Below are 144179 nucleotides of genomic sequence, written 5' to 3'. Positions count from 1 at the left end.
GGAGTTCAGCATCCACAGGAACCTATTCATCCATCAGTGCATGGATAATAGTTTTAACAGGCTGTGTGGCCCAGGAATGAACATCAACAAGGGTTCCATTGCAGCGCATTATCACGCAAAGTCAGTGGGTGTTACACTGAAGAAGAGCTGACCTCGACAAAATCAGCTCGCATCTCCCTCAAACACGTACATACAAATTCTACAGTGGGCTAATGGATCTAGATGGAAGGTCATACACTGTAAATGATGTATATCGTCTGACACTAATGCACAAAAGCAGCATAGCTACTCGGGTGGGGAGGTTGCTCTCATGGCCCCAAATCACAATTGTACATCTATTAAGCAAAACATCAAATTCACAGAATTTTCCACTTACCCTGGATATAGCTGATCAGCAAAAGCATGTTCAGTGTCTGAGTTTTGCTTCTTTAGCTTGACACTGAAACTACGACGCTTTTGTAGCCATTAAACATCTAGAAGTCAATAGTCACCCAAATCTTTTCTGTATAAACATCCCTGGAGCTCTCAACCTGCTCAGACCTCATCCAGCTATTCATTAAGTTTGTGCAGACTTATCAATGTGGAACTAAGGAAAAACATAGATGTACTTTGTGTATATGTTATATGGTTATGCATTAATAAAATATATAAAATATACATATACACTACACTATATGAAGTGAAAATGAGTTAAACATCCTCTACAGGGAACAAAATAAACTATTGTTTCTGCTAACTTTAGTGCACATTTATTTGGATTTTAACATACTGGGGGAAAATACATAAAATGTAAGATATAACATGTATTTGCTTTGCAATTTTTCTCAATATGATAAACACAGCAAATATATATCCTAAATATATATCCTAAATATAGCCTAAAATGACGTGTAATAAAAGTGTAGTTCCATTGACTTACATTAAAAGTAAAGTAAGTTTTTTCCTTCTGTAAAAATACAAGGTGTATGTATATATATATATATATATATATAAATTTCATGAAGAATTGACCAAAAAAGTACTTGGAAAAATATCAGGTTCTATTACTGGATATGGGACATTATTATTTCATAAAAAAATATATAAATGGCAATGGATTTGTTCTTTCAGTTTTTTAAAATAAAAGCTTTTGTTAAAAGTACAAAGCTTTTTGTCGTAAATGTGTACAAAAACAAGCATAGCGTTTCCGATCTGTCTCGCAGCAGGATGGAGCAGATGTGTCATATCTCGGCTGCTGGCCAGCAGTGCCTGGTACACTGACCGTGGTCAAAGAGGCAAACTCCCCACCAGTACATTAAAGAGCACAGGATTAGCACGTCAGCATCTCTCTCACTCTCTCTCTTTCTCTCTCTCTCTCTCTCTCTCTCTCTCTACGCCTGTCCCCACCTTCTCCTCTCTGCATCCATTTTCTTCCTCCCTGTTCTCGTCCCTTTTTTTGCAATCACATCATGCTTTAAATCCATAATCCTGTTTTTCTTTGGCACCCCTTTTTCCTCCTCTTTAAAAGAAGGGAGTAACCACACTTTCACCCACTATCATCAACTCTATCCATCCTCCTCTGGCCATTTAGGGTATCTGCCTTCCCCCTTTCTCTCTCTCTCTCTCTCTCTCTCTCTTTCTCTCTCTCTCTCTTTCTTTTGCCTCCACCATTTTTTATGTCTTTTTTTTCTTTCTACTTTCTTCTTTTCCCCGGCCAAATTGTTATTCATGTTTCTTTGATCATAGCCCGATTTGGCCTTTTCATTTTTACCCAGTCATTCATTTCTCTATTTAGTTCCTTGTTCATTTCCTTTCTGCATTCCAGCTGCTTGGTGTGGTGTATTACCTCCTCTTACAGTTAATTCTCTTTTCTTGTTCTTTGTTTGATCTTTAGTATTGTTATTACTATTTTGAAAAATATATTTAAATATTTGAAGATAAATTTCACATTGTATTATTTATTGACTTGTTTAATTGTCTTTGATAATGTATTTCTTATTTTCTTTTATAGTTCATGTTCAATGCAATGTATGCGCTCTGTCCACCCCCTACCCACCACCACCACCACACTCCCTTACTGTCTTTCGCGCTCTCTGTAATGGATCATGTTCCCCTCTGTATGAACCCATCTGATAATCCGGGGGAAGCGGTAAGAGAGCATTTATCAGCCTCGCTGACAGAGCCGCAAGCCACCATGGCCCGCTGTATCAGCCAGGACGTGCGGAAATATGCATATATGTTTGACTTTAGTCCACATAAAAAGGGTTGTGCATGTTTTTATGTACTTCTATAGGTATGTTTGTGATTGCTCTATAAAGTAATGTAATATTTGTTTAGTAGTTGAAACTCAGCACTGTGGTGACTGATGACCGACACACCAGAAAAGTACACAGTATACACATACACACACACACACACAAGTTTGTTTTCATATAAAGGTGATGACAGTGCTGTGAAAATGCCAGAGACCACCCTGCCGGTCAGAACAGCTTTAAAGTGCAAGTGATTTCTCAGGGAAAAAAGACAGAAAGCACTTATTACAACTAAATATTATATCAGTTGTTTGAGTGTTCAGGTTGTCTCTCTTTACCTTTATTACAGCTTCCATTCCTTTCAGGAGACTCATTTTCAGTTTCTCAAAGAATCTGCAGACACACCTCCAAAGTTCAGTCTTAGAAGTTGGTTGATCATTTTCTGAAGTGATCAAACACATTCAGTCATGTTGAGGCCTGGACTCTGGGGTGGTCAGTCCATTGTTCAGCTTCTTTGTTTGATGTGTTTGTCTCCTTTTCTCAGTGAGGATCTTCTTCACAGCTACACATCCTTTCAGACCCATAGCGCCGAGTTGTCTTCTCACAGTGGAAGGATGGAAAGAAACCCCTGTGAATGTTTTCAGATCTGAAGCAGTTTGATTTTCTACTCTCTCTCAAAGATGAAAGCTTTAAGTGCTGTTTACCTGATGGGGACAGTTTTGTGGTCAGCCATGTCTTCCAGATGGTTGTTAGGAGGCACATTTTTTCTGTTTCAGTCCAATGTGGATGCACTTATGCAAGTGGATTGTATTATATCTCCTCAGAATTATTTTCTTAAAAATGAATACCTTGTACTTAATGGCTGTTTTGACTGGAGATGTAATAAGTGAGGGATGGCTTTTGCACTGTACTATACATGTACTGATAATATGCACTATATGGGTTGTATATTGTCGTTGTCCAAAAAAAACTTGTTTTTCCCATTTTTAATCTGAGAGTAACATTTACACCGTGGTAATCTGGTTTGATTAATTTACATTGATGGCTTAGAAGTGTTTCAGCTCTCCTGTGAAAGTACCAAGGTTTTGTTCTAACAGCGATGATATGTAAGTATCTGTATGAAATAATAACATGCCTCTCATGTTTTATATACATGTAAATACCAATATATAATACAACATTTCTAAACCTAACCCAAATCTTCCCAAAAATTCCAAACCTCAGGAACCAAAAATACTCTTTCAGTTAAATAAAAATGTAAACACTTTACAAAGTCAGGATTTTTTCTGTTGATCCTGGCATTGTAGATCTTGGTTCTTCTATGAACACAGGACATTTTTGTACACAGACACACACACAGACATTTGTCTTTCTAACTTGGTCTCATTCAGTGGACCACAAGCTTGGCTTCGCTTATACCTGAGTGATAAATAGAGAGGCCTAATTCCATCAGGACCATTTTTTTCTAGTACATTCTCTCAATACCACAACAGACTAACAGGCCTGTTTTCACATCCAAAGGCTGACAGGCTACGCATCTGCTCCTCAGAGTCTGAATGAACTCCAGTGGTCTGTGGTTTGGAGGCCCATTTATAGGCACATTTAACCACTCTCTCCTCCTTTTCTTTAAAGATGCAATCTTAGAAGTGTTCACTAGGGCTGCAATTGATGATTATTTATGTGATCAATGAATCTATTGACTATTATGCAATTATAACGATTGTGCCTTTTGTGGTTGCCTCTCAGTTTTCCTCGCCACAGTGTCCCCACAATGCAAAGTTTAATCTGGGGCCCTGTGCCAAAAGCCACTGTCCTCCTCTTAAAAAGATCATTTGCTTCTCTATAGTGGTTCAATATAGACACTGCTCAAAAAAATAAAGGGATCACTTAAACAACACAATATAACTCCAAGTAAATCAAACTTCTGTAAAATCAAACTGTCCACTTAGGAAGCAACACTGATTGACAATCAATTTCACAGCTGTTGTGCAAATGGAATAGACAACAGGTGGAAATTATTGGCAATTAGCAAGACACACTCAATAAAGGAGTGGTTCTGCAGGCGGGGACCACAGACCACTTCTCAGTACCTTTCTGCTTTCTGGCTGATGTTTTGGTTACTTTTGAATGTTGGTGGTGCTTTCACACTCGTGGTAGCATGAGACGGACTCTACAACCCACACAAGTGGCTCAGGTAGTGCAGCTCATCCAGGATGGCACATCAAGCTGTGGCAAGAAGGTTTGCTGTGTCTGTCAGCGTAGTGTCCAGAGGCTGGAGGTGCTACCAGTAGACAGGCCAGTACACCAGGAGATGTGGAGGAGGCCGTAGGAGGGCAACAACCCAGCAGCAGGACCGCTACCTCCTCCAAGGAGGAACAGGAGGAGCACTGCCAGAGCCCTGCAAAATGACCTCCAGCAGGCCACAAATGAGCATGTGTCTGCACAAACGGTTAGAAACCGACTCCATGAGGATGGTACGAGGGCCCGACGTCCACAGATGGGGGTTGTGCTCACAGCCCAACACCATGCCGGACGCTTGGCATTTGCCAGAGAACACCAAGATTGGCAAATTCGCCTCTGGCGCCCTGTGCTCTTCACAGATTAAAGCAGGTTCACACTGAGCACATGTGACAGACGTGACAGAGTCTGGAGACGCCATGGAGAGCGATCTGCTGCCTGCACCATCCTTCAGCATGACCGGTTTGGCAGTAGTCAGTCACAAATAAAAAATATTACAAAGAAACATCACAACAAATCAAACATAGTACAATCCCCAGTGTATATTTCATTCAATGAATACATATTTCTTCTGTTTTTCTGGTTCGACTCTAACTTGTTTAAACTTGTAACTTTTCTTGCTTTTTTTAACAAACATTTCATATGAATCCCAGCTGACACTGCCCAAGTCAATCACTTGTTCCTTTCACAGATAAAACATTGTGGTAGGTTTGTGTTTGGCTAAAAGAGGACTGATGCATGATTTATGTTGCCAAAAAGAGGCTCTCTTTGGTAAACTAAATAACTCAACAATAAAAGGCTTTGATAAAGGGTCCATATCCTATACTTTTCATGTATTTTATTTCCCCCCCGAGGTCTACTTACATTTGTTGTAATCATGACCATGACTGAGCCTCTCTTTATTCCTGAAAAATATCTGGCTGTTTTTGTGACTGTGTCTTTAAGACTGATGTACGTAAATGAGCTCTGTTCTAGGGATGCATCCTACCCACCCAGAGAGAGCAAGGCCGATTGTGCTCTCTTGGATCCCCGGCCATGGATGGCTGCAAAACTATGATAATGTTGATATACCACATCCAGCTTTTATTTCAGACTAGCAGGAATTTTTTTAACAAGTTTTCCATGCAGTGGGCCCTTTAATAGTAGACTGTAGAGGTGCTATTCTTGTCACTGCTGCCCCCTGCCTGCTTCAGTATGCATAGCACCAACTTTCTATTCTGTATTGAAGATATAAACAATGTTCTGTTGCATGATTTCTCTTATTTTTAAAGTGGCAATGCAACAGTATAACAAAGGAAATGATCAGTGTGGATCATGTTAAGACATTATGTTCTTATATTCACTACCGTTTTCACAATTAGCATCCACATATTGTAAGGTTTCAGCAGGCAGCAGTGCACATTTCCTCAGATTTGAGAAAAATGTTTCAGCAGTTGAGTATGAGGAGCATTGCATTACAATTTGACTTTTAAAGAAGTTGGCAGAAGCTCAAATGGCTCCCTATGTAGCACCCTACAAAGTTCTTATAGGGCCAACATAGTGCACATTTGTCACATTTTATTTTTCCCCATGAGGTTCACTTACAAGATTCATGTGGGTTTATGTACCAAAACCTCTCATAATTCATGCAACAGGCTGATGATGTTACTGTGCCTTTAAAACTGACATGTGTAAATAAGCTATGCTCTGATTGGTTATTTATGATCTCAGGTTAATAAAGATAGTTTAACTGCAGAAGGCTGAATAGGTGGATAGGCCCTTTAAAATAATGGCTTGTGCACCCATACAATATAGAATATGTCCAACAAGCAATTAGGGATCCAGCCATGTTTGCACAACTCCATACTGGACAAATAGTGCAGTACTTGTGTTTAGAAGCCAAGTGCACTACATAGGAAGCAAGGAGTGGTTTGAGATTCAGCCTTACTGTGATCATAGAGATACTCTGGATGTATAGAATGGTATCAGGGTGAGAAAGTGAATCAATTGCTCCCCCTTGTGGTGGACATGTTTTTTTTCTTTTCTCAGCACCACAGAGCTCAGGAAAGTGTTATCATAAGAAAAACAATAAAATGTCCAAAAATATTAAGGATAATATCAGAACATCAGTACTGAACTTGATACCTTCATGCCAGTAAACTAAATTCAATACAATGAAGAAATGTGACACAGGAATCATTCTGATTGGTCTAAAGTAATGAACTTTTGTGGAGTTACAGCTTGGATGAACATTTACATTTACTCTGAAAAAAATAATGAATTATAATACTAGATGTAATTTTCAGAATTTAATTAGAATCAAATTATGGTTTTCCATCATTTTCCTAAGAATGGTCCTATGTGGTCATATGAACATATGGACCAAAGGAGATTTAACATTTAACAATTTATATTCGGGCATTAATGGGTTAATGAAGCATTTATGATGTATGCAATACAAAGTGCAAATAGTACATAAGCACACTGTTTAAAATCATTTATCTTGGCCATAGATGTGTTTTTGCATTGCGATATCATTAGAATAGATGAATGTGAGCTAGTTTGAAAAGCAACATTTGGCTCCAGCCATGGTTCTGTTCAATTTCATCCACAGTGAATTTGATCTAAAGGATAATCCCACTTTTTTATTTGAATTTCTATAGTAATTAGAGTCATTCAGAGTTTATAGTAGTGGTGATAGGAACCAGGGGTTGCCATGAGTACAACACAAATACAGACATTTTATTTACTATCCAAAGCCACCAGTGAACCTACATGTGTCTTCTGAGTTTTATATGGAATGTTGATGATGGGAAAATAAGGGTAAATCTGAAATAATACGTTTTCTATGGAACTATTTTGCTTTGTACATGCTCCTCCACCGTTGATGTATTTTTAAAATTATGTTTTAGGCCAAAACCTTCTCAAAATTGCCATTACAATGTCTCCATCATCAGGCAGTGTATTCATAACCATTTCATGTAATAACTTTCGGTGAGGGAGCTTTTAGAGGTGGACGCCTGGATGTGCTATCACCACCACTGTGAACAAACAACCACAAACAAGAACAACTACTCTTAATGACTTTGTTTACATCTTAGTATTTTATTTGGAAAATTCCCTCTGGAAGAAAACACTGACATACAAACAATCTCTACTTATTATATTAATATTATTAATAAATTTTTTCAAATACAATTTTCTCAGGTACCTTATCACTTTTGCACAGTACTTTATATACATTAAGAGTTAACATGTATATGTGTGTGTGTATCTTCAAGGGTTCTTTAGTAAAGACAGTGGGTCTAAACCAAACCATACACGTTGAAAGAACCTTTTGAATGCTTAAATGGATCTCTGCTTGGTGAAATGGTTCGCCAGGCTGATGGAGATTGTGCTGTGTATGCTTTCATATAGAACCTTTCTGAAAAGGGTTCTAAAGAGCACCAAAAAGGGTTCTTCTATTGTTATAAGCTTGACATAGTAACTACTATAGCCGAACCCTTTTGCGTGCAAAATAGATCCCTTTCTGAAAAGGCTCTATATAGAACCATCTACAGCACATTCTCCATCACTCTGAAAAACCACTTTACCAAGCAAAGAACCTTTTAATCATGCAAAGGGTTTGTTGAAACTTCATGGTTCTATACAGAACCACAGAACCATTTTCTTTACATGTAAGACATCACCTTCCACCTCTATTCTTCTATTTAACACCCCCTCCACCCTCTGGCCCAGCAATACAGAGACCCCTGCACTTCCCCCGAGGCTCTCTTTCCTCAGGTCTGTGTTTACGGCCGTCTATTTAGACGCAGCTGTTGTCTTCGGGTATCTGAGGAATGGGGGACGGCTGAAGAACCAAGTGCAATAAACTGCAGTTCAGTCTCTGCAAATGGAGCAGACACGCACACAGACATCCACACACAATGTCTAGAGCAGATGAGGGGGGTCGTCAAACTTAGAAAAACATTTGTGAGCAAGCACACACACACACACACACACACACACACAAACACAAACATACAAATGCACACAGACACATTTTTTTCATTAGTTTTTTTGCATTTTCCACCAAATAGAAACCATGACTATTAAACACGGTGCACTTCACAACTATATCTCCACTCTGCTGAACTGATTTATCCAGTACTTTAAAAAAAAATAAGGCTGCCCAAAAAGGGCTATTTGAAGGGATAACACAGAAGGACTCTAAAGAACCTTCCACTTTGTGATTTGTTAATAATTATAGTAAATGACAAAGTGTGAGCCTGAAGGTTCATTTTTCTAAGAACTGTACATCAATCCACTGTTACACCCCAAGCTATATCACTACCGAAACACATATTTTCAACTGTTTTGTGTTTAAATGAAAAATATGATGATTTTATGTGTGCACAGCTGTTCAAAGCTGTGTTTGCTGGTCATGTTCTGGCTGTGTTTTTGAGATCTAAATAAGCTAAAATTGTCACTACTGAAACATATGGTAAAGTTTGGGTAGTGTTATGATCAATTGTTTTGCTAGTGATAAAATATTTAATTGTGCTGTGTGGAACATCAAGAATTTAGTTTAAAACAATGGGATATAACTGCTCAACAAAAGGATCCCAAAAGAAAAGAATAGAAGCTTTAGGAAGAGGTTTAGGATACTCAACACAACTGTGCATTAATATACTGTTTATAACTAGTTTTCTCATTTATTGAAGGACTGACTGCAGTACACTCAAATTCCCCCCCAGCCCTTCACCTTTAGCAGACCGTCACAGTGTCACTGGATCTCCAAGCCAAATCATCATGGAGACAGATTTACATTCGGGTTAGCTCTGCAGGTCAGAGAGAGAGAGAGAGAGAGAGAAAGAGAGAGAGAGATGCTACAATTTCTACCATTAATCAGTCCAGCTACACTAAAAGTGAATGTAGTCACATAGGAATGCACGCACTCGCACATGCTCATAATCACAGAGTACTGCATGTCAGGAGCTCAGCATGCTCATAAATCTGTCACTCGGCACAGCAGCACAGAGACACAACAGGTTTCTGCAGGTACAATGAATAAGAGAGAAGTGTGTGCTTGGTTAGCTTATAAGGATGATTTTCAACATCAGAGCTGAGCTGATTTTGGACTTTAGACCAAAATCCTTGTAGCGTTTGAGTGACTCTCTTTCTTAATTATGTTTATTTTGTCAAAACTAATGATAACATCCCATTTTGTCAATACCAAAACAATCAGAATTCTACCCAAACTTTACCAAATATTGCAGTAGTGACTGTTTTGGTAGTGACAATTTCAGCTCATTTTGAACTCCAGCATGCAGCAAGTACATGACTAGTAAATACAGCTTTGTACAGCTAATAAAGATTTTACATTATAATACAAAAAAGTTGAAAATCTGTTTTTCGGTAGTGACAATTCTTAATTTTCCATACTGATTTTCAATCTTTGGGTCACATTTACTTCAAAACAATGGGACTTAACTGCTCACCATGTGACCATGAGGGACAGGGATGCAGTCTCACTTTCTACTCTAAAATGCAAGGGCGTGGCTAAAACAAGGCTCCACCCACAGACTAAAGGTTTTCGGTAGTGAAATGAAACTATGGGTTAGCATTTTTAGAATTAGGTCTTTTGGGGATTTTTTTGTATCTTTAACTTTAACAAATTTAAAGGTTATACTTTGGGACAGATACCTCCAATAGAAAGTACTCTATAAATGATCATTTTGTATATACACTATACTTCCAAAAGTGTTCACTCACCGTCCAAATAATTGAATTCAGGTGTTCCAATCACTTCCATGGCCACAGGTGTATAAAACCAAGCACCTAGGCCTGCAGACTGCTTCTACAGACATTAGTGAAAGAATGGGTCGTTCTCAGGAGCTCAGTGAATTCCAGCATGGTACCGTGATAGGATGCCACCTGTGTAACAAGTCCAGTCATGAAATTTCCTCGCTAGTAAATATTCCACAGTCAACTGTCAGTGGTATTATAACAAAGTGGAAGTGATTGGGAACGACAGCAACTCAGCCACGAAGTGGTCGGCCACGTAAAATGACAGAGTGGTGTCAGTGGATGCTGAGGAGCATAGTGCGCAGAGGTCGCCAACTTTCTGCAGAGTCAATCACTACAGACTTCCAAACTTCATAGGGCCTTTAGATCAGCTCAAGATCAAGTTGAGATCTTCATGGAATGGGTTTCCATGGTTGAGCAGCTTCATTCAAGCCTTACTTCATCAACAGCAATGCAAAGCGCCGAATGCAGTGGTGTAAAGCGCCTCCACTGGACTCTAGAGCAGTGGAGACATGTTCTCTGGAGTGACGAATCATGCTTCTCCATCTGGCAATCTAATGGATGACTCTGGGTTTGGCGGTTGCCAGGAGAACGGTACTAGTTTGGTGGAAGGGGGATTATGGTGTAGGGTTGTTTTTCAGGAGTTGGGCTGGACCCCTTAGTTCCAGTGAAAGAAACTCTTAATGCTTCAGCAGACCAAGAGACTTTGAACAATTTCATGCTCTCAACTTTGTGGGAACAGTTTGGGAATGGCCCCTTCCTGTTCCAACATGACTGTGCACCATTGCGCAAAGCAAGGTCATAAAGACATGGATGAGCCAGTTTGATGTGGAAGAACTTGACTGGCCTGCACAGAGTTCTGACCTCAACCTGATAGAACACCTTTGGGATAAATTTGGAAGAATGGTCAAAGTTCCCGTAAACATGCTCCTAAACCTTGTGGAAAGCCTTCCCAGAAGAGTTGAAGCTGATATAGCTGCAAAGGGTGGGACAACATCATATTAAACACTATGGATTAAGAATGGGATGTCACTCAATTTCATGAAGGTAGACGAGCGAATACATTTAGAAACATAGTGTATTTAGCTTATTACTGTCTCTATTAATGCCTTGGGTTTAAATAGATCAGATCATAATACTTGTAAAGATCTAAGATCTAAATATTACATTTTGTTTTCAACTGCAGTATGAACTAACTAGAAGTTGGTTGAATTTCCTGCTTTTCAAGGTCTGACTTACAAAATATGATTAAAGCTACAGCGACAATGGAACTTCTAACAAATGATTTTCCAGCAAAAAAAAAAAAAAAGAAAACTGCCATGCATAGCCAGCACAGTATCTATTATTTTGAGCACTGAATCAAAGTCTGAGGAGTAGAATTGGTTACCATCCCATTCTTGGAGATCTATCTTCTACAGCTACACCCGTCTGCCTAATCAATCTCTTCAGAAGATCTTAATCTAAAGTATCAGGGATTTTGTATCTGAGTTGGAGCTGTCCAGATTTGAAGTTTAGATGAAGTCTATTATGCCTATCACTTTAAAAACCTGAACAGGTTTTTAGTTATCTTAACTTACAGTTCTGTGTAAACTCAGAGACCCTACATGTATTGAATTTCCACTCTGAACAGCCTTTAAATTGTTCATTTTCCTCCTAACAACCACCTGGAAGACCTGGTAGACACCAAAACTGCCCCCCTCAGATAAACAGCACTTAAGGCTTTCATCTTTGAGAAAATCAAGCTGCTTCAGCTCTGAAAGCATCCACAAGTGTTTTTGTCCATCCTTCCACTGTGAGAAGACAACTCAGTGCTATGGGTCTGAAAGGATGTGTAGCTGCCAAGAAGCCTCACTGAGAAAAGGAGACAAACATCAAACAAAGAAGCTGAACAATGGACTGACCACCCCAGAGTCCATACCTCAACATCACTGAATGTGTTTGATTACTTCAGAAAATGATCAACCAACTTCTAAGGCTGAACTTTGGAGGTGTGTCTGCAGTTTTCTTTGAGAAACTGAAAGTGAGTTTCCTGAAAAGAGTGGAAGCTGTAATAAAGGGAGAGAGTGACACACTGAAGACTCAAACATCTGATATAACATTTAGTTGTTGAGGCTTCTGTGTGATTTTCCTGATGCTTGTACTTGGCGGCTGTTTTGACTAGAAATGAAATAAATGATGGGTGGTCTCTGACTTTCACACAGTGCTGTACGCAGGCTATAGTGTGTGGAGTGTTTCTGATTAAGTGAGGAGTAAGTGGTTTAAGCTGCCCATCTCACTCCAACACATAACCACCCGACAGAATGGCCCATAAATAAACTCATACGCCGACGGAGCCTAATTTAGACCAGCACTATCTCTTACACTAACATGATTCCACATATATTTCAACGCTTCTAACCTCAGAGTGCACTCTGACATGAGGGAATGCACCTCCGAGAGCTTCATGCACTTCAAAGCACTATGGAGGGGATTGATGACAAGCGGATTCAGCTGTAAGTATTATGCATTATACCGACAGGCAATGTCGGTGTGTGTATATATGTGTCTGTTTATGTGCATTTGCAGGACAAAACTATCCTCACTTTGTAGTTATTTAAGGCTCCTGAGGTTAATATTAACTCCTTATGTAAAACACTCACAGGACATATTATTACATATGGATACATACATACAAATAATGCATGTATAAGCATCTATATGTACAATCACACACACACACACACACACACACACACACACACACACACACACACACACATATATATATATATATATATATATATATATATATATATATATATATATATATATATATATACATATATATATATATAATTTCTGTAACTTTTTTTTTATCTTTCAGTATTGAAAACTATTGAATAGATATACTTTTCTAATGCACCTTGAGTGAATTCTTTTTAGATTTGAGCGGTTTTATTTTTCACCTGTTTTCATTGTTTATGGTGGACTTATGACAACCTGTTGTGTTTTTCATGCAACATATGCACTTACTTTATGGACTCCTATCTTATAGGGTTAATTTTTTTCCTAAAACAAAAAAAAAAGAATGTTCCAGTGCATGGACCCCTAGTGAATGTGTATACAAGTCTCATTGAGATCTTGGATTCTTCTTATTGTTATTGATGCCTACAGTGATCCTTCACCACCGAGCCATCTATCCCTCTGCCACACACGATGGAGGTCATCTTGCGCAACGGATGTTAACGTCCTGAAAAAGATGATAAATTGCACATGTGAGTGAGATTCGCATTTTTGTACTGACTGAGCGAGACGGAATTCTTTCTCCTTCTTCCATTTTGTCATTATTTTGTGCTCTTCGTTCCTGGGCGGTGAAAAGAAGGCGTGGTGGGGCTCTGAAGAGGCTTGTTGGAGTGATGGGGGGGCGGAAACGGAGAGCTTTCCTCTCACACTGTGTCTGCCTCAGGCTTAGAGCTGCACAGATGTTTTGGCATGCCTATCACACATACACACACACACACACACACACACACACACACACACAGTTTGACTCACGGGTGTGGACTAAAGCATGCATCCCATATCCCTGTTAATAAAATGGTTCTTCAAGAGTTCTTCAGTAAAGACAATGATTGTATATACAACCATAGACACCCAAAGAACCACTTGCATGATGATTGATGGAGACTATGTTGTAAATGGCTCTAAACTACATTAAAAAGAGTTCTGCTGTTGTATGCAAGCTTGACATTATAACAGCAGCAAAATTTTGGTGGTGATTTTGATCAATTTTTGGTGTTCAATGGCTATGATATAATTTATAATATATATATATATATATATATATATATATATATATATATATATATATATATATATATATTCATATATATATATATATATATATATATAATAACTGAAAATAAATAGGAAAGTACAGTTATATAATAATGTCTTTATGTAGTAATAGCATAACCTATTTATATTATATGTAGTAATAATAATGTTTTATGTCTATATATGTGTCTATATGTTATTACAATATGTTAGCTATATATGTAAGCATCTCTGTTTTACAGAAATATATCTATTCTTATTCTTTTTACACATAGACCTAATCCCTAATCACAAGTTCAAGACAAAAAATAGAAATTGTTTTTCAGTTTTTACTTGCAAATCCATACAACTGAGATGTGAATGAAGTCCTTCATGTGTACATAAAAACAATTCTTCTTGTTTTTAACTCTGTACAATTGTGAGTCTAAATCGGACTCCTCAAAGACAAACAATACAGTTTATTTCATTTTTACTGAATTTTGAATTATTCACTCACATTACATTAAAGACAAACACTTGGCTGAGACAGACCTTTTTTATCATCTAATGTCATTTTCTCACCCAGATCCATTCATTCCACAGCATAAGAGACACAGAATAAAGACAATATCAATGCTCACAGCATCATTTAGCCTCATCAGCAGTACTCTGGCACCACCTTCAGGAGACATTTGTATATACTTCAACTGGTCACTTTAACACTAACACCTACCTTGTGCTTCCACTAACTCGCTACTTTACTGGAAACATCTAACTTGTACTTTCGCTAACTGGCCACTTTATTGGAAACACCTTCTATTTCCACTCACTGGCCACTGTATTAGAAACACCCACCTTGTACTTCCACCAACTGGCTACTTTATTAGAAACACCTTCCTTATAATTAATAATAATAATAACAATAATAATAATAATAATAATACATTTTATTTGTAATGCACTTTACATTTTAAGCAAATCTCAAAGTGCTAAACAGTAGAAGCTTTTCAATGAAATCAAAGAACTACTATAAAACTTTCACTGGCCACAGAAACGTAATTACTTTGATTGAAAAGTCACAAGCTATTAAACTGATGCAAAATGTTCTTCAGAAATTTCTAACATGTCATATGTTGTATTTCTTGAACACACACTTAAAAACAAAGGTGCCAAAAAGGGTTAATTGGTGCAATGCCTTAGAAGAAACACTTTTGGTTCCCTAAAGAACCTTTTCAAAGGACTTCTTGAGGATTCTTAAAATGACTTTTTTAGAGCTTAACCAAACCAGAGATTATATGAAGACATTTATTTTTAAGAGGGCTTTGTACTTTGTTGTTAAGGCCTATCTGGTGCTTCTTAAACTGGTTCAAAAGTGTGGAGTCACAACACAACAGCATTCACGAAACAAAGCATTACAGTCTTTACCCTTAATGCTGTATCTTATTAGTTTTGTAAATGCAGTGTTCTTGACTCTTTGGGCCTCCATTCCATAAAAATACAGAAAATACTACACATGTGAAGATAATACACTCCATACTGTTTGACCACTAAACTCTTAAAAATTACATTTCTTAAATTTAACTACCAAAATCAGAGAACATTTCTAGGGTTGAAAAGCAGTTTTGTGCTTTCAGAAATGATGAGAAAGTGTCTGAAGGGGCTGAACAGTGCTTGATTCCAGGCAATCCAACTGCAAACAGTATTAAGATCTGATTTAGATTAAAATGTCTGCGATGAAGACTCTAAAACTATTTACAGCTTTAAATACTGATAATAAAATGAATTGATGAATTCAATGTCCGTTATTGATTACAGCGTGTGTTATATTCACAGTGAGATCTTCCACATAATCTTCCACATAAGCCACAACCAGTGAAAATTTGTTTTGACTGTTTATCAGTTTCCATGTATGACAATGTCTTGTGGAGATATTTACAATTACATTACCGCTGTGCTGACCTTCTAGCCTGAAGTTCAACAAACATCTCTGCTGTTCACTCAGTGGAGCTTTTGATTAAAAATAATGCTGTGATGGTATTTCAGAAATGCGTGATGACAAAATGAAACACCTCCATCTGAATATTACTTTCTAACTAAAACCCTCAGCAGTGAACCACAAATTACATCCATTAAGTAATATCTCAGATTTTTAATCATTAATGCAATATAGTTACGAACTCTGGCTAAACTTTCCAATTTGTTGCCCTTTTCTTATGGGACATATTGGAAAAACATGTTTTGTAAAAATCCTAAAACGTGGATTTTTACCACCTTTCTTATTACATTTAAAAGAAACCAACTCATCAAATAAATAAATAAATAAATAAAAACAAAAAATGTGTTTCTTTAACCATTTTCAAACCTCTCCTTGAGGAAGCCCAGTATTATATGTAGTTTAAAAGCAACTCCTAGTTTGACCAATCAGTGCTTCAGTAAATTGTGCTCATGATGTAATTGATGATATGAATGAGTCTCTGTGGCGGCTGTGAAGGTGTCAAGGAAAAATATGGACCCAAGAAATTCTTGTTACCTTTTATTGTTTTTATGTTTTTTTGAATTATGAATATGACTTTATTCTAATGTATATTGTGATAAACTCACTACTGAGGTCAATTGTTTAAAAATTTGCTTAGATGCCTAAAACTTTTGCACAATACTGTATCTTCAAAATATTATTTTCATTATGTTCGAGCAAATTACATGTATGAAGGGTATTCTATAAACAAAGCTTGTTTGTTTATTTGATTTAGCAAAGAAAAATCAATGCCTTCCTAAGAAGAGTTTTTGCAAAACTATAATGTGTAAATGGCACTAATCAATGAGCTCTCAGTAACAGTAATGTTAACCAATCAGCTCTCAATAGCAGTAATGTTAACCAATCAGCTCTCAATAGCAGTAATGTTAACCATTCAGCTCTCAATACCAGTAATGCTACTCAATCAGCACTCAGTAGCTACTATTGTTATTTTCTACTAATGCTGCTTTCATTAATAAAAGGGCATGTTTTGTGAAAGAGTAGACATTAAGCTGCATTCATTCCTCTAGAGTTTAGTTATATTTTTGGTATAATGAGTAACTGGAAACTGACTATCGCAGTACATCGCATCACTGCTTACCAGCTAGCTTATGCTAATAAGCTAAGGTTGGCTACAGCACAACTCAGTTATCATTTTGAAATCTGTACCTGCATAATGCAAACACACACACACACACACACACACACACACACACTTTTCTAAACCGCTTCTCCTTCTGGGGAGCTGGAGCCAATCCAAGTCATTGGGCGGATGGCAGGATACACTTTGGACAGGTTGCCAGTCCATCGCAGGGCAGACAGACAAACAAATACATCCACACACACAATCACACACACACACTGCCTGGTGCAAACAGCCTAACAAAGATAATGCCTGCTGGCTCAGCTTTGTAATTGGGGGAAGGCAAAACGACAATATTTTGTGGTTATCATGATACATTTTATTGGTGTGATACACAATATTGTCAGCACTAAACAACAGCAATTTGTTGTTTTCAGTCCAGTACAAATTGCGAAAGGTTGACTAAAAATCATTGAAGTTTTTAATGTAGTGCTAGTAGTGCATGTGAACACTGTGATACGTATCAAAATATCATGCTGGTATTTTTGCCATATTTCCCACCTCAAGTTCTAGTAAATCATCCGGGTATCAATGGTACACTACGCTCTGCTTTTCATGCACTTGCAGAAAAAGTTCAGTTAAACAGTTGAGGAGGTCTAAGATGCAGTTCCACAAAACTAGCAACCACACTTAAAATTGAAAGGTTCTTGATGATTCTTGGAGAAAAAGGTTCCTCTCACTTGCATGTTTTTTTTTTTAATGAACCTAATTGAAAACCACTAATTGAAAGAGGTAGTTCCTCTGAGGCTCTAAAGAACCCCTTCTGGCATTTTGAAGGAACATTTAAGAATGTATTTGGTTGTTGCTCCAATCCAGACAGTGTTCTGGAAAGGCTTGAGCATCTCTGTGATTTATTCAGCCAGACTTCCTCAGATCATTGTGATCAGGAGCCAGGAGTGTCCCGGGGAACATTTTTTTCCTGTACGCCTTTTTCCAAGGAGCTTCAGGGATGGCAGATGAAGAGTACGAAGAGCAGAAGACCACACACCGTTGGACTGATAACAGTCAAGCAAAAGCCAAGTCTGACAAAGAAAAACGTTTCCTGGAAGCTCATCAGTAACATCATTTGGCTGGTGTCTAAAATTTCCAGGATTTGTCTCTTGGTCCAACCAGACCCTTCAAGAATTCTGTTTATTATAGAACAAAACTCGTCTGGTGATTTTTATAGACTGTTTCCTGATTCCTCACTTTAACCCACTTAATCAGCACCATTTATTAAAATATTAACCAGTTACACTCTGGACACTTTTTTAATAAAGGAGCGACTGCCGTGCCACACTGAGATGCAGTTTGTCAGTATACATGTTTATATGCATGTTAATGTGTTCTTTGATTGAAACTGGAAATGTTCAATTGATCTCACTACAATCTCAACCCTCTTGTTATGCTGGGGGTCAAAATAATTGTTTTGTTGAAAAACCTAAACAAGAATAACACAGAAATGGTAAATGCCTTGTTTTTGTGAATGTACAGAAAAAGAAAAAGATTTTTTAATGAAAAAAATGAGTGAATTATTATCCATGTATCCAAGTACTTCATGATCTGTAAAAGGTGAAAATTGTAATTACACTAAATGTCAATAAATTGACATAAATTGAGCTAAAGACCATGTTTATGAAGAAACACGCATCAGGTCAGTTTGACCCATGAACATTATTGCTGTTCTTTACAGTAGAACATATCAGGAGGGTTAAAAATAAAAGGCTCTTTGACTGATTGAATGGGTAAACCAGGTTTATATACCTATAGGCTTCTTTCATTGGAAAAGCCTTTTTATAAATGTGAGTTTTGAGAAAGATCACAGAATCTGCTTACGATGTACAGAAAGACCCTTTAAACTGTTTGAAGAACCTTTACAGTATTTTTTATACCTTTAAAATGTTTTTAGAGAATTAAAACAGTTCTTCTATGTCATCGCTCAAATAACCCTCATAATTATCATTATTGAACAGTTTTGCTAAAATCTTGGTAGCAACATGCAAATCAGACTAAGAATCCTAAACCACCTTTGACGATATCACACCTTGTCTCACTGCAGGAGTGGTCACAGGGTTATTTCCTGTCTCTCAGCCCATTCTGCTGACTATAATAAAGCTGGAACAGATGAGTCTAACAGTCAGCATGGAGCTAACTCCGCCAGCCTCAGTGTAGCAGCACAGCTGCCCCATATTAGCACGTATTTAAAGGAGGAATCACTGCCGTCTTTAGTAGTAAAAGCATCTGCTTATCCCTTGTGCTGTGTTGAGATTGACTTGTGTTTTTTTTGGGCACCCAAATGCTGTAGGTGTTAAAATAATATGGACGTTCCCAAAGCACACTGAAATCCATGACAGAACACAAAACATTATTATTACACCAACAATAATAAATAACAATTCATTTTAATGCTTTATGTTGGATGGGTTGTACTCAAATCCCTGTCATAAAAAGAACTTTACCTGAAAAAGAACTTTCAAAGTACAAGTAACTAGATTTCAAGAACGTTTGAATCATTTCTACTGACCCATTGATGAAAAGGTTATAACACAATGAGAAACTGACATTTACAAAACAAACAAATAAATAAACAAATAAATTACAGAGCAATTGAAAGGACATGGTATATTTCTTTTTTAGGTAAAAGGGACATAATATGCTATAACGTCAGCACCAGATACTGAGCATGTGAGCACCCGATACGGTGAGCACCCGATATGATCAAGTGAGCAATCATACCGCAGTGCTTTTTTTCTATTAGTATCTGGTGCTCATTTGATAGTATCGGGTGCTCACCTGATATTACCTGGTGCATGCCAGATTTTTACCTTGAAAAAAAAAAACATGTCCCTTTTTACGTAAAAAAATACCATCCTTTCAGGGGCTCTGGGAGAAAGAAATAAATAAATGGAGATGCAGACGCAGAGTTTTTCTACAGAACCTGTGAATAATGCTGGGTGTGTTATTAATGTTTAAAGACAAGTTATTGTTTATGGATAACTGTCAAAAATTTAGGAAATGTACACTCTTCACTCTCCACTTATTCAAGGGTTCTTTAGTAACGAATAGGTTCTGCATAAAACCATGAACACTCAAAGAACCCTTTGCATGATTCTTTGCATCATGAAATGGTTCTTCAGACTGATGAAAAATGTGGTGCATAGGGTTCTAAATAGCACCAAAAAGGGGTTCTTCTATTGTTACGACGTCAAGCTTGTATACAAGAAGAGGAACTCTTTTTGATCCTATATAGAAATGTTTTCAAAAAGGTCCCATATATGTGCTGTAGATGGTTCTATACAGAACCTTTTTGAAAATGTTTTTTCTATTAATGTTAAGCTTTTAACAATAGATGAACCCTTATGGGTGCTATATAGAACCGTCTATAGCTCATTCATGCATGTTTTCCACGTAAAGTGTTATGAGTGTTTATACTTCAATGTAGAACCATTGTCTTTACTAAAGAACCCTTGAAGAACCATCTTTTTGTATGGTGTGTAGAAGGACAAAATAACTAAGGCTGGATCTCAAATGGCTTCCTGAGCACTATTTGGTGTACTATGTAGGTCAATAAATAACACTTCCAACAACCGAATGTTGCATTATGTGAGTAATAAAAATCCATTTATATTTACTCGATACCACATGACTCCCTGTATAACATCTGGAGCCCTATTTGGGTGTAAAAGTTTTATGGCCTACACAGTGCACTTTACAAGGATTAGGGAGCAATTTGGGATTCAGCCAAGTGTTTTTTGTGCTGTGAAAGCAGGCCTGGTTTCCCAAATTCTCCAAACAGAACACAAAGCTAAACCTTGTATCCTAACTATTACATTTTTTAAAGTTTCTTCATATAAAATGAATAATATATCATGCAAACAGTGGCAAACTATGACTACTAGAGCTGGGCCTTCAGTCAGGAATTTAACGGCTTAGTATCTAGAACATCTAGAACGACTAGAGTGATGTGGGTGATTCCTCTGCCAGGAAAAACTCATTTTAAAAAAATTCTCTGTGAATTTCACTGTATGTTCATTAATTCACAACGCTAGTTTCTCCTTGTTAGTATACCATCATATATGCATAACATCTCATATTAAAACTGGACCATTTGGAATAGTCAAACAAAAATATGACATTTTTTCAACTGTGTTTCTAATATCGGTCTGAAATGTTACGGTGCTGATGATAGGCCTAATTTATAATTCGACTTTCAGTAGGTTTGTATGTGCATCCAAACCTTTAAATAATATTCCACTGTTTCTCTGGCTCATGTTCAAGGAGCTCACCACGGCATATGTGAGCATGTTATTCTTGAAGGTCTGTGGGGAAGAGTTATGCAGTAGAACCCTCCTTTGGTAAGTAGGAACCCTACTGACTGCACTGTTGATCTTCTAAATCTTTCATGTTGAAGACCACAAGATGTTAAAATAGTGTAATCAGGATTTGCAGAAATAGTTGTGCGGTTTCACCTTCTGGACATCACTAAAAGTGACTATCAGCAGTGGATAGGAACAGAGTGGATAGGAACCTGAAATGGTTCAGATGTCTTTACAGTGGTGGTGATAGGAACCACTGGTCATCATGAATACAACACAGATATAGACATTTTCTTTACTATCCAAAACCACCAGTGAACCTACACTTGTCTTCTGAGTTTTATATGAAATGTTCATAATGGTAAGATAAAAAATGGTAAGAAAAAAAAAACATTTTCTTTGTGGACTGTTTAGCCTCAGAATGTCCTTTATGTATCCCTCCACCATGAACGGCTTTTAAAATGTATGTTTTAGGCCAAATCCTTACCTCAAAGCTTCAGTTAAACAATATTTCTCACAGGAGGCAGAATATTTATACCTTTATACACTCACCAGCCACTTTACTAGATACACCTTGCTAGTAAAAGGTTGGACCCCTTTTGCCTTCAGAACTGTCTTAATTCTTCGTGGCATACTTTCAACAAGGCGTTGGAAACATTTCTCAGAAATTTTGGTTGGTTATTTGAGTTACTGTCACCTTTCTATCATCTCAAACCAGTCTGCCCATTCTCCTCTGACCTCTCACATCAACAAGGCATTTTCGTCCACACAACTGCCGCTCACTGGATATTTTCTCTTTTGCGGACCGTTCTCTGTAAACCCTAGAGATGGTTGTGCGTGAAAATCCCAGTAGATCAGCAGTTTCTGAAATACTCAGACCAGCCCGTCTGGCACCAACAACCACGCCACGTTCAAAGTCACTTAAATCACCTTTCTTCCCCGTTCTGTTGCTCGGTCTGCACTTCAGCAAGTTGTCTTTACCACCTTTACATGCCTAAATGCATTAATTTGCAGCCATGTGACTGTTAGCTATATGTGTTAACAAGCAATTGAACAAGTGCTACCTAATAAAGTGGCCGGTGAGTGTAATGTAGTAATTCTCTGTAAGGTAGCTTTTTAAGGCACTATTTGCTTTGGACGTCTGGTTCCTTTCACAACCACTGTTAATACTGATTTCTTCAGACTGATGCAGAATGTGCTGTACATGGCTTTATATAGCACCAAAAAGGGTTCTGGTATTCTGAGGATGTCATGCTGTTCACAGTAGAATCAAATTTTCAAAAAGGTTCGTTATAGAACCATCTACAGCACATTCTCCATCAAAAAATACCTAAAGAAGCCTTTCACGATGCAAAGAACCTCTTAAACCGTGTAAAGGTTTTTCTGAGTGTTCATGGTTCTACATAGAACCAATTTCTTCACAAAATAACCCTGAAGAATCATCTTTTCTAAGTGTGTAAGGTAAAACAACACTTAGCCTTCACACTTTTATACAATAGCAATGTTTACCAGTAGTGATTAGCTTATCTTGCGTATATGATCCAAAATGCCACTTTGACTTCTTGAGTTGGACCTAAGAAACCTCCTTTAATACCATGCCTGCTTCTCTATAAACTTGAACTGAACACTGAATATTAGGCCTAATGAACTGACTGTAATTGATTTGAATGACTAGCACTTTTCAACAGCCTGGCTCTTGCGGAATTGAAAATCTGTCAGTGATTAGAGGATTAGAGCTGTAACTTCCAGCATTAAACAAGATTCATATTATGAATATGTTGGCATGGCCATATGCAACTTCACCCAGGCATTGAAGCTTATTTAAGTAATTATAATAAACTGCATTTAGGGGAAAATAAATATCTCGCCCTATTTCAATAGTGCTTCTCTCTCAGCGCCAAAACACACAGCGGCAGGGAACACGGGTACAGTATAACTACAGTTTTCCAACCAAACTCTGCCATTACATGTAAAATCATCATTTTCTTATGAAATCACAGTTTCACTCGTGTCCTCTGGAATGGACACAAGCTTGGAGGGTGTTCATTCAGTGCTGTGTTGGCATTTTTGAATGGCTTACATGTTATTCTGTTGCATTGTTGTGTAATGCAGTGTATTTCCTCGCATATTTCTATTCCCAGGTCAGGAATCGAGCCATTTTTTCCGACTTTTGGAAGAACATGTGGTGGGCTAAAGAGAAACACAAGCCACATGGAAAAACGGGCAGGAATGAACAGTAGCATTCATTCATCCTGCTGGAAAAAAAGCAGGTACATTGACTTCAGTTCTGCTCCATCTAGAGCCGGTCTAATTTCTCACACAACAGGGAGGGAGGGAGGGAGGGAGGGATAGGGATGGTTTTGCCAAAGCCAAGGCCTCCTGCAAGATGATCCATCGGTCAAAACACTCAAAAGATCCCTGGCTAGGCAAGTGCACAAACAGGACTGTGAGGAAATTAAGGAGTAAGGAGAAAGGATTGATGGTTTTCTTGTCTTTGAGCCACTATCCAACCAGTAAATCATGCTCTAAAACCTCCCAGAATACAACTGTACTGAAACTAAAACAATAAGCTGAACAGAACTTAATAGATCAGAGTGAAACTGGCAGTGTCAGCTGACACTCTCGAAAATAAAAGTTCCTGAATGGGTCTTGGATTGGATGGTTGAAATAGAAAGTAGACGTACCTTTAAATGTAAAGCCTTTACATTATGTGGCATCGCTCCGTAAACTATTTTTGGCACCTACAAAGGTCCCACATCTTCCTTCATTTTATAAAATAAGAGTTTGATCTAGTAAAAACTCCCCAGTCCATATAGTCTATATACGGAAACTATCATTCTTGGGCCAGAGGGTAGGGAACCAGCCCTCTGACCAGAAGGTTGCTGGTTCAATCCCCTGAGCCCACAGTACTTAACTGACGTGCCCTTGAGCAAGGCACCTAACCCCCAACTGCTCCCTGTGCTCCGTGGATAAGGCTGCTCACCGCTCTAGGCAAGTGTGCTCACTGTCCACTAGTGTGTATGTGGGTGTTTCATTGCACAGACGGGTTAAATGCAGAGGTGAAATTTTCCCTTGTGGGACTAATAAGGGTCACTTAATCTTAATTAAACAAAACCCATTTTGAATGCACTTTATTTACACTGAAGTTATTTGAAGCATTTCAGCCTGAGATCTTTTTCAATGACACACAATAAAAAGTGGCCAATCAGAACAGAGGTTATTTACATATATTAGTCTTAAAGACCCAGTAACCAAAACAGCCTGTTTCATTGTAAGAAACAAATGGAGGTTGAGAAATTGCGTTATTGAATAAATTAGGCTTTTTTGGTACATAAACTCACAGAAACATTGTTGGTGGAATTCTGGGAAAAACAGTAAAATTAACAAAAAAAAGTGGGAATAGATCCAGTCTCACCCATTAGTCGCCCCAGGCACCCCTCACACAAACTGTTCTCTCTTCTGCAATCCGTAAGAAGGGACCGCAGCATTCGGACCCTCACAGCCAGACTGTGCAACAGTTTCTTTCCACAAGCCACCAGATTCCTGAACTCACACGGATTGAATTGACAGACACCCACACAGACACACATATAAATAACAATATGATAAAATATAACTCTTCGCTTCTTGACATTCCAGATTGTCTGTGACACTGTGTTAAAATATAATTAATGCATTTCACACTAAACTATTTCACTTCATGTCTGTCTACTTGCATTTCTTTGTATCAGCTGCTAGAATACTGTATCAGCCAAACTCTGTATTCCATTCCGTTGTTCTGGTTGCTACCTCAGTGACTGCTATGCTCATATATTCTAGGCTATCTGCTAATATTTTATAGTATGTTACATTCTGCTTTGCACAATCTAGACATTCTTAGTACCATGAGCTCCGCGTCCTATTTTGTATTAATTGCAATGTCTTTGTATTTATTGCACTGTACTGTCCGCTCTGTGTATATTGTACTGTTTTGCACCTGTGTTCCTGGAGCAATGTTGTTTCATTTCACTGTCTACTTGTATATATAGCTGAAATGACAAGGAACCACATCACTAGATGAAGAAAGCTTTTAATCAGTTTGTTCAAATGTTTGCTTTTAATTACCCCAGTACACTTAATTGTAGACACGCTGACCGCAGGTATATTTTTGCCTCTTACTTCCACTTTTAATTGAGCATGTCTTTGACAAATAACTTTAAGTAGTTTCTGTGGACCTTTTTAACACCTAATAATAGGGATAGGACTAGGGCTATGGTGCATAAGGTTTGTTTGCTTTAATGAACAGGTGTGAGTAAAATCATTTAAATATATATATTTTAAAATCACATTTCAATTTTGAAATGTACAAAAGTTAGGCTCTAAAATGGAAATGTTCAATTAAAACTTACCACTTCTCCAGTTTTTAGGCAGCTTGCTTTAATTAAAAGTGTAGGCCAAGATGTTTTATGTAGATGACCAAAGAACATCTGTAAAGTATCTAGACCATCACAGCCTTCTCGGAGTGTGCTTTGCTTTTACAATTTCTTTCCATTAATTACAAAAACATTAACTCATAATCTAGAGGGCAAAAACCGCTCTTCAATTCCAAAACATCCCAGCGCTCCTTTAACTTATGTACATGCCTGCCCTGTAAAGTTGATTGAGGGAGTTTTATCCTCTTTTTAAGTCATATTATGAAACATTAGCTGCAGAAAGTACCTGGCAACTAGACCTTTATCTTATCCCTCAAGTCAGAGAAGGCTTTTAAGAGCTTACATAGAGTGATAATTTATCTAAACGCACTGAATTACTCCACAGAAGATGCTAAAAACTCATTTCCACCGTGCAATTCACTTTGTATCAATTCTGGATCAGCCATAGAACCTCCAACTACGTGTCAAGACCCAGCCTCCCTAACAGAATCACCACTCTTCAAAGGAAAGATAAGCTAATGCAGCTGAAGGCATTAACATCCTCCGTTTATTACAGCCGTCAAGATTTAGAGCAATGGATATCGGCTCTGAGCATACAGAATGAGTTAACAATGCATTATCTTCCATTTTATGGAGTCCATAAGTCTTCACAACCCTCTGATGACAAAAATAAGGGAGGGGAAGGGGTTATGCGGGCCAACATCCTACTGCTTGACATTAAAATGGTAGCTTTTCCCTTCAAAAGAGCATCAAACTTTGAAAAGAGAATTTACATAAAAATAAACACCACCATTTCAGCAAGTAAATGCCAAATCATAAAAGTAAGGATTTATAAATTCTGCATTTCCCCCAGAGACATTCATAACCCAGACTTCTCATGGCCTACCCCCACAGCTGCCTGACCACCTTAAATTTATAGCCATTCTTTGCATTCCATTAGAGACTGGCAGACTTTGAAATGGAGGTCACCCATTCGCCAGAATGACCCAAGGCCACACAGGGACCGCAATATAGGGCAAAGCCTATTCATGGATTATCGAACTCCAGCACTGCATTCTGTAGGCCATGAGCTATTGCAATTAAGCAACCCAGTGTTTTGGATCTGTTCACATTCTTTGAATATTTGAGACCAAATCTTGTGTTGATGTCATTTGTTACAACTGCAATACTTAATAAAAAAAAGACACTTCTGCTTATTTAAAATTTTATTGTAAAAATATTTAGTTAAAAAAATACATTTAAAAAAAATAAAATCACATTTAAAAAAAAAAAACACCACACCATCCAGCAGCAGACATTTGGTCCTGAAATGGCCTGAAAAGAGAGAAGAAAAGTCAGAGATGGAATTTGACAATCCAACAACCCTACCCCAAAAAGGACTGACTACAAAAAGGAGCTTAAAACCATCCAGCAAATTCAGAGACAAAAGCTGCCTGAATAATACTTCATGGTTTGGGCAAGTCTCAAAGAAAAAACAACTGTGCTGTCCAAGTTACAACACTGTCTGGAAAAGGAGAGAAACAGCAATGGAAATAGCTCCCATTTTGGACAGGCGAGTGCAACTCAAATGAGGAGTCACACTGAACCGACAAGGGATGATTTAGAGCCCTCTTTTGCACGATATGTCCAACAAAGGAATAGCCAGGGTCCCAAGCGGTTCTCAAGTCAAAGAAGACCAGCACAGCATATTTTAATGCTTTCTAGAGGCATGCAGTCAAAACTGGGTGGGTTTTACTCCAAACAAGCAACAGTTTTATTTTTTGGCTTGCAACGTTATGATGTAGATGACGTGAGCAGGTAAGTGCACTGATGCTGTAACCTATCAAACTGATTTGCCATCATTAAACAGGGAATTCTCTCAGATTACAGAGTCAGAATTACATAGTGGTGATAGGAACCAGGCAGCCACCTCTAAAAGCTCACTTACAGAACGTTACTACATGAAAAGGTTATGAATGCAATGCCTGAGACACTTGTATGAGTTCAACAGTTGTCAAATAAGCCTAAAACTTTAAAGCCAGCACATACAGGGCAATATAGCCCCCTAGTAATATGTATTTTAGCTATTTTGCCATCATTCCATACAAAACTCAATACACATGTAGGATCACTGGTGATTTTGGATAGTAAATAAAATGGCTACATTTGTATTGTAGACATGGTGATTCCTAGTTCCAATTCAAAATCAACCCAGATATTTTGAAACATCAGCAGAACTTTTGTAATAAGCAACTCGTTTTTCATTTAGTTATTTGAAACAGCAAAGTAGTGTTGGAAGTATTAAAATTCAAATTCACTTTTGCTTAAATTATTTGAAGCAACTGAAGCTTAAAACAGTAAAATGGATTCAAGAGACAACCACCACCACCACCACCACCACCACCACCACCACCAAACAAAACACCCCACACCACCCATTCTGTTTCTTGCCTCAACACGCCCAATACAACTCAGGTAGTTTTTTCTGAGCTCATTAAATCAGTTGTCTTGAAGCAGAAAAACAAGATGCGCAGGGAAGGAAAGAACCAAGATGTCCTTACTCCAAGAAGTCCTTACTCTGGACCTCAACTTGAGTAAAAGTACAAAAGTATTTGCCTTCAAATGTGCTCAAGTATCGAATGTACTAAAAGATTAATTATGACTGATGTCCTGGTATCATTTTTATAACAAGACTCCCTTCATGAACTCATTTTAGGTGAAAATCCTCCAGTGCCTCTTTTGGTAAACCAGTCTTTTAATAGAACGTCATTAATTAGTGACGCTGACGTCTATTAAAATGATCATAAACACAAAACACTGAAGGTAAACAGTTTCCATCAGGGAGAACTGAGTGGCTCTGAAATCACTTTTACAAACAAGCAAAGTTTCAGTTTAAGAGTCTTTAAACTCAGGATCACAAAGAAGTTTTACTGTATTGATCTGTAGGCCTCTGTTCATAAACCAACCTAAACTAATTTACTATAAAATGAAAGTGTTTGTATGAATTTTGTTTGTAAGAAAAAAGAAACATGCCAGTCACGACTGTGTGGACATTTCTATATTGTGGTCTATTTACACAAAGTTAGGTTAGTTCCATAGTTTAGGTGACGCATGTGCTCCCAGGTTTTTACACTGCTGCACTGATGTTGAACCGTGTGCTGCACTGGGTCAGTATGACCAACAAGTCAAAACAAGCTGAGAACAAAGTGACCGATGTGCCCTGATTGGTGCTCTCGCTTTGTGCTTCTTTTGTTTTGACCTTTGATGTTGTAATACACACAAAAACCAAAAGGAACAACAGATTTCTCAAAATGTAGGAGTAAAAAGTCAGATATTTGACTTTGAAATGTAGTGGAGTGAAAGTAGTCGTCCAAAAAGGAAATAAAGTACAGATACGTGAAAAAACTACTTAAGTACAGAAACTAATTACATTTACTCAGTTACTGTCCACCACTGCTTGTTACCACAGGAAAAAAAATATATATAATAATAATAATAATAATAATAATAATAATAATAATAATAATAATAATAATAATAATAATAATAATTATTATTATTATTATATATATATATATATATAAAATAATAATAATAATAATAATAATAATAATAATAATAATAATAATAATAATAATAATAATAATAATAATGACTGTTTAACCTAGTAATGTATAAAAGCAATGCATCTAATGAAACTGAGTTTACAGTACATAAATGATCAAATGGAATAAAAGGACCACTAACCATCTCATAGTCAGCCTTGTGCACTCAGGTTTGCTCATACCCTTCTGAGGAATTTCAAATCCATCCATTTGGTTATCTGTTGAACAAGGAAGAAGGATTCAGGAAACACACCAGGAGAAAATATTCAAAATTGTTCTACTCTCAGTGCTAGACACAGGAAAAGTCTTTAGTCATAGGTGTCTCATGCACCACCACCATACACATTACAGCTACTCTAACCATTAAATAAGCCATTTTTAAATAGACAACAGCAGTTACGATTTGACCAACCATGAAAATAGCCAAAGAGAAACTGTTACCTAATTTTGATAAATAATGACATGAAAAGAACTCACATTTGCCTCTTACCTACCAGTCTGGTATGTTAAATACCTCACTTTGGTAGCTGTCTCTTGCTAGTCTTACATGAGCAAGTACTCTCTCAATAAGACTGCTGTCCCCTGCTTCACTGGCTCCAAGCGAGGATCTTGCTACTTCTCTCCCTTAGCTGGCGATTCCCATTAGCTAGCCTCTCAGCTGGCTCTTTCCAATGGCTAGCCTCTCTTCGATGGACAGCTTATCAGCCATCTCTTCTCTGTGGCTAGGCTTTAAGCTGGCTCCTTCCGTTGGCTAGAATCTCAGCTGGTACCTCATTGGATAGTCTGAATGCGAGCTTGCCTCCAGTTGGCAATTCCGTGTAGCTAAAATCCTCATGTTTAAGTCTTCAGAGGAACCAAACGCAAACGTGTTCGTTCAAGAGATGAGCTACAAGTCTCAGCACTGGCAACATGCACCACATACTGTAACTAAAAACAGCTCAAGTTATGCCAACAATGTTTTAAACATGTTTAAAAGTTAGCACTACATCCAAATGCACAGTAAGATCTTTTTCAGAAGCCCAGAAGCCAAAAGTTTAGCCTTCTGAAAGCATCCATAAACTGAGAAGCCACCCAACACTACTTCAAGATAAAGTGCAAGAAGACTACAGATCTTCAGCGGAACAGCCAGTACTGAGACTTACTACTGAAACCAAGTAAAGCACTAGGGAACACAGTTAAATAAAAAACTGAAGAGCGGTTTATTTAATCTTGATTCATGGCAGTTTTACATTAAAAAAACCCTACGGTTGCAAAAGAAAACTGGGAAAAAATGAAACCCTGCCTAAAACCTCATTGGAATGATTTACACTTCAGACACAAGGGAAAGCTACAAACTAAAAAGTGTCCTCCAGGACAAGAGTACTTTTGACAAAACATTGGACCTCACATGCCCCCCACCCTACCCACACAAGTCCCATCCAACATCCCCACATGATTTTCCTCCCCTATTATACACGTTTTCTTCGCGTGGCAGACGTTAATATCGCCGCCACGCCGCTCGGCTGGGCAGATCTAGGTGTAAACCTGCTTCCTTCATTCTCTCCTTTCCCTGTCATCTCTCTCTGGCTCTCCTCTCCTAAGTACTGTGGCCTGTTGGACAATATGGAACATACATTCAGTTACACTTTGCACCTTTCTTCTCCTTTCTTTATCAAGAGCTACACTGCAGGGGAATGACAAGCAGTAGCACAGAAGCAAACCTTCAGGTCAGCTAAGATGAGACACTGCAGGGAAAAGGGAATGAAGAGGATTTCACATATGCCAGAGGGTTTTAAACTTGGCTCAAATTTTCTCTCCACTTGCGAGATTGGGTCTTAGCTTGATGAGAGTTGAAGGTTTGCTGCTGGATCCCCTCATACTTACTGAGAACTCAAATTACAACATTTACAGCCCACTTAATACTCAAAAGCAAGTATGGGCAACCATGGTTCTACAGGATACACGGACACGTTGACAGGTACTTAAGGCTAATGCATGGATGAGCCAGGCATCGTTGGTGACAACAAGAGAACCCCCACCCAACCACATGGGACAATGCTTACCATGAAGTCTAGAACCTCCTCCCACCAGAACCACCACCATAGCCACCACCGGAACCGCCGCCATAACCGCCTGCAAAATTAACAAGTTAGCTTCATAGATGTGACAATTACATTGTCAAAGCATTAACAAATACCTACATATTGAAGTGTAAACACAAAAAAGTAAACAAGAAAGATTACAATAATATCTTAATATATGCATGTGGTATAACAAGGATAGTTAATCATCAAATATTTATGAGTAAGAAAGGGAAAAAAAAAAAAAAAAAAAAAAAAAAAGACGTAGGCATGTGTATAACATCTCTCCTAATATAATCACCAATGACATCAATGCAGTCGATAACTACGCAATAACTACAGTGGAACTTGGAGGGAAAAGACAAATCCACTCACCACCATAGGGGCCACTGCCACTCCTGCCACCTCCACCATAGTTGCCTCCTTTCATTGGGCCATAGTTGGAGGACGACTGGTTGTTATAGTTGCCAAAGTCATTATAGTTGCCACCGCCGCCGCCACCGCCGCCGCCACCAAAGTTGCCTGCAATAGATAACAGATTTAAATTCAAACACCTTTGCACTGTACCTTTCATAAGTGTTGCTTAAAACTACAGCATCAACACTGTAGGGGTGTATCTTGTAGGAGGGAAGACCCAGAAGAACCAGCCTGGGGATCCACAGTGGACCATAATATAACTGAACTGGTAGCAGTCATAGTTCACTCACCTCCACCGAAGTTTCCTCCTCCTCCTCCGCCACCGCCGTTGTAGTTGTCATATCCTCCCCCACCATAGCCACCACCACCTTGGTTGCCATAGCCACCGCCGCCACCACCACCACCTCCATAACCACGGTTACCACCATAACCAGGACCGCCTCCACCATAACCACCTATAATGGGAAGAAAATATTATTCAAGACAGAAAACCTAATAAACAGAAATCTTGAAAAATGTAAGTCTTACAAAGGAAGAAGTTTGGACTTTGTCATACCATTTCCTCCATAGCCATTGCCATATCCGTCTCCACCACCATATCCTCCACGGCCTCCACCGTATCCACCTGTATTAAAAACAGGTTCAAGTTTATTGGAAAAGGTTTGCAAACAAGAATCCTCAGTGCAGAATGCAGACAAGTTAGTAACAAACCATACCTCCATATCCTCCACCTCTGCCACCAAAGTTTCCACCACCTCCACGGCCACCTAAGACACAGCAGGGTGTGAACAAATTTTTTTCCCCTTCCTTAACAACAAGCCAAAAATCCTTTACATTTACAGCAGTGTACTCTTGCCTCTTGGGTTCATCGAGATCCTGTTCATCTCTTCCCTGGAAAGTGCTTTCCTGACTTCACAGTTGTGACCATTCACTGTGTGGTATTTCTGGACTGGAGGGCAAAAGCAAGAGTTTAGAAACACGTCTGACCCATTTCTTTTATTTGTAAAAAACAGCATCCGTGGTTACTTACTAACTATCCTGTCCACGGCGTCGTGGTCGTCAAATGTGATGAAGGCAAATCCCCTCCTCTTATCACTGTTCTTCTCCGTCATGATGTTCACCTCTTCAATTTTGCCAAACTGACTGAAGTAGTCACGCAAGTGCTCTTCATCAGTGTCTTCCTTGATTCCACCCACGAATATCTTCTTAACAGTTGAGTGAGCACCTGGCCTGGAGGAGTCCTTTTAAATATATTAAAAAAAAAAAAAAAGGAAATAACTGTAGTTAACCCAAATTCTTGACAACAGGGGTGCAGGTGAACAAAAATTAATGAACAAACAAATGAACAGAAACTTTTAACAAATACAAAGGTCATTTGCATTTATAATGACAGTATACCTCTCGTGACACTGCCCTCTTAGGTTCAACAGCTCTGCCATCCACTTTGTGCGGACGAGCATTCATAGCTGCATCGACTTCAGAAACCGAGCTGTACGTAACAAATCCAAATCCTCTTGACCTTTTGGTGTTCGAGTCCCTCATTACCTGCAAGGCCAAGACTACGAATCAAGATCTCACAAATTAAACAAGACTTTAAAACCCACACAACTGGCTGCAGTAGACTGACTAAAGACCAGTACAGACTGTTGTATAATTCTCACCCTACCTATATAGTATTATGACCACAAACATTGGGCAACTGCCAAAAAGGTGCTGAACATAAACTTACAGGGCTAATACATAACTAAATATCAATTTATGATCTGCAAGCTTAATGTCACATTCCATTAAAAAAAATAAATACTCAAGTCTAACCTTTACCCCAAACCTAAACACATCACTAACATTGCTGATATACAACTAAATGTCAGACAGTTCTAATATTCAGCAGAGAGCCAAGTGTCCATTATATTATTAATAAAACCACTTGCACACTCACCACACAGTCTGTGAGGGTTCCCCATTGTTCAAAATGGGCCCGAAGGCTTTCATCAGTGGTCTCAAAACTGAGGCCCCCAATGAACAGCTTGCGAAGCTGCTCGGGCTCGCGAGGAGTCTGGGGGGGGGGGGGGGTGTCAACAAAGAGGCAGTTTTGAGATTACATTCTATATTCATTCAAAACAAGTAATACACATCTCAGCTGATCATGACAGCTTGCTGACATCAACAGCTTCTTGGCTTAAACCATTTAACGAGATTTTGCATGAAAACGAATATATGTCGCAGGACGTGTTCCCATTGATATAAAGCAATGAAATAGTGTAAGAAAAGTGAAAGTGGGCACACGTGACCAAACTACTCGAGCAATAGGGTAGAGGAAAGGCTATTTTATTTATCCGCAAAACACTATTCAAAAAAACGAGATGGTTTTAAATGGAGCATTTGATTATGTATTTCTAAACTAAAAAGTAAAGGCAATATTTGGAGTCTCGCGACATTTTGATTTTTTTATTGACTTGTTTACGCTACATTGTTTCGTAGTATTTTACGTCGCTGTTTTAATGTTTTTGCTATAACTAATTTAGCTATTCAGAGCTGTAACCCAATTGTTACGAATCGATAAAACCGATAATGCTTATAACGTTTTTCCACTGTTGCATTCAAACGAACGCAACGCTCATTTCGGCAGAGGAAATGCATTTTGAACACGAACACACTAATGGGGCAAAAGGGAAAACAAGTTAGCCAAAAATAAGAAAAAAAATAAGATCCACTAACGAAACAAAAGTTATGAATGAAAAGAAAAACGGTAGTTAGCGAACAGCGTGTTCAGCCGCCTGCTTCACAAAAGCGCGGATTCGGTGGCGTGATACAAAATGGCGGAAACGACTCAAATCACCCGCAGCTTCTTGTCCGTCCGTTCCACCTTAAGTGCTGCAGCTTTAACATGTCGGAACCATCGCCTAACTGAACTGCGGAGCCATTTAAGGTGGAACGGAAAAACTGCACAACGAGCTGGCGGATCACACCCACATGCGACAAGAGGATCGATCTAAACATGCAAACGCACAATAAACACACGGCATATATTTTCACTCTAAATAGTGAGACATACACCTTTCACCCAGAAAGGAGACAAAAACTGTGCAAGCTGACGTTAGCCAGTTAGCTATTTGTCTCGACCTCGCTACAACACACATTAAAAGGCGATTCGCGCAGCGGAAAAACGACTCGTCACACATATACCGACAAGAAACAGGCAGCTCAAATGATTACAATTCAATAAAATATTTTAAATAAGCATTTTCCCTGTCATTCGTATCGCTTTTTTACCTCTTTAGACATGGCGACGCGTCTGTGCTGCAAAGCCCCAGTCCTCGCTGAGTGAAAACTACAGTCCACGCCTCGTTATGTGAACGAAACACGTCACGGTGACGCTGCTCTCGTGTGCTATGATTGGTGCAATCTCCGGTCACTCAAAAAATCATCCAATCACAGTGATCCCTGAAAGACCGCCTTGTTACGTTTGATGCTGGAAACCGGCGATTGTGCTATTGTGTTTTTCTTCATTTATTTTGAGTTATATGTTCTCATTTGGATGTGACTTGTTGTTTTTTATTTAGTCGAATATTGACACTTAATCAGATGATAAAGTCAAACGCAGAACCTTATAAAGAGTCCAAAAATGTATACAGGTGTACACAAAAGATGCCTCAGGCCTCGCAGCTTCCTTTGGGCTAAATCTCAAATGGCTCCCTACTCACTACGTAGTGCTTTCTATACGGTATGAAATAATAGCTCCTGCTTATTCATATGTTTAATAGGAAGCCGTTTATATTCAGCCAAAGCTCCGTATCTAATGCATAAACTGGGTGTAAAAAGAGACTGTTTCAGGATTTATGCAGCGCACTATATAGGGAGCAGCAGGAAGTGCAATTGCGCGCGCGCACACACACACACACACACACACACACACACACACACACACACACACACACACACACACACACAGCTTAAAGGAAAACTCCACCGATTTTCCAAAAATGCACGATTAAAAGGTACAGATGTGAACGAAGAGTGGTTTGATGTAAAATGTGCCGTGGTGATAAGAGCCAAATATCCAAAGTGTTTAAATGCATCTTAAATCTCCTTCATAAAACATGATTACATGAAATTGGCTACAAATGAAAAGGTTATACATACACTGGCTGTGGCCTTATTTTATTGTAGTTTTGAGATAAGACTTTTTAACTAAAATGTATTTGTAAAACCCATTCATGATGGAGAGATACATGTAGCTTGTAGCAAAATACAGTCAAACAATGGTTGTAGCAAGAAGCTTTCTTTTAGATTTACTGCTATTTCACTATTTTTACACATTACAATTAGGAAGACATGCATAGGTACACTGGTTACTTTGGAAAGCAATCAAGTAAGTTAGTTCACAACTATTTCACATCAAACCACTCTGTCAAAAAGTCATAAGAGATCCTCATCTAAACTTTCCCAAGGAAATCTAATTATTGTTAAATGTACCTGAATTATTTTAATGGTTTGTGATGCAGTGGCTAATGTACTGCTGTTCTTTACACAAAGACAAACTAGCACAGTTGTGGGCAGGAAAGAAGGACCCAGGACAGGGATGACTTTGTTCTGTCCCCAATAAGAGTAGCAGGCTAACCTAACACTCAATTAAAGTATAAATCTTCAAAAAAAAAGTACTGAAGTATAGTACTGAAATATTTTCACCCCTAAGCAGTCGCACATGAGCCTACATGGTTTGTACTGTGCATAACCAGCTTTTGCTGTATGCTAATAGCTCTACCAATTCCAGGAAGAGGGTAACAGTCGTCACTGAAGAACCTGATTAGCTGGATTAGATGGGAAAGAAAGCTAGTTCTCTGGAAGCAGCACCTCTACAACAGAGCTTCCCAGTTCAAGTCATCTCATTCATCTCATGGAAAACTTTGTTAATGATACAATAAGTGTCCAAAAACTCAGACAGGCCTTAATTCAGTAAATTCAGCTTCTTATTAAGCCACAAGTGAGCCTAAGGTCACACTAGAGGGGTAAAAAAGCCCCCAAGTATTGGGCTGTGGAGCAGAGAAACTATACAATGATGGAGCTCCATCCATTACCTTTGGGATGAATTGGAGTGATCCAGAACTGACCATCCGACTTCAGTACCTGTAACCCTGTAACCTAAATCAGCTTCTTATTGTTCTCTGTAGCACCTTAGGTCACCTAAAGACCAGAACCACAACCTTACTCTGTAAAAACTGATGTTTAAGTGAAAACATTTTAATCTTATCAATACTTTTAATATTTTACAATATGAGATTGAAGTGAGACTATTATAAAGTTTTATACACTTGTATACTTAGAAAAGTGTCTTATTCCATGGGCATCATTTTACTTTTTGCAAATATTAATCCTTGAAATGAGCAACATTATTTCTCAAAACAAACATCTGCCAATTAGAATAAGACACTTTCACTTTATAAAATTACCCAAAACCAATAAAAGTGTATAGAAATAGGTTTAAAAATCATATAATATTCTCACAACAATCTCATAACATGACATTTTGGATAAATGGGCTAGATTTAAGATGTTTTCACTTGCTTAGATATATTTTTTCAGTTTACAGCCAACTACAACTAGATTTCCAAATGTTTGTTATAATTCAGTTATTGGGATGTAAACAGAGTCATTCAAAGTGGTTTGATGTGAAACTTACAAACTCAGAATACTTTACAGTGGTGGTGATAGGAACCAGGTGTCGCCTGTCTACAACACAAATATAGACTTTTTATTCACTATCAAAAACCACCGAGTCTTCTGAGTTCTTATGATATGTAATACTGTTGATGGTATAAAAAAACGTTTTAGGCCATACCTTATCAAAACTTTCATAAAACAATGTCTCAGATACCAGACAACAGATTAATAACCATTTCATGTAATAACTTTCTGTGAGGGAGCTTTTAGAGGTGGACGTCTGGTTCCTATCACCACCACTGTGAACAGTTCTGACTCTATAAGTTGCTCTAGAACAGAGAATTTCACACCAAACCACTCTTAATGACTCTGTTTATATCTTAAACATTTAATAATGCAAGATTTTTGAAAAATCAAGAGGATTCTCCTTTAATGTCTCGTGTCAAGGCACAGAGGCGGACGAAGTACACAAACCATACCCAAGGTAAAATATCACTCCAGTAAAAGTAGAAGCTCCTCCCTTTAGACCTCCACTTCAGTAAAAGTACAAAAGTATTTGCCTTCAAATGTACTTAAGTATTGAAAGTAAAAGTACTAAAAGAGTAATTATGACTCTAAATGTCCTATTATTATTTTTTGTAACAAGACTCTTGCTTCGTAGGTCTCGGTTCATAAACATAAACCAGCCAAAACAAATTTACTATAAAATGAAATAGTGTTCGTATAAATTCATAAAAAAGACAGACAGTCACAACTGCATATGTGTACATATTTCTATATTGTAGTCTATTTACCCGCAAAGTTGAGAGCAAAATGTTATATCTGTTCACTAATTCTTTGATGTGTGATTGTCAGTCAGTGTTTGCATCAACCTCGTCCTGCTTTATTTGCTAAAGTGACCTAAGTATAGCGTGGATATGCTTGCACTAGGTCGGTATGTCCAACAGGTCAAAACAAGCTTAAAACAAAGTGCGCACTGTGCCCTGATTGATGTTCTCGCTTTGCGCTTCTTTCATTTTGACGTGTTTTATACACACATAAACCAAAAGGAACAACAGATGATGACAAAATGGAAATACTTCAGTAAAGTACAGATACATGAAAAAACTACTTATGTACAGTAACAAATTAAATTTACTTAGTTACTGTCCACCACTGTCAAGGTATGATGTATCACATAAAGATCGGAGGGCACACAGGGCCATGATCTGCCTGGCCATCTGTTGACAATCTGTTAAAAATCTATAAATGCAAATTGGTCAGTACAAACCCTGGAAACTGGCTTGCTGGGTGAGTAGCAGTCAGAGTTGGGGGAGGGGTGCTTTTGTATTTTGTGCCTTTGTCTGTATGGGGGATGTGAATTTAAGAAGGTGACGTGTGATTCAGCTGAGTCGTGGGTCCATTCAGCTCATCGGCCAGCTGACGATTGTCCATTGTGTGGGTGAGATGGCTTCTTGCAGCTGGTAATGCCTTGCAGTCTCTGGGTCGTTGGCTGAAAGCTGACTTGAGAAGCTCCTTTTGGCCGCTTTGATCTCTCTATGGATCAGTCTGAGTTTTAACACAACAATTTTTAAGATTCTAGATTCTTTAATTGCCAAACAATAACTAAGGATGCATCGATGTGGGCCAGTGCTGGTATCTGATATTTTTCCACATCTGTTGATACTGAATACATACAATGTAGAAGCTGGGACTAAGTATATCTGGATTAGCAATACATTTACAGGTTATGCAGTACAAAGTTACAAATGCAGTAAATTCAATAAATGCATATATTTTATTACAGCAGCACAGGTCTTCCAGAGTTTTTAGTCACCAGAGATTAGCCATATCTGGTCATCTGTCCAATGCCATTCATTTTTTCCCCATTATCTGCTGATACTGAAATGATATGATTCTGTGCATTCCTAACAGCATTAGTAGCATCCACAATAGACAAGAAACAAGGTAAACAGGGCTGTTTCTGAACATGTAGGAGCCATTTCAGAGATCCCCCAACCCTAACCATGTAATTTTGTATGCAAGAATGAAAAGACGAAAAATGCTTAAGTCAAGAAAAAAATGCCCCTTTTTGACTGGAATAAATCTTGCTTACCAGAGCCCCCTGGTGGCTTGGGAGCCTTAAGTAACTTGAGTCAAAGGATTCAAGATTTGTTCATTGTCATGTGTACTTGGAATACAGGACAATCAAAGACACAGCGAAATCGAGGAGGAAAAAGAGGGAAAGAGGGAAAATCTCTAATCCAAAGCATCCCTTTAATTATAGTGTCTTTATTGTATCAATGTCTTTGCTGGACTCTTAAAAATGCCCACGCGTAGCTGGTCATGCCTTCTTCACTAAGCATGCTCACTTATGAATAGTCCAGCAAGGACATCAATACAGTAAAGACATTTAAATTGAAATAGCACCTTGGTTTGAAGAGTTTTATCTCTCTTTTTTCTCTCTTTCTCCTCACGGAATTTTTTCCCAAAGAGCACCCGTCTCACACATCATAGAGCAGAGATTTAAAATATAATAAATAAAATATTAAAAAAATACATAAAATATTAATAGAAGAATAGTGCTGGTAGTAGGAAAAGGAATTGTTGCACAAGGAAAATACAATAGAGAACAATAAATGAAGACGTGGTGCCCACAGTGCAGGTGACTGGCAGGAAGGAATGAGGTAGATGCAGCAATAAGATTCCACTGTGGATATACAAAACAGCACATAATACTACAAGTTCGTACTCTGTATATTCACAATGTAATGTTGTCACTGCCACAGTAAGAAACAGCCCTGAAAGTAAACAGTTAAGTGCAAGGTGAGACCAAAAGGTAGAGACCTTGTGCTGTAAGTATAATGATGTAAGAGATAACTGGTATGTAAACACAGCACAGCAGTGCATGCAAACATTAATATAATACATATACAGTGCAGTCTCCCTCTACTTACCTCACTCTACATGTGCACTATGTAGGAGGCTTCTGGAGAAGATCTGAAATCATGAACCATGATCTGCATCCTGTTACTGAAAGTCAAGAGCTGTTGTGCTCCACTGTTTACATAATGCAACACATTACAGACCACATTCCTTTTTTATGGTATTTCTTGTTGGGAGTGAATGATACACATATAGGAAGTAGTAATGTTATATTATGATAATTACCACACAATTGCTTTATTTTTTGAGGGTAAGAAACATTTCAGTCAATATTTATTACATCAGTTTTAGTTATAGTGGCATACTGGAAATACTGGAAATGAAAGCATTTATCATATTAGTAATATTCCCTTGCTAATTAATCATGAGGGGACTGTTATATGGCCAACTGATAGATATATATTATATGTAAACCTCTCTTCCCCAAACTGCAGTGGAAATTATTCATATCACTGTTACATGGTACACATTTCAATTTGATTAATATCATATGTAGTCAGGTTTATCCCTTTAAAAGGCCAGAGCCCACCAGTAGGTTCAAAGTCTTATTGCACACTTCTATAGATCTAAGAACAGTTCAACCATATTGCATTGAAGTCCCTGTAGTTGTAATAGGCCTGAGATTTTAAGAGGTTAAGTCTTCACGTCTGACTTTTTTTCCATTTGTTTTAATGTAAAATGCTGATTAAAAAAAGCTAAACAAAACTGTCCATGTGACAAATTCGGCTTTTCATCCAATTTAAAACATAATAAAATGCTTTAAATGAACTGGCTTCTGGTATTGTTCGGCACAGACCTCTTTCAGGATAAAGTTCTGTTACTGGTTTTAAAGTTCAAAATGTCCTCTGGTTCTTTGTTTATGTTCCAACATGGGATCTCACTGACCTTCTGCAAATACTGTCTGTAAATGCCAAGAGACTTATGGTGCTCCTCAATTCAATCAAGCTCAGTTCACACTTTGAGCAAACTTCTGAAAATGCTGCTCTGTGCTTCAGCCTTTAATCACAGTCCTGCGTCTCTTTTTTATCTTTCTAACTTCTTCCATGTTGTTGTCTCAGGTTGTTAAAATCAGGACTCAGCTTTCATTTACTCAACGTTATTTTCTGTTATTACTGTCACAGAACTTTGTCATTTGTATGTAGAATATTATAGAAATTACTGCAGGAGTTCTCCAAAATATGTAAGTTTATTATTATTGTTTGTGCACAAACAATATTATACATGTTGTGTATAAACAGATGGGCATAATTTAACACAGAGAACACACTTGAATATAACATTTTCTGCACTTTTTAGTGCAGAATTTCTACTTCTTTGATGAGTTTGCAAGTAAAAAAAAAATAAACACAAAATATAAAATATATCTATAACTTTTTCACAGGCCAAATTTTATATTTCATTGTTTCCTCAGTATATTCAATATAGAAGAAACAGTAATTGTGTATTAAAATGTGCAGAAGTGTGTTGTTTGAAGAGGATGTGTTCACTTATTTACGAATTTATTTTAAGAAAACCTGCAAAAATTTGGCCAAACCTTTGCACACTTCTGTAACAGCTATAAAATCTACAGAGGTGGGTAAAGTAGCCTAAATCAATATTCTAGTAAAAGTATTCATACTTTAAGCATGAAATGGTTCTATATAGAACTGGTGGTTGTAAATAGAACCATTCCCCTTGCTAAAGGACCCTTGAAGAACCATTTTTAAACAATGTATCACCAGCTTCATGTGAAACTATACAGACTAGAGGAAACCAGCTGTAATCACTGTCCCCCCCTTTCATGACCAAATAAACCGGATAATTCACTCACTGGAGGTGAAAAAGAAGTAAAGATAAGCTGATGATCAACAGTCACATTATTCTACTGCACTGATACTAGATAATATACTGAAGTGGAGACTTTAATACAGCCCTCACAGAAACACTTATAGCACCTCAATTCATTAATACATTTAGTCATCTCACAGAGAAGAGAGGAGCTGAAACAGAGAGCACAATCAAATTCATTCTTTAAAAACAAGTGTTAATGGGATTTTAGGTTCATTTTAAGAGAGAAGCCATCTGAGGCCTTTTTTATACTTTGTTCATAGATGACATTGTCACATAATCAGATCTGAGAACTTCGCAAAGGGGAATTTGTGATATCACAGAAACAGTGAATTCAAAACAGGTTCATGCAATTAGAAATTTGAATGCAAAAATCAGAATTTAAGTTTCAATATTTTGAATCTGTATTTGAATTTACATAATTTATATTTATATATCTTCAAGTGTTCTTTAGGAAAAAAAGCTCTACATAGAACCATGAATACTCAAAGAACCCTTTCCATGATTAAAGGGTTCTTTGCATTATGAAACCTTTCTTCAGATTGATTGAGAATTTATTGCATATGGTTCTATATAAAACCTTTTGGAGAGGGTTCTATGCAGCTCTAAAAAGGTTCTGCTATTGTCACAATACTAAGCTTGTTACCTAGGCCCAATCCCATTTCACCCCTCGCCCCAACCCTTAGCCCTTAGCCCTGCATTTTGTGCGTGCACATCTGGGGGTAGGGTGTCTTGATAGTTGTTGAGATAGAGGGGTCGGGTGAAGTGTTAGAGCTACATGACCCTCCAAACAGAGGCTCACTCCAAACAGAATGTTATGAGGAAAAAACTCAACAACTTCAGACAAGAAGCTGGCGAATAGCTGACTTCAGCTTCATATTCATAACCGAAGAATTGGGGTGTGCAAAAATAAATAATCATCCCTCTTTGAAGGCCTATGATTCCCTAAATGTAACTAAAGAACAGCAGCGAGGTTACTGAACTTTACCCTCCTTTGCTATCACTGCAGACTGGCAGGGTCGCCTGCAGAGCACTGCTAGTAGCCTGTTAATGAAGTAATTATTTTTTATTTGAGGGTCCCATTTCATTTCAACCACTAACCTTTGTAACTCAAAAAAAGGGGTAGGCATAAAAATAAGAAATGAGATTCTTATGAAATGAGTCCTTAGTTTTCTTGGACTTTGTGGACTGGAGAAGGAAACATTAACAGCTTTTACATACAACAGCAAACTTTTCTTCCATAAAAAAGCTATAAAATTCAGTTTTTCGTTATATGGGCCCTTTAAAACTCTTCTTGAAATGCTTTCTGTGTCACATTATTCATTAAGTCTTCATTTGCCTGTCAGGTTCCTTGCATAGTCCTAAGATTTAGACAGGAATCGCAATGAAGAATCACCACTGACGGTGTAACTTAATACAAAACCAGGCTTGAACTTTTCACTTGGAAGTCAGACCATAAAAAATGAAATATATGCAAATGAATAGTTAACATATTGCAATATATTCTAACATGTCTTCCAGCATATAAGGCTGCTTAAAAGCCAGTGAAAACATGCAAACACGCTGTGCAAACACTTAGTGCGATAAGCAATGGCAGCCTTTCTGTCTGGAAAGGTGATGTTTGGTGATTGCAGATTGGTTTGGAAAGGCAGAAGCAGCTCAGAGGCGTGTGTGTGTGTGAGGATAAACGGTTGTCATGGGGGTTGTAGCTTCTCTTTTAACGATCTCCAGTCCATGCCAGTCAGCTTGGATATGTGCCATGTATCCTCACTTCTTTTTTTTCTGTGATACTTTATGACAGTGTGGTCCTCACGAGTGCCGTTCATGCATTCGTAATGAAGGCAGCGCCATCTTTTCTCCTGCAAAGAGCAGGCCAAGAACAACACCAGTTTTTTCCCCCTCCTCCACTCCGGAGCCATAACTCTTCTTTCTAGTGGCCCCTTTTCTGCAGTGAAACGACGTGGCACTGCCATACAGACTTCAGCAGCACATGTATATTACTGTCCTCATTCCTTCATGACCAGATTGGAGTATGTTATGTGTTAAATTGTGCAATTTTTGTTGAGTTAACTTGGCTGATGCGGTATGTGTCCAAAAGTTTACAGACAGGTCTGAGCACAGTTATCTGCTTCAAAGGGCCAGTATCTACTTTTTTGTATTTTATCTTTGCTTCTGAGGTTAACTTCTAACATTTGTGTTGTTTTATATACCAAACACATCACATTTTATATTTACTTGATCATTTTCCAGCCTCTCTTTGTTATATCCCAAGAATTAAATAGGTTACTTTCAGATAGATAGATAGATAGATAGATAGATAGATAGATAGATAGACTTAGACTATAAGCGATAACATATGTTAATATTTGTGTGATATGAATGCATGTATAAATAAGTGGCAGTGCAATAGGCAATATTTATGGATGCAATCAAGTTTACTGTTACTGTGCCTTTATTGTGCCCAATATATTTAAATGAGCTCTGTTCTGATTGGCTGAGCCTCATTCAGACAGAAGTCACTTCTTGTAAATTCAACATGAACGGGCGAAGCTAAACCGATGTAGGTTAAAACAGCAGATATATGTAATTGTGTTGGTTTTCATGAAATCATAAAAACAATGGAAACGGATCATGGAAAACTAATTTTATCTCACTTTTTAAAATGAAAGATATTTTATAAAGCATGTAAACGCTCTTAAAGTTTCAAAATGGCCCCATTCCATGCATACAGACACAGCTTGTCCATAGAAAAGCATGGACCAATAAAAGGGAGCTCTGGAGCAGCTGCATATGGGCCTAAGATCACCATGCTCACTGCCAAGCATGGGCTAGAGGAGAATAAATGAGCTGGAGTGATCCGGAACTGACCGTCCAACATCAGTACCTGACCTCATTAATGTGCAATCAAATCCTCACAGCAATGTTCCAACATCTGAGCCTTCCCAGAAGAGTAAAGGCTGTTACTGCAGCACAAACCTATTACTTTCAGAAGAAACGTCTTTTGTTGCTGCTACTCGTCCGTCCGTCCATCCATCTCTCTCTCTCTCTCTCTCTCTCTCTCTCTCTCTCTCTCTCTCTCTCTCTCTCTCTCTCTGTTCCCTCTCAGCTCTTTAAAAAGGCGCTCACACTGCCAGCCAGATCAACATCAGCTGAGCACCCAAGCCCAGAGGGAGCGAGACCTCGCTGCTCCGCCTCCTCGTCACCACCCCCAGCTTGCAGCTCGGCCGCCCAGGTCGAAAGTGAGGTGTAGTTAAGCGGCCTCGCTGAGGAACAGGGGGCTCGGGACACGCTCCGTGCCCTGGTGTCTCTTGTGGCTGGTACCATCTTCCTCATCCTCCTCCTGCCGCCGTCACTAGCTTGACTCGCGTCCCGGAGCTCGGGCTTTGCGCTCCACCCCCTCCACACTCGCTGAGGTTCGTCGTTGCTGGGTGTTCAGGCCCCGCCTTCCTTCCGGGCTCTTGCAGCTGTCATCGTTGGGGCCCAGGGGGCAAGCGCATGCCACATGTTATACGATTATAACACCTGGTCAAATGACATGTTTTATTGATTTTCTTGGTATAAATAAGTTGATGTATTTCATGTATATTGTTTCCCTTGTTGTGTATTAATGACATTGTGTGGGTTTATGTTTCAAAATTTCAGTGACAGTGGGTGGAGCTGTAGACTGAATAGTTTGTTAGTAATAATAATAATAATAATAATAATAATACATTTGATTGTATTCATAGAGCATTTTTCAAACAAAATGCCTCAAAGTGCTTTGAAGAGTAAAGTTAAGTAATAAAAGCAAAACACCACAAAAGCAGAAAAAACAAAATAAAGATAAAATCAAATGATCAAAAAATAAAATAAATGGAAATGCAAATAAATATATATATAAATATATAAATAACAATAGTATTTTACGTAAAGACAAGGTTAACAAGATGCATTTTCAAGTGTACCTGTATATGGGCTGTATGGACTGGAGAGTGAACGGTACATTTAAAAATTTCTTATCATAATAAGTGAGAGAAATTCAGATCATCATCATCATCATCTAAGCCCTTTATCCTCTGTGTAACACATTGGAGAAAGATAAAACATAAAATATGAACTGTGCCATCACTTTTCCTCAAGCAACATTTTATTTTTCCCAGTATATTAAATTTACCAAATAATCACTCACTGCATTAAAAAGGGCAGAAGTGTGTTCTGAGTACACTGTTAATGCCAATAATGTAATTATCCCTCAAAGCTTCAACAGCAGTTTTAAGGTCTAATTGTGAACCTTAAATAAGTTTTGACATTGTTCTTCAGATTAATGGAGATTAATGTGTTGTATATGGTTCAACATAGTATCTTTTTGTAAATGGTTCTATTTAGCACCAAAAAAGGTTCTGCTACTGTTACAAGCTTAAAGCTATTTTTAACAGTAGAAGAACCCTTTTTGGTGCTACATAGAAACATACACACACTTTAAAAAGCTGTTTTTTCAGGGGTTCTTTCGTAAAATAAGTAGTGTTATATGGAACCGTGAACACTCAAATAACCCTTTGCATGAATAAAATGTTATTGGCATCGTGAAAACGTTCTGCAGAATGTGCTGTAAATGATTCTATACAGAACATGTATAGTACTCTGCTATTGCCCATTTTCCACCAATCTGAAGAACCATTTCATTATGCAAAGAAGCACTTAAGCATACAATGGTCCTTTGAGTGTTCACGGTTCTATACAGAAACATTGTCTTTACTAAGAAACCCTTGACAAACCATCTTTAGGAGTGCATATTTTTTTACTTGGCCAGGATGTCTGTACTAGAGCCAGATCAAGGGGAGTCTAGTCTCTTCCTGTTATACCCACTATATCAAAAACATGACTGCTTTACACCGGAGGACGCTCAAAACGTCAAAGTTTTAAAATTTACCCTTCACTCCACAGTCCTTAACCCTTCACTCTACAGTGCATACAGTCCGTACATGGAAACTATTTATTTGTTTATTTATTTTGTTTATGTGAGGTCACACAAAGCATCACATTAACATATAACTGCATTTGCATTTGCCTCTGTTTTATCCCACCTCTTAAATGCTCCCTATATAAAGTTATTTCATACAATGGTTATGAATACACTGCCTGATGAGATAGTTCTGATATAAAGTTTTGACATAAAACATGCCTTGTTTCAAATTTTCTACTATTTTACCACAGTCAATATCCATTCATCCATCCATCCATTTTCTAAGCCGCTTCTCCGTCAGGGTCGCGGGGGGGTGCTGGAGCCTATCCCAGCATTTTTCGGGCGGAAGGCAGGATACACCCTGGACAGGTCGCCAGTCCATCGCAGGGCCCACAGTCAGTATTCCATATTAAATTCATAAGACATGTATAGACTCACTGGTGATTTTGCATACTAAATAAAATGTTTATATCGGTGTTGTAGTCATGGCGACCCCTGATTCCCATCACCACCACTGTAAAGAAGTCTCAACCATTTCACACAAACCGCTCTGAATGACACTGTGTACATCTCAAACACTGACATATATGGAAATTTGGAAAAATGGTGGGATTCCCCTGTGAATACAGTGTTGAAATAATTTGTTGAAGGGTGCTTTTGTCAGTAAGAAAAAGAAGATTAACATTTTGCACCAAAGCTCCATTCAGCCACATACATTTCAGACTTTCTCATGAGCGCCCTCTAGTGTTAGACGCAATTACTGAATGACAGTTCTTTCCTTCAGAGCTGTGTCCAAAAGCACAGACTGCACTGTAATATAGTGGCACGCTATAATAGCAGGCTCTTATAAAGAACAGCATAATCATTATCTAATCATTTGTTGATGCTAGTTAATAGTAGTGGATTAATAAGTGCTACCGTTTGAATGATTAAGCCTTTATTTTGTGAGACACAAGCAAATAAAAACTTGTAAATGCTCTTCATGAATGTATTACATTTAAGTATAACTGCTACTATGACACATTTATAAAATCCATTATGAAGTCATTAGTTTATAGGGGTCTAATTAACCACATGCAAAAGTTTGATCAAATGACATGCTTTGATGAAGTAAACATAAGTCAGCACATCCTCATTTCTGCACCATTATTGCACAATTACTGTTCATTTGTTCAGAAAATGCTGCCTGTTCAAAAGTTATGGCACATTATATTGTATGTTTTATGTTGAAAGTGTATAAAAACTCTGCACTAAAATTTGCAATATAAAAATGCAATTTTTAGCTTAACTTATTTTACCATGTAATTTGACTGTTCAAACCTTTGCATATGACTGTATGTCTAATGATATATAAAGTATATATTAAGCACTTCATAACAATAACCAATAACTAAGCATAAAGGAAAATGTTATGCATCACAGAGTAACAAGATAGTGACCATTTAAAACAGGATGTGGATGATAACAGAGTATTTATAATGATTATGAATTAAGGAAATGCTTAATATTTCATGCTGTCATTTAAAAATATAAGAAACAAGTAACTAAATCATTATATAAGTCTAACTGGTGAGGTTTCTAAATGGTAGTACATGGTTGATAACTGAACTCATGCCATTGATGAATGCAAATGTAGCTGTTATGGAATTATTAACAATCTTTAGCAAAGCGATTAGATATCAACTGAGATGCAGTTAGTTATGGAATGTTGTGGTAAAGCATTGCAGACACAAAAAAATGTTTCTTCAAGCGTTCTTCAGTAAAGAAATGGCTCCTTATAAAAGAGCCATTTGCATCCTTAAAAGGTGCCTTGCATGGTGAAATGGCTCTTCAGATTGATGGAGAGTGTGTTGTATGTGGTTCTATATAGCACTACTTCTATGTATTGTCTTGTTTGCTCTATTGGGTGAATCCACACACACACACACACACACACACACACACACACACACACACACACACACACACACATATATATATATATATATATATATATATATATATATATATCTGTTAATTCTCTTAGTTCAGTGATTTGGTTTATCCTGTATACCTGATATAAAGATATAAGATGCACACAAACCAACATCTTCTTCTGCTTTGCCTTTCCTCCCTCTCTCCTTCTGCTCCCCCACCTCCCCACCCAGATTCCCCAGCAGCAATGCAGCAGCCGTTAACAAACTCCCCCTTCTGACAGATTTATTGCCATCGCCACGCCATTGGCCGCCAAGCTGACGGCTGTGATTTAAAGCTGGAAGCCTATTGGCTGTACCCTGACAGGGGGATTTATTGGTGGGCCGTGATTTGCCGCTGGCTCTCTTTGAGGTGAATTACGGCCTTGGCGCTGATAGGATGCAGAAGCAGTGTCAGATTACAGTCATAAAAACCAGTGTCCCGTGAGGGGAGGGGAGGATTGGGGTATGTATGTGCGCTCAGGGAGGGTATATGTGTGTGCTTTCACGTCACAAGCAAAGGCATATGGAAAGAGAAAGACTACAGCAGAGCCTACAGAGAGAAAATACTTTGCTGTTTTAAAACCTGGCTGTTGCCTCTGGAGTGCATAGTAGAAGACAACGGGCAGGTGCTTCTATTATTCAGCCATTTTTGTGAACATCATCACAATATCAGTGTTTGAGATGTAAATAGAGTGATTCAGAGTGGTTTGGTATGAAAAGACTAGGAGTTGCCATGACTACAGCACAAATATAGACATTTTATTTACAATCCAAAACCACCAGTGAACCTACACGTGTCTTCTAAGTTTAATATGGAATGTTGATGATGGTAAAATAGCAGAAAATCTCAAATAATCCATTTTCCGTGGGGCCACTTTTGCCTCACAATGCCCTGCGTGTACCCCTCCACCAGGAATGAATTTTAAAAGGGTCAATATTCTCTGTAATACAATGTTTTCAGACATCAGGCAGTTTATTTACCACTACTGTGAACTATTTTGACTCAGTAAGTTTCTCTAGAACCAGACCACTCTGAGTGACTATGTTTACGTCTTAACTGCTTAATCTTGAAACATCTGTGGAGTTCCACTTTAAAGCCTACATGAACAAAAGAGAGACATCAGAAAGGTACCAAATGAAAATGAAATAGCAGGCTACTATCAGACCTTTCAACTTTTAGAAACAATAAGAAGCTGGACCTTCTTTTTCAGCATCCCCACATGAGCCTAAGATCATCATGTTGAATGCAACGCATTGGGTAGAGGGGTATAAAGCCCCCCAGCACTGGGCTGTGGAGCAGTTGAACTGTTTTCTCTGGAGTGATGGAGCTCCATCCAATACTTTTGGGATGATCTGGAGTGATCCAGAACTGACCGTCCAACATCAGTACCTGACCTCATTAATGCTAAATCAAATTCTCACAGCAATGTTCTACCATCTAGTGTAAAGCCTTTCCAGAAGAGTAGAGGCTGTTACTGCAGCAAAAAAAAATCTTCTTTTAGCAGAAATGCTGAAATAGATTGGACATATTGATAACTATAAATAGTCTAATAGCTAAACAGTAACCCACTGGACTTGTCAGTAATGAGCGTCCACTGTTTCTACAGCCCACAGGCCGAAGGTTTCAGCTATACAGAATATGCTGTAACTCTTCCACTTTTATTGTGAATGTCTCCAGTATGACACAAGTCCCACCACTACCACAACCCACGAGTGGCAGAAAGCAAACAATGTGGAAGAATTACTGCCCAACTGGACAAAGAAAGATAAATCCTCCATCATCTAGGAAACACCAAAGCAAGAGCAGATGCTGTAGACAACACTCCCTGTATTCATTTCCAAGCTTCTTTATTTGAAGATATGGTGTAAAACGCTCACATTATTAATAAATTGCACAAATTCAAAATAGTACATTTTACTGATTACCAATATTGCAGTATGAAGAAATGCTTTACACGAGGAAAAACAAAACATGTCTCTCACAGACATAAAGCCTAATTACAAGGAACTAAAATAAATGGTGTAAATGTGTAAATCACACATAAAAGAAAATATTCAGTAAACTATGCGGAATCATTCTGGTTCCACATAAGATAATCCAATACACTTGTCCCATATACTGATTTAAAGTAGTGATAAAAGTGTTCATGCATTTCTGGCTGTTCTGCTTTGCCTGAGGATACATGTATTCCTCCAGCATGGCTCTGGAATAGAAAATGAAATGAGGCTGGACAAAAAGGCATGAAGTGGCATTGCATGTTTTATGGCCAAAACGCTAGATTTTATGACTCTGCACAAAATTAAATTCCCTGATCCAGAAGCAGCATCGAAGTGTGAATTATCTCCAGTAACCTGCCTGAAATAAAGTATATATAAATACATGTATATATATGTGTGTGTATATCTGTATTTATATATGTATGGATATTTGCACACTGTATGGACAAAAGTATTGGGACACCCACACACTACACCTACAACAACTTTTATGACATCCCGTTCCCACTCTTGGTCCACTCATAGCAGCTCTAACTGCTTCCACTTTACTAGGACGGTTTCTGCAAATTTGAGGAGTGTGTCTGCAGGAATTTTTGCCCATACATTGAGAAGAGCATGAACCATAAAGTATTGCTACACCTACAGGAGTTTTTATGATATTCCATTCTAAATCCATAGGCAATAATATGAAGTTGGTCCCCTTTTGCTGCTAAAACAGCTTCCACTCTTCTGGGAAGCTTTCTAGAAAATATTGGTGTGTCTATGGGAATTTCTGCTCATTCATCCAGAAGAGCATTTGTGAGGTCAGACACTGATATTGGTCGAGAGGGCCTGGCTGGCAATCTCTGTTCTAGTTCATCCCAAAGGTACAATGCAGTCAGGCAGGTAACGTTCTCCTGGCATTCACCAAACACAGACTCATCCATGAGACTGCCAGATAGAGAAGTATGATGACCTCACAGAATAGTTTCCACTGCTCCAGAGTCTAGTGGCAGCGTGCTTTAGATCACAGTACCCCCCTTTTTGCCATTGTGCATTTTGATCTTAAGCTTGTGTGTAGCTGCTCGGCCATGGAAACCCTTTTTGTGAAGCTCCTAACGTAATTCTTCGGCTGATGATGACTAAAGATGAGGGAACCCTCAAGAGAAACTGTGGAACAACAGATCTATTGAGAGTGCATCAGTTTTCTTCTTGGAGATGAAGTTTAAGAAGTGAATCAGATTCACAAGCAGACAAATCAAACCTAACATGACTCTCTGTTTGCCATTTAGGGATGCAGTGTAGAACTTTTCATGCTGAACTGTAGTGATGCCTGCAATATGCTTTTTTGCAGACTTTCTTACCACAGACTGTTTAACACACTCCTAAAAATAAAGCAGAGCCATCAAAGAAATACCTTTGATTCTCTGAAGGATCTTTCAGTAGATGATTCTTTGCTATGCACCTCTGCATTAGGGTTCATCAAGTGAAGAAACAATCCTAACAGGATAATTTTCCATTGTGACTTTCCAACTAAATCACTGAAATAAGAGCTTTAATACAATACACTTCTTCTTCTTCTTTCGGCTGCTCCCTTTAGGGGTCGCCACAGCGGATCATCTGCCTCTATCTTGCCCTATCCATTGCCTCCTCTACTTTCACACCAACCATCTCCATGTCCATCTTCACTACATCCATAAACCTTCTCTGAGGTCTACCTCTTCTCCTTCTACCTGGCAGCTCCATCTCCAACATTCTTTGCCCAATATATCCACTATTCCTCCTCATCACATGTCCAAACCATCTCAACCTGGCCTCTCTGGTTTTATTTCCAAACTGCTCCACCTTCACTGTCCCTCTGATCTGCTCATTTCTAATCCTGTCCATCCTTGTCAATCCCAAAGAAAATCTCAGCATCTTCATCTCCGCCACCTCCAGCTCAGCCTCCTGTCTTTTAGACAGAGCCACAGTCTCCAAACCATTCTTTAATACAATACACTTACAGAGTTTAAATACTACAATAAAAATAAGCAAACAAAGAGAAGTATTTTTATTTCACAGAAATCATTAAAAGAAAAAGAAAATCATTTAAAAAAGTGGAATCACTGTCATATAAAGGAATAAAGGATTATTACCTGTAAAATATTAATAGAAATATAGAACACAAAGCAAAGCTTAACATTAACTAATGACTAACAATATTTATCACATAAGAATAAACTCTAAAGACTACTTTGTTTTTGCATTTCTTTTTGATAATTATAAGTAAAGGGCAACGTCTCCATCTGTCCGTCATCTTTGTGCCTCCTTCATCTCTTTGAGTCTCTTACTCCGTTTCCTCCTGATCTGACAATAGTGCGTCCTGCATGAACTGCACCTCCAGCTTGGGGAGCATAAAGAAGAGGCCGCCGCGGAGCTACAGGTCAAAGCAGCAAAGAAGACAATGTACATTCACTGAAGATAAAGAGATGCACTTATCACTTAGTTTAAAGGGGAATTTCACTATTAATAAAAAAATCGACAAAATTAAATTATTAAGACGTAAACAAAGTCACACAGAGTGGTTTGGTGTGAAATGCTGTGTTCTAGAGAAACTTACAGAGTCAGAATATTTCACAGTGGTGGTGATTGGAACCATCACTTCACCTACAAAAGCTCCATCACAGAAAGTTCTTACATGAAGTGATTATAAATACAGTGGCTGATGTCTGAGACATTGTTTTATAAAGGTTTTGAACAGTGAGGCAAAATATTCCCTAAAAAAAACCTCTTTGTTTACTATTTTATCATCATCAACATTCTATATGAAACTCAGATGTATCAGTTAGGTTAGTACACAGTTAACTGGTTATGGGTAGTAAATAAAATGCCTATATTTGTCGATCCCTGTAGTCATGGAGAACCCTGAACCACTTCACATCAAACCACATCTGAACCACTTCACACCAAACCACTCTGAATCAGTATGTTTACATCTCACTTCTGTTTACAATAATCTGTTTTAAAAAACTGTGCAATAAGAATCATCTTGACCTCATGTTACTCACTATACATAATAAATACTAATAATTCATACAGGACATACCATTTTCTCTCTGGATTTCCTGCCCCAGTTAACCTTCATTGTCAAGATCTGCACCTCATACTCCTGGTGCTGGTCTCTGCTGTTGTTATCAGAACAGGTCCTGATGGTTTTCACCTCCTCCTGCTCCTCCGGTGTCCTCACAGAGTCCAGAAGCACATCTAGAAGGAGAATAACACAGTTCAACAACATTTGCATTCAGTTTATGCCCCTCTAGTCCAGGCTAGGCACTAGAGACTTTAGACATGTGTGGCTGTTCCAGAGTGTCCCATTGTATTGGTCAGACCTGTCCATTGAAGATAATACAAGCTGAGTGGAGGCAACTGAGCACATGTGTCAGCAATGGCTTTACATTAAAGGGGAATTCCACCAATATTTCACATCATATGGCTGAATATTTTAGAAATCTTTACATTTTCGTGGAATTCCCCTTTAACGTTGCTGAATTCCTTGAATAGATGGGCGTCTGCAAACGTTTTAGACATATAGTGTATATAAATATTATTTCTCACCACTTTTCTCAGGGATGTAGACAGACGTGGTGGTGGTCAGTCCACTCAGTTTAACTTCATCTCCCTTCATAAGATCCTTATTAGCAGAGCTAATAGAGTTCTGGAGAGGCTCCATCAGTGTGTCAAGATGTAAGGTCAGTGGGTGGACAACAGGAAGAATCTCTACAACACAAAGCAGCAGTCAAATGTTGTGTTATTGATCTTCGGGGTAAACATAAGAGAACACATCCTCTACAGAGAGCACACTGTACATTTTAATATACAATTATTGTTTATTTTCCTGAATTATTATTATTATTATTATTGGCATTTGGCTGACGCTCTTATCCAGAGCGAATTACAATTGCAAAAAACATGTTCTGTTTTTTTTCCCTCAGTTTGTTAAACTTAATACATAATCAGTAAATAGAGCATTAAAGTGTGCAGAGCTGTGAACTCTGTAGAGGATGTTTTCACTTATTTTCACAACAACATGTAACTTGTCCAGGGCACTCAAACTTTTGCACGCAACAGTAAATAGATGTCAGGTCTGTCTTTGTGGTGCTGGTGCTGATAGATACTCGCTAGTCAGGTGTGTTATGGCCACAAAATCTCCAAATGTATCCACAGCATATTTAATACAGCACGTCTAACATACCGTTCAGCTCTGTGAGTCTCTCTGACCACGTCCTCTTCCTCATCATCTTCATCTTCAGCATCATGACTTCACAGTCCTGTAGACGGACACTGACGCTGTGATTAAAGGGGACCTTTATGGTGTTTGTCTCCTTCTTGTTGAGTCTGGTCAGAGTGCTGTGAGGAGTTGTGTTGAGGAGCAGGTCTAGGAGGAGTAAAACCCAGTTTAACCACATTTTCATTCACTGCAGTGGAGGTGACCATCAGTATTAGCACTGTAATACTAAACACTGTTAATATGAACATGCAACCCTACCATTAATCTGCACTGTGATTGGTCGATTGTTGTCAGTAGTTGCTCCACTGATGCTGCAAACTGGGCCAGAAAAAACATTGACATTTAAGAGCGGTGAAAGTATTTAATGGTAATAATTTTACACAAAATCATCTGCATATTGTCCTAAACAAGTGCCGTGATCTACCAATGGAATGCGACACTTTCGGACAGTCAAACAATTATTAAAAACAAACAAAAATGTAATGAAACAAGTTAAAAAGTCTTATGATATTCTTCCAACAGTCTCATAATGAGAAATACTGGATATATTGGCTAGACTAAAGGATATTTTCTGCAGTATAAATGTAAACACTGTTTAGAATAATACATGGACAAGTAAAACAATATTCAAGTCAATATTTCTCAGTTTTAATATTTTTTGTAAGCTTATTATAAGCTTACTAACCTTTTTTCTTTAAAAAGATTTAAGTCAAATGATTTCATATGTCTTACAAGCAAAATTATCTGCTTTCATGTTGTCATACTTATTAAACTCACTTAGAAAAAGTTAAAATGCTTAAAAAATAAGTTCAGTAATCTTACAATAAGCCTACAACAGTCTCATGATGAGAAATATTAGATATTTCACACACAGCACTGTAATCTCCTCCTTTCTGCTTCACCTTGTTCCTCAACATGGTGGTCTGGCCTCTGAACGTCATGGAGGTCATCACTCAACCTCAGCTGGTCATCTCTCTCCCTGAAACGCTTGAGCCACTTTCTCTCAATCACTGCAGCACAATCCAGATTAAATCCATCATCCTCACAGTCAGGCTCAGTAGAGCTCTTATCAGCTCTGTTAGCTGTGCAGGTGGAGTGGTCAGTGGTGACGAGGGCGAGAGACACTTCTAATGAACAGAGAAAGTGAATTATGGATCAAAGGAACAATGAAAGTCAAGTGTGTGAGCTTCTTAATGCTGATAACAAGAGTGGAAAGCATCACAAACTGCTACCTTGCTCCTCTTTGAGCTTTGTCGCCCATTCTGTCTTAATCTGGGTCCTGCTGTGGTCAGTCTGGGCTCCAGCAGAGCTGTGAGAGTCGTTGGGTTCCTGCAGGTGTTGCTGCACATTCTCATCAGAAGCAGTGAAGGTCCACTTCATAACTGCTTCCTGCAGCAGCTCTGATGTGAGCAAAGAAAGTGGATTAAAGACACTTTGTATGTTTACAATTACAGCCTGTAGCTCATCTGCTGAAAAGTTCATCAACTTCCTTCCTTAGAACCATCCATCCTTAGAAAGGGACCACCAAAGGACCACCACTGACCAGATATTACCATGGTGGTCAATTCTCAGCACAGCAGTGACTCTGATGTGGGTAAAAGCTTCAGCAGCACCACCTTGCCTGACACACACACTACTGCCATGCTGAAAAAGGACCCATGCAATATCTGGTCAGTCGTGGTCTTATTGTGGTCCCTTTGTATTGATGAATAGAGCAGAGGGTTAACAGCTGACCTGTAACTGTAAACCTACAAAGTTCACCTATACAGGAGTTTCTGACAAAGTGGCCAACGAGTGAAGGTACAAGGTAGGTGGATATAAGAGTGTGTGTGAGTGTGCATGTGAATTAAAGGGCCCATATGCTAATTATTTCAATTATTTTAAATTTTCACCTGATGACCATTTTTCATAACTTCTCTTTATCCCTCAGAATAAAACTGGCACTTTGTACTGTGTCTGTAAGACTGATGTATTTAAATGAGCTCTTTCTGATTGGCTGGCCTGTATAGGGCCTCATTTAAAAAGCAGTCTAGACAGAAACATTCCTTATAACCTCATCCTGAGTGGTCAGAGCTAAACTGCTGTAGGCTAAAAAGGCAGACGTATATAAATGCAGTCACAAAAACAATGAACTCAACATCAGTGGAACAGGTGTCTGTATGGACCGGAGACTAAACAGGACACTTTAACAAACTTTGTTAAAGTTTAAAACAAACTTTAACAATGTTTGTAAACTACTTCAAACACCTTCATTTTAAAAAAGTGAGTAAAGCTCAGTTTACTATGATGTTTAAACAGTGGCTGAGTTCTCTTCATTCTCTCTCACAGGTTACCTTCAAGCAGCTGCTGAATCAGCTCAGCTTCAGCAGGCACAGCATCGCTCGACTCCTCACAGATTGGAAGACCTGAAATGATGAAATTAGTTGTGAAATTGGTCGTTTATCTGCTTTAAAGTATTAATTATGAACTCTTATTTTATCATGCATTCCTGGCTGAACTTACTGAGCAGATCTGCTGCCACACAGTCCTTCTCCTCATCCTCCTCCTCCTCCAGCAACATCTCCTCCTCTGTTGTGTTTCTAATGTTCTCCAGCTCTGCCTTCTGCTCCTCCACCACAGCTGGGCTCTCCACACTGACCTCCTCCTCCGGGCCCTGAACAGTTTCCACAACCTTCACCTCCTCCTTGATATCCAGCACCTGCTTCTTCTTTTCTTTCTCCATGATCACGACCACAACCATTCTGATCTTTTTCTTGCTCTTCTTCTCATCCTTCTCCTCCTCCACCACAGCCGTCTCCACATGGAGCTCCTCCAGCAGGATTTCTTTATCCATCCTGTCAGTGCCCTCAATTTTCACCTCCTCCAAATCCTGCTCTTCCTGCTTCTCCTCTTCCTTCATCTGTTTATGTTAGAATTGATGTTCAGATTATTTTACTGTATTTAAAGATGACTGACTGTTCAGTGCTGATTTCCACACCTGCTGAACACTGAACAACCACAATGACCAGCTTCAAGAAAGAGACTTAAACCTGTTTTACTTAGTTTAGGACTTTATTAGCTGTTCTGTTTGTGTTTTTAAACTTTAATATAATAACAGAATAAAATTATGAATAATTGTATTTAATTGTGCCCTGCGATAGACTGGCAACCTGTCCAAGGTGTGTCCTGCCTTCTGCCCAGTGACCGCTGGGATAGGCTCCAGCACCCCAAACTCTATCATTAGTATCACATTATTTAATTAATTACTGACAGTACAATTCACTGTAAAATGGCAGTATAAAAGCCTAACAAACATCACTTAAATGTATTAAACGCTTCAAATATGCACGTTTTAGTCAGAAGTTGCGTCAAACCCAGGCCGAATCCCAAACAGCTCCATGTTCCCTAAACAGTGTGCTAGTTATAAAAGTACAGATATTCTTGCTTTTACAGCCGCATAGTGCATCATTTGACTAAGTCTCAAATGACTATTTCCTAGCTGTATTTTGAATCGTGTGGGTGCAGAATCTGGTATTTAAATTCCTAAGTAGGGCACTATGTAGAAGAGGAGCGCCGCTGGATTGGTGTCAGTGATTTGGTGACCAAAAAGTGCTTATAAAGCAAATATTTTTGCATTAAACAGTGGTGTGTTATCATAAGTTCACTGTTATACTATAAAAAATTAAATGATTCATTATTTATATACATAATATGTACAAAACATACAGCGATGAGTGACCAATTGTTCTTCTCCTTATTCAGTGGTCCATGGTTGCTTGGGAATGATACCATACTTTAAAGGAACTACATTTATTGGTGGGATACTTGTTTATGTCAATTATGATTATTGATAATTTAACTCAATACAATGATACAATCACAGTAACACACAGCCTATCTGGTTTATTGCTTTAGTAGATACTGAATCCTTCATAATCAACTTTTCTGATTATCCTTATTCTTACCTCTGTTACTGCCTCCTCCTCCATCAGCATCCTTTCTGTCTCCATAACGTTCAGCTGCATCTCCTCCTCCTCTTCCACAGCTGCTACATTCATCAGTTTCTTCACCTTTTCACTCTCCTCAGCTCTCACCTCCTCCTCAGAAACCTTCACCTCCATTATAACCTCCTCCTCCTCAAACACCTCTTTCTTCTCCTCAACAACAATCTGTATCTCCTTCACACCTCTCTCCACCTGCACCTCCACCAGCTTCCCAACCTGCTCCTTCTCACTTCCTCTCTCTTTCTTCTTCCTCCTCCATTTCTTTTCTGTCTTAACACGTCCTGCTTTACTCAGCTGACGTGCTTCGTTTGGTTCATCTTCGTCCACTTGCGGCCAAAAGCAGCAGAGCAGCATTTTGTCTGCAGTTTGTGTCGATGTCCAGCAGCCAAATGACCACAGTCTGAGTTCCTCTCAGTGCTAAAGTTCTAAAATGTGTCTGTGACATCACTCATTTAAAGTGTTCTCACAAACAAGCTTTTTTGAAAGACGTTGGTTACTGTTGCCACATATTGAATGTCATGGAAATCTAAGTTGCTCCTATTGAAGTATATGGACAAGAAACACTGAGGAACCCTCACTGTGTACATACATACATATAGCTGTATGAAAAAGTTCTGGCACCCCTGATCAAATGACATGTTCTGTTGATTTTCTAAGAGAAAATAAGTTCAGGTGTCCAGTCAAGTGGTCTTTATTGTTATTTATCTGTATAATTTGTATACATTGGAGTAAAATGTGGTCCTTTAGGCCCCAAACAGCAGCACATTATATTGAACCACACAGAGTGAAGAGACACAACAGAGTGAAACGAGTGGAGAACATACAATAAATACACAGGAGTAAATATTAGACAACAAAACTATATATGCTAATAGGCATTATATACAGTGCTGTGAAAAAGTATTTGCCCCCTTCCCAGTTTCTTCTATTTGTGCATATTGGTCATACTTGAATGTTTTAGATCATTAAACTACTTTTAATATTAGACACAGAAAACCCAAGTAAACACAAAATGCTATTTATAATTGATGATTTCATTTTTTTAAAGAAAAATGCCGTTCAGCCCTACCTGGCCCTATGTGAACAAGTAACTGCCCCCTTTGCTACTACGTGGTATTTCCAAAAGTATTCACTCGTCTGCCTTCACACACATATGAACTTGAGTGACATCCCATTCTTCATCCATAGGGTTTAATATGAAGTCAGCCCACCCTTTGCAGCTATAACAGCTTCAACTCTTCTGGAAAACCTTTCCACACGGTTTAGGAGTGTGTTAATGGGAATTTTTGACCATTCTTCCAGAAGCACATTTGTGAGGTCAGACACTGATGTTGGACGAGAAGGCCTGGCTTTGGAGGCCTAGGTCTCCAATCTAATTCATGCCAAAGGTTTTTTATCAGGTTGAGGTCAGGACTCTATGCAAGCCAATTAAGTCAAACTAGCTCACCAATGTCTTTATGGACCTTGCTTTGTGCACTGGTGCGCAGTGATGCTGGAAAAGGAAGGGGCCATCCCCAAACTGTTTCCACAAAGTTGGGAGCATGAAACTGTCCAAAACCTTTTGGTCTGCTGAAGCATTAAGAGTTCCTTTCACTGGAACTAAGGGGATAAGCCCAACTCCTGAAAAACCACCTGCATTTGACCATTTGCATTGCACTTGTGATATAAGGCTTGGATGCAGCTGCTTGGCGATGGAAATCCATTCCATGAAGCTCTCTGCACTATTCTTGAGCTAATCTGAAGGCCACATGAAGTTTGGAGGTCTGTAGTGACTCTGCAGAAAGTTGGCATCCTCTGCATGCTATGCGCCTCAGCATCTGCTGACCTTGCTCTGTCATTTTACGTGGCCTACCACTTTGTGGCTGAGTTGCTGTCGTTCCCAATCACTTCCACTTTGTTATAATACCACTGACAGTTGACTGTGAAATATTTAGTAGCAAGGAAATTTCATGTCTGGACTTGCACAGTTGGCATCCTGTCATGGTACTATACTGGAATTCACTGAGCTCCTGAGAGCGACCCATTCTTTCACTAATGTTTGTAGAAGCAGTCTGCAGGCCTAGGTGCTTGGTTTTATACACCTGTCACCATGGAAGTGATTGGAACACCTGAATTCAGTGATTTGGATGGCTGAGTGAACACTTTGGGGAATATAGTGTATGTTCACTTTCACCATCCTCTCACAGGCATGATTACTGTCAGACATGTTAAATCTAAACATCACTTGAATGGAACCTGTCTGGCAATGTGAACCAGGTTAGAAAGCCTTTGCTAAGGCTCTGGGACTCTGGAGAACCACATTTATCCACAAATACAGACATTTTTTAAAAAAGCAGTGAACCTTCAGGGGTCTACCAAAATTTCACCAAGCAGGCATGGGCAACACATCCAGGAGATCACAAAAGAACCCAAATATCTTTTCACAGCACTACATACACATGGATTGGCACTAAGGCAGCATGTGAGTGATGAAGGAACTATATGAGAACCTTGTTTGGAGCCATCAGTGTCCATATGTTTTACTCATAATAACAGAAGAAAACAACCAACTCTGCACTGCAGAAATGTGAAATTCAGGTTTACTTCAGATCACAGATTAAGAAATTTACTTCACAGCTTTTTGTAGTTTTGTCCACTTGAGGTCATTTTAAACTGCTCTTTGATGGAGACTGTGGTGGTGTTCTGGATGTTATGCTTCTCAGTGTTTCCTGTAATTACTTAAATATACATGTAAACAGTAAAACTGCCTTTATGGTACTTAAAAGGGGAAAAATATGGTTTAATATGTTAAGTTCTTAAAAATAAAGACTTGAAATTTAAAGTTGAACATCGAATATGATGTTAACCGAACAGAGGAGTGTAAAACTGTTTAAAAAAGTAAATTGCATAACGAGGATATTCTTTAATACTCTTAAAGGGGAATTCCATTGATTTTATTTATTTATTTTTTTCATTTTATTAGTTGATTAATTTGTAAACAGAGTTGTTCAGAGTGGATTGGTGTAAAATGCTCTGTTCTAGAGAAACTTACCGAGTCGAGTATTGTTCACAGTGGTGGTGATAGGAACCAGACCTCTGCCTCTAAAAGCTCCGGCACAGAAACTTATTAAACGAAATGGTTATGAGTACAGTGCCTGGTGTCTGAGAAACTGTTTTGATAGGGTTTCGGCCTAAAACATATTTTTTAAAATGTGTTCATTACCGGTGGAGGGATACATGAAGGGATACATGAAGGGATACATGATTTTATTATTTTCAAATTTTACACTATTTCACCCTCATCAACATTCTGTATAAAATTCAGAAGACATGTGCAGGTTCACAGGTGGCTTTGGAGAGTAATCATATGGACATAGCACAAGCAAAATTGAGAAAAAATGTATTTGACAAATATGAGGAAGAAGAACGTCTTCCATACTATAAAATATACAATTCATGTAATGTGAGGATGTTTGTGTGAGTATCAATCATGGAAGTGAGAGACACTCACTGGTGTGTGCTCAAAGTAGTACCTTTTATAAACTATAAAGTATTAGGACACCGACAGGAGCTTTTATGATATTCCATTCTAAATCCATAGGCATTAATATGGAGTTGGTCCCCCTTTGCAGCTAGAACAGCTTCCACTCTTCTGAGAAGCTTTCTACATGATGTTGGAGTGTGTCTGTAGGAATTTTGCCCATTCATCCAAAAGAGCATTTGTGAGGTCAGACACTGATATTGGTTGAGAGGGCCTGGCTGGCGATCTCTGTTCTAGTTCATCCCAAAGGTACAATGCAGTCAGGCAGGTAACGTTCTCCTGGCATTCACCAAACACAGACTCATCCATGAGACTGCCAGATAGAGAAGCATGATTCATTACCTTATTCATGATTCATTATTCATTACAGTGACCAAAGGTCACTGATGTTGGAAGAGAGGGCCTGGCTCGTAATCTCTGTTCTAGTTCATCCCAAAGGTGTTGCTGATGGGGTTGAGGTCAGGGCTCTGTGAGGGCCAGTTAAGCTCTTCCACACCAAACTCACCCAGCCATGCCTTTATGGACTTTGCTTTGTGCACCTGGGGTTAGTCATGCTGGAACCAAAAAAGGGTCTTCCCCAAACTGTTCACACAGAAGCATACAATTGTCCAAAATGTCTTGGTACAATGAAGCATTAAGATTTCCATTCACTAGAACTAAGGGGTCTAGAACAACCCCTGAAAAACAACCCCATAGTATTATCCCTGCTCCAAACTTTACAGTTGGCACAAGGCAGGTAATGTTCTCCTGGCATTCCCAGACCCAGGTCAGTTAGAGAAATGTGATTGGTCACTCCACAGAATATGTTGGCAGCCCCACTCTGAGTGTTTGTGCAGTCTGAGTCTTCATGGCTGAGCTGTTGTAGCTCTTAGGTGATTCCATTTCACAAAAATAGCACTTGTTTTTAAATTACAATCAAAAAGCAAGATGATAGATCCCAATGAACTCACCAACTATAGAACTTTTTCCATTCTCCTCTTTATTGTGTACATCTTAGAAAAAGTGGACTCACATCAACTGTGCTCCTACCTACAAGAAATTTATATCCATGAGATGTTTCAGCCCGGCTTTAGACCTTTTCCCAGGACTGAAACAGCATTAACTAGAGTAGTAGCGGCCTTATTTCCATAGTAGTTGTTCGAGATCTCAGCACAGCTTTTAATTATACTGACCACAAGATCCCCCTTGATAGGCTGGAGATTCTGGTTGGTATTAAGGACAGGCTTTACCCTGGTTCTGTTCTTATCTGACTGACCATTACCAATTTAACAGTAAACACTCTGATCGTGAGCTAGTAAAATGTGGTAACACCCAGAGATCAGTGCTCGGGCCACATTCTGCATTAGTTTTCACTGCTCTGCGAATGACATGCAACTCTACATATCTGATAAACCAAATGAGGCTCTGAATCTAAATAAACTTGAAGATTGTGTTAAAAATATCAAAAGCTGGATGACCAACAATTTCCTCCAAATTTGAACAAAATTTAAATGGCCACATGATTATTCCAAGCAATATTGTAAAAAATGTAGGTATCATCTTTGATTCCAGTCTGTTTTTTGATACACATTTGCAACATTGGTAGAACTGCCTTCTTTCACTTGTGTAACATCACTAAATAATGAAATATTCTATCTGTAAAAGATGTGAAATAACCTCCAGCCTGAAAGACGGAAACACCAGTTTAGCTGGATGCTCCAGAATGCAGCTGCTAGAGTCCTTACAAAGACCAAAAAGTTTGACCATATATCCCCAATCCTATCATCATTACACTGGCTACCTGTTACCTGTGTGGAGCATAAAATTCTTTTCTTAATGCATAAATCATTAAATGGCCTGGCCCCACAGTATCTTACTGAATTAATTCAGTCATACAAATCCACACGTAAGCTCCACTCGCAAAATAACAGCTTGCTGACAGTTCCTAGAATTAGAAAAACACAGCATGGTGGTTGAGCATTTTTCTACGTAGCCCTGAAATTGTGGAATTATCTTCCAACCTCTGTTTGGGACTCAGACACACTCTGTATATTTAAAACTAGACTCAAAACTTCATTGTTTGCACAAGCATTTTGTTAATATCAGTTGTTTGCACCGTTACTCTTACAGACTCTTACTCTCTCCTTATTCAAGCCCCTGAGCAACATTTGCCTATTTTGCCACAGAACTCCATCTCCGTTTGCTGATCTGCACAAATTTGACCACCATGGAGCTTCACGCTGTACAATGCTGTGCAAACCTAACCTGCACAAAATGATCCTCCTGATGATGCTGCTGCTGTTAATTTAATTAACCATCGCTCCACCTGTTTTCTCCTAGGGCAGATCTAGCAGGGCCGAAATTTCACAAACTGACTTGTTGCAGACGTGGTTAACTGTGACCGTGCCATGTTTAAAGTCACTGAGCTCATCAGTGCGACCCGTTCTACTGCCAGTGTTTGTTTACTGAAGCTGCAAGGTTATGTGCTTAATTTTTTATTTGTGTCTGAAACACCTGAACTCAATAACTAAGAGGTGTGTCCCAATACTTTTGTCTATAATAATTGACAAAATATACGGTAAGACTTTCTTACCAAAGACTGATGAACACACTCCCGAAAATACAGCAAAGCCATCAAAGAACTACCTTCTTTGCTATCTACCTGCATTAGGGTTCATTCACTGAAGGCTGATGTTGCACTGCCATATTTCAGTGGAGAGCCATGACTATTAGAGCTAGACCTTTAGTTTGGAGCATAAATGTCAAAACTATTATAATGCTATTTTCTGCTATGGAATTCTAGTAGTATGCTAAACTAATGATGGTGCATGTGAACCGGCCATTTTATATAAAAGGTGGACATTTGAAGCTTTTGAAAGAAATTCCATATGTTCAGTTCAGAACTTCTAACAGACATTATCAAATATCTGAGCTTGTATGTATCACTTGTACATTAAAGTGTCCTGTCATAGAGCTGCTTTTCCAGTCCTAACTACTAACCCAAACCTGCTTAGATTATGACTCATTGTCATAGTCCGTGAAATATCTAGAACTCCCAGAAGAACTACAGAGATTATTTCCTAATTATGTTGGTAGTTAATCTAACATGCAAGGCTTTCAGTCCAGCTCCTGAAGTCCTAACCAATGGACGTGCTCGGTTGGTTGCATCTACATAGACACCACAGAGGAAACAATCCTGATTGGATCATTTTTCATTGTGGATTTTTAAAGAATTTGACCCATTTGTTTCCAACTAAATCGCTGAAATAAGAGCATTACTACAAGACTTTGGAGTTTAAATACTACAATAAAAATATGCAAACATAGAGAGATATTTTTATTTCATAGAAATCATTAAAAGAAGAAGAAAGAAATAATTTACAAAAGTGGAATCATTGTCATTTAAAGAATTATTAACTTGAAAAAAATGAATAGAAATAAAGAACACAACATTAAACTAAACATTAACTAATGACTAACAATTGTTTTTTTAACAAACTCTAAAAACTAACTTTTTTTTTTGCATTGCTTTTTTGTAGTTTTAAGTAAAGGGCAGCGTCTCCTTCTCTCCATTATCCTGAACCTCTTTGAGTCTCTTACTCCATTTCCTCCTGATCTGACAATAGTGCGTCCTGCATGAACTGCACCTCCAGCTTGGGGAGCATAAAGAAGAGTCCGCCGCGGAGCTACAGGTCAAAGCAGCAAAGAAGACAATGTACATTCACTGAAGATAAAGAGATGCACTTATCAGTTACTTTAAAGGGGAATTTCACTATTAATAAAAAAAACTACGTAATTAAATGATTAAGATGTAGACAAAGTCACGCAGAGTGGTTTGTTGTGAAATGCTCCAGTACTGAGTTAGAATATTTCACAGTGGTGGTGATAGGAACCAGACCTCCACCTCTAAAAGCTGCTTCAGAGAAAGTTATTACATTAAATGGTTATGAATAAACTGATGTCTAAGACATTACTTTAAAAAGGCTTTAAGTAGATTTTAGTCAAAAACATGAATTTTGACAGAGGTTAGATATATACAGAGTGCTGTGAGGCAAAATATTCCAAGAAGAAAGCCTGTTTGTTTAGATTTATCACTATTTTATCATCAGCAACTTTCCATACAAAAATCAGAAGACACGTAGGATCACTGGTGGTTTTGGATAGTAAATAAAATGTCTATATTGTGTTGTAGTCATGGCAACCCCTGGTTCCTATCACCATCACTGTAAAGAAATCTGAACCATTTCACAGCAAAGGACTCTGAACCAGTATGTTTACAACTCAAACACTGAATTATGCAGAAAATTAGAAAACAATGTCCAAAAAGACATCATTTTGACCTCATTTTACTCACTATCCATAATAAATACTAATAATTCATACAGTACATACTGTTTTCTCTCTGGATTTCCTGCCGAAATTAATCCTCATTGTCATAAACTTGACCTCATACTCCTGGTGCTGGTCTCTGATGGTGTGGTCAAAACAGGTCCTGGTGGTTTTCACCTTCTCTTGCTCCTCTGGTGTCCTCATAGACTCCAGCAGCAGCTCTAGAAGGAGAAAAACACAGTTCAACAACATTTCCTTTGAGTTTATGCCCCTCTAGTCCACATTGGGCACTGGGCATGGAGACTTGAGCCTCATGTGTGGCTGCTCCAGAGTGTCCCATTTTATTGGTCAGTGCTTTTCTATGGAGATTATACAAGTTAAGTGGAGGCAACTGAGCTCGTTTGTCAGCAATGATTGCACATTAAAGAGTAATTCCACTGATATTTCACATCAAATGGCTGAATTTTTGGAAATTTTAAAATATTGGTGGGATTCTCCTTTAACAATGCTGAATTCATCTAACAGAAATGCGTCTACAAATTTTTAGACATATAGTCCATATAAACATTATTTCTCACCACTTTTCTCAGGGATGTAGAGAGACGTCGGAGTGGCGGTGGTCTGTCCACTCAGTTTCATTTCATTTCTCTCCCTGAGATGCTTATTAGCAGAGCCAACAGAGCTCTGGAGAGGTTCCATCAGGGAGACAGGACGTGATGTCAGATGGTGGATGGCAGGAAGAGTCTCTACAACACAAAGCAGCAGTCAAATGTTGTGTTGTTGATCTTCTTAGTAAACATAAGTGAATATATCCTCTACAGAGAGCACACTGTACACTTTAATACACAATTACTGTTTGTGTTGCTAAATCTAACATTTTGCAGGAAAAAAGTTTGTTTTTATTTCCCCCAGAATGTCAAATTTAGTGAATAAACAGTAAACAGAGCATTAAATTGTGCAGAAGTGTGATCTCTGTAGAGGATGTGTTCACTTATTTTCAGAATAACAACATGTAGCGTGTCCAGAGGTACCCAAACTTTTGCACACAACAGTAACTAGACGTCAGGTCTGTATTTGTGGTGCTGGTGCTGATGGATGCTTGCAAGTCAGGTGTGTTACAACCACAAAATCTCCAACATACCGTTCAGCTCTGTGAGTCTCTCTGACCACGTCCTCTTCCTCATCATCTTCATTATCATGACCTCACAGTCCTGTAGACGGACACTGACGCTGTGATTAAAGGGGACCTTCATGGTGTTTGTCTCCTTCTCGTTGAGTCTGGTCAGAGTGCTGTGAGGAGTTGTGTTGAGGAGCAGGTCTAGGAGGAGTAAAACCCAGTTTAACCACATTTTCATTCACTGCAGTGGAGTTGACCATCAGTATTAGCACTGTAATACTAAACACTGTTAATATCGACATGCAAACCTATAGAAATATAAATGTGAATGTATGACTGATTCATATTCATCATTTCTCTATTTAACATTTGCACTGTTTCTTCAACCTCACCATTAATCTGCACTGTGATTGGTTGAATATTGTTGTTGTCAGTAGTTGCTCCACTGATGCCGCAAACTGGGCCAGAAAAACATTTACATTAAAGACAATTACTACACAGTACACTGCAAAAACTATCGAAGCATGTAAAAAATCTTAAATCTAGTTAATTTCTCACCATGAGGTTCTTGTGAAAATATTACATGATTATTTAACATATTTCTGTACATTTTTTTTCATGGTTGGAGCCATTTTATGTAAGTCAAAGTGTTAAGCAGATGAATCATTTTGTAAAAAGTCATCTGCATTATTCCCCCAAACAAGTGCAATGACGTGTCAATAAAATTAAACATTTTCAATCAGTATTAGAATTACTAAAAACAGCTAATGTAATGAAACAGGTGAAGTAATCGTATAATATTCTTACAACAGTCACATAATGACAAATATTAGATATGAATCATTATGAGATCTCACTATATTGGCAGATATGTTGGCTTGTTTCAAGCATATTTCATATAACAAGTGAAATCATCTGCTTATATACGGTCACACTTATTAAAGTCACTTAGAACAAGGAAAACTTGTTTCAATCTTAAATAACTCAATAATCTAACAATAAGCCTACAACAGTCTCATGATGAGAAATATTAGATATTTCACACACAGCACTGTAATCTTCTCCTTTCTGCTTCACCTTGTTCCTCAACATGGTGGTCTGGCCTCTGAACGTCATGGAGGTCATCAATCAACCTCAGCTGCTCGTCTCTGAACCTAAAGCGCTTCAGCCAATTTCTCTCCATCACTGCAGCACAATTCAGATCAAATCCATCATCCTCACAGTCAGGCTCAGTAGAGCTCTTATCAGCTCTGTTAGCTGTGCAGGTGGAGTGGTCAGTGGTGATGAGGGCGAGAGACACTTCTGCTGAACAGAGAAAGTGAATTATGGATCAAAGGAACAATGAAAGTCAAGCGTGTGAGCTTCTTAATGCTGATGACAAGAGTGGAAAGCATCACAAACTGCTACCTTGCTCCTCTTTGAGCTTTGTCGCCCATTCGGTCTTAATTTGGGTCCTGCTGTGGTCAGGCTGGGCTACAGCAGAGCTGTTAGAGTCGGTCGATTCCTGCAGGTGCTGGTCCACGTTGTCATCAGAAGCAGTGAAGGTCCACTTCATAACTGCTTCCTGCAGCAGCTCTGATGTGAGCAAAGAAAGTGGATTAAAGACACTTTGTATGTTTACAGTTACAGCCTGTAGCTCATCTGCTGAAAAGTTCATCAACTTCCTTCTAATCATCCATCCTTAGAAAGGGACCACCAAAGGACCACCACTGACCAGATATTACTATGGTGGTCGATTCTCAGCTTCAGCAGCACCATCTTGCCTGATGCACACTACTGCTGTGCTTAGAATGGGCCTAGGTAATATCTGGACAGTGGTGGTCTTATGGTGGTCACTTTGTATTGATGAATAGAGCAGAGGGTTAACAGCTGACCTGTAACTGTAAACCTACAAAGTTCACCTATACAGCAGCTGTTTCTGATAAAGACCAGCAAGTGTAGGTACAAGGTAGGTGGATATAAGAGTGTGTGTGAGTGTGCATGTGAATTAAAGGGCCCATATGCTAATTATTTCAAATATTTAAAATTTCCACCTGATGACCATTTTTCCTAACTTCTCTTTGTCCCTCAGAATTAAACAGACACTTTTGTTACTGTGTCTTTAAGAATGATGTATATAAATGAGCTCTTTCTGATTGGCTGGCCTGTATAGGGCCTCATTTAAAAAGCAATCTAGACAGAAACATTCCTTATAACCTCATCCTGAGTGGGCGGAGCTCAACTGCTGTAGGCTAAAAAGGCAGACATATATAAATACAGTCACAAAAATAATGAACTCAACATCAGTGGAACAGGTGTCTGTATGGACCGGAGACTAAACAGGACACTTTGAAACTTTAATAATGTTTACAAACTGCGTTAAACACCTTTATATTGAAAAAGTGAGTAAAACTCCGTTTACTATGATGTTTAAACAGTGGCTGAGTTCTCTTCATTCTCTCTCACAGGTTACCTTCAAGCAGCTGCTGAATCAGCTCAGCTTCAGCAGGCACAGCATCGCTCGACTCCAGCACTGCTGGATTCCTCACAGACTGGAAGACCTGAAATGATGAAATTAGTAGTGAAATTGGTCGTTTATCTTTAAATTATTAATTATGAACTCTTATTTTATCATGTATTCCTGGCTGAACTTACCGAGCAGATCTGCTGCCACACAGTCCTTCTCCTCCTCCAGCAACATCTCCTCCTCTGTTGTGTCTGTAATATTCTCCAGCTCTGCCTTCTGCTCCTCCAGCATAGCTGGGCTCTCCACACTGACCTCCTCCTCCACAGCTGGGCTCTCCACACTGACCTCCTCCTCCGGGCCCTGAACAGTTTCCACAACCTTCACCTCCTCCTTGATATCCAGCACCTGCTTCTTCTTTTCTTTCTCCATGATCACGACCACAACCATTCTGATCTTTTTCTTGCTCTCCTTCTCATCCTTCTCCTCCTCCACCACAGCCGTCTCCACATGGAGCTCCTCCAGCAGGATCTCTTTATCCATCCTGTCAGTGCCCTCAATTTTCACCTCCTCCTCCAAATCCTGCTCCTCCTGCTTCTCCTCTTCCTTCATCTGTTTATTTTAGAATTGATGTTCAGATTATTTTACTGTATTTAAAGCTGACTGACTGTTCAGTGCTGATTTCCACACCTGCTGAACACTGAACAACCACAATGACCAGCTTCAAAAAAAGAGAGTTAAACCTGTTTTACTTAGTTTAGGACTTTATTAGCTGTTCTGTTTGTGTTTTTACATTTTAATATAATAACAGAATAATAAAAGGAGTTACTAAATGAATAAGTAGTTACTGAGTAATTTATACTAGATACTGAATAATTCATAGTACCTAATGAATAATTCATATTATAAAATGGATAGTTCCCGGTCCTAAAATCTGATTGGCTGAGCTGCCTTCAAAAAATAAAAATGTAGATATACACACAGTTATGACCGCCTCACTGCAACTGAATTGAGTATCACTAGGCCAGGACACGAACAAAAATTTGTGCTGTTAACGGAATAATCTCTATCTCTCATTCCGCATGGACCACCAAGTACTTCAATAAAGTAAGAAACCGCATTTTGCTTAAATTGAGCTTCTGCTAATTTATGTTGTTATCTACAACTAGGCTGATCAGATCACTAACAGGCTAAAAGATAAATAACAGCCTGAGCAACTCTATCATTAGTATCACATTATTGAATTAAGTACTGACAGTACATTTCACTATAAAATATCAGTATAAAAGCCTAACAAACGTCACTTAAATGTATTAAAATATGTTTTTTAGTCGGAAGATGCGTCAAGCCCAGGCTGAATCCCAAACTGCTCTGTATTCCCTAAATAGTGTCCTATAAATAGTTATAAAAGTACAGATATTCTTGCTTTTATAGCCACATAGTGCATCATTTGTCGAGTGTGGAAGGGACTGAGTCTCAAATGACTATTTCTTAGCTGTATTTTGCATCGTTTGGGTGCAGAATCTAGTATTTAAATGTTGAAGTAGGGCACTATGTAAGGAGCAGGGAGCCAGTTTGAGATTCAGCCCCAGCGCGAGGAGCGCTGCTGGATAGGTGTCGTGATTTGGTGACCAAAAAGTGCTTATAAAGCAGATATTTTTGCATTAAACAGTGGTGTGTTATCATAAGTTCACTGTTATACCATAAAAAGTATTAAAAAAATGAAATGACCGCAACATACAGCAATGAGTGATTGTTCTTCTCCTCATTCAGTGGTCCATGGTTGCTTGGGAATGATACCATACATTAAAAGAACTACATTTATTGGTGGGATACTTGTTTATTGATATATCATTTGAATTATTTTCTAAGAAAATGTGTATTTTATCATATTTTATAATGGCTGTTGTTGTATAAAAGCAATAAGCCACTTGAGGCTGAGCGTCACTGAGATTTTACCAGTAAAGGGAGTTTAGAGCTCAATACAATGATACAATCACAGTAACGCACAGCCTCTTTGGTTTATTGCTTTAGTAGATACTGAATCCTTCATAATCAACTTTTCTGATTATCCTTATTCTTACCTCTGTTACTGCCTCCTCCTCCATCAGCATCCTTTCTGTCTCCATAACGTTCATCTGCATCTCCTCCTCCTCTTCCACAGCTGCTACATTCATCAGTTTCTTCACCTTTTCACTCTCCTCAGCTCTCACCTCCTCCTCAGAAACCTTCACCTCCATTATAACCTCCTCCTCCTCAAACACCTCTTTCTTCTCCTCAACAACAATCTGTATCTCCTTCACACCTCTCTCCACCTGCACCTCCACCAGCTTCCCAACCTGCTCCTTCTCACTTCCTCTCTCTTTCTTCTTCCTCCTCCATTTCTTTTCTGTCTTAACACGTCCTGCTTTACTCAGCTGACGTGCTTCGTTTGGTTCATCTTCGTCCACTTGCGGCCAAAAGCAGCAGAGCAGCATTTTGTCTGCAGTTTGTGTCGATGTCCAGCAGCCAAATGACCACAGTCTGAGTTCCTCTCAGTGCTAAAGTTCTAAAATGTGTCTGTGACATCACTCATTTAAAGTGTTCTCACAAACAAGCTTTTTTGAAAGACGTTGGTTACTGTTGCCACATATTGAATGTCATGGAAATCTAAGTTGCTCCTATTGAAGTATATGGACAAGAAACACTGAGGAACCCTCACTGTGTACATACATACATATAGCTGTATGAAAAAGTTCTGGCACCCCTGATCAAATGACATGTTCTGTTGATTTTCTAAGAGAAAATAAGTTCAGGTGTCCAGTCAAGTGGTCTTTATTGTTATTTATCTGTATAATTTGTATAAATTGGAGTGAAATGTGGTCCTTTAGGCCCCAAACAGCAGCACATTATATTGAACCACACAGAGTGAAGAGACACAACAGAGTGAAACGAGTGGAGAACATACAATAAATACACAGGAGAGTAAATATTAGACAACAAAACTATATATGCTAATAGGCATTATATACAGTGCTGTGAAAAAGTATTTGCCCCTTCCCAGTTTCTTCTATTTGTGCATATTGGTCATACTTGAATGTTTTAGATCATTAAACTACTTTTAATATTAGACACAGAAAACCCAAGTAAACACAAAATGCTATTCATAATTGATGATTTCATTTTTTTAAAGAAAAATGCCGTTCAGCCCTACCTGGCCCTATGTGAACAAGTAATTGCCCCTTTCCTAAGATCATTTTCAACCTCCACATCTAGGCAGGATTACTGCCAGACCTGTTAAATCTAAACATCACTTGAATAGAACCTGTCTGGTAATGTGAAACAGGCTAGATCGCCTCAAAAAGCAGCAGTGGTGGACAGTAACTGAGTAAATGTAATTCGTTACTGTACTTAAGTAGTTTTTTCGTGTATCTGTACTTTACTGAAGTTTTTCCATTTTGGGCGACTTTTTACTTTTACTTCACGACATTTCAAAGTCAAATATCTGACTTTTTACTCCACTACATTTTGAGAAATCTGTCGTTCCTTTTGGTTTTTGTGTGTACAAAAATGTAACATGTCAAAACAAAAGAAGTGCAAAGCAAGAGCACCAATTAGGGCACAGTGGTCACGTTGTTCTGAGCTTGTTTTGACCTGTTGGTCATACCGACCCAGTGCAAGCACATGGTTCAAAGTCAGTGCAGCAGGGTAAAAATTTGGGAGCACATACAGGGGCCCTTAAAAGTACGTAATAAGGATATTCTTACTTAAAGTACATAGTATGGATTTAAGACTCTTAAAGGGGAACATTCCATATTAAAGCTCAGAAGAAACTTGCAGGTTCATTGTAGAGGAAACATATGGAGATAAACGTAATAAACATAACAGCATAAACAAAACAGAAAAAAATAAGGAAGAAGACTGTCTTCCTCTCTAAATTAATACACAATTCATGCTGAAAGGACTTTGGTTGCAGCTTCAATCATGTAAGTGAGCTGAGCTGGCGTGTCCTCTCAGTTGCACCTTTTATAAACTTGCTCCCTCACAAATCCAACATGGTGACGTTAAGCATTTCAGTGAATTCACACAATGTCTGTCTAAAGTCTCTGAGACTGGTGCCTGGACATTTAGATTGACCATTTACGTCTGCGGTTTCCTCAAGTAACCCACAGGGATGCAGAGGTGCCCTCTGCTGGCTGAATGGTGGAGTCTCATGTGAAAATTCAATATATGGCTATATACAGACCTATGTCATAAAGCAGGGGTGCACAGCTCCGGTTCTAGTGGGCCAGTGTCCAGCACAGTTTGGTGATTTATCTACTAAATTATACCTGAATGCATTTATACATTAACTGGCAGGTTGAGTTTGTGTGTTTAAGTAGGGAAACCTCCAAACTGTGCTGGAGACCAGCCCTCCAGGACAGTTGTGCAGCCCTGCTATAAGGGGTCAGGCATATATTTCAAATATATATATATATATATATATATATATATATATATATATATATATTTGTGTGTGTGTGTGTGTGTGTGTGTGTGTGTGTGTGTGTGTGTGTGTAAGTATCAAATATTGAACAAATATGCTTAACAAACAGATCACATATACAGTATGTCTGATACATGATTTAATACACACCAGTACACCTAGAATTGCTACTGTCTGTTTTTTCATTTTCATTTCAAATCAATTTTCACTTATTTCTTGTTTTATGCTCTTATCTCAAAGCTTACATGTACAGGTATTTAGGGTTTAGTTATGCAGCTGTTATACAAATGTTCAGTTTATTATAAAGTATGTGAAAGAAGATGCATGAAAAGTTTATCTAACATGAAGATGGCAAATATGAGCAAAATATACCATCCATATAATTGTATATTGTTAAATATGTATAACATATGTATATTTGTATATGTTGATATATGGTTGAAATAAAGGTGACATATTACATTATCTGTCACATATTTGTTCGTATGTGACAAATGTAAGATGGACATGAAGGAAATTTATAGTATATGATAATGTACAGTATTGTGCAAAAGTTTTAGGCATCTAAGCAAATTTTTAAGCAATTTACCTCAGCAGTGAGTTTATGATGATATACATTAGAATAAAGTCATATTCATAATTCAAATAAGCATAAAAACAATAAAAAGTAACAAGAATTTCTTGGGTCCATGTTTTGCCTCGACACCTTCACAGCCGCCACAGAGACTTGTTAATATCATCAATTACATCATGAGCACAATTTAATGAAGCACTGATTGGATAAACCAGGAGTTGCTTTTAAACTACATATAATACTGTAATACTGAGCTTTCTCAAGGAGAGGTTTGAAAATGGTTAAACAAACACACTAACATCCAGAAAATTGCTATATATATATATATATATATATATATATATATATATATATATATATATATATATATATATATATATATATATATATATGATCATTATAAATTAATATTCTATAAATTTTGTTTATTCAAATATTAACACTTTTCTCAGCAAATAAACACAAACTACACAAATAAATAGATTTTGAAAATGTGTCTTGGGGGCCTAAGACTTTTGCACAGTACTGTATGTCATATATTTGAAATCCATGTACTGCCATGTATCAGATTTCTGTATGACCACACTAAAAAGAGTATCCTGCCAGGGTTGCTTGTAGAACAGCTCTGACGCATCCCTACTTTTATTTATTTAATCTCTCTATAATATTTAGTTGAAGTTCCTGTGTTATTCTCTGTTAAATGTGTTTTCTGCTTTTTTGTGCCAACACTAAAAGATAAATGAAGGTGCAATGACTTTTTTACACAGGGCTGTAGGTATAATTGAGTAAATTTAAGTAGGCACTTCATACCTCTGAATACAAAAAAGCTAAATTTATGTCTATACAGTTCGCACATTATTCAGTAAAAACTGGGAGAAAATCAATCTGGAGCTTTTACATATAAACCTCATATAGGAAATGGATTAGCCATGAAGTCTTTTAGGCCGAGCATAATGAAAAGATATAAATTAAAGGAAATGCTGTAAAGATGAAAGTCCTGGCGTAATAATCACGGCAACCCCTTCCCATAAATTAGTAACAATCTCATTATCAGTGAGGAAGGAGGCTGGGGGAGAGTGTCCTTTCTGGAACAGGCTGCTCAGTAGATACTGTAGGATTTATAATAGCATTAATACAGGGGGTCCATATTCTTTTGTCGATAGATGTTTGTTTACAAATCTTAATTTCAAAACAAGTTGGGACAGTGTGTGAAATGCGAATAAAATATGACACGTTTTAGTCCACTTTGACCTGTATTTAAGCAAAAAGATGTTTTACTTTTTGCTGCTGTCAGAACAAAACCTCCCGTCTTAACATAGAGTTAAATAGCCTGTTGCCATTTAACTCTATGTAAATTTCACAAAGAACGGACCAAAAGAAACAGCCCAAAATGAGCTGGGAAAAAAAATTTGGTTCCATCGACTTACATTAAAAGTAAAGTTTTTGCCTCTCCTGTAAAGTTATCATTTTGGAGATACAAGGTTTTGTTCTGACACCAGCAATTTGAAGTTTTATCTTAACAACCTTATTGTTTTTTTTGTTTGTTGTTTGTTTTTTGTTAATGCATGATAATTCTGACATAATGGTTGCAACACATTCTAAATAAGTTGTGACGGAAGAAGGTTAAGGCTAGAAATATTGTGAATTTTTAAATAAACTTCTCAAATGATTACATCATGCTTGGGTATAAAAGAAGCATCCAAGAAACAGTCGAGACCGTGACAATACAGCCATTCAAGAACATTTTTCAACAAGCAATTGTAAGGATTTTAGGTATTTTAGTGCTGCTATTGTGATATGTAGTGGATTGCTATTGTGATGGATATGACCACATGGGTTTGAGAATACTTTAAGAAACCATTGTCAGTAAACAAAACCTGCCACGAATGCGAGTTAAGCCTGTACTCTGCACAGCGGAAGTCAAATATCAACAACATCCAGAAACGCCACTGACTTCTCTGAGCTCAAGCTCATCTGAAATGGACTGATGTGCAATGGAAATGTGTATTGTGGTCTGACAAGTTAATCTTTCAAATTGTTTATGGACATAATGGATGTAATATAGGATAAATATAGGTAATATGGATGTACTATAGGATTAAAAAGGACCATCCAGACTGTTACCAGCAAAAAGTTCAAAATCCAATGCATGGCTGTGTAATCAGAGTGCAGGTGGTAGATGTCCCACTGAAAACATGTGGCACGTTATAAAGCACAAAGTACAACAACAAAGGCCCCATACGGTTACACAGCTGAAGACTTGTGTATTGTATTCTTGTAAAATCTCTTTGAAAACAATCACTTTGTGTCTTCAGCCAATAAACAATTCTGAAGTGCTGTTAAATGAAAGGTGATGTAACACAGTGGTAAACATGATCCTGTTTGAGCTTTTTTGGAACATGTTCCAGGCATCAAATACATTTACAAAAAAACAAGTTCAAAAGGTAAATATAAAATTATGTTTTTGTAATGTTTTGACTTAAATACACTTCAAAAAATAATTTACTAATCACTGCTTTCTGTGTTTATTAGCATTTGACACACTTTCCCAACTTTTTTGGAACTGGGGTTTGTGGTATTACTTGTTGTAACATTGTTATAAATTAACACACTGTAGATCAGACCTTTCCATAATGTCAGGTTCAGTTCATTTCACCATATGAAATGATAAGTTTAGTGTAACTGATGACTGAATTCTTCACTCACTGTATTGTTTTCAGAGCCAAACACACAGCACTGAGCACTGCATCCTCTTGAGATCTGCAGCTATTTACTGACCCCTAGTGGACACTTCACTGAACTCATCAACTTTCTGGAAACAATTATTACATTATGTTTTATTTTAAAATGTGCTATAATTGTCATTTGCATCCTGAAAACAAAAATATCAGTGGTACTAGGACATTTGTATTTGACAGGCAAGAGTTAAGAAAACATCTATTCAAAGGTTGTTCATTTTCAATACAAAACAATTCAATGTATGTATGTGTATACATATATAGACTCACTGGCCACTTTATTAGGTACACTAATTTACTAGTAAAAGGTTGGACCCCTTTTTGCCTTCAGAACTGCCTTAATTCTTCGTGGCATACTTTCAACAAGGTGTTGCTGCAGATTTGTCGGCTGAACATCTATGATGCGAATCTCCCGTTCCACCCCATTTACATTTACATTTATGGCATTTGGCTCACGTTCTTATCCAGAGCGACTTACAATTTGATCATTTTTATATAGGTAGGCCAAGGCGGTGTTAGGAGTCTTGCCCAAGGACTCTTATTGGTATAGTGTAGGGTGTTTGCCCAGGTGGGGATTGAACCCCAGTCTACAGTGTAGAAGGCAGGTGTTAACTACACATTACACATTACCACTACACATCCCAAAAGCGCTCTATTGGACTTTGATCTGGTGGCTGTGGAGGCCACTGGAGTACAGTGAACTCACTGTCATATTCAAGAAACCAGTTTGAGATGATATGAGCTTTATGACATAGGGCATTACCCTGCTGGAAGTAGCCAACAGTTCAAAGTCACTTAAATCACCTTTCTTCCCCATTCCGATGCTCGGTTTGCACTTCAGCAAGTTGTCTTGACCATCTCTACATGCCTAAATGCATTGAGTTATGGCCATGTGATTGGCTGATTAGGTATTTGTGTTAACAAGGAATTGAAAGTGGCCAGTGAGTGTATGTTGGAATATTGCTATGAGGATTTGATTGCATTCAGCCACAAGAGCATTAGTGAGGTCAGGTACTGATGGTCGATGATCAGTTCTGAATCACAGACGACACTCATTATTCGACACTTATTATTCACTCATTAGAAGGTGTCTGGATTTTAGTGCTGTTCAACAGAGATCACATTTGATGGTACAGCTGAGGATGGTTTGAGGTTACTCTGCTCACCTGAAATGCTGAAATAATGGCTTTCAGAACTTTTGTTCTGTTTCACTGTAGCTGGAGTACTGTGGTCATCTTCAGTGCCGGGAACCATGATGGTGTGGAAAGGCAAAGCGGAATCATGGTTTTTGGCCTTGGACTTTGAGAGTGAAAGAATGATAGAAGAAAAATTGCTCCCTCTTTTGGGGAAAGTAAAATTGTACAATGTACACCCACCTAGTCCTTTGACTCATTGGCCACTTTATCAGAAACACCTACCTTGTCCTTCCACTGACTGGCCAATTTGTAAGAAACGTCGACCTTATGCTTCCACTCATTGACCACTCTATTAGAAACACCCTGTCCTTCAACTTAATTGCTACTTTAGCAGAAACACCTACTGTGTCCTTGCACTCAGTGGCCACAATCAGAAACACTCACCTTGTCCTTCCACTCACTGGCCACTTTATTATAAGCATGTTGTGCTCTCACTCACTGGCCACTTTATGGCTTCTACTGATCTTACAGGTCCACTATATAGGTGTACAACTACAGACTAGTTCTCATTCATCATTAGTCAGTTTCTGATGACAGTGCCACTTTTGACGAGACATTATTTGGGTGGTGGTCCATTCTCAGCACTGCAGTGACACTGACATGGTACTGTGCATGGTGCTGGTAAGAGCGACATTTCTGGGATTTTTAAACACTTCAAAATTGTGTCCAAAATTATCCAGACAAGCAGCTCTGAGGTCAGTAACTGACCACTGATGAAGGACTAGAGCAGGTTGTGGCCCTGGTGATCTACCATCGTCAAGAGTACAGATCCAACTCACCTGGCTCTACCGTTTAGACGCCCCAGAGGACTTTCATTACCTGGAACAGGTGTGTTAGATTTAGTGTGTTTGCGCTGAACTGGTTTGGATACAACCGGACTACAGGATGGATGATGCACAATGTACATCAACAAAGGAGCTACAGCTTCTGACTGTTCAAAAGCAAATTAGGAGATACAAGGCGAAACCAGCCATTCCAAACATGTTCAACAATATCAAGCAATTTTGTAGTTTAGGTGACCACAAGTTGTTGGCTAACATCAACAACAGAGCTGAACAAACTCTCGGCCACTGCGTTCCCACATTGTCCCCTCTGCAGAGCACTTTCAAACACATTCAGTCATGTTTTTCTTTTGAAGGATTTTATTTCTGCATAATGGAAGCCCCTCTCCTCACTCCACACAATGAAAACTAATTGGATCACAAGGTTGTTTTGGATTCACTTGCCCATTTTTACAATAATTATCAATACAACAATTTTTTAAAGAAAAAACAAAATCAATATAAGTTCTTACAGTGATAACTGCAAATGGCATGCAAGATAAAATAAAGAACTACTGTTAGCTACTACTGATGCAGTTTTATTTTCCCCTAGTATTTCTAACCATATAATTCACTAAAATAGTGCGGTGGGAAAGGTTCTCTATGACTTTGTTACCAATTCAAATAACTTTATTTTTTTTTCTTTTGCTTAGAACCCAAACATTCTGGAGGGACCATGATGAAATATCATTCCAATCTGTTCAGACTGCCGTTTTGAAGAGAGGCTTTGTCTAAAGACTACAAACTATTTTCTCTTATATAAAAACAAAAAAGTCTATAGTTTTTTTTTCACTTTTCGCTCCAGTGTTTTAAATTTATATTAGAAATAAAAAAGTTATTAAAAATACACACAGCATGTTGCTACAGAACTAAGAGAAGATGTAGTCCATTTCGTTTTTTGATACATAAGCATACATAAACACAAAAGGAAAAAAAAAATCTGTCATAGAAACGTGGCAACGTTTTTGTTCTGGGCAGTTGGCATCTATCCACATTACATCCTATCTGCCAGATTATCATATGTGGGAGGGGCTTGCTTGACGGACAGATCGGTATGGTAATCAGTACCAACAAGTACATAAAAGAAGCACAGAAACTGGTGAAGTTTGAGGTTAACAGGATTAAGAAACAGTTACAGACCATAAACCATTTGGTACAACTATCTAAGGGTCCTTTGTCATTGGTTCGTTCCATTTTCTAAGAAACCTGTTTTCCTTTGAACAAGCCGTCAGAGATCTTCAAATCCAGACCTTGAATCAAGTTTCTGGTCCTTTATCCTGCAAACTGTGGTAGTTCACTGAACTTTTGATGTAACTGATTGGCCACCTACCAGAATGTACAACACCCAGAACCAGAAACTTTTCCACATCTGAAGACCTCTGGGAGGAACGTAACCTCTGGGTATACATAAAAGAATGTACAGGGCCTGTGAAGAATAAGATATTACAACACTGTACCATACTGGAAATTTGCTTGATACTGGTCAAACTAATCAGAATAATCAGTGACATTTATAATTATCATCAAAAACTATTGACGGAGGGAAAATTCAGCACAGCAGTACTTGTAGAGAAGGCAGGTAAAGTTACACTGACAGCTTAAGGGAAGAAAATCGTTTAGGCAGTGACCGCGTTTCAAAACAAAGTTCAAAATGAACACATGATCACATCCTAAGGCCACAAAGTCTTTAAACGTATAAATACGTATGTGGTGTTGAGCGTCTTTTTGGAGCTTCCGTCTTTGCGTCACTTGCTAAGTAGATACATCGTCACTGACAGCAACACGTTATGTAGTAGTAATGTGAATATTGTGAGCTGCTGGAGATGGACAGTGTGCGTCCCTGCACCGCATATCATCACTTGTGCCATTTCCACCACGTTAGATAAATGTTACACTACAAACCAGTTAACAGAGTTACATTTACATCCTTGAAATGCGTCCTTAGGTCAGAATATTGAACAGTTATAAGCTGAGTAAAAGTTGTTTAATGTATGAAGAAGTAACGTTATGGAACTATATTGTGCCATTTTTCACAAGTACTGTGGACTGAACTCGCAGGACATTTCCTGAGTCTTCAGCATGTTCAGGTACTGGAGACGAGATGGTGGCGTACTACAGTATACGTCACATAAGATGTTCTTGTTTTCGCTTAAGGTCCAGCAGAATGAAGGTAAATGTGTAAATGGCAGCCGTTTAAGTCTGTATTCCTTCTTCGTTCTGCACCATCGCACAGTTCCTCATCTCTTCCCATTCTGGTGAGCAGACCAAACTGTTTTTTTTTTTTGTGAAATGCTATTGTTCAGGCATTCTTCCCTGATTCGATCAAGTCTCCTGACCCCCTTTTCTTGTTCCCTTCTTTCATGTACCACCAAAAAACGGTCAAATTATCTTTACAAAAAAAAAAAAAAAAAAAAACAAAGAAAAAAGTGAAATAATTCATTTTAAAGTATAAAACAACCCCAAAACGAACACTCTCTCCAAATAACAATGTAACAGAAGGTAGAGAAGGTAGAAATTCATCTCTGACTCTGCCTTCTGTAATATCAGTCTAGGCCAGTGGGTGGCGCCACTGTGCGAGGCGGCAGTGAGAGAGGCAGGGGTGTTCGCGCTTTGTTTTTGTTTTAGGGGTTTATCTCAGAGGTTTAGATTGGAATGTCACACTGCCAGTCGGCCCGGGGGAGGATGCAGGGGGCTCCAGGTGGCCGGGGGTGCTGGAGGGGGCTCCTGGGGGTAGGGGCGGGGCTCACAACAGGGCTGAGCCTCAACTTTAGCCACGCCCCTTCCCTGGCACAGCCGCCGATGCCTCAACAGCCGATCTGTCCTCGAGAAGTTCTGCAAGGAAAGAGAAGAAAAAAAGAACGAAAATAAAACAAACGCATAAATTCGCACAGAAACAAAACAAGTCTTTTGTATTTTAAAAGAGCTGCTGAGTGATAGGTGTTGCTTTTTAATCAAATGAAAGTTTAGTATATGCAATGTTCTTTATTTATTTTATTTTTTTTAGAAATGGACCTTTCAATGTGCTTTTAATGCAAACAATGCAATTTTTCTTTTTTTATTTGCATTAAACTCCTTCACAACAGAGAAAATTCTTAGTACAGATGTTTGCTTTATTACACTTCTCTATTATTTTTTTATTATTATTATTATTATTATTATTATTATTATTAACTAGTTAACTGTAGCTCATCTCAGAACATAATGCACAGTATATTGCTTTATGCTGTGCTAAAAGCAATTCTGTAATATTTCAGGCTCAAACTGTTCCAGAAACAGATTAATTCTGCTTTTTTAATGATTTCTCTGCTGGTATTGAAACCTGGAATCGATTCAGTGTCATCTCCACTACTATCTAAAACTCTAAAACACAAAAAAAAAAAAACATAAGATGAAAATCAAAAACCAGTTCAGACAGCGACCTGCCAGTCAAAGTGCATAGGAGTAAACAGTGTCTTACCTGCTGGCAGCGCTCGCACTGATAAGGCTTCTCTCCGCTGTGGACACGTTTGTGCCTCTCCAGGTGATACCTCTGGATGAAACGCATGTCACACATGTCACATGCGAACGGCTTCTCGCCTGGTGGACACAGAAGCCAACGTTAATTAATATACAAAGTGTTTCACTTACAGCTCAAATCACTATAACACAAAGTGCATGTCTAATCAAAATGGCAAGGCTTAAAAAGCAGAGATGCACCGAAATTTAGACTTTTTGATTACAGAAGCGTCAAAATCTAACACTTTACAACTCATTTAAAATGAAAATGAGAAAAAGCTATTTGCATTGCTTTTCTGCGCTGGTCAGCACAGACACGTTTGATCTTGAGTGCAGGAGATCAACAGTGAAAACTTTGGTTGTTTAAAATTATTTGACGGCTTCTAGGAGAAAGATGTATAATCTCTGTTCATGTTGAATAAGGAATAAAATATATAAAAATAAAATAAAAGAGGAGATAAAACATCCAAGACCAAAACCTCAAGTATAGGTTTGATATGTGCAAACACAATATCACCGTCTGTAGCCTCATATTATGCAATATAAATAAAATCCAAAAACTGCCAAAGAGCAAAAGTGTCTGGTGCTGAGGACACTGTGTTTAATAGCACATGTGTAAACTATGTACTGTAATTAGTTCAGTAAGTGTAGTAAGCTTACTTTATGTAAACCATTTTTATTTACCGTCAGCTTTCGATTTCGGTTTTTGGCTGCTGATTTTCATTTTGGTGCATCGCTACTTAAAAGATTGCCATTAGTTACTGAAACTGAACAGTTGATTTGTCACAATTAGCAACAAAACAGATTAGAATGAGGAAAGCTGTTCTCTGAGAGGGGACAACACAAAAAGACTTCATCCAAACTCGAGTTTGTAGTGAAGGCTGATATTCAGCAAAGAATTATGGGCCAACATTGCCCACATTAAATGCAAAGTGGCACACAGGGGCAAGTTTAGTGCTCCAGGGGGGTCATGATCTAAATGTACTCCCCAGATTCACCAACAATTCACTACAGCTTATTTACAAAAGTGAACACTGAATACTGGCATGTTTTAAAAAAAAAAAACACCAATGATAAAAATTAATAAAAAAATTGCCATTTTTTTCTTGTTAAGTGCATCACCAGGCCTCTAGAGTACTGGCCTAAGTATATTTTAATTCAATATTTAAACATACAACAACATTTAAAAAGAAAAAAAAAAAAAAACAACACATGAAGCAAGACTAACTTCCATATACAATCTACTATTTCCAGTCCAAATGTTTCATTTTAGGAGCTGCTTTCACAGAGAGGGTACAGGGAAAGAACACATACCAGTGTGAGTGAGGCTGTGTCTTTCCAAGTGGTAACGTTGGAAAAACCGCATGTCACACATCGAGCAAGCATACGGCTTCACCCCTAAATGCACAGAGCACCAACACTCAGTGAACCTCGGCACACAGCATTCAAAGCAAAACTCTGTACACAGTGCAGAAGTATTTGGACAGTGAGAATTTACAAGGACACTGGACTTGAGAAGAAACAATGACTGAAACAGACTGTCTGCTTTAACTGCAGGTTTAGGAACTCTTATCAACTATCAAAGTCCTTCTCATATACAGTCCACTCATTTTAATGGACCACAGTTTTTCAACCAGTTGTTTGCTGTCAATTCATGCACACTACAGCAGACAAAAGTTCTAGAGGTGATTCTACATGTGACATCTGTCATAAATGGACCTTCTGGAACATCAAAAAGCTAAAATGAGCTGGTGACCTTGGCGAACCTGGTAGATCATGGTCATCCTCCAAAACAAGCATGATGATGGGAAAAACACCACACCATACTATACCAGCCTGACCTCAGACAGCAAACCAGAATATAAAGCTACCAAACTTAAGAAGGAGGATACAGCTTGCTAAGAAGAATATATTGTGGCTTTCGGAACAAAACCTCATGTCTCCAAAAAAGTCATTTTGTACAGTTTCTATTGGGCCATTGCCCATGACATTGACAGAGCGTAAACAGCAGATGGCATTTTTGTTATTATGTAAAGAAAAACAGCAAAAATGGAGATACAAGGTTTTATTCCAACAGTGACAATATACAGCCTATTTACACTCAGCCAAGTAAATTCCTCATTCGTCATTGGTTAGATGACACAGACAATCAGGTTGCACTGGTGCTGCTTATCCTGTGATATTTGCAAATATGAAATGATGCGTGACAAAAATTGGTTTTGCTGTTCTGCATTTTATAAAAAACAAATCGGGAAACTTACTTTTCCTCTAAAAAGGGGCAGGAGCTGCTGCATGCAGTTTTTGTTTAGTCACCCCTGATAAACAATTGACTCATCAGTGACTAATTTCAGTGGTGAAAGTACAGACTGTTTAAGTGCCACCACGTTTTAAAATACAAGCATAAGGTGGGCTTGGCTTGAAGCAGAAATGAAAACAAAAAGTGGGTTTATTTACTGACCACAGTGGACTTAAAACTAATCAAGAAGTGCTGACTTCAAGTAATGCATGCAAAACAGACTTCAGACAGCAAACCAATGGTCTAGATTTTGAAATATGTACACAGATGCTGATAAGATCCAAATTTAGTACTGACTTGGTAGTACTGAAGACAAACCTGCTGTTACCATAACACCGCTGAGTTTCGATACCTAGCTTTAGTCTCAAATTACCTCCTATTTTGAGAGATCAGATAGCAGTCTTCAGTACACTTGGCTGCATTTATATTTGGCCTTTCAAAATCAGACAGCAAATGGATCAGGCCAAAACACTGATAAAAATAACAATGACTGCAATTTGGATATTAATTTCTCGCTACTGGCACAAGGATATCAAAAATAAAAAAAATTAAGAACCACTTGATGTGTTTAAGTAAAAAGACTGAAGTATTGGGATAAAACCTAAAGTTTAGGGGGAAAAACTGCTCATGATCCTAAACACATCACTTAATCTGTGAAACATGGGCATGAAGGTCCATCGGCATCTTAATCAAATGCCTCAAAACACACACCCTGAAAAAAACTGTTAAAACACCTGAGGGCGACTTCAGAGCAAAACAATCAAACTGATCTCAATCGCCTGATCCGAAACCCACTGAGAAGTTAACTTGCAGCCGTCAGAAATGAAGGCGAAAACTCCTCAAAACAAGTTAGAACCAAAAGCGGTTGTATGACAGACCAGATAGATCACCACCAGGGACTGCCAGAGTCTGTCTAGTAGAGTCAGAGATTGTAGATAGTTAGCAACTGCAAAAAATAGTATAATCAAGTACCAAACCACGACACTTTACTGTGATTCACATATGCAACACCTAACATAGATGTATGTACCCTTAAAGGTAATTTCCTGCCTTCTGTTATCTGCATAGTCATTGTTTCACTAAGTCAGTGTGCTGGAGCACCAAAGAACTAAAGCAACAAAAATTTCAAACTGTCCAAATACTTAGAGACTGCATACTAATGTATATGTATACTAATGTATGGACATTTATAGTAATAAAGGACTCTCTTATTTTATAAGCATATACATGTACACACACACACACACACACACACAAAAATCAAACTAACATCTAATAAATGCTTAACAAAGAATAACTTCTGGAACTTTCACAATACTTTCAAATGCACATATCCACTAACCTACCTGTGAATAAACTGAGTTCCACTGAAACAAAATCTTGAGATTGCGCAACCTGAAACTGCGATCACCCAAGCATCCAAGAGTGACTCATTTTCACTGCACTACGGTTGCTATGTACAGTTAGGGCCTTCATGGCTAATATCTGCCTGTTGCAAACGGCAGTCAACATAGGGTACATCAGTACTGCGTGTTTTAGCCTTATCTCTCTCAAATATAATCTCAAAATATTCAAAGCATTGTTTGTTTGCATTTTATGTGTATCGTTAACAGACAAGGGCGGTGAGAAACGACACATACCCGTATGAGTGAGGCTGTGTCTCTGCAGGTGGTAACGTTGAAAAAATCTCATGTCGCACATCGAGCAAGCATATGGCTTCACCCCTGAATACACAAAGCACCAACAGTTCATATGTATAACCTTTCCTTTCAGAGTACATTGATTCTGGCATAATAACTTTCACTGGTGAGCCAGATATCTGATAGCCAAAGCACATACCCACACAATTTAAACAAAAAGAAAATAGTAAAAGCAGTTTTGGGTGCTAAATGATCTTTTTTCAGCTTAGGTCATTTATTTTTTACATTCTGGTGTGCGACATCAAGTTTTACCTTTTGGGTTAAAGCCACAGTCTGAAAAAATCTTTAAAATTGTTCACATATCTGCTTTATGTAAACAAAGAAGATAATGAAAACAATTACTCATGTGCTTTAACTCTACATAACTGTAAATGATTGATCTTGTACATGCACTGACAAATTCAAGATGGCATGGTTCAATAATTCAAAAAAGCCTTTCTGTTAAAATACACGTGTAGTTCTCTTTGTTTCTACATGACACATTTCCACCAAACCATACATGCTATGGATGAATGATGACAATCAGTCAAACTGCTGATTTTTGCTCCACACAAACAATCATGGCTGACCTGTATGGTAGTTTTTGAGATACTAATGAGGCAGGTAAGAGCACTTGCACCGTATTTAAATGCTACCTCCACACTTGTACCAAAATGTGTAATTATGCTACAATTCACTGAGCTAAAAAAAAGCTTTTTAAACAGGCAACTAAATAATTTAAGTATTTCAGACTTTGCTCATTACAGCAAATAATGTTACGTATGTTGCAAATGTGGCTAATAGAAAGTACTCGTTCAAGTGTGTTTCTAATGCTAATAAAAATGCAAAGTATCACAACTAGAATCAGCCACAAATATTAATGAATCAGCCATAAATATTCACAATAACACATGTACATCATCAACCACGTGATTTATAACAGCTCAGGTAAACAAAACCTAATTTTTCCTATCTAAAAAATTTACAGAAAGCTATCATCTCAGGCTGAAGGCCATATCTGAAGTTTATTTCTGTGATCAACTTCATTTAAGCCAATCGAGACAACATCAAGACTAAAACCCAGAGAAAGAAAACCCCACTTAAATTCTACTAGATACTCAACTAAATACTTAATTAGAAATATCATCCAAATATTACATATGCTGTCTATTCATCACAAATAACAAATAATAAACAGTATCAGTCAAAAAAGGAAGAAAAAAAAACAACTAAAATTGGTCATAACTTTACCGCCCTAACATCTGCTACAGAATATGTCCAAAACTTTGTCCAGCTTTTCTTCTGGGAAGGCCTTCCACTACATATTGGAACGTTTCTGCATTCAGCACTCAGAGTATTAGTGGTGTCAGAAACTAATATTGGATTATCAGCTCTGGAGGTATCATCACTCCAGAGAATGCAGGAAGGGCTTTGGGCTTTATGTCCCTCTAGCTCACACTCAGCACTGGGCACGGCAGCCAGGGGTCGGCAACATGCGGCTCTTTTACTGCCTTGATGCAGCTCCACAGGAGAACTAGTTTTTTAGGTAAAAATAACAAAATCCTTAGTAAAATAAAGCTCTGCTGATCGTTCCAACATAGTTTTAACACTAAATGGTCTTAAATGCTGGAGTAAATGTATAACTGCTAATTCACCCTTTAACCCTGAAGGTTGGCGTGCAAACTGCTGGTCACCACAGCAACACAGACAACAACCTCGCCTAGCTACTAGCTAATGAAAATGTGAAGAGAATGATTTAAGATGAACATTGATCATTTGGAAATTAATGGACTTATTTGCACTCATAATCACTCCAGCTGGTTTACTGATTCATTTAATCTGAAACGAAAAACTCAAACACTAAAAAGTCCCAAGGATGAAGTCAGTTTCTCATTCACCAGCTTATCGTTCCAACTTTTCCGCTCCAACTTAAACACCTCACACACGATTTAAGCTTAAACGGGAAAATTCAAACACAAAGCTGGTGAATGAGAAGCTCAGTAAATGAGACTTCAGCTCCGTAAAATTTTCATGTTGAGAGACATTTTACAAGAAACCGTATTTTCGGCAAAAGTTTCCTGCCAGAGATGGAAGAAAAGCAGCTACAGCTGAGCTAAAGCTCAAAACAGAGCAAAGTAAGTCTGTTTGCATTTATGTTCAATTTTTCAGCCTGTACTAGGACAGCACATACTAAGCATTTTTACAGCCAAGATGGTAAAATGGACATAAAATGTTGTAGCTCTCAAGGTGGTTTAATTTGTGCTGCAAGGACAAAACCGCTTTTCTTAACATTTGGGTTGTGACCCCGGCCTTTGGCTCCTGTGCAGCTGCTTCAGAGCACAATGGGTGCATATTTACATAGCTAAATTCACTCATCAGAAGGGCTGTCTGGACACTTTTGGACATATAGTGTATATGAAAAGTAAAAAAAAAAAAAAAAAAAAAAATTAAATAATGATTTTTGCTTTTTGCCAAACTGATTTAACTGTAGGGCAATGCGGAACTGGTGTGACCAGATGTTCTAGAACTACAAACTCGAGTTTGTTGCTGTATCACTTTTGCAATAGTTATAATAATAATAATACACAGGATTATGTGAATTGAATGCTAGGGGTATGAAGAGACAACACCTACCCGTATGGGTGAGGCTGTGTCTTTGTAGGTGGTAGCGTTGAAAAAAACGCATGTCGCACATGTTACAAGCGTAGGGCTTCACCCCTAAGTGCAAAAAGGATAACCATATTAGCCATATGGCTACAGCACTAATTTACAAAATGTCCCCATGGAAGAAGAGATGGACAGTGTAGTAGTGTGGAAGCAGTTATAATTAAACTGTGTTTATATTTGCCCTAAAAGAAGCACACATCATTTTTAAATTGCACCTTAGGATTTTGCTACTGGTACAAGGATATCAACAATAGATACTTATAAACAGTACTGTGAAAAAGGCAGCAACCACCATTCACATACGTAATTTCAAGTCAAAATCACAATGAAGTACAAGGAAAATTACATAGAAGCTTCAACAACTAAGTTCAATATGATTTTTTCAGTATTTATTGCGTCGACCCTTTTCTCCCATTCTTTTTAGGAGACTTGCTTTCAGGTTGTCAGAAACATGCAGGGAAATTCTTTCACTTGCAAAGTTCAGTCTTAAAGGCTGGTTGATAATTTTCTGAAGTAATCCAAACACATTCAGTGATGCTGAGGTCTGGACTCTGGGGTGGTCAGGCAACTGTTCAGCTTCTTTGTTTGATGTGCCTGTTTCCTTTTCTTAGTGAGGCTTCTGAACGCTACACGTCCTTTCAGACCCACAGCACTGAGTTGTCTTCTCACAGTGAAAGGATGGAAAGAAACTGTAGATGTTTTCAAATCTGAAGCAAAACTCATGTTTTTTCCCCTTTTCTCTCATTTTTAAATTTCTACCACTTCTAGCATGGTTGTCACATTTTCTTTGTATTGTTTATTTTTTAAAACTCCAGTTTTGAAAACTCGTTTGTTTTTTTATTACTTATTAACTTTTGACCTTCATTAAGCAAGTGTATTATTTTATATTAAATCTCCTCAGAAATCTCTCCTGAAAAATGAATAACTTGTACTTAGTGGCCATTCTGAATATAAATCAAATAAATGAAAGGGGGTATCTGACTTTCACACAGTACTGTACAATATAAGAATAATTACAGGCAAAACTCAAAACATCATACAGCAAGACTATAGTGGATGATTTGATTAAGCATGCTGTGCTCATGACAGTGTTGCCAACTTGAATACAATCAACAATCGGTTTCTATTTTAAATCCCAAGGGGTTCATGTAGAAACCATACTGTGCTTATGAAGGTGAGACTTATGACAAATTGAAAATGTAATAGCAATAATACAACTGGCAGGTTTAAAATGAATGAATTTTTTGTTAAGTTGGCAACAGTGCTCAGATTTCATCTGTGTGGCCTGTCTCCAGAGAGTAGGGGGTAAGGTGTAAAGACACATACCAGTGTGAGTGAGGCTGTGTCTCTGCAGATGGTAACGGTGGAAAAAACGCATGTCACACATGGAACAAGCGTAAGGCTTCACTCCTAAATGCACAGAGCAAAATATTAGTCATGTGCATTCTCTACTGCAAAAATACACGCTAAAGCATTCATTTCTGTCAACACGGCTCTCTTGCACAATACTTTTAAAAGTGGAGTTTGAAAAAGAAAAGTTTTCATCAGTGACAACCAATGCTTTCCATTTCTTCCCAAATTAAAATAAGGTCAGCCTTAGGTCAGTGATAATTCATTCCTGCACCACAGTTCTTAAAATCTCAGAAACTTTTGATCAAGTAACTGGAAAATTATACGGTACCCAATGTGAGCCCACCCACAAAATCAAAGACTAAAATCACACTAAAAAATTAAATTCTATAGAGTTAAGAACAAAAGCTACAATTACAAGCCATTGCTAAACTGTTCTAAATATTCCACATTTCTCTAGTAATGCCACTTTATTATTTTTTCTTTTTCATGAAACTGTTTTCAACCTCTTAATTGGCTGCGTTAGAGATGTAAGTGGACATATAAGAGACAGTGGTGTTATGTAAAAAAATAGAACCCGGATGATATGACAATTTTGTGGCTGTAAGGGGCAAATAATTTGTATTTATTTTGCAAATTTGAAGTTTGTATTCCATTACAACAGTTTTAGTTGCACAATGTTTTAGAGAGCGAAATGAATATGTTTGCTCTAATTTGTCACAACTCTTGAACCGAAACAGCACTTTTATAACAAATATAGTTTATAAGAATCACATTTCTTTGCGAGTTTGGTTTCTACTAACTATTTAATGGAATGATTTTCAAAAGGTATGTCATGTTGCAAGTTCTCATACTAAAGGTTGAGTTTAGATGCATCTCATGTTTTTGTTATTTTAATCACGATGTTGGGACCTAACAATTCATATAGTTAATCAGTAAAAACATGTGAACTAAACATCTGCACTAAAAGCCAAAATACAGATATTCTTTCAAAAACTACCACAGCCATTTGTCTTCAATCCCTTTTTGGTAAAAGACATTTTTAGAACCTGTCAGATTCTCATGTATTAGGAGCAATATTGCTGAAGAAGATTACAGGTAAGTGGAGCAAAATATGAAAAAATTAGATCCCTCCTGATTTAAGAGTCCAACTATGATACCCAGAGTTACCACTGTGTTTGAGGATTACAAAAATAATCACAAAAAAATTGCATTGGAGTTGACCTGTATGGGGTACAAAGAGACAACACATACCCGTATGGGTGATGCTGTGTCTCTGGAGGTGGTAGCGTTGGAAAAACCTCATATCACACATGGTACAAGCAAATGGCTTCACCCCTAAATGCAGAGTACTAGTATTAGAATATGATAAATGATATTTAAATTTGGAAAGGGCACGAATTCTCAAATAAGTTCAACATGTCTTAAAAACTGTTTTTGTGGCAGCCAATAATAATAATTATGATGCCTACAGTAATATTAACAATAAACTTAAGACTAATATAGGCAACAGGGTCATTCCATGCAAACTCACCTTAAGCCTGGTCAAGTGAAAGACTACTGTACATAACTGGTTTAATCCAAATAAGCAATGACAAAGCAAAATCTGCTACACTATTGCCGTGGGCTGCGACAGCATCACCCTTCAAAATTTATTACGGGCCCATTAGGACAAGAGCTTGTATCAGCCCAACCCAGATGCATGTTTTTGTTTTTTTACAATTGGTGTGACAGTCATATTTGTGCTTTTATTATCCTATTATGTGTAAATGCTTTACAAAAATAACAAAACAAGCAAAAAAAAAAAAAAGCTTAATACAACAACACAAATTTCAAAAACTGACTTTAGTTCTTAATTTTTGAGACTTCCCCCATCAAATCACCTCTTAAGCATTGAGTTAACACCCAATAACTGGGCATAAATATAACATTATTAATAATCTTACACTTTAAAATCTACTGGTTTCAAGATAACAAATTCACACATCAGATTAATTTCTGAGAGCCTGTACTTTTCATGTCCAGGCATGAAATCTTACATTTTCTTAAATTAAATCTTCAGCTTGACTGTCACAGAAAACAGAAAAAGGTTTTCACATTCTTATCACTTCTACAGAGTATTGACTTCTGCAGGTCATTTTTGAAGCTAGGCCATGAGCTTGAAATGTCTTTAGATTAAAAACAAATCCATTTCGGAGGACTTGTTTGATCATATGATAGTCCTATTTGCTATTTTTGTTCCTGAAAAACAAGTTATGTCTAATTAACATAAAGAATTATAGACAAGTTTTAAAAAAATTATAATAAAACTTAAGTACGGTGCCTTAGTAACAAGCATAGCATAAAGAAACACGAAAACAGAAGTTTTCCAAACGAGCCTTCGTTATGATCCAGGAAGTCTGTATGCATAGGATCAGGCAGGGGCTTTGCATATGGTGTGATTTTGCAGGGACAAAAAAAGATATCATCTTCTGATGTTTTCAGAATTGATTGTTGCCATCATGTCTTATCATATCAACGGTCAATGTTACCCTAGGATACGCTGTCTAAAACTGATGTAATCTTAACTCTTGGTTTCTGCTGCTGGTATACAGATTTTTTTCACCTGGAAAATTTGAGGCAAAAGTTTCTCTAAGAAATTGACATTTTTATGACTAACATGAAACCAGTTGATATACACTCTTAAAAATGGTACTTTAGTAAAAAAAAAAGTGGCTGTAAATAAAACCATGAACACTCAAAGAAATCTTTGCATGATTAAAATGGTTCTGTGAAAGGGTGGAGACTGTGATGTAGATAGTTAAAGAGGCCTTTATGGCACCAAAAAGTTCTATTGTAAGAAACCTGACATCGTAACTATTGCAGAACCCTTTTTGGTGCCATATAAAAAACCATCTACAGCACATTCTCCATCAATGTAAAGAACAATTTCATCATTCAAAGAACATTTTACTCATGTAACGAGTTCTTTAAGTGTGTGGTTCTTTATAGAACCATTTCCTTTACTAAGGAACCCTTGAAGGGACACCATTTTACTGTACGTAAGAGCGTACAGTAAAATATTCTATTATTTTTTATACAAAGTGAGGAGTAGAAGAGGCAGTCCAGAACTTTACCAAATATCAATAAGAATACAATACCATATTCTTAGTTTAAAAAATGGTTTTAAAATTTTCAGGCTTGTATGTCTTAAATATAAGTTTAAGCTTGATGTTTTTCTCAAGGTGAGCTGGCATGGAATAATCCCAAATTTAAAAAAGTGTTTTAACAAAAGCCACGTAAATGAGACGTTTTACTATGAATTTACTACTGGATTAGTAATTCATATTGTTTATAAAAGTTTCTAGTTGTATCAAAATGAAGGGGTACAGTAAAGTGACACATACCCGTGTGGGTGAGACTGTGTCGCTGAAGGTGACAACGTTGAAAAAACCTCATGTGGCACATGGAGCAAGCATATGGCTTCACCCCTACATACAGAGTATCACTGTATTAGCATAGAATGACCACTAGGGACTATTGTTTGGCCCAATTTTGCATATTTTAAAAGAAAAGAAAAGAAATTACTCCTGACATTCAACTCGAATTCACTAGCCATGGCACTAGCTTTCACTTCCAAGAAAAAAAAAACTGGCTGGAGATTGAGGATTTGAAATGACCAATTAAAGAATTTAATACAGTCGATTACTTTATTGACATGTTTTGTATTTACAAATGCTGGCTGCATAAGTATTCACACTCTTCAAAGTAAAAGTAGTAAATTTCTATGGTCTGCAATTCTTATATACCAAACAGTCAGTGGAGCTGAGGCCTCCCAGTGACATTTCTACTTATTTAAGCTACTGTAATGAATTTTCAATCTTGCTTCTTTCTCAAAAGTGTATGTTCAACCAAACATTTTTCATCTATTTTCAACAGAGTGATCAAAATGTGATGACCAGTACTCTCCACTTTGCTTCTGGTCCCCAGAAATGAATAAGAATAGGCAGCCCAAACGCATGGTGCTGCATTTGAACTGCAGAAAATGAATCTGTGGCAATATTAACCCATTTTCACTCGAGCAGCCCAGACGCTTTGCCCACACATATTCTTGGTCATAGACTATATGCTATGCTAGTAATCCTAATTGTAATAGACTGTGATTGTTCCGTCTGATGGCATAAAGAAAAGACAACCGTCTGCTGCCTCTGCCAGCCAGCAGGTGGTTGCCTTTTCTTTATGGTGACAATAATTAGCCTTTTAGAGCGAGGTATATTTACTGGATTTAATCAAATGTTGTGACGTTCACGACGTCAAGCTTTTAAAACTTACTCAGGAATTCAATTTGAAGCATTCACAAGACATTGCCACATCAGACATACTACTTTACCACCTGCAGGTGGAGTTTTCTTGAAACACTTTGCTGAAACTTGCTTGCTTATACGCAAAAAGGATGAGCCAAGTTAAGCAAGAAAAGCTACCAGACTTTCTACCGAGATTTCCAACACTACATTACATTAGCCATCTTAAAACAATTTCACTACAAGGTTTACTTCCAGATTAGTTGCTGAATTTTGAGATATGTACTCACTTAAACTTGTGCGATTAGTACAGTGCAAATTTTATGTCCAGATTATTAACAAGAATCATTAGGATATTTTAATCTTTTAGATCATATTTGCATTTCATTTGCATTTATTTTTTGCAAGTCATGATGTTTAATGTTCAACATTACTTTCTGATGACAAACACTACAGTGATAAAAACAGTGATAACTTTAGATGGTAACATTAAATGGTACTTTTATTCTTATGAAAGTGCAGCTAATTGGGATGGGTCTGTATACTTATGCAACCAGTATTTTTTTTTATTTAAAACTGTTTGAAGACCATTAAATAATCTGATAATGGACTTCACCATTATTTGTGCTTGCTAGCCATGTGTGTTTCAACAAAATCTGAAACAATTTCAGATATTTGGATGCTGCAAAGCACCGGGCAGTATACAAATACTTTTTGGTAGAAAGGCAAGACATTTATTTTTCCTTGAAAATGAAATTAATAATTAACTCCATGCACTCAATAAATTCCATGCAAAGCAAGGATATCTATTTACTGAGATTGTTAAGTAAGCAGGCTCGCAAAAGTGATTAAGATTAACCCAACGGAGGGGTCTTGCGAGGACACATACCCGTATGGGTTAGGCTGTGTCTTTGCAGGTGGTAACGCTGAAAAAACTTCATGTCACACATGGAACAAGCATACGGCTTCACCCCTAAACACACAGATAATGTTATGTTTTTGGTAAACAGTGAAACTGCAGCTAAGTACGTCTTCAGCACCACACTGCCCCAATGTGTTTTCAAGTCACCACATCCAAACTCGAGTTTGTTGCAGCCAGACCATCGATGGTGCGGTGGAACAGACAAACGTGGCACATGAAATCGAGACTCGGATGCATTGCTGCCAACTGTGTTGTTACACTGAGTCAGAGTTCAACCCAGTAAGGGGAATGGGGATCAGTGCAGACTGCACTGAATGACAGTGCTGCCTGTTAAAATCTGATTATTAGCCAGATGCCAGAGGCCTTGCAGTTTTCACTGCCCAAACGATCATGAAAACGCAATAAGTTCTTATCAGAGGCTTCAAATGCCACCTCACGGGTTTTGAACAAGTTGGCAACAGTGCTAAGCTGCACATCTGTGTGGCCAGTTGCAACAGTGCAAGTGGTAAGGAGAGACGACTCATACCCGTATGAGTGAGGCTGTGTCTCTGCAGGTGGTAGCGTTGGAAAAAACGCCTGTCACACATGGAGCAAGCGTAGGGCTTCACCCCTAAATGCACAGAGCAAATAATTAGCTCACAATTCAAATAAAAAAATAAAAAAAAGAGTCAAAGATACCGCAGAGTAGCAGGTCAGTTTGACTGGCATCGACATGGAGTAGCATGCTTTCTTGTCAGTGCAGCATAAACAGGAGTTATCCACAATATTTTTCAACTGCGCTTATGTGTAGAAGAGTACAGGGTCTGAGAATGACAGTTATTTATTTAACTTTTATCAAAGCAAGTGCTTAGTCTCCACCCTTGATCCCTACTAACTGAGCCTAGACAGCAATTTGTCTATTACTGATAGCTTTAAATGGCTTTTCTTCCCCTAAAGGGCCCATGTCCTTTGTTTTTCTAGCATTTGTGACATTTGTATGGGTTTATACCCAATTTTTAACCTCTATTTTATTAATAAACAGGCTTTTTTTCAAGATTTGTAAATGAGCTGTGCTGGATTCAAAAGGCAGTCCAGGTCAAAGCACACCTTATAATATCAGTGTGAAAGGGCAGAGTTGAAAAATTAAGTATGCTTTTATTTTTTGTGAACTCACAAAAACAGTCAATTCAAAACATGCTACTTTTGCAGCTTAATTTCTGTAAATGTACTGTTTAGATCAAGGAGTAAGCAATACATTGTGAAACTTTAACAACCAGTGCATTTACATGCACTTAATACTACGATAACTAGAAAATCTTTTTTTCAGTAAACTGATTAATGTGTTTATATGCTCTTGAGTAATCAGATAATGGGGACACTCCAAGTCTACATAAGTCAGGCAGGAATCAGATTTCTGCCTTGCAACCAGTCAAAAAACATGATGTAAACGAAACGGAAAACAGAAAGGCTGCATTTTTTTTACATTACACCACTTTACCTGAAAATATGAACATATATCATGTAGAAGACAAATATTTACATCCTTAATTTTGTCAAGCATGCAGTCGGTTTCAGCGTCACTCCAAAAGTGTTGTGCTGTGTCTCACAGCAACACTGCTTGCTTATTTCTGGTATGGCAAGACTGAGAAATCCAAAAGAAATGTTTTAATTCTAAAACAAAGTCTTATTTTAAAAAAGCAAGGGAAACTAGGTTTTCCAGGACATGGGCCCTTTACCCAAAAGATTCAGTTTAGCCAGTGATAACTTCTAATAAAGGCAATAACAGCTGTAGTATTACTGAACAGAATGTTTAAGTTATTTATCATATTATTCAATTGATACAAACTTTTCCATTTTAACAGCTAGTTGATTGGTCCATGAACTACATTAGAGTACTCCAGATTTTGCTACATTAAAACCTTTTTAGTGGTAAAATTAGCAATTCATACTGTTTGTGTTCCCGTACTTTGTACAGAAATGCTTAGCAGCACATTTAACAAATGTAAAAAGTATCTCTTATTTCACATAAGGTAATCATGTGGATATTGTGGATACTCTGTAAAACACTGAAAAAATAAAATATTTCTATTCTATATTCTTGAACAGAAGTATTTTATAGCAGATGATGTTACCCTGTGACCACCGATATTACCACATGATTGTTGGGGAAACAGTCAAGATTTGATTTATTTATTGATTAGCAAAAGAGATTTAGTAAAGATTAGTGCTCTGAATTGGTCCAACTAACAAATGCAGACTTTTGGAGAAAAACAGTGTTTTATTGCTAATCATCCTTAACTTTCAGAACAGAAAATGTTAATTTGAAATACTTGTCAGCAGTTAATATTTTTTGTCCCATGTAGATTATAACTTTCTTTATAATTTACTTTATTATTTGTGTCTTAACTTAAAACTTCTAAAAGTGTACGTGTTCATATCAATGCAAACAACGTCTGGATCTAATAACTTACCGTTTGGTATTTGGATCAATTACAATAAAGTATTTACATGAGACAGTCACACATTCCATATGCTGTTATTGTCAGGAGACCCTTGACTAGTCAGGTATGCCATTATTTGATATGTAAATGCTAAGAAGAGTTTAATATCTTTATGAATTTGGCAAATTTTTAATCAAAAATGTGCCTAGTGCCTGCAAAATTTGGTAAAGTTTTGCTTATAGAGATCTTCAAAACAAGTGACACCTTAGATACATTTCAGTATTTAGTACAGTATTTTTATGCTGAAAGAGAAAATTTTTTAATTGTGATTCATTCTATTTGTCATAACTAAGTAAAAATGAACAATTAGCATAAGGCGGCCGCCTTTTATGATAATTTTCTGTCTTCTTGAATTCTTGCTGAGTGCTAAAAGTACAGGGTAAGTCAAAAGTCACAGGACACCGTTTTATTTTATTTTATTTTTTTCTTGACTTTTATCTCTGGAGTCATCTCAAACAAATTGTGTATGCTGAGAAAATCTGCAACACCACCTTCAGCACTGCATTGTGGTGGCTTGTGACAGCATTTCTCCAGAGATTCTCATGTGGGTTCATAACGATTAGATCCTGTGCCTTCAGCTCTGTGTTCACCACCAGGGTCAGCACACTGGACAGCACACCGAACATGTCAAACAGCTGTGCATCACAGGCAATGTTCCCACTTGTTGTTGCAACTTTGTGTTAACCTCTGAACCACAAGAGGTACTGCCAATCTGATTGCAGCAATCGATTTCTGAAACAATTCTGGTCTTCTTTGATATGCTACATGACCACCTTCCCATTGGAAAAACTTGCCCTTGATCCAATATGGCGGCCAGACATAGCCCGGACATAGCCTAAAAGATAGGCCCCCCTCACCCATTACTTGCTGGGGTGTCATTTCCCTTTCGTTTCTGAAATAAAACTGTGTCCTGTGACTTTTGACTCACCCTGTACACAGCAAGACAAGCTTTAGTTTTAATTACAAACTGAGTTGCATATTTAATACTGGACATTCTTAATCCCCAAAATCAATGTAAACTGAAATACAGAGCTAAATATTATTTTCTAATGACATTTATGATATTTTGTGTTATTTATCTATTTATCCTACATGTCGTCTATATATAAGAAGCCGAATTGAATATTGCTTGTAATTGCCGATACACTGATTTCTAAACCTTATTAAGGATCACAAATACAAATAGGTGATTGCATTGTAAAGAAAGCAGAAGCCATGCTTGGTTACATCTAACATGCGAAACAGGCAATGAAAAAAATTAAAGAAAGAGCAACAGTCCTGCAACAGCAGAAAGCAGCAAAATTACATGGCAAAGCCGTGTTCGGAAAGCCAATTGACCAACCAACATGTCACAAAAGTGAATAAAAAGTTATATGGTGCTTTGATGCAGCCAGCTGCAATAGTGCAGGGGGGGCAAGAGGTTAAGATGAGAGGGGATCATACCCGTATGAATGAGGCTGTGTCTCTGAAGGTGGTAACGTTGGAAAAAGCGCATGTCGCACATGGTGCAAGCATACGGTTTCACCCCTGAATGCACAGAGCAAAATGTAAATCACACGACTCCCGAAAAGAAATCACTACTGAGCTACTCAGATTAACTTCACTGACCACCCATCAGGGCTTAAGAGGCAAACAGCTGGGCAAAACTGTGATGAGATCCTCAAAGTCTTTGTTTCTGCTGTGGCTACAAGCTAGACAGTGTTAGCCCAGAAGTGATAACCAATTAGCAACCAATGTACATCATCGTGAAGGTTTTCTTCTGTGTAGACGAGCACTGTTCTGGATATGTGCAGCAATGCTAGCTGTAATGCACTAATCAGGTTCACTCTTTTAACGGCTTGAGACTTGTGTAATTAGAAGAGGATCGGGCTATGATAGTTAAGATTAGGGCCTAACCAAAACAGACATTTTGTGGTTGAAACGGAGTCAAAACTGAGTGTAATTATTTTGGCTTTTATCATTTTAAATATGTTCACCTCAAAAGTTTTAGGTCAACAGTGGTTTACTGACAGATATGACTATCAGATCTTAATTATCACACTTCTAAAATTCACTTAAACTGCACAAAATGTTTAAAAATAGAAATAATATAGCACTGCAATTTCTCGCTTTCTGTTTATTATGTTATTTTTCTTTATGTCATTAGCTTTCTTAATTTTTTTTTTTCCTGATGCTACACGATAAGTCTGCTCCTCTTCCCATGATGGTGTTTTGTTTAGATTCATCAGTTCAGCCTGTGTCGCTGTGATATACAGGGACACGAGGAGCATCTCAGTTTTTTTTCCACTGTCAAAAGACAGCAAGTCTACGATGGCCAAGATGTGACCAAACTAATGTAAACTATTGGCATCGATATAGACCAATATTATCAGCCAACAAATACTGGTCGAGCCCAAGCCAAGATCCGAATCTAAAAGATCCAAAAGAACAGGTGAAATTGGTAAATATTAATTAACATATGTCTAAACATACCTTGACTTCATAAACACAAAAAATGAATTTCACCTCCTCAAACTGGAAAGTATGTTGTTTCTGTCATTGATAACCCTGCATTACTTAACAAGGCAGTAGGAGGCAACAGGAGACAAAAGCAATGTTAAAATGTGAAGTAGTTTTTGCACGTCAGTTTGCCATGTGTCCAGCTTTAATTTTAACACAATGAAGTTATAATGCTTAAATATCAAGAAAACAGTAGTGTGTCTGGCATAATGCTTTTTTTGTCAGTGGCTTTTTGAATGTTTATGTCCATGTCCAATATGTCGACACATACCAGTGTGAGTGAGGCTGTGTCTCTCCAAGTGGTAACGTTGGAAAAACCGCATGTCACACATCGAGCAAGCATATGGCTTCACCCCTAAACGCACAGAGCAGTAAATTCAGTGATCGTCTACACAGAACCAAAAACCTGCATTGAAAAAATGAACAAGTTATGAATTTGGCATGTTATGGGACACTAAACGAGGGCTTACAGACTTGCAGCACAGCTTTTCCATGGCATAGTTGCAGAACAGAAATTTTCAAAGCACAGATGTTTCCAATATTTTGGTCGTCAAGACCAATGTAAAATGTTTTGATTGGTCAAATGGCTACAATCAGCATCAGTACTGAAGTTCAGCATTACATCTTTTTCAAAAGCTTAATAAGACTGCCGCTACTACACTATTATTAACGCAACATGCAACTCGTGTGAGTGGCCATTTCATTTTCCTTAAACTACCATCTCTCATGAGCACTGCTTCACTGGACTAACTTGCTGAGCAAGTTTTGTTTAATGATATAGATCAAGAGAAGCCCTAATGCATTTCCCACTAGTATGAAATTTCACAGACCCTTCTGTGCGCCATTTAATTAAAATATACTATTTTTTAAACTTTTTTGTCATTGCAGATAACAGATCTGAGTGAACAAGATCCTTCCAGACAATATCCGCACATAAACTGTACTTTTGTCATGAAAGAAGTCTAAATTAGCTTATAATACAGAAAAACTAATCCCCTGGTGTCAATTCCATATATTATTAATATATTTTCAATATGTCCCAGGTCTAGTTACTATTATTAAAGGGGACGTCTACTGATTTCTCAAAATTTCAAAACATTTTCCGCAATTCAGACGCAACCATGTCATTCAGAGTGATTTATGTGAAACGGTTTACTGTACAGAAACTTGCAGACTCACTTGCTTTATAGTGGTGGAGATAGGAACCAGGGGTTGCCATGACTACAACACAAATATATCCATTTTATTTACTAGACACCACCACCAGCAGGTTACATGTGTCTTCTGGGTTTTGACATATAGTATTGATGGTGGCAAAATAGTCAGTATTAAAAATAAAAATTGGCATGTACACCTTGGCATGTACACCTCCACCATGAGTGTATCATAAAAAAAAGTTTGTCTTTAATTTTCTTTCAAAATCAATAAAACAATATGTCAGACATCCACCACCATATTCATAACCATTTCATGCACTGAAGGGAGCTTTAGGAGGTGGAAGCTGGGTCAAATTCTGAAAACATCAACTCTGAATTCTGATCTTTTTACTAAATTTAGAACAGTTGCTATTAGAGAATAACAGTTCTTAAGTTCATAATCTTATCCATTAACTCTATATAGGAAAACAATATTATACAAATATCCGAACTAGGCTAAATCTCCTAAATACTGTCCTAACTTTAGGATAAATCCCTAATTTCTGTTTATGGTATAAGCAAAACGACATTACACTGTGAAAAAAAGCATCCGCACACTCGTATTTGAGCAAAAATCTAGTTTGAGATTTGAGTTTGTGGATGCTTTTTTCACATTTTTTTAGCACCAGCACGGCAAGTCTGATACCGGGTGAGTGGTGTTGTTCTCCTTGACATTGATTTATACTGCAAAATGGGGGTTTAACTCATGAGGTTTTTATTTTCTACCTCTCCACTTAAAAATCTCAGACACAATCTCCACCAACCCCTCTTATTACCTTCATGTGTTTGTTTATTAGGAGAAATAGCATTAGTGAGCTCAGCTAAAGCATTTGGGAAACGGAGACTAAAACTGAGGACCAGTGACGCTCTGATAAACAGCAGGGGGAAAGTACTCAAAATACACATCATCTCCAGTTTAATGCACATTTTTAACCATATTTTGATTACATGTTTACACTTCAGCTGTGCACAGATCATCGGTTACTAGGTAACATAACAGACATAACAGCTGATTGTCTACTTCAATTGAGTAGGTTAAGATTTCCTAACTTGAGATAAGATAAAATTCCAAAATTAAAATAAGATTTGCTTCTGTAATATTAATTTGTGAAAATCTTATCTTGACCTGTCAGATCTTAACTTAAGACAAAAGACAGGAAGTTTGCATAACACAGCCCCAAGTTCCCATCATCATCACTGACAAAAATTCTGACTCGGTAAGTTTCTGTAGAATGAGCGCTTCACATCAAACCACTCTGAATGACTCTGTTTACATCTTAACTGTTTGATTAAGCAGTAATTTTGAAAAAAATCTGTAGAACTCCCCTTTAAAACCCAAAGCAAATTTGAAAAAACAGAAATACAGAAACAATAAAACAATAAACTTATCAAATATACTGAACCAACAAAAGTGAAGTACTGTATTTCTTGTTTGGGATCTAAAGGCTCTCAACATTTCATCAAAGAATGTACAGAGTGATCAGTCATACCAGTATGAGTAAGGCTGTGTCGTTCCAAGTGATAACGCTGAATAAATCTCATGTCACATATGGCACAAGCAAAAGGCTTTTCCCCTGTGTGAGACAAAAAAAAAAAAAAAACATTAAAAAGCTCTGCATATAAAGCTACGCACAAAACAAGTATCTTATTAAAATCATAGAAGTTGAACATTCAACATCAATTTAAATTTTAAAATATGAATCAAGTAAATCATTAATTCTTAATTCCTAATTCTAGCTAGGCAAAAGTGCTTTACTAATGTGAAACAAAACTCACTTTTCTGCACTGCAGCTCTACTCGATCTAAAGGTAGCTAATGCAGCATAGGTAACTAATGTACATCACTTAAACCCTAGAGTTTAAGGATTTAACTGTTAAGGTACATTGTGCTCATTTACACTAACAACTAGTTACCTGGGATAGTATCGCTCTCAGTATGGCGAGTATTAAAAATGTACTTGCACTCAGTCTGAAAAAAATGGCATTAAAGCATCCCTAAAAAACTAAAACAACAGACAAGCGCACTGAAACTGGAAGCCGTACCAGTATGAATGAGAATATGTCTTTTCAGATGATAGCCACTTCTGAAGGCCCCATAGCAGTGATCACAGATGAAGTTCTTCTGCACTTTGGAAAGTGGACAATTCCCATTCTCATCCACCACAACAGACTATAAAAAACCAAAGGTTAGTTAGTGATTGTGGAAGCTCAGAAGTCAGTGAGTAGCAAGAAATCAAAGGTTTAAACCCTTAACCCTCTAACTGCCCACAAACAAGCAGCTGTTTCGGCCTCTGAATATTTTTTTCCTCTAATGATGTCATTTCGTAGTCAAGTTGCTGAGTTTGCTTTGGTAAGTAAAGAACGCAACCTAAGAAGGTGAGGCAGGTTTTAATCGGTTCAATCACGGCGTTGTACACAACACTGTGCCAGCCAGCTAAACCTTAATGACTGTATCTAAAAGGCACCAAAGATAGAACTGCAAATTGGGAAGCACTGAATGATTTTTATGTAGGTATTACATTTGTGTTGTCAACAAAACATAAAAAATTAAGTATTATACATTATTAAAACATATAAATACCTTTGCAAACCGAATAGGATTGTGTGGCGGGCCTAATCTGGCCCACAGGCCTTGTGTTTGACACGTGCTCTATTTTTAGTTGAGTTTAACATAATGAGAGAGAAAAAAAACAAATGAATATAAATGAAACATAAAATGAGCCCCAATTTTTTTTCCCTCAATATGTTAAATTCTGCAAATAAACAGTAATTAAAATGTATTGAAATGTGTAGGAGTTCTCTGTAGAGACATTTTCTATCAACAAAACATGTCATTTCTGCCAAGAGTGCTTAAGTTTTGCATGTGACTGCGTGTGCTTGTACATGTACATACATATATATGAATATATATACACAAATGCATATTCTTAATAATAATACTAATAATAATAACAGTAATGGTAATCTTAGCCTACTACACCACTGCAAGCATAACACTAACAGCTACCCATTTATGCAAATGTGAATCCAAAACAAATCTGTAATGTCTTTGGTGTTTGAAATGAACAATAAAATATGATTTACTGCATTCAGCAACCAACCACAGTACTGTTGCCTCTTTTAAAGCACACAATAACTGTTATTGTGCTTCCACCCCTCCCTCCCCTGTCTTTTCTTTTCACAGAACCCCACCCCTACCCTTCCCCCCTCGTCACAACCAGCCACCTCCTCCCCCCACACAAACAAAAATGTAAGGGGAGTCTTGCAGCCACTGACCCACACAGTGCTGTATGTGTGCCAAGCTGCTGCAAAAACAGAACATTCTCCAAAATGTGCTGAAACTTGACTGATAAACTGACAGACAGTGAAGATCTCACAGCTCAAGTGTGCTCACACAAACATTAGAAAGGCAAAAACAGGCACGCTGAGAAGGCAAACACAGAACCAAAGAGCATATACACACCTCCCCCCTCTTCAAACACTGACCTTCCCTCCTTTCCCCTCCTGCTCCCTGACTTTACAGGGCGTTCCCGACTTCCTGTTCTTTTTCTTCAGTTGCATGTCCTCGTTGGGTCTCATTTCCTTCTCATCCAGCAGTCGGGGAACATGGAAATCGCCCTCTTTCCGGAGAAGCTGTGGACACATATGCATATATGCACACTTAAAGAAACCTTGAGACCCAACAGCACATTGTTTTTAATGATTAGAGAGCACCCACACTGCCCCCAAGTATACAACTGTGTAATGTTTTTATTCTCAGCTTAATAACTGAGCTAGTAATGCACACACAGCATGGTTTAATTGAATATGAAGCTATTAGAGATGGAACTAATCCACTGTTTTTATCAAGACGATATCAGCAGAAAGTGCTGGATTGGATATAGAAGAACAAATCCAGTTCAATTCATTCACAAGCCTAACCTTGAATTACCACAAAATACACAAGTTCAAATTATAAAGCAAAGTATGTCATGTTATTACATTGGTTATTATATAATAATAAGTAAGTAATAAGTAAATAGGTCAGTCATGTTATGTTGGTCACCATGTGATAATGTCAGGTGCTGACATAAAAATGTGCAGTGGCCAAGCCAATGAATCTTAACACCATATGTCCATATAAACATGCTTATCATATATCCACTATTTACAATTAACAAGCATGCTTCAATACCAAAAAAAGCCCCAAGAAATATTTATTGAAAACCTCACATCAAATAGAATACTGCTATGGTGACCATGGTGGTCCTTTTGCCAATCTGGTCCACCCTGACGTCATTTGATGCAGATTATGTCATTAGGTCCTGTTTAGCCACTGCAATGAGAGCCTCTCACCAGCTTATTTAACACCTTGTTTAATTTAAGACCTTATTTCATAGATTGACATTTGTAAACTTCTGCCAATGGAGCAGCATCTATGACATCGAGTGGACCAGCTCAGAAGGGGGGGGGACCACTGCAGTCATTAGACCACCACTTAAGCTATTGCAGCGGTTAGTCAAATCTGATATGATGCAATTAGTTCTGTGTCTAATTAATCAAGCATCACACTGAACACTCTCTCTACAAGTTAAGATAATAATAACACTAAGACACTTTTGGGAAACTGGGTCTAGGTTTGTTGAAGAGAAAAGAAATGCAGATTTTGCATTTTTTGTCACCAAAAATGTGAAATGGCTGTAGGTGTCTGAAAATAATATGTGACAACAATAAGTGTGGAACAGTTTAAGTGGTTTGAGTACGTTATACAATTATTTTACATCACATTTCATTTTAAAACATAGTTATAGAAAATAATTCAGATCTCTATCAGCTAATACCAATAAAACTAGGGGGCAGTCGTGGGCTGGAGGTCAGGGAACCAGCCTCGTGACTGGAAGGTCGCTGGTTCGATCCCCAGAGCCAACAGCACATGACTGAGCTGTCCTTGAGCAAGACACCTGACCCCCAACTGCTCCCGGGCGCTGCAGATTGGGCTGCCCACCGCTCTGGGCAAGTGTGCTCACTGCCCCCTAGTGTGTGTGTGCTCACTACAGTGTATGTGTCACGGATGGGTTAAATATGGAGGTGAAATTTCCCCGCTGTGGGACTAATAAGGGTCACTTAATCTTAATCTTTAAAAAGGTTTAGTATAAATACTGGAAAGCAAAATCACATCATAGTGCCATCTCTAAAAGCTACAATTAGGACTTGGTGCTGTGTATATAGCACTAGTCTTGGCATCAGATCAATCAGAGCTCCAAAGTCAATTAGCTTGGTTTTAGGAATATGTCGATTCACAATGTCCCTTTCACCCCCTTTCTCCTAACCAGTGGAGGACAGCTCATCCCCGTCGGTAAGACCATGTGTCCCTGCGGCCCACGGTCCTGCGGATCCCTCTGACCCGAAGCATGGCCTGGAGCTGGACCCAGTGGCGACATCATTTTCTTGGGGGCAGCCATGGAGCTGGCTTGCATCAGGGCCATGCTGGAAAGTACGGCTTCACAACCGAGCAGCCCCGCCTCAAAAGAGATGTTGCAGACAGATTTTAGTCATACTGAGAGTAACCGGAGCATGTCTGAGGTGTTCCGTTAAACAACCAAGAAAGCCTTCACTAACGGAAATTGACAAAAGCCTGCACAGGCCAAGGACACACTACATCTCTCAGAATATCCATTTATAGTATGACTGTATCAATATGTACCATTTAACTGTTTTTTAACACTGCCATATGCTACACTGAAACTGTAGAGGGATGTAATATGCTAATTAACCTTTAACCTAGGGCTGGGCAATATGACAATATTTATAGTTATCCTAAGTAATTATGCTTTTTGCATGTTTGACTACAAAGAGAGCATAATTATTCCTGTTTATTTGGATTTAGAGCAGCATGTGTGAAATGCTGAATATAAATCATTGTATTCAAAGTGTACTGATGGTATTTTTTAAATGTGGCACTATTTTTCCACTATTTTTGAGAGAAAAAAATGATTGTGACGTGCTGTGTATTGTGAAAGCTTCTTAATGTATGAGGATATATTTTTGCCATCCACCTCTCTTTCTAACTAGGGCTGGGTAACATCAACCAAGCATATGGTGAAACAGACCATCCGTTATAATTCACTTACCACTTTTAGCAATATATTAAAAGATATGTGCATTTTTAATGTTTTAATTCTATTTATAACATGACAGTTAACGACAATCTGTATGTGACTTATTAGTTGCTTCAGATTGTTTGAAAAGCTTAGCATCATTATTAGCTGTAAACATGTTTTCCGTCTGGTTAACATTTACAGTACTTGGTAAGGTTCCCCTGGGTAAAAGAGATGAAACAATCCAAGCTCTGTCAGGTTTTTAAGATATTCTTTCAGCTCAGAACAGGAGCCATTAATACACATGGCTTATTAACTTTATTATTTTCTAACTTAACATTATTAATGCTAAGACAATTACAACTGCAACATTTTTAAAAACATGATATTTTATTAATATTGCCCAACTCTACTTCTGACCAATTGCAGCTTTTCCTTTTTCAGTTCCTTGATAAATTGTAATGCAGGCATTATTTATGTTTACGCTGCCCTAATACACAGTATGTCTGAAACCAATTGAAGTAACAGAATGAAGAATTGTGAAAATCATGGGACTTGACCATGAGGAGACTGACCCATTTCATATGGTCACGGACCGAGCTGCTTGGTATGTGTGACATCACCGTCGAGACCGGATGAGAGAGGGTGGGGAAAGGGGCGGGGACAAGGTGGCCAGAAGAGATGTCACTCAGGATGGCGCGCTAGACAATAGGTCACGCCTATTCCTATCATCTGGCACTTGTTTTCGTCCTTTTGAAGGGTGAGGGAGTGAGATATAGAACAGAAAGGTGGAGGGATAAATATTTGTCAAATCACAGAGCAAAACATTGCAAATGAAACAAAACTGTAATGAACTGCCGACTTCAGTTATTTTTATTATAAACTACTAAATTGCGCTTAAATATGTTTTTGAGGTCAATTTGGCACCAATTTAATGCAGACATCCCATAACAACCTTATAATGTCCTCTGCCGCTTGACCGGCATCCAAGTGGTACATTTAAGCATTTTTCTATTAGGATTCAAATACAATAAAATATTAGTATATCAGTCTGTTAAAACTTGTGACACAAAACGTCTTTTTTGTAGCAAAAAATACTTGGACAATGTACGCACAATGAAAATGGAATGATATTGGTAGTAAAAGATAACTGCTTAAAACAATTATCAGCGTCAGACCGAAGGTTAGGTTACACCGATAGTCAAATAGATTATTTGTCTAATGCTAGTTAATTAATGCTATTTTTTTGTGCAATGCTAATACAGGTGGATTTAGCTCTAGTTTTTAAATGTTCTAAAAGTGTGTGTGAATTGGAATCAACAGAGAGAGTGTGAACATTACTACACTAGCTGTTGATTAAGTGAAAATAATTATTACATAATAATATAATATATGTAATAATAATTACATCCTCTACTTAAATACAGCACTGTGCTGCCAATTTTAGCACATAATTTCTCCTTATTTGTTTAACAAACTGGGGAAAAAACTTGAAATATAAAATGTGGCAAAACTTTTGTACAGACATTTGATATTAACTTTAAGGATAAACAGAATATATAAACAGCAACTGTGCATTAAAACATGTTCTCTGTAAAAGATGTGTTAACTTATTTTTATTTTATTTTATTTTTTTACAAAATGTGATTTGACCAGGGGCGTCCAAATTTTGGCTGCATGACCGTATATACATAAAAATACTGAGAATCAGCTTCAGCTCACAATCCTGCTTACAAAATGTGATCCTTTCCAGCACAACTAAATTTTCAGAATGAGCAACTCTGTCAAATGAGGGTTTTCAGTAACCACAAAATATTTTCATTATTAATTATAGGAACACTAAACCCAAACTTCAAAAGACATGAATTGCACCTAGCACTTCCTCCAGCCTTTTAAAGCATGCTGTGCATCTCTGTAAGCATCACAAAAACAGATGCAGATCTTTCGTAAAAAAAATTAATTAATAAAAAAAGTGAGTGACATCTGTTCAGGAGGAGCGTCCTGCCTCAGAACTAAAATGAGCAGCTACAAACAGACCAGCATGTTCTGTTGCTAGATTACAAGAGCTCTATCCCCGTCTGTTTATGATAAGATATGGCTTTATTGTCATTCGCATCACACGTGGTACATGAGGTGGAACGAAATAATGCACTAATTATGGGAAACAACATTACATCATTACACATAAACTGTTTTTCCTCGTCGTTAACGTCCTATTTTTACCAAAGACTAGGGGTAGGCAATATGATGATATACCCATATTGTGATAAATGATGTCAAAGCAAATTGAATTTATCATAGGTATCACCAGTACTTCAACAACTCTAAATGAATTAATGAATCCTAAATAATATAATTTTGAATATTCCAATGTTCTCCTTAACAGTTTACACGCAACAGATTACATACATACATACATACACATACCTATACCTATCTATCTATCTATCTATCTATCTATACACACACACACACACACACACACATTATACACACACACATATATACATACAAGAACCACTTAGGAAACCTTTCCAATGATGCTTTCTGTACAATTTTTATGTTTCATCTAAGAATCTTAAGAAGTTTCTCATGATGTATTGGATCTGTATCAACTACAAATTTCTTTTAGAACCACGCATACAAGCCAAGAATCATTTAGGAACCTTTATTTTTAAAAATGTAGACTCCATTTTATTTCACATGAACAACAGTAAGAGCACATTTTGATTCCCTTGGCTGTGTTTAAATGTAATGTTATATGCTCTCTAAAGGAGAGCACACTGTAATAAAGATACTCGGCGCTTTAGAAAGCACTTCAAAGACATAATCATGATTATATTTCACGTTTTCTAAACAGAACCCTTCCCTTTATGAGTGTAGTTGAGTGGATAACCATGTTTTAAGAGCTCTTAAAACATGGTTATCCAGTCACCTACACTCATAAAGACGGTTCTTCAGTAAAGGGAAGGGTTCTTTTTAGACCTATAAGTTCTATACAGAACCTTTTTAAACCCGTGTTTATTTGGATTGATGAAGAAGGTGTTATGTATGAAAATGGCTCTACATAGCACCAAAGGGGTTTTTTCTAATGCTCGTATAACAATATATGAACCCTTTTTTGTGCTTTTGGTGCATTTTCAAAAAGGTTCCACACAGAGCCATATACAACACATTCTCCATCAACCTGGAGAACCTTTTCGCCATGCAAGGACCCATTAAACAAGAAAAATGGTCTGATATAGACCCCATTGTTTTATATAGAACCATTTCCTTTTCTAAAGAAACCTGGAAGAACCGTTTTTTTAAGAGTGTACTGAACAGACGGTGTAGTCTAGCAGATGTGGAGCTAGTGAAGGGGCACGGCTCCCTTATACTGCAAACATATCAAGGAGTGGCGTTATTACCACGTTAATTACATCATCTGAGCTTCTTCTGCAAATAATTGCATCGATTTTGTAGTTAATAAAGTGAAAGTGGTGTAATTAATTACATTTGTGCAAGTAAATGAAATACTGCAGCAGCCACCGCGTAGGCAGCGACTGTACCAAACAGTCGCTACCGAGCTTGCATTTATGTACATGAATCACATTTAAAATCACCAAAGTCCCCGTAGTTATCTTATTCGAGTAACTTACGACTACAAACCTGTAAAATACTCAGCTAAATTCGGTTAATTAACCTCAAACTCTAGTACAAAGCAATCTAATCCTACCAATGCTAGCTAGGTCAGTAAACTGGCCAGGGCTAGCTAGCTAACTAGCTCCTTGGCTAACCAAGCTAAGAAACTCCTACGCAAATAACTGATTCAGAGGCCGTTTTTTACAGAAAAGATAAAGATGAAAAAAGCATCGAATGGTTGCAACTCCCAACCTCATAGCCAGCAAAGGCAGTGACCAAAACATCTCGCTGATTATTATGTTGTTGGTGGATGCTGCAGATAGCGCTAACGTTAGCTAGTCGCTAAACAGAAGATAACTACCGTTAGCCAGCAGAGCTAGCGTTAGCATCCCAACAAGCTCCACTCCCGACCGAAAGCAAGTCGCAGTGGCTCATTGAAATATTTCATTCCTCAAAATGGACATTTGAGCGAGCACAAAGCCCAAAACGCGTGTTAGGAAAAGAGAAATACGAGGCCTTTACCTTCGAGTCCTCGCCCGAGACAGATTCGGCTCCTTTATCGGCGCGTTCACATCGGCTAGCCTAGCGCTCAGTTTACAAACACAGGAAACAGGAGCGGAAGAGCTCAGCTCAAAGCTCAGAGCCAGCAGAGGCTACCACATCATTAACCCTACACCACTAGCCCTACATCACTAACACTACAACATTAACTCTACATCAACAACCCTAAACCACTCACAATACATCACTAAACTTACACTACTAATCCTACAGCGTTAAGCCTAAACCACTAACAGTACATCACTAACCTCACACTACTAACCCTACACTACAAATCCTACATCACTAGCCCTACATCACTAACACTACATTAACACTACATCAACAACCCTAAACCACTCACAATACATCACTAAACTTACACTACTAATCCTACAGCGAGTACACACCTCTGTCATTAACCCTACACCACTAACATTACATCACTAACCTCACAATACTAACCCTACATCACTAATCCTGCACTTCTAACCCTACATCACTAACACTACATGTCTAATCCTACACTACTAACACTATATCACTAACACTACATCAATAATCCCGCAGTACTAACCTTACATCATTAACACTACATCTCTAAGCCTACACTACTAACTCTATATCACTAACACTACATCACTAATCCTGCACTACTAACTCTATATCACTAACACTACATCACTAATCCTGCACTACTAACCCTACATCACTAACACTACATCTCTAATCCTACACTACTAACTCTATATCACTAACACTACATCACTAATCCTGCACTACTAACTCTATATCACTAACACTACATCACTAATCCTGCACTACTAACCCTATATCACTAACACTACATCTCTAATCCTGCACTACTAACCCTACATCACTAACACTACATCTCTAATCCTACACTACTAACACTATATCACTAACACTACATCTCTAATCCTACACTACTAACACTATATCACTAACACTACATCACTAAATCCTGCACTACTAACCCTACATCACTAACACTACTTCACCTAACTTTAAACTACTAACCCTACATCACTAACACTACTTCACCTAACTTTAAACTACTAACCCTACATCACTAACACTACTTCACCTAACTTTAAATTACTAACACTACATCACTAATCCTGCACTACTAACCCTACATGACTGACACTACGTCATTAATCCTACATCAGTAACCCAACACTACAGCACTAACTTGTTGCTAACACTACACTACTAACCCTACATCACTAACACTACATCACTAAACTTTACACTACTAACCATACATCAGTAACACTACATCACTAGCCCTGCACCATTAAGCCTACATCACTAACACTACATCACTCACCCTACATGACTAACCCTACATCACTTTATCTACATCACTAGCCCTACATGGCTAACTCTACATCACTTCATTTACATTTACAGCATTTAGCAGATGCTTTTATCCAGAGCGACTTACAAGAAGTGCTATGTCTATCTAAAGAAAGTATCTTTGCTTGTTACCAATAGGTTAGAGAGAAAGACAGTCCTGAGCTCAGATACTGCTAAAAAAACAAAAGTCACTGTTGGTACCCAGAAGTTGAACTCAGAACAGAACAATACAATACATTTCACACTAACCTTACATCACTAGCCCTACATCACTAATCCTACATCACTAACACTACACTATTAACACTACAGCACTAACCCTACACTATTAACGCTACAACACTAACCCTACAGTATTAACACTATAATACTATCCCTACACTACTAACCCCACATCACTAATACTACATCACTAACCCTACACTACTAACCTTACATCACCAGCACTGCATCACTAACCCTACACTACTAACCCTACATCACTAACACTACATCACTAACCCTACACTACTAACCTTACATCACCAGCACTACATCACTAACCCTACACTACTAACCCTACATCACTAGCAATACAGCACTAACCCTTTGTCGCAGACACTACACCACTAAATCTATACCACTAGCTCTACATCATTAACAATACATCACTAACACACACACACAGATATATATTATAACATATATATTATAGTTTTATGTAGTCACATTCATTTTCCCTTATCCTAACTGTGGACTGGACTAGGTTTGGGTACACAGTTAGGATCAGCGAAAATGAATGCGACTTTAATAGATATGTAAAATGATTTTGGGTTTAAGCAGAGGTGAACTGTGGTTGCCAGGGCTAGACATTCAATTTGAGCCAAAACATGAAGATAAACCTACCTCTTCGGTGATGCTCTTTTTGCTAGCATTCTTATGGAAGTACATTTTGGCTATTTTAATGCCTTTCTGATTGTATTTGATAAATACATGTGCATACATTTTTTTTTGTACGTGTCCATGTGTAATATTTCCACATACATTTTTAAAATAAACGCATTTTAATCATACTGGTCCTAATTATAAATCTAACCTCTGACACAGCTGAGCATTACCACACAGTTTGTGAACAACTCATACAGTATGTCTACATGCAATCTATAGAGACCTATTTTATATAATTAACGTTGTACAGTAGACAATTATATCCAGAACTCTTGAGTCATGTGATGAGCACAAAGCCCTTTCTATTTCAAAAGAAACAGTACACTTAATAAGCTATCGGTACGCTATGGTGTAGCAAACTTCACAAAAGGCATGCTTTCTCATGTCGCTTGAAACATCCCACACAGTATCATATAGCAGTCTGCTGGCTTTATAAGGCAGGACCCTGCTAACTGTATGCCGCTGCCAGGCCACCCTCGGACCACCTGTACGTGATGTCTAACTAGTTTTTAATCTCCTCAAACAGATTGTGAATGCGCACTTTTATGTTGGAAAATAAACAAAGACAGCTATTACACACAAATGAGACAAAAAATGGCAAGACCTAATATAAAATGATATAGTTGTGCAACATGATTTACAACATCTTAATGGCTATTCACTAAACTAATTTACACAGGATAACTGGAGAAGAAAATGAAGGAAAAACTGAGTAAATTGGACTGTGAGTGGACAGTGAATTATTAAAAGTGGCATTTTGTCTAATACTCTGCTAAACCACCAGTGGGCTGCCTAGAATACACGGCTTTGCCCTCAGTCAACATGGTTGTATTTACAGGGTCAATTAAGCCAAAAGAAAGCAAACCTGTATGGAAAAAATTACACTCACCGGCCACTTTATTAGGTACAGGTTCAGTTGCTTGTTAACAAAAACAGCTAACCAGCCAATCACATGGCTGCAACTCAATGCATTTAGGCATGTATAGGTGGTCAAGACAACTTGCTGGAGTGCAGACCGAGCATCAGAATGGGGAAGAAAGGTGATCTAAGTTTGAGTTTGAGCATGGCGTGGCTGTTGGTGCCAGACAGGCTGGTCTGAGTATTTCAGAAACTGCTGATCTACTGGGATTTTCACACACAACCATCTCTAGGATTTACAGAGAATGGTCCGAAAAAGAGAAAATATCCAGTGAGCGGCACATACAGCACTGGCCTCCCGAACAATGACAGGTAAAGGCAATAAAACTAGTCTTAACAAGACATGAGAGTCACAACACACAAGGGAGGGTGGTGTACTGCAGTTTCTTCTCATGAGTCATTGCTCTTCAACTGCTAAGGTAAATTACTCTGCAGCGTCAATAGTAAGCAATCACTGTGGCCTGTTCTTAGATGCTGAGCTAGAATTGTGCAAGCTGAAACTGAACTGGACTATTTTTAGCACGCAGTATACACATATGAAATTTGAGCGCTTCTTTACCAAAAATAAATAAATAAGTTCTGTTCTGATTGGGTGACCTGCATTGCTCCATTTTGGGTGACGTTTTACTTTCACTTCATTACATTTCAAGGTCAAATATCTTACTTTTTACTCCACTACATTATGCAAAATTAATGTGTGCATTATGTGTGCATAAAAACGTATCACATCAAAATGAAAGAAGCACGAAGCAAGAACGCCAATCAGGGCACAGCGCACACCTTGTTTTCAGCTTGTTTTGACCAATTGGTCATACCGACCCAGTCCAAGTGAAATGGCCTACCTAAAGTGTATACCTAAATGATGGAACTAATCCAACTTTGTGTAAATAGACCACAATACATAAATATGTACACATATGCAGTCGTGACTGGCATGTGTTTTTTTTCTGAATTTATACAAACACTTTCATTTTATTTAAATATTTTTGTTTTAATCACAGGTTCACAAATGAGTTTTTTCCTTTACTATATTGTGTCTGTAGGTCTCTGTTCATAAACATAAACTAGCCAATGAATGAAAAAATCTAAATTTTTATTAAACTTAAACTTGTAACTAAGTTACAAATAAATCTTAAACCGAAACTTTGCTTGTTTGCAAAGGTTATTTCAGCGCCACTTGGTTCTACCTAATGGAAAATGCCTTCGGTGTTTTGTGCTTATGATAATTTGAACAGACATCAGCGTCAAACTAATTAATGACATTCTATTAAAAGATTGATTTGCCAAGAGTGTCACCAGAGTATTTTCACCTAAAATGAGCTAGTGAAGCAAGAGCCTTGTTACAAAAATGATTATAGGACATTAGAGTCATAATTAATCTTTTAGGGCTTTTGATACTTTGATATTAAATATATTTGAAGGCAAATACTTCTGTACTTTTTCTCAAGTGGACGTCTAAAGGGAGGAACTTCTACTTTTACTTGATTAATATTTTACCTTGGGTATCTCTATTTTAACTCAAGTACATGGTTTGTGCACTTTGTCCACCACTGGTTGTTGGAAATGCATATTAGCCGAGTCTCTGATCCTGATTCCTGGTTGTAGATGATTATAAGGGGCACTTTTTTACCCTAGAATGTCTGACTGAGGGCTAGCTAACAGTCAGTGGGCCTCGTTCACCGATATTTTCCTAAGTTTGTTATTAAATTTGTTCTTTAACTGTCTTCACCTTTCTGCTCTTGAGTATGTGTACACTCTGTTCTTACCTAAGAAGACATCCCAAATCAGTAAACACTGGTGAATTTCAGTATCTTGATAAAAACTTTAGAGAGGCTGGTAAATGAGGCCTATAGATATCACTTTAGCACACATTTTCCACTGCAGTAAAATTACACTGAAGCAAGATGAAACTTCTAAACATGGCAGCATTTATTTACAGTTATACATTAAAATTAGAATAAAATAAGGACAAGTATAGTTTTTGCTTAATTTCATTGTAAAACCATCATCATTGTGTCTTTGACATACACGCTTGGCATTTATTTTCTTTCTAGTATAAAGCTGAGTAATAAAGGCAAGTCAGTTGCGTGATTCCTTCTCCAGTTGGACGTGTTACTTCATGTTTAGTGTTTCATCATTCCTTCCCAGGCCCTTTTCATCTCACAAGATTTGCCCCACATATTACCTGGAGGCTTCCTCTTTAAGACGATGAAAAAGGACACTTCTTGCCTACACTCCCAACTCCTACACATGGGGAACACCCTAACAGCACCTGCGTACTATCCTATGCCTGTTGACGTAAACAAAAGATATATAAAAAACATATTTAATTTACTGCCACAATCTTGGCAAATGCCTTGCGATGGACTGGCGACCTGTCCAGGGTGTATCCTGCCTTCCGCCCGAAGACTGCTGGGATAGGCTCCAGCACCCCCCCGCGACCCTGACGGAGAAGCGGATTAGAAAATGGATGGATGGATGGATGGATGGATGGGAATCTTGGCAAATTAAATTATCTTAAATCTAATGAATAGGTGTTAAATTTCCCATCATGATTTCTGTTGGAATACTACAATATTATTAAATTTATTCCCATATGTACATAGATTTGCTCATATAAAAATGTGCTTTGAAAATATATGTGAAAAAATACGTTTCCTTATATATTTATTTAAGTATGTGGCAGTATACACGTTTTCGCCATTATATCAAAATATATGCAATATGTACATTATATAATGTACCATTTTTAAATGTGTTTCTAGTTCTTCTAAGCAATTTTATTTAATGAAATTACACACAGTTTGTAATCCAAACAGAAAAGCTTTGATCACCATTAGAACGAGATGCTTTGGAGCAGCTGCACGTGAGTCTAAGGTCTCCATGCCCAGCATTGGGCTGAGGATCAGTGAAACTGCATTCTCTGTAATGATGGAGCTAAAATATAGGATTTAAAATCCTTTAAACACTACAGTATATTTCAAAATAATACAAAGACAACATATCAAATTTTGAAACTGAGAAATTTTATTGTTTTTTGAAAAATATATGCCCATTTTGAATTTGATGTCAGCAACATGTTTTAAAAAAGCTGGGACAGGGGCATGTTTACTGCTTTGTTTTATCACCTCTCCTTTTAACAACTCTCTGTAAGTTTATGGGAACTGAGGAGACTGACTGCTGTAGTTCTGAAAGAAAATATTTTACTATTCTTTTTTGATATATGATTTCAGCTGCTCAACAATTCTGGGTCTCCTTTGCTGTTTTTTTTTTCATTTAATAATGTGCCAAATGTGTGTGTCAGGTCTGGCCTGCAGGCAGGTCAGTTTAGCCCTCGGACTTTTTTACTGCAGAGCCATGATGTTGTAATATTGTCTTACTGAAATAAGCAAGGCCTTCGCTGAAAAGGATGCCATCTGGATGGCAGCACATGTTGCTCCAAAACCTGTATATATCATTCAGCATTAAAAGTGCCTTCATAAATGTGTAAGTCAACCATGCCAGCTGCACTAATGCACCCTCAACCATCACTGATGCTAGCTTTTGAACTGATGGTCCCTCTCCTCTTTAGCCTGAAGGATCTAGCTAGAAATGTTATTCTTGAATTGTTGCACTATTTGCAGTCTTTCACAGAGGTGTGAATCCCTGCCCATATTTATTCTAATTATTCATCTAAAGACTCTTATTACATAACTTTACCCGTCTTTTGTTGCCCCTGTTCTAAATTTTGAAAGATTTTGCTGGCATCAAAGTTGGTTATATATTTAAAAAAAAACAAATTTGTTTGTTTTGTCAGTTTTAACATTACATATAGGGTTTAAATGGTTTCTGCATCATTGCATTCTGTCTTTATTTACACTTTTTACAATGTTCCAAATTTTTTGGAAAAGTGGTTATAAACCATTGGGCATTAGTAAGGAATTGGCCATTTTTGCAGCTATAACAGCCTCCACTCTTCTGGGAAGGCTTTCAACAACATTTTGGAGTGTGTCTGTGGGAATTTGTACCACAACACGTTTTCACTCCTCCCGAGTCCAGTGGTGCCCTGCTCTACACCACTAACTTGCGAATGCAAGTTAAATGCAAGTTGTAAATGCAAATGCAAATGCAAATGCAAGTCCTCAGACAGTAAGAAAATAGAAATCCTGTATAGAAAAAAAAGATGGATTAATGTGCATCGATAATCGTTTTATAATCACTTTGCAGCCCTGTGAATTGTAATCGAATCGAATCGTGAGGTACCTAAATATTCCCACCCCTAATAGTGACTCAAAATGTGCTCTACCAAATGGTTGAGCAGAACACTAAAGGGTTAAAAAAATAGGGTCCTCAGTCTTGGGGTACAGGAATGAAAAATGAGGCCCACCATGCAAAAATTAGTATCTTGTGAAATGATCTTAATTTTAGTTGATATATCTAATATTTCTTATTTTGAAATGTTTGTGCTCTTATTATAAGATTATCTATCTTATTTTTAGATATTTATTACCTGTTTTGAGCAAATTTTATCATGTAAAATGATCTCACTATACTGGCAGGCAGTTTAGCTGGTGTCAAGCACATTTCTTAAAACAAGCCAAATGACCTCTCAATACAGTGATATCATTTTACTTAATAGAATCATTTAAAACAAGTGCAAAATTTTGGGGAATAAGTTAAACAATCTTAAACAGGAGAACTTTTGGAATTATTGACTACATTTAGGAAAATTTTTCTTTATTTTTTGCTGTGCACCCTGTTTTAAGGCAAGATCTGCTGCAGCTGTTTACCAGCAATCTTTCACTTTTGAACTTTAATTCTGAGTGTATGTACACTTGGGAACTTCATGTGTCATATCAAGTCCCGATAATATGTGATTGTCCACAGTGAGTTTGCACACGCCCACATGAAAGCTTGCCATAGACATTCAATTAAATCTAAATCCAGCTTGAGTCAGGTCTGCATTTTATATTCTATATAAATTGACTGCCTAATTTTATGATTCATGATTTGTCATTTAGCTGTGTATGGATCTGATGAAGTTCCCTTTCAGAGAGACACGTTGGCTCAGTTGTGTCTCCAATGTGACTCAGATTTCCCTGCATTTCGTCTTTCCATATTATTAAGGATTGTGAAATATAGATACATATATAAACCATAACAGCTGGGAGGCAGAGAGGAATGGCACTCAGCGTTCATGCTTTGTGAATCGCTTCCCTGAAAAATGAGGAAAGCAGTATTTTAAACCTACACTGGAAATGTGTGTCATTTTCCTTTTTTTTTTTTTTTTTTTTTTTTTTAATGTAACCTGAATATTATTGTGTAAGACCACGAGTCACGGTTTCTTCTCTTTTTCTTTGAAATCAAACCGAGTCATACTGCAAAACACATCGAGGGCTTTACGTGAACAGCACAGCCTCTGAAACATGACATTTAAATGCTGACAACAAAAATCTCGCGAGAGAGTTGAGGGACCTGAAAACAGATAAATCTGAAAAAAAAATGTCTGATCAAATCAGAAATTATGTGCTTTTGTTTTGAATATAAGTTACACATTCTCTTCAGAGAACACACTTTTGGGTGCTTGGGAAGGTGTGTTAAGCCGGGCGGGAAGGGGGGGGGTTATGTAACTGATTGTGTGCGTCACACAATCCAAGCAATAAATGAGAAGAACAGAATGTATTCAAAGCACAGGATATCATTACAGAGACCTACAGCTCTGCATACACTTTCCCTCTGCGTCTCAACTTGTATGTGATATAGTGGGAGGAGTTTTTGCTGTATTGGGAGGGGTTTCAGTTGTACCAGGAGGGGATTTTTTGTACTGGGAGGAGTTTTGGTTGTTGAATGTGTCTTGGAGAGACTGATGCGTTTACGCTGCTATAAAATGTGGCTCAAGTGCGTCTCAGTCCACCTCCTGAAGTGGCTTGAGTGATCAGATTTCTATCTGTTTTGAATGTGTTTTGGGTGTGTTTACACCTGAACTTTTATGTGGCTCAGCCACAACCAGATATGATCCTGATACTTAGGACGCATCAAGTGACCAGGTGTAAATGGGGTCTATGTTTTCAGACCCAACTTAACATTTTGTAGCATCGGCAGGAGAAGAAACACAACACATGAGTAGCAAAGCTTCTGCTGCAACAAGTGTATTTTATTAAACACGCTAACAGAACACACACACACAACGTAAACTGACAACAACCAACATAAAACATGCAACCAGTCCCTTTGCTGGAAGGGGCGTACTAAAAGAAGCGTTGTGTGATGTTATGTGCCGCAGGATGCTACACTGAATTTTATTCTGAACGATGTTATTCAGGACGTGGTCACTTAAATGACATAGACCAACATAGAAGAATGCACAGCGTTGGATACTGTAGATGATGAACCTGCACAAAAGAAGCTTAAAGGAGCCTTGATTTTCCTCAGTTTCTTCATAATGAAACGGTTAAGATGTAATCGCAGTCATTCAGAGTGGTTTGGTGTGAAATGCTCCGTTCTATAGAAAATGACCAAGTCAGCATTTCTCACAGTGGTGGTGATAGGAACCAGACGTCCACCTCTAAAAGCTCCCTCACAGAAATGCATGTCTTGGCAAGTGAAATCATTCTAAACATTGTTGATATAGTCGATATGTCTCTTTCATCTCTCTTCATAATTTTGCTTAATCCAAGCATATTTCTTGAATCAAGCTAAAATATGATGATGCAGTGGTACATTCAGGGCACTGTAAGGCAAAATAGTGCATAAGAAAAACTTTTTTTTTTCGATTTATAACTATTTTCCCATCATCATATAAACGTTCCATATAAAACTCGTGTAGGTTCACTGGTGGTTGTAGATTGTGAATAAAATGTCTATATTTTGCTATAGACATAACAACCCCTGGTTCCTATCACCACCACTGTAAAGAAATCTAAGTCTGTAAGTCGGAATGACTTTGTTCACATCTGTGTTTACATCTCAGCTCGAAGCCCCGTTTCAGGAACATCCAGAAGTTCAGGACTTCGTTTTCACAACAGAAAACAGTTTAAAAATATGTGAAGTGAGTTAATTACATGTTTCAGGCCATTTAGTTGCATAAATTGACAGGTTCTCCTTTTTTGCGTGTTTTGTCTGCAGTTTGCTAGAATTTAGGTTAGGTCGAGTGATGAATAGATATCAGGCAATGGCAGTTAAAGCACAAGTAGAAGCACAGTAAACTGGCTCTTTATGGCACAGCAGTAGAAGGTAGAAATGATTATACCCAAATATGGGGATCATTTCCGTGGGTGTTGTCTTTCTTAGCTCTGAATGAGTGTGAACGTGTGCTTTAGATAGTACTGTGTGTTATTAAAGGACCCAACGAGGGTGTGTAACCTTGACAACTGCTGTTTATGCGGTCACCTGGCAACTATCAGGAAATCAGTCCTAATCTTGACATATCTTCCTTTTGCTTTCTGTTGGCGACTGTTTGGCACTGATCAACAGACCGTGCTGCTTTTGCTCGCACGGCAGTGACGAACAAGCAAATCTGCGATTGACAGGTGAGCATGAATGTAAGCGGGTTCTTCTGAGCATGTCTGAGTTTCATCTCAGGTTTCAGCCCCTGAGCAGGGCAGTGGGGGCGTGTGAAGACAACCCGTCCTTAGCTCCACCCCACTTCAGAGCTGAAATATAACCAGGGTGCTTCATGAACCACCACACTCAGTTTCATACTCAGTTTCATGCTTGCCTCACTTTCAGCCCTTACTAGGATTACATGGTTTGCGGATGGAGTTCTTGCAAAGCAACCCCGTACTGGTGAGTATTGGCTGGTATCACCTACAGACACTGCTCAAAATGTTAAGACAGTTACTTGTTTGTGACATGCACCTTTCTGAACCATTGTTCTTCTCTCTTGTCTCACTCTGTAGTCATCACTCTTCGTAATGGCAGTGTTGGGATTTTCTTGCGAGGGCACATGCAGACCGGGTCAGTTTGCAGTCGAGGGCTCTCTTTGCTGTCCCCTGTGTCTAGAAGGTCAGTAGAAGTCATTCTTTTGAAAGAAAAAGGAAATGAAACGTATGTTGGCAGAATAATGAACAAATAACAAAATAATGTCACTTTATAGGTTGGTTTGTGAAAGTCAACTGCTCCAGACCCAGCCACAACATCACGAAGGGCAACCAGTGTGCACAATGCAGAACATGTGGTAAGTCCTCATGCAGCTTCTCTGGTAAAATGCAGTGCTCAGAAGCAGTTTGAGACATTTTAAGGTGGTCGTTCGTGGTTTAAGGGGGTAGATGGAGTGGTTTATTGCATTTAAAGAGGTAAATGAAGTAGTTTAAATGTGTAAATAAAGTGGGTACGTAAGAGGTGTAAGACAGTGAAAAGGGTAAATAAATGTTTATGCCTTTTGAAGCAGGTAAACAAAGTGTAGAAGTAATTTCAGGTGTAACTCCTCTGCTAAAATCTGATCTTAGCGAGTGAAGGCATCCTAAATGTTGTCAATATACCTAATATTTTTCATTATGAGCTTAATGTTGGAATGTTATGATCCTCTTTCTATACATGTGATTTTATCCAATGAAAGTTTCCTGTTCCGCTTTACTTTTTTACACCATTTTACTTGATTTAAGCATCATTTCTTAAAGGAGGCAACATTGTCTGTGTTACGATTGGCCCCTCTCAGACCTCCATGTGCTTTTGTTTACTTATGGTCTTGTCCATGTGCTTTCTTGTTTTGATACTTCCCTGTTTTGCCCCCTTCTTTCCAGACTTTACCTTTGATTGTAGTCACCTGTGTCTTGTTTACCCTCATTGTTCTTGTATTTAAGCCCTGTGTTTTCCCTAGTTAGGTGCTGATCTTTGTATAGTATTGTATCTGTTCCTTTTCGTCATGTCTGTCCCTCGATCTCTCCGTGTTGGCTTTTTGACCCTGGAATGTTTAGACCCTCATTATGGATTTGCCCCTAATAAATCTCGCTTCTCTCAGTGTATGCGTTCGCCTCATCATCGCTCCCACGCCTTATAGTCTGCATTGTTTCTCAAAAGAATTTAAGTTCAAATGTACGGAAATAGGATAAATAATCTTATTATAATATAATGTTTTACATTCAGTATATTGACTATGTTTAAGATATTTTCAGTTCATAAGATGTAATTTTTCACAGTGTAAAGCACGTTTTTAGTGGGTAAATAAAAGTTTCGAAGCCATTTGGAGGGGCGATTAAAGTATGCAAGGCTTTTTAAGGAAAAGAGGAAGTGTTTATGCCATTTTAAGTTGGCAAATAAAGTGATTACAGGTATTTAAGGGGTATATAAAGTTGTATAAGCTATCTATTAATGAGTAAATAAAGGGTTTTTGCCATTTAAGTGGGTAAATAAAGTAAATAAAGGCAGTTAAGGGGTAAACAAAATCTTATAAAGTGCAGTACCTCAACTGCCCCTTGCTTTCTTTCTTTATAGGCAATGGCTGGAAGATGATTTCACAGTGCACCAAATTCTCTGATACCATGTGTGAAAAGGAAGGTAAGATAATCTCAGCTTCTTTCCAGTTCATTGTTGGGCTGTTTGTTGATCTGCTCTGTCTTAGTAACTCGTTGTTTAAGTACACTTCCTCCTACTCGCACTTTTATGGCAGTCGTGTGCGTCAGCTGGAATGATTAGCTGGATTTTTTCATCATAGGAGTTTAGAGGGAGTGATATGAGTGGTTTAATCCTGATAGCATTTCGTCGGTGTCCCAGGAGTCTTTAGAGGTTCAATTTGACAAAGCTCCATAACAATGGAGGCTAATGTAATGAGCGTGAGTGCAAAGAAAACACTAAAGTGGTAGCCTGGCAGAAAATCTAATTTCATTTTTACCCTTCCCTCAAATCAGCCCAGACATGTTTCATTACTTCTTTCCCACATTACCCTCGTAGCTGCAGTGCAATAGTAAAAGGGACAGGTGTCAACCTCATTCGGGGTAAGGAGGATAATATGTAAATGTGATCTTTTAAAAAAATATTACTGCAAAACCTAAAAATATGCTGCTCCTGCACTGCAAAAATGACATCTTGCCAAAAAAAAACATCATAAATCCAGTCAGCATCTAATATTTTGCATTAAATGTCTACCATAAGAGTATTAAGATTGAGTGACCCTTATTAGTCCCACAACGGGGAAATTTCACCTCTGCATTTAACCCATCCATGAAGTGAAACACCACATACACACACTAGGGGGCAGTGAGCACACTTGCCCGGAGCGGTGGGCAGCCCAATCCGCAGCACCCAGGGAGCAGTTGGGGGTTAGGTGTCTTGCTCAAGGACACCTCAGTCATGTACTGTCGGCTCTGGGGATCGAACCGGCGACCTTCCAGTCACGAGGCTGGATCCCTAACCTCCAGCCCATGACTGCCCCCTTATTGAATCTTAGATGTTTTGCTTGTCAGTTAAAGAGGTTAAATAAAGTTATTCAAGCTGTTTAAATGTGTAAATAAATGGTGTAAGAAATTTAAGGAGGTAAATACAATGTTTAAGCCATTTTAAGTGGGTAAATAAAGCGTATAAGTAATTTACAGTGTAAAAATTATGATCTTAGCAAGTGAATGCATCTTAAATGAAGTCAATGTATCTAATATTTCTGCCTTTTTAAGGGGCAAATAAAATGTTTGAGCCATTTGAAATAGAACACTTAAGTGAGTAAAGGCAGTAAAGGAATCAAGTTATTCCAAATTCAGATCACTTAAAAGAACTAAAATGTCTACAAATAGGTTAAAATATTGATCTCAAGACAAACTTGCAATAAGAATAATTTCACTTTTTGTCATTGCAGTGTAGCTGAGTGGGTCTCTCATTATATCACTGATTACATGCATTCCAAACTAGTTGTAATGGCCATAAATGCTTTAAGAGGGTGTTACCTAAAAAACCTTGGCCTGTTGGTCTCTACTGTACTTACTGTAGTAAATTATTAAACAGAGACTCAGTCATCAAAACAGGAGTCTGGGTGCAATTTAAAAGGCAAATTTAGATTAGAATACCACAAATACTCAAAAGGTACCTCTATAAGGCTGAGCTGAGATACTTAGTGTTGACCTTTAGATATTAACAAACCAGTTGTTCTTATAACATAACTTTGTTTTCAATTGTATATCATTTACTTTATTTATTTATGCATCTGCTTTTTGTTTATGCAGTGCCGCCTTCCACGCCGACCACTGCAGTGACCCCTGTCACGATGCCCGTGTACGTGAACATCCATATTCTGAGCATAGAGCTCTTTGGCTTCTTTTAATTTTCATGATTATTTCACATATAGTCAGTCATATATGCAAACGGCTCTGAACGAAACAGGTGATTTTGCCGTTTGGTTCATTTTAGCACTGCGGTATTTGTCGGTGAGCTGGCTCTGTACATCACAGCTTCTGTCGTGGTTGTTCTCATTGTGGTGGCCTCAGTCTGCAAGTGGTACACAACCCGTAAATCTCCAGAAGATCCTGCAAGTGAGTGTTTCATTCTGCTCTTTTTGGTGTTTTTAAATGGAATATTTCAGTGAAAATCTTTGCACTTTTAATTTTTTTCTAAAAAAGCCAGTGTGAGGTGGTCTATAAAGCATTTTGGAATGAAACCCCTCACATATTCGGTGTCTGAAGGTTGCTTTTGTTTAGCTAATGTAGAGAATAAGTGATGGAAGTCTGTCACACAAAAACCCTGCAAAACGTCACTTATGGATTCTAAAAAGTTTCAAAAATCTAATTGTCATTAATGGTTATCTGCTATATTGCAAAAAATGATATCTATGCAAGTAGATGCATTTATATCTAGTCAATAATTTGAAATTTTCTCATTATGCAATTCTTGCAAGAATACGAAACACGTTTTACATCATATTCTTATGCTGTTGACAGAGGCTGGTTTCACAGTTATTTGCACTATTTTTCTATCATCTGATCAACTTTTACTAGATAAAATGAAGCATAAATGTGTAAAAATAGTGTAAAGAAATTGGCTAATCTCATAATATTCATACTACAATCTCAAAATAAGAAATATTAGACATGTTGTCCAGATTTAAGATGTTTTCCCTTGCTTTGATAGAATTTCTTGCCACGTACAAGATATGAGTCATTATAAACGCTATATAGAATGATTTTCAAACACGTTCTGTACTTCTTCTTCTTCTTCTTTCGGCTGCTCCCTTTAGGGGTTGCCACAGCGGATCATCTGCCTCCATCTTGCCCTATCCACTTCCTCCCCTACTTTCACATGAACCATCTCCATGTCCACCTTCACTACATCCATAAACCTTCTCTGAGGTCTACCTCCTCTCCTTCTACCCGGCAGCTCCATCTCCAACATTCTTGCCCAATATATCCACTATTCCTTCTCAACACATGTCCAAACCATCTCAACCTGGCCTCTCTGGCTTTATCTCCAAACTGCTCCACCTTCACTGTCCCTCTGATCTGCTCATTTCTAATCTTCAAACGCGTTCTGTACCTGCTTAAAAATAATCCTCAAAGGTTCTTTAGTAAATGAACACTCAAGGAACACTTTGCATGATTAAATGGATCTATGCATCATGAAATGGCTCTTCAGATTGATGGAGAATGTGCTGTAGATGGTTCTATAGAGAACCTTTTCAAAAAGAGTTCTATATAGCACTAAAAAAAGGGTTCTTCTATTGTTACGATGTCAAGCCTGTAATAAGGGATGAACTTTTTTGGTGCTATATAGAGCCCTTTTTAAAAAGGTTCTACATAGAACTGTCTAGGGCATCAATCTGAAGAAGCCTTTCACAATGCAAAGGACTCTTTAATCATGCAGAGGGTTCATTGAGTGTTCTTGGTTCTATATAGAACCATTTTATTTACTAAAGAACCCAACATTTTAGGTGTGTATAGAGCCATATGCAACTCATTATGCATCAACCTGATGAATCATTTAAGAAGGCAAATGGTGTGTTGAATCTCCATGGTTCTATATGGAACTATTTCTTTTATTAAAGAACCATCTTTTTTCAGTGTGTAATGTCTAGAGCATGGTGGAAAACTACAGAAGTAAACTTCACACACCAAACATGTCCAGGCTGATCAGCTGCATTTGACATAAAGTGGAAACACTTTATGTCAACACTTTAGTGCTTTTTTTTTTACTGAACTTCGCCTTTAACCACTGCAGCTAAAATAAATGCCCTTTGTTTTTTTTTGTTTTTTCAGAAGAACCATTAAAGATCCAGCCCATAACTGTGTGAGCAAGACTGTACGTGTAGCTTGGCTGCTAAGAGACTTCAGCTCAGAACAACTAATCAACAACCTGCCAGACCAAGACTGGGCATGTGTCAGACTGAGTGAGTGAATGAGTGAGGCAAGACAGGTCAAACAAACTACTAGTAGCAGTTATCATGTAAAAGTACACTCTCAGAAAAAAAGGTGCGACACTGTCACTGAGGCAGTACCCTTCTTGGGTCACTGGGGTGGTACCCTCAGGGGTACATCTCAGTACCTTTAGGCAGGGAACATAACTGTACCATAATCCACTGAAATGATATTGTCTAAGACGTATTGGCTCCACACCCCCTGTCTCACATCCAGGCTTTTTATCCAATGGATCTGTTTCAAAAAATTAGTTTATAAAAAGATACAAATATCTACTTTTCCATTGGGAAATATATAAGGTATACAATTGGACCTTAAAACCACTGCTGTACCTTTGAGGGAACATTTACACTGTTTGTACCTTGATGAACGAATCATGTACCTCCATGGTACCTTTATTTCTAACAGTGTACAGACAATGTCTTTTCTTCCCTCAAACTCAGAAAGAAGACATTTTTTTTGATCAGGAGATTCTTATCTTCACAGTCATTACATGAAAACCTCAGAAATCAACTTTTGTTTACTTTTTCTTTGAAAGCAGAAGCTGCTTTTATATTGTGTAAACGTGTCATGACAAGTGGGCCGTCAGAGAGACGGACCAAACACCATTTTGAAGTTACATTAACGGGCAATGTAAATTTTTTCCTGTGAATGTCAAAGCGAAAGTTTCTCAGATGTGAGATTTTCTAAAGGGAGCCTCCCTTTTTACACTGAGTCGCTTTACCTTATCTGCAGTCATGTGCAAAAGTTTGGGCACCCCGCCTCAGATTATGTTTTGATAAAACTGAATTAGTAATAATGCTTTCATTTCTGTTTATGTGCCAAATTGAAAAGGCCTGCATCACACAAAAGCCGATTTCTCTCACCTTTTTGAAGTTTGAAGTCAGACAGATGTATAATTGCTCATAAAGCAGAAATAAGACATAGGCATAAATTACTGAAAAAAAAAAAATACACAGATGAATACACAAATAGGAATTAAAGTATCTCTGTTTGCATATTTACATAGCATATAAGACAGATTTGTTGTATTTACATGAGAGCAGGTGTGAGGTAGTTTAATATACAGTGAGTATAAACATAACTAGCAGTATTTAGTATGTAAACGGTATGTAAACAATGTAAAAATTCAATGTACATTCACTCCATATTGTAAAGTCCAAATATGGAAACTGCAAAAGCTGCAAAAAAAGCTCATTTTGAACCAACTTATTTACATATGTCCACCTTTTTGGCCTATAGTAGTTTAGCCCTGCCCATTCATGCTCCAGTTATAAGGAGTGTTTCAGCTCTTAGTGCTTTACAGAGCCAGCAATGGAACAGTTACAGCTAATTTACATATATTAGTCTTGAAGGCATGGTAACACAAACGGCCTGTATAATTCTAAAGGATACAGAAAGAAAGGAAATTTTGGTACACAAAATCACAAAGGATGAAAATTGAATGTAAGAACAAATGTAGGATATGAGCCTAACTTAACATGTGACCCTTTTTGTGAAACATGTTAAAGTCTGCAAATAAATGGAAACTGCCCGTTTTAATCCGGGGTGCTCAAACTTTGGCCCATGTATGTGCGTGTTTAAAGGACTTCCAACTGCCTATGTATTTTTATTTTGATGCTATGTGTCATTTTATGTCTTTCTGGGACTTTACTTTTTTTACTTTATTTTTTGTAAAAAAAATATTTTTATTTGCCTTTTTTGGTAGAACTTTTATTTACTTTACTTTATTAGCCATGGAAGTATTTCTTGCAATGTATTAGACATGAGAGGCAAAGGACAGATAAACTAGTTTGGCCAAATTTCTACCAAAACCGTATAACAAGCAACTGGTGTACTGATATAGTAGCCTACACTGATGTTCTTAAAGATGTTTTTTTAGTAAAGAAAATGGTTCTAAATAAAACTGTGAACATGCAAAGAACACTTTGCATGAATAGAGAGTTCTTTGCATCGTGAAAGCGTTCTTCAGATTGATGGATATTGTTATATATTTAGCTATATACTATCTAGCACAAAAAATGGTTCTGCTACTGTTATGATGGCAAGAACTCATTTTGATGCTATACAGAACCATTTTCAAAGAAGTTCAACACTCCACCAATTCAGAGAATGATTTCCCCATGCGAAGAACCCTTAAATCATCCAAAGAACCATGTTTTTTAAGAGTATAGCTCTAACCATGTTTTGTATAACTCGTCTGCTTTCGTGAGTCATTATAGCTCTTGCAGTTCAGAGTTACAGAATGTGTTGGGAAATATTTTTAAAAAACATTTTTAAAAAAACCTCACAAAAAAACATGAGCTGTCTTTTGAAGTCTTGCTAGCCTGTCTCTGCATGCTGTGTTGTTCTTTATGTTTTCTGTAGCAGATAGCTTCACAATCGCTGACCAATCGTCTGAACAATCATCCAAACAATCATCCATAAGTCAGTTTACATTAAATAAAAGACTTTATTTAAAGCTGCACAGTTGCATGATGCAGTGTTCTAGTACTGAGTGCTACTACAGCCTGTAGATTACAGGGTTATCTGATTGTATAGGAAGTCTGGTTATGGTTAACTGTTCATTAAAGCTTTTTTGGATTATTATTCTTATTATACTTTTTTCAACTCTGGGGTTAACTGACATCGCTAAACTACAAAAAAGTCTGCATGTACTACAAAACATTAGGCATGTAACATTAGCTAAATGGGCAATATTAAGATAAGTTGATAAGATAAGTTAGACACTAGACAATTCAGGCAAGAAAAAATCTAAAAAAGTTAAAAGTTTTTTTTTTTAAAAAGCAAGATCTTTAATTGTTGACAGTAATCAGACTGCTACAATCTTGGAAAGTGTGAATTTATATATTATAAGATATTTTCTTTTTAAGTATTATTTATTTCTTTAGTGTTGTTTTACTCATTTTGCAGTACTTTATCTATTTTATTTACATTTTTTGTAAAGACAGAATTTTAAGAATGTGAAACCAAATGACTGAGTTAAAAATTTGGATGTTAAAATTTCATTTTGATTTGAGTTTTTTTCGCTTTTTTAAAAAAACTATTTTTAAAATTAGAAGGCAGTCACAGGATCCTGCAAAACATGTTGTCATGTTCCCACTGTACAGGGTGTGCATGTGGTGTCACAGTTGAACACAGAACAGCATAAAACATTTCAAAACTGCTGTTATATTTTTGAACCCTCTTGAACTTGAGTTATTGGAATGTTAGCTTGCCAAAACAAGCCCAGGTTTCTTAAGAGGGTTCTCAATAAAGCAGGTTCAGACAGTTAGCCAGATAACTTTATAGGTTTGCAAGTATTACTTTCATTAAGGAAACATCAAACCTCACAATGGCCACAGGCACCTACTGTTAAGTGCAGCTGCATTTAATTTAAGCAGATCAACACTTGTTTCATTCCTGGTTCCGATGTTTCTCTTAGTAAACACAGCCTTGTTGCAGAATGTTTTGCCACTCAGTCCGACTGAGTGGGTGTAATCTGGCGGGAAAGTGATGTCAATGCACACCCTCTACGTGACATATCCTCAAACGCTCTTTGTATTCATAAAAGTTTATTTGAAAGTTAACAGGTGGATATTTCGCAAAGGCCACACTGACCTCGAACCAACAATTATGATACAAATAATGTTGGTGTTCATCAAATTTCCATTTGCTTTAAATGTTTTTAGAAATGTTTTTATAAACATGAACTGAGGTATTTGTGAGAAAATAAAAATCAATGTTTTTCTCATGATATGTGTTTTAAAAGTCTTTCTTACACACACAAACACACAGACGTACAGTGTTCCCTCGCCACTTGGCGGTTCACCTTTCGCGGACTCGGTGCATCGCGGGTTTTCAAAAAATATTAATGGAAAAAATATATCACGGATTTTCACTACTTTGCGGGTTTTCTGCGGAACTCGATCTGTGTACCTACATAGGTTTAGGTTTAGAACATTTTACAGTAAGTGTAAAGGTACAATACATGCACAGAACAGTGTGGGAGTGGTTATTAAGGGAATGGGAAAGGTTTATGTAGCATAAAAGTGTGGGGGAGGGTTTATAAAGCCTTAAAATAGTGTATAAATACTTAAATAAATATAGCGTCCCTACTTCATGCATTTTAGTTTGTCGCAGGTGGCCCTGGAACGTAACACCCGCGATAAACGAGGGAACACTGTATTCCCACTCCCTGTAATGGTGTACAGGTTTAGAGCTCATTACACACATACACTGTAACTGGATAGAACTTCAGTTATTGATGAAGGTGACACAAAACAAGAATTCAGTTGTATCTGTAGTTAAACCTTTAAAGTAACTAAAATAAAAGTACATCACTGAGGACGTTACTAGTCTACTTCACTAGCTTATTTCCTTAGAACGCACAAATTAGGTAGCAAACAGTCAGTAAACCGATCTTAAATTAACATAAAATGTCAATGTTAAATTCATAGAATCAACATATAAATCTAATGATGACTTTAATCAAAACAACATCAAAAATTCTCACTTTTTATTTATCACTTACACACTCCACATTTTGAAACTTACATCAGGAATTGTAATATTTTCTTTCTTCTTACATGAGTCAGCTGTTAGAAGGACTTCTTCTTTGTGTTGGCATCTCTATCACAGTCTACAAATCAGCATTTGGTCAATATCATGACATGATAGTATTATGTGCTGACAATTTTCAACTTGAGGTCAAGTGGGGGGTGAGTGAGGCACAACCTAACACATTTGGTTTTTGTTAAATAACTTTAAAAATATTTAAGTTTGAATAATCATGTTTTTTGTACGAGCAACATTCACATCTCTGCTACAAACGAACACTTGAACTTTGTTTATAGCTCCTACTGGTCATGTACAATTCCACCCAAAATGTGGGAAAGAGCAGTGTTACAGTTTAGCCATGGGTGGGTTCCCTGTAACAGACAGAGGGTCAGTTTAACACCTGCTAGAAAAGTCTGATAAATCAGTGCAAACTAAGTTAATTCAATGTAATTCTATATTGTTAGAGTCACATTTTTTTGTGCTGAACTATATATTATCTATGAGACAGACAGATAAACAAATCAACTGATTGACACACACACACATCAAATTATATATGAACACTGATATGAGTCTGATATATATGATATATGGGTTTTTTTTTGTCCAGTGAAGGAAAATAAAAACATCACACGTCAGTAAAATATGGAATATGTAAAAAATCATTGGTTCTGAATAACTACAGCTTTACCAATTGATAATGTCAATTTCATTTATATATTTATTTAAAACCAAAATACTAACATATGAAAGATCCTAATAAAGCAGAAGAAAATCCCTGTTTTTGATTTTTTTTTAAATTTTATTTTAAAATCTGTGTAAAAATATGGAACACAAATACCAAATTTACTTTACTGGTCGAAGTTAACTAAAGGTTTCTTAGTTGTAACACTGTGTAAAATAACCCCACAGTACAGAGGCTGTACTTAAGCCCAGCTAAGTGCTGTGGGCTTGTCAGCTGCTTCAAAACAGTGCTGCATTAGAGGAAACAAGATAAGAGTTAAATTAATATAAGGTTGGATTCTGTGATTTACACAAAAAGCTCAGTGTCTAAAAAAACGTGCTGGAAAAAAGACCCCCACTGTAAAAAGTTCATATAAATAAACTTTGACTTGACTTGACATTAATCCAACACAATTTTGACACTAAGATTTTAACCACCAAAATGATGTGTGATGATCAGCTATTCATCTCAGTGTTACTGAGCTCTTCTAAAGCCTGAGTGAACTGATAAATCAATGTTTTGAGTCAGGTAACTACATCATTGTTAATAAATCCATTTGAGCGACAATTAAAATAATAATCTCCTCAGTAGTGGACGTTTTGTAAGTGATAAGGTTGTCATCAGTCTTGTGCTGTTTGGTAACTTTGAAATGACCTGGAAGAACACTTGTCCAGACTAGTCTGGCAGTCTTCACAACACTCTTCGCTTCGCTTTGCTTGTACACGGCAAAAAGTGGCATCTTGTCAAATGAAATAATCCTATTTTGAGACGGCTGTGCACTTATGATAAGATTGCCTTATTTATAGAAAATAAACACTCCATTTTCTGGTTTCTGTGGTGTCTGGTGTTGGTCTGGCAGCAAGTCTGGGGAGAGAGCCCAGTTTCATTCTCTGTTACAGCCTGACCCAAGACCAGGTCATCACAATAATAAATACTATACTAAAAGATATCTGCCTTAAGATTTGATCACCACTTTTCAAACATGAGGGACTCCGGATATGAAGTTTATTAGAAGTGTTTATTGTTAATGAGAACACTTAGAATTATTTACAACTCACTGTATTGTCATAAATGAGAACCGGCAGACATGGAGAACAGCTTGGTATGCACCGAAAATGGTGACAATACTTCACAATTAACAGATATAAACAGGCAGGTTAAATTCACATGGGAACATGATTAGGAGTCTGGAGATTCTAAACGGTGATAGATGGATCTTGGTTAGTCTTGAGTAATGCAAGGAAGTGAGTTGTTCTGGGAAATGCAGACTAAGGTGGCTAAGTCCGTTGTAGTTCCAGCCGTGTATGAGTGTAAACATGTTAGACTATCCTTGAACAAGCAGCCTCTGACAGTACCAGGAACAACAAATTTCTCCAAAAACTCTTAAAGCTAGCAAAAGTGAAAAGCTTAATCATGTGCACTAACTGTGAAAAAGCCACTTTGCTTAATAGATTTGCTTTATTCTTTCTTTTCTGAGATAGTTTAAAAGATAAAATAGATAGATAGATAAAAAACAAAATGACCTAAATACTCCTCCAACTTCAGCATAAACCCCAACAGTGTCCTAACTTCTGTTTTAAGTTACTACTGTTAGCTGTTCTGCTGAAAAAAAGAAAGTTGCTGGTATCACTTTATTTGGAGCGGTCCTTTGTAGATGATTAATAAACTCTTAACAGATTATCAGTAACACATCAACAACATATCAGTGAAGTAGCAGTAGAGCAGCATCTGAATACACTGAACTAAATATCTAGTAGATGTTCTGTTGATACATTACTTACATTAAATAGATGTGTTAATATGTTACTTCTATTAGGCAAAACCTAACTTTACTCAACTGAAAACCTTACCCAAAACCTAACCCTAACCCTGGCCCTAATCCTAACCTTGACCTTAACCTCGACTCAAAACCTAATCCTAACACTCACGCTGGCCCTAATCCTAGCCCTGACCTTAACCTCTACCCAAAACCTAATACTAACCCTAACCGTATCTAAAAAGGACCACTCAAAATAAAGTCACTATGTTGTTTTTAGGCAACTGAGATGGGCAGCATGACAAGCTTCCTATAACTAGTATAGAGCTGCTACTGCCCATATTGCAAAACATTTTTATTCTAAATCTGCAGCTCAAACAGACCTCCACACTTTGCAGACATGTTCTCCACCATTCTATCTTATTATCTGCGTGTGTTAATGCTGTGCATTGAATAAGAAGTTGACGTTTGGTTTGCTATTGGCAAAGCTAACATTCCATCAGCTCCACTGAAAAAAATCAGCTTGACTAAGCTACCTTCCAAATCTGAGCGAGCTAAAAAAAATAGCACAATCCATCACTTACTTCATGTGCAAAGATCTGCATCCATACAACATTTTGGAAAACGAGGGCGAACCCATATGCCGGAGAAGTGATGCTTAAACTTGAGGAACTTTTGAGTGCAGCAGAAAGGATTGCATTAGTGGGCGATGCATGCACATCAAGGGCAGTTGATTCCGATGTTACTATAACAGCTCATTATCTGACAGAGGACTGGCGACTGCTGCCTCACGTTCTCCAAACTAGAGCAGGTAAAGGTAATAAAGAGCAATATATCACAATGTCACAATATGTTTAAAATGACAATATCGTATTCTGACTCAAGTATCATGATCGTAATATCAATTCCCTCCCCGTTAGTTAAGGATCATAATTGTACCATATGCAATTACAGATGGACTTTTTTTTTATTGTATTGACTCCACACATGTTGTCTCGACACCAGTTTTTTATTTTACTGTTATATTTTAAAAGCATTAGGCCATGAAATGGTGCTAGCATGCTTGTTTGCTCTGGAAAAACTTATTTAAGGTACACAGTGGGGCCTTAAAACCACTGATATACCTGTGAGGATACATTTACATTGTTTGTACCTTGATGAACAAAAAGGTGCACCTGCACAGAACCTTTATTTCTAACAATGTCTAAGCAATTTTGTGTAATAATTTGCTTAATTTAGGATGATTAAAAATGATTTCACTTAAATATGCACCTACAATATTTTCATCGAACCTTTAATTAATTTGCTTTAATTTAGGTTAGCCTGTATCGTTTGTGAAATGTAAAGTTGCATGATGTAAGTTTTAGGGATTTGGAGACCTCTATGGTGAAAACGTGTAATTGTAACATGGATAGTGTTTCAGATCTCTTCAACTATTGGATGAATCTCAGGACTGAAAAAGAGAATTCAAAGAGAGTTCAGTCTAAACTTGGTGAAGGAAACATCTTCCGAGGATGTGAGTGAATTAGCGGCTATTATCATCATATCTTCATCAGTATAAAGAGATCATTTGAGGCCTAAACATCAAGCCAGACTTTCTTTTTGAGGCTGTGTGTCTGAGACGTTAGTACGTAAAGATGTACGATGTGATGTGAAAAACCCCTGAACTGAAACCTCTGACTTTTAAATGGTCATTTCAGGTTCTAAGCTCTCCTGTCTCATCATCACCCCAAGACTGGGTTAAGGCCACAGACTCCTGGCCACAGACTCCTGGGTGACTCATGTTTATTTTCTCAAATACAGAATTTCTTTCTGTCCTGATAACAAATTGCAGAAGTGGTGAGGCTGCAGTTATAGCATTCATGCTCCAAAGCTGTGGAACTGCCACCCAGACGACATACAGCAAGTATCTGTTTTTAAAATATCTTAATATCTTTTTTTATACACAATTTTTTCCTGCTTTTATTTTTTGCATCACTTGACCTTTTTTGAGCAAATATTTATTTTATTTTGTTTGTTTTAAGATTTTAATAAGCACCATTTACGATTTCATTATTTCATTATTTCTCAAACACAGGGTTATTACTGGATCCTCAATACCAGAAATGGGCACCCACATGAACTCAACTGAGAATTCTATTGAACGGTGGAAACTGAGTATGACATTAATAAGGCAGGAGGCATGTGGACATAAATGATATACATATATCATTAAACCAATAAACAAAAACAGCAGGAGCAGGTCAGGAGCCAAACAACTACATTGTTCCTCGATATAAAAAAAGGGAGATCTTTTCAGAAATGAGTGAAGCACGAGGAATGAAATTGAATTAAATCTGAAGTTATTTTTAATTTAATTACACACTTATCCAACTACAAACCTTGTACAGAAATACAAACCAATGGCCACCAACAGGTGGCGTAAAAATCATCTATACAGGCCTATAAGTCCATAGACCTTACATTACATAATACCACCAGAAATTCTTACGAGTAATTTCCCCATCTGCAAATGATTCATGATGTTCACAAAATGTGGAACTTTTGACCCTCCAAAGGCTGAGGAAGTGAAAACCTCTTTGAAATTCTGCTACAATTCCTTCTCCAATTATGTTGTAGTGAGTGGCCCTCTTCCTGTTTGTGACTCTTCCTGAAGAAAGAAAATCACAGAAAATCAGAATCATTTCTCTCCCCTCACCTGCAGATGAAACGATTTGGCCCGCTCCTGCCTGCATAGTCCCACACGCCATCCAATATCTGACACAGTCTAAGCACAAGTATGCTGAGATAACGCAGCAGTCCTGGTCATCAGGCTCACTGTGAGCTACTTTATCAAATGCCACTTATTCCCAGTAAACACAAAGCAGGAATTAAACCACAAAGCGGTTATTTTTGGTGTTTTGCTGGGCAGCTGTGGCCGTCGGACTGAAGGCTCCGCCGTCTCTGTAACAGCTGATTCGTACATACTATTTTGGCACAAGTGATGCGGCAGCACGAGCGCTACAGTTTAAATGCCTTAGCCTTTCATGCATACAATGTTCGAACTGCAGAGCAGAGCAGTGAGACAGATATACAGACATTTCTTTATCCAGACGGAAAAATGGTAACATAAGTCCGTCTGCTCAATAGAAATATAATACATAAATTTACATAGTATATTTGTTTATCCTGGATTGCATTCTGACCTGTAATCAGGCAAAAGTTTTAAACTGGTATACCAGCCAGCAAATCTGTCTGCAGCATGGAATGTTTAATATTTGAAATATGAGTATTTCCCTATGAAGTACATAAAAATGATCTTTCTAAGTTTTTGTAGAGTCTTCTCAGAACACCATGGCGCTTCAGTGCGGCATCTGGGATGTTTCGCCACTTCGCGTAATGGAGAATGTGTTATATATGATAGTACCAAAAAGGGTTCTGCCATTGTTAAAATGTCAAGCCGGTTACATTAGAAGAATCTTTTAGGTGCTATAGAGAACGATACACAACCATTTCTCCAGGCAATGCAGAAGGGTGTTTGAGTGCTCATAGTTCTAAATAGAACCATTGTCTTTACTAGAGAACCCTTGAAGAACTATCCTTTTTAATTGTGAACATTATCAAAAATGTTGTCTTAGGTTTTAAGTGGAGAAATTTAACCTAATAATACAGAGCTCAATTTATAAAACATAATTGCAATTAAAATTACAGCCAAAATAAAAAAACAGGAATGACCAAAAACACAGTGAAGGTAGCTCGTTAGTGACACGGAGAGCGGCAATATCTCACAAGGAGGCAGAGTGAGAGTCTGGGATATATGTGTGTTTGTTAGGAGGTTATATGTGTGTGTGTTGGGAGGAGTCAGCCTATTAATACTCCAGAGTAGCTGATCTCCGGATGGAGGAACGGCCAGTAGGCGTGACAATTAGATATTTCCCCAAATTGTTCAGCCCTACTAATAACAGTGTTGTTCAAGATTTACATACTATTTTAAAATTAAATTCTATTTTAAAAATATATCTTCCAGGTTAATTAACATACAGCAATGGTTATATATAGAGCCATATACACTCTACATGAAAGGTTCTTTGCATGTCTAAATTGTTCTTCTCCAGTACAGAGAAAACCAGAGACCAGTTCCACAACTATCTATTTTTTAAGCCGCTTCTCCGTCAGGGTCGCAGGGGGTGTTGGAGCCTATCCCAGCAGTCATCGGGCGGAAGGCAGGATACACCCTGGACAGGTCGCCAGTCCATCGCAGGGCAGACAGACAGACAGACCTAGGGGCAATTCAGCATGTCCAATCAACCTGACTGCATGTCTTTGGACTGTGGGAGGAAACCGGAGAACCTGGAGGAAACCCACACAGACACGGGGAGAACATGCAAACTCCACACAGAGAGGGCCCCGGTCACCCGGCTGGGGAATCAATCCCAGGCCCTCCTCGCTGTGAGGCGTCAGCGCTACCCACCGCGCCACCGTGCCGCCCCAGTTCCACAACAATGGTTCTTGAAATTGTCCATCCTTTTGTCCCTGATAACCTAGACTCTTAGTGAACTCAAATTTGCTATTTTTTGCTAATGTTCCAAGTCATAGAACCAAGTTCCTATCAAATTCCTATCATGAGGCACATACACACATGCTAACCTATGGATTTCTGCAAACAATCTTTCAGGGCCAGAGTAAATTAAGACTTCATAATGTTCAAGCAGATGTTCAGTTATGGAATGGTTGGAGTCTAGACCAACTGGATGTCATAATCCCCACTCTAATCTGCTCAGTATGGGAGCCTTAGCGACGTGCTAAAGCAGGGAGTCAGCAAGAGTTCACAATCAGTTTATTAGCCTCTTCAGGGCTTTCACTTCTTCTGGAGAGCTTTCATTATGAGCATGGGATAACTTCCACTTTTTCTCCTAGTGGTGTCTGTGGGTGACTGAGAAAATCAGTCAGCTATATGACAATGTTGCTCAATATTTAGATATGTTATTTTCCATTTACAGAGCTTCTTTATTTCTCAGAGCTAGGGTTGTCATAAGTCTTAGGACCAACAGCAGTTATATATACACAAACCATCAGTTCTTTAGTCCTATAAATCACCAAAAAGTGTTCTACTGTGTCGATGACAAGCTTGTAACAATAGAAGAACCAGAAATGGTGCTTTATAGAACCCCTTTCAAAAAGGCTCTAAATAGAACCATCCACAGCACACTCTCCATCGACCTAAAGAACCCTTTCACCATGCAAAAAACCCTTCAGTTATGTAAAGGGTTCCTTGAGTGTTCATGATTGTATATAGTCCCATTTTCTTTACTAAAGAACCCTTGAAGAACCATCTTTTTAAGAGTGTACAACACATAGAAAAGGAAAGAACACTTTTACCGTTTAAAGAATGTTTTTAAAATTATTCAATGACACACGTTCCTGACGTTTTAAGTCGTTCTGTAACAAATTCCAGCCAGATGGTGCGGCATGACTAAAAGCTTATTTTCCAAATTCAGTGCACGTGGGTAGAATTTGAGGAACATACACATTTTGAAAGTACAGACCAGAATTCCCTTTTTGATGTACAAAATTACATGTATACAAAGGTAATAAACCATAAATAGATGAATAAATATAAATAAAACATAATAATAAAACAATAAAACTTTGTCGGTGAGGACAAAGCTGCTCATTTGTAAAGAACACAGTGAATAATCGTCTGACAATTGATAATAATTCTTAAAGCATCACAATAAAGAGCGGCTAATGTGCGTAAGCAGTACAAAGGTACATTCGCGTAAATGATGTTTCCGAAATATAATTCATGGTAAAAAAAAAAAACAGCAGAACCCAGGCTCTTCCAGCTTCAGGGAATTTATTTCTCCTACTGTAATTATAGGAATAATATCAACAAGCTTCATGAAAGAAAATGAATATGATCTATAGAAGCCGAGGCATGTTTGGAGTCCAAATTTTGCTTCTTCAGTTGAGAACTGGAAATAGCTAACAAACACTTAATAGTCACCCAAATTGCTTCTGGAAAATTCCATCACCAAAAGATCTCCGAGCCCGCTCAACCATATGCAGGTCTTCATTAAGGTGGCATAGACCTGTGTATGTCATTTAGGCAGGGTTTAGAAAATCCCTGAAAATCCCTACTTAAGTACAAGTACTGTTACTGTAGTGATAACTTACTCAAGTACTAGTAAAAGTGTTAGTAAATAAAAATTTGTTTACTCAAGTAAGAGTAAATAAGTCATTTATTGAAAAACTACTTAAGTGCTTAAGAATGCAGTGATATGCAAATCATGTAAACCATATTTTAAAGGAAAATACTACAAAGATAACACATCAAATGTTGAAACTGAGAAAATTTATTATTCTGTGAAAAATATATGCCCATTTTGGATTTGATACCAACAACACATTCCAAAAAAGTTGGGACGGGGGCCTATTTACCACTGTGTTTCATCACCTCTTCTTTTAACAACACTCTGTAAGTGTTTGGGAACTGAGGAGACACTGTTGTAGTTTTGAAAGTGAAATGTTTTCCTGTTCTTGTTTGATATAGGATTTCAGCTTCTCAACAGTTCGGGGGCTCATTTGTTGTATTTTTTTATTTCATAATGCAGCAAATGTTTTCAGTGGTGAGAGGTCTGGACTGCAGGCAGCACTCTAACACAGAGCCATGCTGTTGTAATACATGCAGAATGTGGTTTGGCATTGTCTTGCTAAAAAAAAAGCAAGGCCTTCCCTGAAAAAGACGTCATCTGGATGGCAGCATATGTTGCCAAAACATGTATATATCATTCAGCATTAATGGTGCCTTCACAGATGTGCATGTCACCCATGCCATGTGCATTAATGTCCCCTATAACATCATGAATA

General features: G+C 37.8%; 2 protein-coding genes across 15 annotated transcripts; both read right to left on the bottom strand.

Annotated features, from left to right (window-relative positions):
- Positions 1-27108: 27108 nt before the first annotated feature.
- On the bottom strand, positions 27109-35346 carry hnrnpa1a (heterogeneous nuclear ribonucleoprotein A1a). Of its 2 annotated transcripts, XR_001857632.2 has the most exons (12): positions 35230-35346; positions 33896-34012; positions 33355-33501; positions 32987-33197; positions 32813-32905; positions 32673-32723; positions 32513-32581; positions 32247-32411; positions 31915-32061; positions 31522-31591; positions 29622-29697; positions 27109-27209 (listed from the first exon to the last, which is right to left on the bottom strand). XR_001857632.2 is itself a non-coding variant. In XM_017692767.2 (11 exons), exons 1-10 carry the CDS (start codon positions 35239-35241, stop codon positions 31530-31532), a joined length of 1074 nt encoding a protein of 357 aa, XP_017548256.1. In that variant the 5' UTR covers positions 35242-35346; the 3' UTR covers positions 30655-31069; positions 31522-31529. The 2 variants fall into 2 exon arrangements, 1 of the variants encoding a protein (XP_017548256.1); XM_017692767.2 differs by lacking the exons at positions 27109-27209; positions 29622-29697 and adding an exon at positions 30655-31069.
- Positions 35347-80978: 45632 nt separating this feature from the next.
- znf740a (zinc finger protein 740a) lies at positions 80979-113914 on the bottom strand. Of its 13 annotated transcripts, XM_017692756.2 has the most exons (18): positions 113759-113914; positions 110191-110365; positions 108848-109039; positions 107025-107171; positions 105582-105708; positions 105030-105113; positions 102615-102698; positions 101288-101371; positions 97891-97974; positions 97332-97415; positions 95549-95632; positions 93417-93500; positions 92139-92222; positions 90780-90863; positions 88107-88190; positions 85485-85568; positions 84133-84251; positions 80979-83507 (listed from the first exon to the last, which is right to left on the bottom strand). In XM_017692756.2, the coding sequence occupies exons 2-18, from the start codon at positions 110233-110235 to the stop codon at positions 83331-83333; spliced, it is 1731 nt and encodes a 576-aa protein (XP_017548245.1). In that variant the 5' UTR covers positions 110236-110365; positions 113759-113914; the 3' UTR covers positions 80979-83330. The 13 variants fall into 13 exon arrangements, with proteins under 13 accessions (XP_017548245.1, XP_017548246.1, XP_017548248.1 ...); XM_017692757.2 differs by lacking the exon at positions 85485-85568; XM_017692759.2 differs by lacking the exon at positions 90780-90863.
- Between the last annotated feature and the right edge of the window lie 30265 nt (positions 113915-144179).

The sequence above is a fragment of the Pygocentrus nattereri genome, chromosome 21 (assembly GCF_015220715.1).
Source record: "Pygocentrus nattereri isolate fPygNat1 chromosome 21, fPygNat1.pri, whole genome shotgun sequence".
Lineage (NCBI taxonomy): Eukaryota > Metazoa > Chordata > Actinopteri > Characiformes > Serrasalmidae > Pygocentrus > Pygocentrus nattereri.
The sequence above is the reverse complement of the archived record's forward strand: the minus strand, read 5'-3'. Positions and strand labels throughout refer to the sequence as shown.

What these genes read in the sequence shown, in the direction of transcription:
- hnrnpa1a (XM_017692767.2), bottom strand. An exon ending in GAACCCTCACAGACTGTGTG is followed by an intron (nt 33,502 to 33,895) that starts GTGAGTGTGCAA and finishes TTGGCCTTGCAG; the next exon opens with GTAATGAGGGACTCGAACAC. An exon ending in GATCTCGATGAACCCAAGAG is followed by an intron (nt 32,724 to 32,812) that starts GCAAGAGTACAC and finishes GCTGTGTCTTAG; the next exon opens with GTGGCCGTGGAGGTGGTGGA.
- znf740a (XM_017692756.2), bottom strand. Translation starts at nt 110,235, where the DNA reads ATGTCACACATACCAAGCAGCTCGGTCCGTGACCATATGAAATGG. An exon ending in ACACAGCCTCACTCATACGG is followed by an intron (nt 97,416 to 97,890) that starts GTATGAGTCGTC and finishes CTGTGTGTTTAG; the next exon opens with GGGTGAAGCCGTATGCTTGT. An exon ending in ACACAGCCTCACTCACACTG is followed by an intron (nt 90,864 to 92,138) that starts GTATGTGTCTTT and finishes TTTTGCACTTAG; the next exon opens with GGGTGAAGCCCTACGCTTGT.